General features: G+C 33.3%; 5 protein-coding genes, 1 long non-coding RNA gene and 1 pseudogene across 18 annotated transcripts; 3 read left to right on the forward strand and 4 right to left on the reverse strand.

Moving 5' to 3' along the window:
* Positions 1 to 24629: 24629 nt before the first annotated feature.
* LOC148617796 (uncharacterized) lies at positions 24630 to 49148 on the reverse strand. Of its 3 annotated transcripts, XM_088585360.1 has the most exons (9): positions 49012 to 49133; positions 45981 to 46074; positions 44543 to 44948; positions 43252 to 43309; positions 36185 to 36366; positions 32623 to 32760; positions 29840 to 29952; positions 28724 to 28777; positions 24630 to 25288 (listed from the first exon to the last, which is right to left on the reverse strand). In XM_088585360.1, exons 3-9 carry the CDS (start codon positions 44928 to 44930, stop codon positions 25244 to 25246), a joined length of 978 nt encoding a protein of 325 aa, XP_088441486.1. In that variant the 5' UTR covers positions 44931 to 44948; positions 45981 to 46074; positions 49012 to 49133; the 3' UTR covers positions 24630 to 25243. The 3 variants fall into 3 exon arrangements, with proteins under 3 accessions (XP_088441486.1, XP_088441485.1, XP_088441487.1); XM_088585359.1 differs by lacking the exon at positions 45981 to 46074 and having other exon boundaries at positions 49012 to 49148; XM_088585361.1 differs by lacking the exon at positions 45981 to 46074 and having other exon boundaries at positions 28687 to 28777; positions 49012 to 49148.
* On the forward strand, positions 38578 to 42012 carry LOC148617797 (uncharacterized; annotated as a pseudogene). The gene is made up of 5 exons (XR_015922530.1): positions 38578 to 39713; positions 39966 to 40149; positions 40539 to 40737; positions 41146 to 41267; positions 41525 to 42012. The product of XR_015922530.1 is annotated as an uncharacterized LOC148617797 (transcript).
* Positions 49149 to 52993: 3845 nt separating the features above from the next.
* LOC148617798 (mpv17-like protein 2) lies at positions 52994 to 61860 on the forward strand. 8 transcript variants are annotated; one of them, XM_088585366.1, is made up of 5 exons: positions 53031 to 53085; positions 54629 to 54695; positions 54795 to 54843; positions 55461 to 55537; positions 60778 to 61860. In XM_088585366.1, the coding sequence occupies exon 5, from the start codon at positions 60826 to 60828 to the stop codon at positions 61447 to 61449; it is 624 nt and encodes a 207-aa protein (XP_088441492.1). In that variant the 5' UTR covers positions 53031 to 53085; positions 54629 to 54695; positions 54795 to 54843; positions 55461 to 55537; positions 60778 to 60825; the 3' UTR covers positions 61450 to 61860. The 8 variants fall into 8 exon arrangements, with proteins under 8 accessions (XP_088441488.1, XP_088441489.1, XP_088441490.1 ...); XM_088585364.1 differs by lacking the exon at positions 54629 to 54695 and having other exon boundaries at positions 53010 to 53085; XM_088585367.1 differs by lacking the exon at positions 54795 to 54843 and having other exon boundaries at positions 53026 to 53085.
* An 8399-nt stretch (positions 61861 to 70259) lies between these two features.
* On the reverse strand, positions 70260 to 80965 carry LOC148617799 (uncharacterized). Of its 3 annotated transcripts, none has more exons than XR_015922531.1 (4): positions 80769 to 80965; positions 75613 to 75667; positions 71083 to 74111; positions 70260 to 70426 (listed from the first exon to the last, which is right to left on the reverse strand). It is a non-coding gene; the product is annotated as an uncharacterized LOC148617799 (long non-coding RNA). The 3 variants fall into 3 exon arrangements; XR_015922532.1 differs by lacking the exon at positions 80769 to 80965 and adding an exon at positions 76135 to 76176; XR_015922533.1 differs by lacking the exon at positions 80769 to 80965 and adding an exon at positions 75992 to 76128.
* Positions 70365 to 72769, reverse strand: LOC148617800 (uncharacterized). The gene is made up of 2 exons (XM_088585128.1): positions 72439 to 72769; positions 70365 to 70426 (listed from the first exon to the last, which is right to left on the reverse strand). Exons 1-2 carry the CDS (start codon positions 72767 to 72769, stop codon positions 70365 to 70367), a joined length of 393 nt encoding a protein of 130 aa, XP_088441254.1.
* Positions 80966 to 87104: 6139 nt separating the features above from the next.
* On the reverse strand, positions 87105 to 98995 carry LOC148617801 (tyrosinase-like protein 1). The gene is made up of 4 exons (XM_088581646.1): positions 98980 to 98995; positions 95780 to 96205; positions 94728 to 94843; positions 87105 to 88450 (listed from the first exon to the last, which is right to left on the reverse strand). Exons 2-4 carry the CDS (start codon positions 96203 to 96205, stop codon positions 87160 to 87162), a joined length of 1833 nt encoding a protein of 610 aa, XP_088437772.1. The 5' UTR covers positions 98980 to 98995; the 3' UTR covers positions 87105 to 87159.
* Positions 98996 to 101467: 2472 nt separating this feature from the next.
* Positions 101468 to 118483, forward strand: LOC148617802 (tubulin-specific chaperone cofactor E-like protein). The gene is made up of 7 exons (XM_088585371.1): positions 101468 to 101622; positions 104251 to 104370; positions 109311 to 109456; positions 110536 to 110711; positions 113504 to 113846; positions 114672 to 114823; positions 116928 to 118483. Exons 2-7 carry the CDS (start codon positions 104253 to 104255, stop codon positions 117235 to 117237), a joined length of 1245 nt encoding a protein of 414 aa, XP_088441497.1. The 5' UTR covers positions 101468 to 101622; positions 104251 to 104252; the 3' UTR covers positions 117238 to 118483.
* Positions 118484 to 121542: the final 3059 nt, after the last annotated feature.

The following is a 121542-nucleotide window of genomic DNA, read 5'->3' on the forward strand; positions in this document are numbered from 1 at the left end:
GTTCAAGACTATCATCTCATCTGAATATAATAGCATTAAAACCTATGATTTTTCAACACTGTATACTTCTATTCCCCATACTCAGTTAAAATCCCGACTTAAAAACATTATGCATCGTTGTTTTTTTTCAAAAAAGATGGTACTCCTACATACGAATAGATCGTTCTTGGTAGAGATTCCTCATACTTTGTATGAAATAATTCCAAATCATCTTCCAAACATACAGAGGAAGATGTTTACAAAATTCTGGAATTTTTAATCCACAAAATATTTGTCCAGTGTGGTGGACGTGTTTTTCAACAAACGGTCGGCATTCCAATGGGAACAAATTGTGTTCCTTTACTTGCTTACCTATTCCTTCACTCTTATGAGGCTGACTTTATAGCTGATCTGATCAGAAAGAAATAATATCGTTTGGCTAGATCCTTCAATCTCAGTTTCCGCTATATAGATGACGTATTATCTTTAAACAATCCTAATTTCGGGGATTTGATATATCGCATCTACCCAATAGAACTTGAGATAAAGGATACTACAGACACTGTGAAGTCAGCCTCATATCTTGACCTACACTTAGAAATCGATGGTAAAAGAAAAATATTGACCAAACTTTACGACAAACGTGGTGACTTTTCATTCAGAATTGTCAACTTTCCTTTCATCTGTGGCAACATCCCTTCGGCCCCTGCGTATGGAGTGTTCATATCACAACTCATACGTTATGTCGGAGACTTTTTGTATCGCTCGAACTCTAACAAATAGGCTTCTGGAACAGGGTTATGTTGCTACAAGATTGAAGTCATCACTACAGAAGTTTTATGGTCGTCATCATGAACTCGTGGATCGTTATGGTGTATCCATCAACACCATGAAAACCGATTTATTCAACGGGTCATAGTTTTCCTTTCCTCGTTTGTCTACCCCGGACTTGATTTTTTATGAGCAACTCGGCGGGTGTTTCTAGAAAGGCAGAGGAAGCTTACCCTGCCGGTGCACCTTGTCCATGCTCCCATTTTTAGTGGAGTCCGAGTTGCTTGTACTTTTGTTACTTTGTATGTATGATTTTAGTTACTTTATGTTCTTTGTTGTGTATGTCTGTTTTCCATGTCTGGTCTTTGTCCCTGGATTACATTCTTTTGATTGCCGCTATAACCTTGGTTCCCTTGATTACTCTTTGCAAAACGGTAATTACATAATACCAAACATTTTTTTAGAACGCCTTTTTGATATTGACATCAGTGATTGACAAAAAATTGGTGAAAACAATCGAGTTTTAATGGTATTGTTAATTCATGGAACACCAATGAACCTGTTCAAATTTCCCGTTGTTCTAGGTGCAACAGACAGTATGTTTCAACATTATAATTCCAATGGTTTATGTAACGTTTGATTTGACTAGTCAACATCACGAAAATCAAAACGTTCATTTTATATAAACGCATTTGACGGTTTAGTATAAAATAAGAGATGTGGTATGATTACAAATAAGAGAGTCATTCACAAAATACCAAGCATTAAAAAACTACATTTGCAGGTCTTCAATGATTGATAAGCAAAACCCATTCCATAACACAAGCTGCATAAATGCCCCAAAACAAAGGAATTGAAACTATTCGTAAAAGGCGAAAACATAAAATATGTGGCGGGTTTAAACATTCTTTTCAGGCCTCAACCCTCCCCTAACCTGGGACAGTGGCTGGAAAATACAACAATAATGCCTTTAGAGACAGTAGTACAATTAACATTAACGAAAAAGAAGGTGAACACGTAGTTTTCGTTGCACAAAAATGGAATTATTAAGTATAAAGAGTACAGAGTTTATTGATGTATTACATGTATTAACGCACCCGAAGCACCCGCAAACATCCTTCGGATTCGATTTGGTTTGTGAGTGATTCGGTCGTGTTTACATATCAATAACTCCTTTAAAATAACTTTTATTACTATAAACTTCAACACAAATTCTTTTCGTGTAGAGAAATACATAATATTTTCACGAATCTGCAATATATATATCGAAGGTTGTGGCTTCGGAATATAGTGCAGATTCGTGAAAATATTGTTTTTAATATATAATATCAATGCACACACCAAAAGACATTTTACGTTCAGAATTCATTGTGAAGCATATTTATAATATTATTAATCAAATAGTGTCGATGTTTAATAGTAATCGCCATCAATTATGTTGCAGTCTTTGTAAGAATCACGCGAATTACGTAATATGTGACACAGCATAACAAAGGCAACACATTTCTATTTTATTACGTTGCTATAGAGGTCTATATGATGAAGTATGTAATTATTCATTTCAATCTGTCTCCTCTTAGGAGATAATTTACATTGAAAATCCAACAGTTTCTGTTGTATTTTAGTGTCGTATCCATTAATTCTGAATTCTCTAGTACATTCTATATAATGTTGTATATCCGGAGAACAAGGGTTTTATGAAAAGACACATGTTAATTTCTGCTTACTATAACATTTTAAACAATATATCATAATTCGAAATATGTAGGCTTTCCAACCATGATTCATATGTATCATGATTCTTATTCGGAGTGCTACTTAATGCCATTAAAATATTTACAATTACAGGAAAACTCCTGATGTAAAGCTAAAATGTAAAATAAACAAGGGAGCCTAAATTGCTCACCTGGTTAAAATTTGTCTTTCTAGAGTAATAAATTTAACAAGAAGATGTCCAACAATTTTGACTCAAGAAGACTTTGGTAGGACTTATCATAAGGATTATTTCAGCAATTGAAAGTTTCTTTCTATCTATTATAGGTTTCAAGATATTGGCTGAAACCGTAAAAAAAAAATCAAGGGCAATATCTCTTACAAGAAGTCGCCTGACAACTTTGATACCTGAAGACTTTTGAAGGCCTTATAATAAGGATCATTTCAGCAACTGAGAGAGTTTGGCTAAACCTAACGGTTTTGAGATATCAGCGAAAAACTACTGTCTGACCCAAATGTTCTCCCTTTAGTAATGGCGACCATGTTTTTCGACGAATCAAAATCTCCATAACATTTCCATGCAAGATATCCCAAGGAACATTCATACTACGTTTGGTTTCAATTGGTTCAGTAGTGTCAGAGAAGAAGATTTTTGAAAGAAATAACATTAAAAATAGCAAAAATCGTTGAAAAGGGGGCAATAACTCCAACATGGGTTAACGGATTAAAACCAAAACCTGATGAGATATAGATCTCATCATGCTGAACACTTTTACCCTATGTCAGAATTTAGCTAAACCTAACGGTTTTGGAGATATATAAAAAAAATCTACTGTCTGACCCCTATGTTCTACTTTTAGTAACGGCGGCCATGTTTTCCGACGAATCAAAAATCCCCACACCAGTTCTATTCATGATATCCTAAGAAACATTTGTACCAAGTTTGGTTCTAATCAGTCTCAGTAGTTTCAGAAAAGAATTGTTAACGACGACGACGGACGACGACGACGGACGCCAAGTGATGGCAATAGCTGACATGGCCTTTGACCAGGTGAACTAAAAAACTGTAATTTAACTGAATTTATAAATATTTGTTATATTGAATAATGCATAACCTGTGACAACAGATTAAAAGGTTTGAATTCTTAAAGCTGTATTAGCTGTCAAATTTGTTCAGTTTTTGATTCTACTCAATTTTGCTGATTCAATGAAGTAATTTTGTAGTATTGCAATTGAAGCAATCAATGTCGATAGTACCTACAGAATATTGTGAAAATAACGTTTCTTTAATCAGAGAAGATCGATATTCTGATCTAATTATTTTTCGCCATTACTTACGAAGATTGCCGACAGGACTCTTTATTTACCAGACCAGCCTCGAAAGCAGACAAACCGAATAATACAAGGAACAAAAAAATGGAAGTACCGCGCCAACTAATTCCACTCCACAAAATGTCTCTACCATGAGCGAGTTTCCCCAAACGCAACAAAACCAGAACATACAAAATGACTATTATAGATGCTACGATGGAGATTGGCCGACATCTCGAGGAGCGTACCATGACTTGACCTTTCCACTCTGACCCTACACATGTTCCAACATTACATACAAATACATATGATAAACAACATTACTATTACAATTCATTAAAATGCCTATACGCAACTTAAGTAATTGCGATTTCATAGATCATATCTTACATATAACTGATATACTTCTAATGTATTAAAGATTTTTAATCAAAATATATATTCACTATGTTTACAATTGAAAACAAGTGCTGGTTCATTTGTTTCAAGTACACATGCGACCCTAAGTGTATTAATATATTCAATGTATTCAACTTCCCCCATTCTTCCTTTAAATCATTTTCTAAGATCCGTCTTCGTGACGCGTCTAAAATTTAATATAATTACATATAATCTTCGAATCTTCAGCAATTACTAAATTGCTATATCTAAAATGTGTTTTGAAATTTTTGAATTTGTATAAGGAGGAAATTTAAACATAAATTCATATTGTACCTTTCTAAGAAGACCTTGTTGGTGTAATAATCTATACAATTTGTGTAGAATTGTTTGATTATATGTTTTGAACTTTATATTCGACTGTTTTGATCAAATTAATATAAAGGGATTGAATGTAAGAGACTTGTACTTTTACATTGCAGACAATTAAGATGACAGGCCTTTTGTATAAAGTATTACAATTATCTCCATGTAAAAAGTATACCCATATATAACTAGTATACCAAAGGATACAGGTAGCCTTCATGGTCAAAGTAGCTACTCAATACGCGCTTGTTCTTGTACATTTAAACAGGTGCTTGTAATGTTGTACGTGTACTTAATATGTCTTGCGAATATTTTACTGCAGAGAAGCGTCATCGCCATCCTGTATATGCAGGGATACTGAAAGGGTACTCAGGGAACCAAGATTCGACCTGAAATCCAAAGATTATTATCCAACCTTTTAGCAACATAACACTTATTAAGAAGCCTAATTGTAAAAGGTCGAACACGGTATAAAACGTCCGCTTAGTTTCGACAAGCCCTGGCTAAAGGTATAGGCTATGATATAAAAACATAGGTGCTGAAGGGGTGTTCCCACAGATGAACGGAAGGTTCACACTTAGAAGTCATCACGTTTGTGGTATAGTTTTGTCATGAGTTTTTTCTTTATCATCGATCAAGATATGACTTCATTGTGTACATAATATCTTTATCGCAAATTCTTAGGAGTAGATGCTATGTACAAAATCCCCGAAGCTAGGTTTTTTTTTTAAGTAAATACGTTATCTATATAGCTGAAACTGAGATCAAAGGATCTGGCAACACGACGTTCCTTTGTTTTCATCAGGTCAGCTATAAAGTCAGCCTCATAAGTGTGAAGGAATACGTCAGCGAGAAGAGGGACATAATTTGTTCCCATTGGAATGGGGAATAGAAGTATAATGGGTAGAAAATAATAGGGTTGATGTTATTTTATTCTAAAAACATTCTAGCATTGATTTGAGGTTTTCCAGATCTTTGAATTTTTCGATATCCGCATTTAATTGATACCACTACGGAGTAACAGTTGCCCTGTTTGTAAGAATCCTTATGGAGTTTTAGAATCCAGTACATGGACGGTAGGTCACAATCATAGTATTAAGCAGAGATAACATAAGAGAATAGCACAGAATTATGGTTCTCTTCTTTTGATTGTGGTAGCAATATGGGTTTTATTACTGCTATAATTCTCTTCGTCTACCTCAGATAATAAGTATTTGGTGTAACGAGTCTTGCATACAATCACAATATTGTTTTCAGCTTTGCCTGCTGGTACAACAAAATATTTGTCATGTTTAGTAGACAATTTTTCGGCTATATCGGTATCTTTAACAACTGATAAAGCATTGACACTCAATGACCTACTTAATACTTTCACACGTTTAAAAATGAAAGATTTCACAGCTTCTATTAACTCTGACATCGGATCAAAGGCTTCTTGTTTTAGTTTTATCCATTTCTTACATAGACATTCACAGCATCCATACCAACTTAAAACATTCAAATTTATGGAGCGTAGTTCACTTTACTGTTCAATTTCGTTCCTTAGGAATGGCAACATAATTTGATTTTAAAGATAAAAGCAAGCGAAGTTCACTTTGCTTGGTATGCAGTAGTCTTGCAAAACTGCGTTAGTAAGGATATCACCCATATAAAAAGCGGCATCATAAAAAATGTTATTAAGTATTGCAACTGGTAAATGAAAACATGTACAAAAGTAGTCGATTTGCATGTATATAAAGCAACAGAAGAAGCGAATCACTTTTTTTCACGATTTAGCATATTTTTTCAACTAATTTGAAATAACAAAATATTCTCAGCAGCTACTTTATATTAACATGGAGATTTTGAAGGATTGTTGCGACAAGAGAGGACTTGAAAATGTCGAAAATGAAGCTATCAATGTCAAAAATAGTTATTATCAAAAACAAGTGGTTTGTTTTATTTTCATTTTGGAACGAAATTGCAAATGTCTGAAATAAACTTACAAAATGTCATATTTTCAGTTATCTGAAAAAATACTTACAAAATGTCATATGTTCAGTTATTATGAGACAGGTGTTACCCGTAAGAGGACGAAGTGGAATATATTGATGATTTAAAAAAAATGATCATGCCTTTTACAGTTTGACATCAGTTAACTTTCATTTTCCTTCACAACTTAACAGTACTGTAAAATTGGACTATAAACAAACATTTTGTTTTTGTTGAAGATACGAAATTAGAAATTAAAGATAAACTTACTGTCAGTCATTAACTGTGATTTTAGATGCGCCTGACGAAATAAGTGAGGGAGTGCTACATATTTTGCATTTACCTCAAAACCTAAAAAAAAAAGTGTGAATAAAAAAAAATCCAAAAATTTGGCAATATGATAACATATATATGTTGAATAACTTAATTTGTGATGACCCGGACTATTTAGACTTTCTGAAAACAGTCAAAGATGTAGGTGCATACTGAAAAAGAAATAATTGATGATAAATTAATTCGTAAACAGAAGGTATAAAGGAACTTGAAAATCGTCATGAAGTTAATGAGTAAGGATGCTCGATGGACTCTTCCAGCAAATGTAGCACAGTGTTTGTTTTAATTTATATTGAGTACATTTCAACTTCTCTCTAATACACCAAGGGGGTGAAATATGTTCAATTCGCACAAAACACTCATTCTGATAATGTATATCGAGTTATAGGACTATGGTAGAGTCCTAATAGTTTTTTTTCCTCATTTTGCCTTATAATTATAGGAATGTTGACATTCAGACCAGGAATCGAACCTGGGACATCTCAATGAAACATTGAGCGCTCTGCCTCTGAGCTATCTGAATACGTACTACCATGAACCGTCATGAGCTTATTTCATTAATAACCCCCACATATATTTTGGTTGTTTGTAATCGGTTTTTCTTCTTAAAAATATAATTCCTGACATCAAACTTATTTATATTCATTTTTGTTTTGTAATTTTTATCAAGTTCTACGCAAGATGTCCATACAAAACTACTTTATATATAAATATCCGTAGATAAAGGAAGCACCTACTTGCCTGAAAATTGCTCTTTGTTTTCCCATCCGTAGGTATCGTACTCCATGTCTACAATTATTGACTAATAGGTTAGTAAACTGCCATTTTCACAAAAAAATGCCAATTAATTATGAAACATCTAAAAATTAAGACCAAATAATTGGTTCGCTTTAAAATAGCACATATACACTTGATTCAAAGTCCGGGCATCATACTACAAAGCCATCGTAAAGTTTACATTTATGCCAATGCTTAACAAACCAATGGTATTTATCTGCACGCAAGTCTTGCATAATCTTTGTGAAATGATGCCCTGAACAATAAAATGTTCCGTTAAATCACAGCTAAATACGCCAACAAATGCAACAACGGGCCCCCAGGAATCTGAATCGCTGACCTGGCTTACTTTTTGCGCTTAAAGGACAATAACTCCCTCAAGGAGACTTTGGAACAACTTATCATAAGGATCATTTCGTCAACTGAAAGATTCTTTCTATGATAGTTTTCAAGGTATAGGCTGAAAACTGATAAAAAATATTCTTTTGCCTATTAGTTGAAGGACAATAACTGTAATATGGAGTCCTTCGACGACGTTGATTTCTACCGACTTTTGTAGGCCTGATCATAAGGTTCATTTCAGATAGTGAGATCTAAGTTTCTTTTAATTTATCATTGTTTTCAAGATATTGGCTGAAAACTGTATAAAAATGTCATGTTTCACCTTTCAAGGGCAATAACTCTAACAAAAAGTCATCCCACACCTTTGATCACTACAGACTTTTGTATGCCTTATATTAAGGGTAATTTTCGGCGATTGAAATAATTTGGTTAAACCTGATGGTTTTGGAGATTATGCAAAAAACTTTTGTCTGACCTCTATGTTCTATTTTAAGTAACAGTAATTTGATCTTGAACTAGAGTTTTAGGCTCAAAGGACACCAACCATGGTTTGCAGCATAATCCTTAGGCGATCTACCAACATTTCAAATATCGAAAGCCCACATCGAAAGACAAAAAAATTACAACCGGAAAATGAGTTTGTCACCGATAAAAAAAAATAGGAATTTGACCTTGAGGTCAAAGTATAAGGTTATAGGTCACTATCCACGATACATGAAACCTTGTCTTAAGGTAATCTATCAAAAGCCTACATCGAAAGACAATAAAGGTACAGCCCGGACACGAGTTTATAATGAACGAACGGACAGAGGGATCACCTTAGGGCGACCTCACTTTTCAAGGCGGAGCCTTTATCACTATCTTTCTCGTTCCCTATTCTTTTGTAGGACGAATAGCTCCCATGAAAAAATCTTTCTTACTCAATTCGTAATAATGGTAAATGTTTTCATTTCATGAGAAGTACACATATCAAGAGATGCAATGACTTTCTAAAACGACACGGTGATATATAATGTCAACAGTATATATGTCATAGAATTAAATTTTCAAATTAATAACCACGCTAAAGCACCAATATTATCACATTCGTACTACGTTGAAAGTATATAACTTAAAATATCAAAATTTTAAAGATTGATAAAAAAACGCCATAAAAATCCCTTTTACACTCGAAACATCAAGCAAATGAAATATTTAACATGATCTTAATTATTTAAGGAATGACTGTTATATTTTTTCGGTCTAACTACACTCTATCAAGTTAGGGAACAGGCATTTCAAATTCATTTCACATTGATATTTATTTAAATGTAATGATTTACATATTGTACAGTATGAAAATAAAAAAAATGTACCTTTGAAAAGTGTTTGAACAAGTGGTCGTCTAGTTACATATGACAAACATTTACATAACCAGATATGAGCTTCAAAACAAAATGATTAATACAGTTTTGTTGATTTATAAAGGAACTGATTTGTTACGTTTTAGATGAATCCAATGACAAGAAAAAGTAGAACAGTCTCTTCAGTAGCTAGATGGATAGTGTGTATGATTGTACAACATGTTGTAGTAGGTATTGCAAGAGTAATCAAGGGAACCAAGGTTATAGCGGTTATCAAAAGAATGTAATCCAGTGACAAAGATCAGACATGGAAAACAGACATATACAACATAATATACTTTATAAAAAACAACATCAGCAAACGACATACATCATTTCGTAATCGCAAGAGGCAATCGTTTGAAAAACCAAAAATACCAGGGTTATATATTGTTAATTTCGATATGCTGTACATGTGATTCAAGGAGTAACCTCTCATCAGCAGCATTAAAATCAAATATGTAGGAAGATCGTAATCAAAATATTAGTTGTATACAAGTACTCAAAACCAAAACTATCGAAAGAGGAAACCAAATCCATCACCCGAGAGGTTCTACCATATGCAATGCAAGGAATGAAGTCTCTGAGCAGTTAAGAAGAATTCAAAACAACCATCTGGAAAAAAATGTTATTCCATACTTGTGTTTCTTTGTTGGTCAATTGCCGGAAACGGATGTTCTAACTCTATATCTGTATTATAAATTTACATATAAAATAAAAATACATGATATATCCTAGATATAAAAAAACGCATATACGTAATTATTTTCATTGACTGTTATAAATTAATCTCACAGACTAATTATATGACAACGGATCAGAGACAAAATACGAAAACGAAGGATCCAAATGTGCATTGTACTTTTTTGTTAAAATACATCTCATGTATGCTTCTAAACGAATAGAATAATTTCAAAAATTTCCAACAACAGTACGTTCATTGCTAGTGAAGAACAAGTTATTTAAATACAATTTATATCTTTCACCACCATAAAAATTCTTTTCTTTCACATTAACTTCTTTTTAAGAAAACGATTGGCATTAACAAACAATCCATACCAATACTAAAGACTTCAACAACAAACTCCATTCGCATTGTTTTTTTAAACGCTAATTTTCAGTCCCTGATGGTCTAAATTCTGAAATGGTTGGGGTCTCAACGTCATACTGTATTCCTCTAATGTTTCAGAACCTAAATTTGCATGCAGATACATGTAATAGAACTTAAAGTGATCGTATGAAATCCATGTAAATTTGTAACAATAAATGTGAAAATATAAACCAGAACAGAAAAGGATACAGAAATTTATTATTTTTTTATGGTGGCGTATCATATACTTAAAACATACTGCCTTTACGACATATTCTTAATACCTGATTAATGCTGAGAATAATATCTCACGTAAGCAAAACGAAATGGAAACCTTGACACAGCTTTTCCGACAAATTCAATATTATTCAATATGCAAAGATGTTATAATGTATATATTCATGTAATCTTCAATTCTGACCTCCATATTTCAAATGCCATCAAGTTTGAAGGCTTCGGTTGTACCTAATGCATTTTTACAAAGATAAGTGTGTTACACTGGTTTCAGTTATAACATGAAGACGAACCATCTGTAAGACGTTGAGATTTAAAAAAGACTTTTCTCTATCATTTCACATAGTTGAAAAATGCTATGTCCAACAAAACAGTAAGTTAATATCGGATAGCGACTGACCGAACTCGCTTTGAACGTATGTCCCATTTATTTAAAGCTACTTAAATCATTCCATGCATTTTGGGACTGGAATTCTGATACATACATTTTCTTTATAATTATATATACTGTAAACTGGGATCAATCTACTTCCATGCAATTTAAATTCGCAATTTTTCCGAAAATTGCAATGAAATTTACTTTGAAGAAAATTCACGACGGTTAAATTTCGAGTTACATGTTTTACTGCGAAAATAAAACTTTTTTTACAGTTTACAGTAGTAGAAATGGCAAAGTCCAACGAAACAGAAAGTTGATATCGGAAAGCACCCAAAATAATCGCCTACAACGTATGTCCCTTTATATAAGCCATACTAAATTTAAAATCAATCCGTCAATTAAATCCGATATAAATGCGGCGAATTTTGGACGAATGGTTTTTAATAAACCACCCAATTTGTTGAGTGGGGATTTAATATAGCACTACAATGCATATCAATTACAATTGATCCCCAGCCATGGATGCTGGGCATGTTTTCAGCAGACCGATGTCATGTTCTTTCCTTCAAGTAAACTCATGTTATGCCTAAAATATTTCATACGCTACAAAATAAAATTTTCTATAGTTCATAAATAAAACACGATTATACTAGCTCTGAGTTGTAGACAGTATGATAAAAAGAAATCAAAAGGGAGCTGAAATCACTTGAAATAAACAATGCACGAAAGTTTCATGGCAATGGGTGGAAACAATTTCAAAGATTACGTCCCTAAAAGGAAATAGCCACGTTTGTCTCACAACTTAAAAATGTTACACCAGAAATTTGTAAAAATCAAAACAAAACTTAAATCAATACATTATGTTATCAGAGTTTTATGACAATTGCTAGGAGCGCTTTTAAGCTTAGGTAAAAATATGGAGAATCTCTCTTTCAAGTAACACGAATAGGTGAAATCAGTAAAAAGACAGAAATAACCGGGTTTACAGGAAGTAGAAGTGCTACAGACATGAAATCGCATCCTACGATATGGGACACAAAATTACAGTTGCGTCCCAAGAATCTAGTTGCTAAGGAAAATGTTCTATAAAATCAGATTTATTTGTTCTAACAGTCGAGGAGCAATCCCTCCAATGTTTTAGTTGAATAGTAAAGAAATAAAAATATATGAACAAGTGGAAAGCCTGAATCGCTCACCTAGGTAAATTGAAATCCTGTGGTCAAATCATCTGAGCATTTAAAGCTTAAATGGCCTCTGGCATCCATTTGTTTAATCAAGCAGAACCCAAATTTTATCACTGTAAAATGGTCCCTATAATTATTTCTGTCACCATTGGCTCTGGAAAAGCAAATATATAGGTCGAAATGTGTTTCCCATAAGGTTTTAGTGGCAACTTTGAGTGGTCGCAGCCATCCGAGCCACTTAAATCACCTGATCCGCACAATAAGTGGACCGTTTGATGAGGCTATTTAGCTTATTAACTCAATCAAGATTCAAAACATTGGCACCTGTGATTTCAGAGAAGTTGATCATTGATAATTGGCCAGTCAGAAGCTTAAATGGCCTCTGGTGGCCATCTTGTTGACTTAAGTAGAACCAAATGTGGATCTTTTGTCAGGGCTCTTGCGTACATTCTCCCAAGTCCGATTAAAATTGGTCAAGGCGTTTTAATGTTGTTGAGCAAAATATAGAAAGTCTACGAGAGGACGACAGGCGCAAAGTGATGAAATCAGCTCATTGGAGCCTTCTGTCCAAGTGAGTTAAAATATCACTTCTATTACCACCTGCTCTGAAGCGAACGATCTCATTGTGCAAGACTCGAAAACAATATAAGAAAAGAATAATGAATCATTGTAATAAAATTAGTTACAATCTATTAACTACATTTGTTTATTATACGAGGTGTGGACAGGTGGACAGCGAGTTCCCATTATACTTCTGTTACAAAACAACCACAAATGGGTCAGAGTTATTTTCAAATAACTGCTAACAACATCTTCATACGAATGCATGACTGAGTTTCCTTCAAGGTAATTTTTAATTAATATCTTCCCACACCATCTGTACTTTTCCAGACTCAACAAACCAGAAATATACTGTCTTAATTGGGATGAATAATTATATAGTCATAATTATAATGAGTACACATGAAATAAAATCGTGATGTGTTCTCCTAAGAGGCTCTAGAAAACCTGATTCGCCTCCCTAGTCAAGAAGTCTTGTTTTAGCTTTCTACAACTGGACACTTGACCTTACTGTACTACCGGTATTGTCACAAGAATCATTTACTCAACAGAAAGCATCAGACTTATCTGCTTGGTTTTTATGTTATAGAATAAATACCCCATAGTCATTTTTATACTGTTCATTGGCAATAACTCAAACATTGGTCAACAGATCTTTACGTAAATTTCAGCATAGGTCAGCCTCACCATATTGATCAATTTTACGCCGTGAGAATTTAGCTCAATCCCTATGTTTACGAATTATATCCAAAAGTCTTCAATTTGACCCCTTTGGTTATCTTTTGGTAACATTGGCCATGGTTTTTGCCAGATCCTTACACAAAGATTTTAATGGTATGGCAAGGTACATTCATGCCAAGTTTGGTTACTATCCGTTCAATAGTTTAGGAGATTTTCACCCATAACTCTTTCATCCGTCAACGAGACTTTCTGAAAATTTCGGCATTCGTCTTTTCCATCATGCTGAACAATTTTACCATCTGCCAGATTTTAACTAAACCCAAACCTTTTTGACGTATTTCTAAAATTCTGCAATTTGACCCCTATGATATATTTTTAGTAACAGTGGTCATGTTTTTTTCCAAATTCAAAATTTCCCATGGATAGTAACGATACCCTAAGGAATATTTATGCAAAGTTCGGTAACATTGAATCAAGTAGTTTCAGAGGAGAATATGTTTGAAAAAGTTCACGAATAGCCGTTCAACTTTTTATTCGCGTTACTATATTTCCTATGACTACCTGGAATCAATCACGTAGCATGCATTTAAATATTGTTGATAATCATCAACACGTCAACATTTTTTCTAGAAATAAATCTTCTGCTGTTTATGACTGTTACACGAACCCGCAATAAAAACGCAATGAAAACGGGAGGATTAGCACGCCATAAAACCTTATTCAACTCAATATTCCTATCGGAAATACCTATAATACAACAAGTCATGACAATTGCGGTGGGTTCCAATACTCCGGTTTTTACCTTAATATTAGCATTTGTTATACGGACTTTCCATTTGAATTTTGCCCATATTTTATCTGTTCGGTAATCGTGTTATCAACATTCACATCTTTTAATCATCAACTGCTTGTACGTAGTTCCTTCAATCTTTCAAGAGAAAGTCAATCAGATATTTATTAATTATTAATAGATACATAGTACGGGAAATGTGATATATACTGTTATAATCGATCTAGATTCATATCAGAAGTGCACATTTCAGAGAGTAGACATTCGAGCCACAATATAACCCCTAGACTAATCATGCGGGTGTGAGATATAAAACTTAACTAAAAAAAAAACGTTGTTAACGATCATGTTTAAGTCTCACATATATAATACTTAATGGTATGTACGTTTATCCATTCAAACGATATATATTTATGTCATTCTATTCTCTATAAAAGTAACTAATAATGCAATACTGGTAGCATTTCATCTGTTATGGTAGCGTAAAACTGAATTATTAAATCTCATTGGTAACATTTTAATATCATTTAAATACAAATCAATGCTTAAAAAAATAAAAGTAGTGAAGTAAGATTGTGGCGACATTATGATTTTTTTCAAAATCTATTTACTATTATTTTTTTGGCAGACAAGTATACAAAAAAGCTAAGGGTATGCTTTTTGACTCATAAAAAGCCTTGTTATTTGTAGTATGGGTTAAAATTTGATATCCATGGCCTTACTATCAAACACAATTCTAGTCAAAATCAAGAACTTGATGTTGTCTATCATTATTTCTCCAGCTAACACCTCATAGACTTAAAGGATACAATCTTTCGTTCTTGAGTAAACAACTAAACTATATAAAAATATTTTTTTTAATTTCCCTTTTATGAAAAAAGAACAGAATATCCATTATAAAATCATTGTCATGAAATTTAAGTACATTACTGGCTCATCATGAAACTCTAAAATGAAAAAAAAAGAAAAAAAAAACAATATGGTGACTACCCAAGCACTGTAATACATAGGTATTGTTTGCGAAACATTTGTAATTTTCGAACACCAATATTTGTAATACCGTACGTTTCTAGTGACACTGAACCCTATGTTGTGATATAATTCGTTTGTTTGTTTGTTGGGGTTTAACGTCCGAGCAGAACATTACAGCTATATTCAGACCTGTGATATAATTCCAAGTTTATTACAGTTCATCTAATAAAACTAATAGATACAGTTGACGTTTTTTGTTCCAAATGATCATTAATTTGCTTAAAAAAAAATTTTTTTTTCACAACAAAGGATTTTTCATATTGCAACAGCACTGTTAAAAAGAATAACAAAGTAAAAGTGTATTATGCTCTATAATGTGTGACACTAGCGTGAATAAGTCCTGTAACATAAAAGTTAGATCTCTACTTAATATTGCAACACAACTTATTTTAAATCCTATTTGCTGGAATATCCTAAGCATCAACTGACGAAATCAACAAAAATAGAAAACGGGAAAATACAATTTACAGGAATGGTAACTCGTGCTAAAACCTATGATTTTGACAATCCGTTCGAATATTTTTCCTCAGCTTGTAAAGGAAAAATTCAGACTTAATATATATCAGTATAATATGTTGCCTCAAATGATAAAAAAAAATTAGATGTTCAGACTGAAGCAGTTTCACAAGAAATATCAGCTTTGAAACATATCAAAATTTTGAAAACAAATATCTGGAAAAATGTGTAAATGACAATTTCTGTCATCTTAATTTTCCTCGGTCAAAAGAAGTTTTTTCTATAAAAAAAAAAGTTTCGAACACCTCTGCTTATTTTTCTATCAATTACTTTGATTAAAAGGTATTTTTAGAAATTAAATTCAAAAGCAATCGTTAATAATATTATCTTAACTCTGTTATAATAATTGTTTATATCTAATCTTCATATTGAACATGTACTTTACTTGTAACCGTAAAAACATATTTATTATTTAGTTGTGATTTGATCAAAATTAATCGTTGAGGCAAAAATCTAAGGTTATTTTTATTCTACGAACTTCTACTTTCTACAGAACGATGTAAACTGACATATGTATGCATCATAATGTAGCCCAATGTCTCAGCCTTACAATAGTACCAAGAAAATGACAAAAAATGTACCCCTACTCCGCCGAAAAATCGCTTAAATTTACATGTTTTTCAATGTCAAAACCCCTAGATTATTTATTCTTCGGTAGAAAACGGCTTATGCGGTATTTTCTATTTAGTATTATCACAATTTATACTTCTGGGGTTCTTTTGATGAATTTTGCCGATTTTCGTAGTCAGAATTAATCAAAAGAAGCGAAAAATGGGATTTTCGATTTTTCAGTCACAAGTCAAATAAATTCGACTTTACAAGTTCTTGCTCCACTAAAACGTCTCAATTCGGCATCATTCGATAGATAATTTAATTTTCTACATAAATAATCCACAAAAAAAAATATATTTCAAGAAAGAATTTTCAAAAATTGTTTAAAATATTACCCCTACCCCTAGAAAACTGGTCTCAGTATGAAACAGAATTCTCATTCACAGCATACCGACACCGTAAAACTCATATTGAAGTATTCGTAATTAAAATAATTTTTCAGTTATAATGTGACAATATTGAGTTTTTCATAAAAAAGGGAATTTTAAGAATTTCATATTTTCTTCAATTTCACTTATAATTGGCAATTTCTTTAGAATACCGTACCTCAAACAAGCTTTTATATATTCAAATACAATTATATAGTGTCTTAGCGTTGTAATGAGCCCAAGTAGTAAATATTTAATCTTATCCAAGTCCAAATAAGTGGAAAATTGCCATCTCACACATGAAAAGAATACCTAAATATGAACCAAAATATTAATTTTTAGCACATAATCGATGTATAAAAAAAGACATGCTGGTTACAATTGTTTTAATTATCGATGTATTTAACAGATCTTCTCATTTCAGGCGAGTTATTTTCAGTTTAAAGCTGACAATAATGAGATTTTCATAAAATTGGGAATTTTCGGATTTTAATATTTTCTTCCATTTCGACTGTAATGGGCAATGTTTTTCAAGTACCCTACTTCAAACAAGCTTTTGTACATTCAAACACATTTATGTAGCATCTTGCCTATCTAATGAGGCAAGGCAATGCACAATTAAACGTATTCCAGGCCACTTGGGCGAAAGAATGGTACCCCTACCCACTAAATCTGCCCCAATGTGAAAGAAAATTATCATTTATAGCATACACGAATTGTACGCAATGTCTGTCTGGCATTTATTATGGAGATCTTCTTGTATCAATCACACTGTCAGGCAAAATTATGCTTTTATTGTTCCGAAGACAACAAAATATTACAAAAAAAGGGAAATTTAAGAATAAAACAGATTATCACGCATTTTAGCACGTAAATTGTATAATATTTGTTTAAAAGATCGCAGTTTTTACATGATTTGATTTTGTTTGCTATCATTATTTTCATACATATAAGGTTTCAAAAAAGCAACTACGATGAATGATTGGCATAAAAAATAACACCATTTAAAAATGCTTAACTATCTCGTACGAATTCTGGGTTTATCACGGAAATCTTAGTGGGTGTGGGCACCATTCTTTCGCCTTAACAGCTTGGAATACGTTAAAGTATGTGATGTCTTGGCTCATTAGAAAACTTAGATGCTACATAGGTGTGTTTATATATGCAAAAGTTTGTTTGAAGTAGGGTACTTAAAAAAATGCTAATTACCGTTGAAATGGAAGAAAATATGAAATCCGAAAATTACACTTTTTATAAAAAAAAAAAACACTCTATTGTCACATAAAAAAACTGAAAAACACGAGCCTGAAATGAGTAGTCATGTTGAATACATCGATAATCATAATACTAGAACACAACATGTCTATTGTACACCGTTTATATGCCAAAATTAACATTTTAGTTCATGTTGAGGCATTTTTTATCATGGGTAGGGGTGGCATTTTCCACCTATTTCGACTTGGAAAAGTTCAAATATTTATCATTTGAGCTCGTTAGAAAGCTAAGACACTATGTAATTGTATTTGAATATACAAAATCTTGTTTGAAGTACGGTATTGCCAATTATAGTTGAAATTGAAGAAAAAAATGAAATTCCGAAAATCCCCTTTTCATGAAGAACTCATTATTGTCACATTAAAACTGAAAAATGCGCGCATGAAATGAGAAGATATGTTGAAAACATCGATATACAAAACAACAGTACCCAACATGTCAACTGTATACCGTTTATATACCAAAAATGAACAGTTAAGTTCGTGTTGACGCCTGTCTGATCATGGTTAGGGGTATTCTGAAAAGACAACATCGTACGATATAGTAGAAAATTGTAAATTGCTGAAAAATTCCACCTTTTCCGATTATACAGTAATGTCACCCCAAAAGAAAAATCTAAGCGTCTAAATTCATCAGATATGTTATGTACATCATTATCTTAATTATGAATGCCTAATATATGAGTTCTACAATGTCAGTATGCTGTGAATGAGAATTCTTGTTTCATACTGAGACCAATTTTCTAGAGGTAGGGGTAATATTTTAACACTGTTTGAAAATCCTTTCCTGAAACAGTTTTTTTCGTGGTTTACACAGAAGTATAAATTGTGATAATACTAAACAGAAAAAACCAAATAAACCAATTTTTACTGAAGCATAAATACTCTAGGTGTTTTGACATTGAAAAATATGTAAATTAAAGCGATTTTTCAGCGGGTAGGGGTACATTTTATTTCATTTTACCGCAAAACCCGAAGTGTTACCGTAATTTTTCTGGTACCATTGTAAAGCTGAGTCATTGGGCAATACGATGATACCTAAATTTGTTTAATTTGTTCACACATGCTCTCTTAGGAATGCTAAGAGGCTAAAACAATTGAATCACAAAAATTTTGGTTTTTTTTTTTACCCAGTGGGGTACAAATATAGGCTTGTATTGAAAAAGAATCCGATAATATTCTTTGGCGACATATTGATTCGGTAATGGGAAATATAAAAATACTCAAAAATCACCATGAAGTTGATGAGTGGGGGTGCACGGTGGACCCTCCCAGCCCATGGACTATAATTACCAGCACAAAACTCACAAAACGCATTAATTTCTTTTGTCATAATATTAAAAGCAAATTTTTGCTAAATTGACACGAAAAAAAAATACATGTACCATATTCAATAGAGGTACAAGTCGTCTTGATTAAAAGCATGGCAAAATTACTACTCAGTTCTTATTATTTCTGCTTCATAAAAATTATCTTTTTAACCGTTTCTGCATATACATATGACACGTATATTTTAAATGCGGTCTTCGCACACATTTCTCAACATGAACAAGTATATAACAAGGATATACGTGATCCTTAAGTGAACCTGATTGTTCATAGGAATATAATTTCCGAAGTAACACCCTTTCTGATTGGACAAAAAAATGTTCACCATCTCATAGAACAAATTTGTAACTACATTTTATAATAATTTACTCGTTAAAATTTGATACTATAATAAAAATTATAAGGAATGACTTATATTTTTTAGGTCTATTTGAGATAACCTCAATGCCCGTTGTCCACTCTTAATAATAACCTGCCACGTCACTTTTGCATTTCATCATCACTGAAAAAGTATCAATATCATGTCCTTAAAAATTAAAGATATCATCATCTGCAATGCCAACTAAAACAATGTCTTGGTTTTCATGCCAATCCAGATCTCCATTACAATTTTCAATATGGAACATGCATAGCTTATTAGCAAGTGTATAGCTTTCACTATTAGTGACGATTACTTTCAATCGAATGAATCTATGTAAGCATTGATTGTTAAATATTCAAAATTCTTTGAAATACAAATTATCATTAAAAAGTATAAATTGTCATTTACATAATAAAAAAAACATACATCGATATTTTCTTTCTTAGTCACAAAGACATTTATTCCATTTCGTTTTAAACAATAAAATATTTTGGCATAATAATACTGTTAGTCTTCTGACCTGAGTTTGGGATAAAAGTAAATTATTTATTGTATGCAGGGCTTGATATATAACTTCATTTGTTTGGTGGTCAACAAGACTACTTCAGAAGTAAACAGGTAGTCATGCTTAACTTCATTCCTGTAAATTAAACGGCATTTGTACTTTTAAAACTCTTGCTATTTAGAATACATTTTAGACGTTTATGACACCTTTCTAGTTTAAATAAAAATAAAGACTGCTACTGTTGAAATCTCTCCATGGCATATCACGTCCGCACGATGCTTATTCCCTTTATTCCGCTCACACTAACGTGTGCGTGTTCAAACTGCATTTCGGATTGTGCTCCATATCAAAATAAAAATAAAATAAAAACAATGCACTACCTTTTTGTCAACTTTTCTGGCTGGCAAAATTTTTAAAACAACCTAAATCACTTCATCACTTTAGAGGGCTACTGAAGAGTAAAAATAACTGCTTATCTATCTCATTTCTTTTCATGAAAATGGCTTGAGAACCCTTTAATAAACCCTGAATGGTTCAAGAACTCTTGGAAATAATGTCGAGAGAAGCGGAAAAAAAATTACCTTTCATGGAATGTTTTGATACTTGTGAATTTTAATAGTTGTAAATTTGTAAACTTACGAAGAAGGTATAAATAGGTTTAAGAAATTGAAAATTTACTGCAATATGGGAAAAAAGCCACAATTTATAAAATATTCTTAATAAAATTTTAACGGTCATCATTTCAGCAATATTATACACTCTACAATAGTTTCAAAATAAATTTACAATACTCCAAGTCTAATATTTTGACAGTACCTTATTTTGTAATGTATATACATCGCAATATAATTTTAATGAGTTAACCTATATGTGTCCTAGAGACATGAAAAATTGTATCTTACAGAGAAAAATTCTTGGGAGGATTTTGCTAGGTTTTATCTATTTACAGTTACTTACTCGTGCCTTTAATCATTGCATCAAAAATAGGAATCAGGAACAAATGTGAAATGGTACAATATGTTAATGTGCAATGTACAAGAACTTCATTCAAAACATAACAATAATCAAAATTTTAAAAGAGCAGACAAACTTACCTTGTCTGTAAAAATAGGTAAATATGTATATGAAGTGTAGCACCTCTATCAAAATCTAATACAGCACTTGCAAAGCTTGATATGCCCGCACAGGTTTAACCCAAAACAGTTAACAACAGACAGCTCTGAATTAGCATTGTTACGAAATGTTTGACACAGGATAAGTTTTGACTAGTAAGGAAGTGGTAAAATAATTTACATACATGTATTTACAATCAGACAGATTAAATTAATAAACAAAGAGACAGCCGACAATGTTTTTTTTCCCAAAATTTTGCTTCTGAAAGGTATGTTAAATGAAATCAAAAATAAGGGTAAAAAATGGAAATTACCAATTCACCTTCGTATCATGTCAATTGGTGGTCTTGTTTTTCATTTATTGTTTGAAAAATGGAAAATCCACTTTCTTTATGAATAAAGTCATATAACTTCATAGGTCAAATTGTAATTTTATAAATTGAAATGGAAGCTCACATCAATAATAAATAAACAATGCATCTAAGATTTCTTAAGTGTTTTGAAGATTTATTGTTTATGACAACCTATAAAAATCCAGTATGCTTGTTGCATTGATGTGCGAGGGGATTGGAATTCCTAGCATTCAGCTGAGTTTGTTGATTAATATTCCCGGCATTCAACTAAGTTCTTTGATTAATATTTGTTGTGACATATATCTATAGTATTCCATCTTTTGATGGTTCCATTTATATGTATTGTGATGAATGATGTCTGTATTCCAGTCTGCATGGCTCCCTTCCTGTGACAACTCAAAAGACATACTTAAATTTTACAGGTTGTATGAACAGACAATGGACAACAACACACCACAGTATTTCCTATCTAAATATATGATTTCAAAATTAAATGCACCTCCATTTTCACTGTAAATGATCGATAGTACAAAAAATTATTATCTATTTCCCAAAAAGGTAATTAATCTCGTACTGGTACTGTAAGGTAGTATTTAAGGCTGAGTACGAAAGTCTATTGCAGATGGCAGTCTCTCATCTTTTCAGGGATATAAACACTAACAACTAAGTTCAAATTGTGTTAATTTTTGTTCCGCCTTTTACAAGGTCACTTTTGGAGACATGTGGCTTATCCTCACTTTTCTGAACATTTCAGAGTGTTGAAAATCAAAATATTGAACTCAATACATGTAGTTATGAGAATAAAAGTGGTTTCATCTGAGTTTTACATACATGAGACAATGTTTAAATTTTTTTGGTGAAGAAAAATGGATATCATGAAACTTGAAAATAGTATCCTTAAACAAAATTTGGACTACAGAATTAAAGGCTTGTTATGTGCTCTGTCTACAAAATGGCAGAAAAATCATATCTCATACAAAGAAAAATGTCATTCTCTCTCAGATCCTGAAAATTTTAAGTAATCATTAATACATGTACTTTCATTTTAAGAAATCAATGAACAATAGCTTATATACTTAAGCAAGACTTCAGAAATATTTGAATGTAACTATTCATATTATGAAGTGAGCCGTGACACATTCTTACAGATACTGTAATAAGGGATAATAAACAGCACATACATTGCCAGAAAACAATAGATAATAAATTATTTCAAATCAAGTCACTTATATTCACCTTACTGGTGTGAAAACTTCTACTTTAGGAAGGCTTTCTTTTCTATTCTGTTCTAATTTAGCATTTGTTGTTTTATTTAAAACCTACCATTTTAAGAAAGATTAAAACAAAATTGAAAGAATTAAGAGAGAAAACTACAGCATTTTAATTTTGAAGAGTTACTTACTTATCAAAATGTTTTCTAGACCAAATTCAAGAAAAGAAGATAGATTTAGTAAACAAGAGGCTCCCAGGAGCCCGAATCGATCACCTGGTTGAATTTTTGCATTTCAAGTGCAAAAACTCTAACAAAGAGTTGTTAGACAATTTTGACTCCATTTGATTCATTGGAGACTTGTAAGCCTTATAACAAGGATCAGCAATTGCAAGCTATTGGCTAAACCTAACAGATTTGAAGATGTATGCAAAAATCTGCTGTCTGACCCCATTGTTCTATTTCTAGAAATGGCAGCCATGTTTTTTTCAGTGATCAAAAAACGGTGATTTCGTTAAGGATACCCTACAAAACAAGAATGTCAACTTTCATTGAATTTTGCAGAACAATTTCTGAGAAGATTTTTTAAAGTAATAACATCAAAAACTGCAAAAAAAACATCCATAAAGGGAAATAATTCTAACATGAGTCAACAGATTTTCACCAAAATTTGACCACAGATAGATCTCATCATGCTGAATACTTTTACCCATGTCAGAATTTGGTTAAACCTAACTGTTTCGGAGATATATGCAAAAAACTGCTGTTCTGACCCCAATTTTCCATTTTTGGTGACAGCAGCCATGTTTTTCAACCAAACAAAAATCCAAACAGTCATTTTGTTAAGGATATCCTATAAAACAAAAATGCCAACTTTCAATGAATTCTGTAGAGTAGTTTCTGAGGAGAGGATTTTTCAATATAATAACATCAAAAACGGCAAAAAAGGTCCAAAAAAGGCAATTACTCCAACATGCGTCAACAGATTTTCACCAAAATTTAACCACAGATAGATCTCATCATGCTGAATACTTTTACCCATATCAATTTGGTTAAACCTAACCGTTTTGGAGATATATGCAAAAAACTGCTGTCTGACCACAAAGTTCTATTTTTAGTAACAACGGCCATGTATTTTAAATTATCAAAAATCCACACGGTCATTTGTACAGGATACTCTAAGGAACAACCATCTTAAGTTTCATCCAAATCCATTCAGTAGTTTCAGAGAAGATGTTTGAAGAAATTGATAACGATGACTACGACGATGGACACCAAGTGATGGCAATAGCTCACATGGCCTATGGCCAGGTGAGCTAAAAAAATGAAATTAATAAAATCTGGCTATTTCTAAAATGGGAGCATATCTAGTATGATAAATTATGTTCCACAATTAAACGAGTTCTGTGGCATATCTTTTATAAGAGTAATTTTCTTTAAAAATCAGAAAGAATATATAGAAATGTAGCTGTTTTTGTATTTGTCCTGAACAATGAACTTAAATTGACTAATGAAAAAATGGAGAAAATCAGATGTATTGGTTGTTCTTAATTTAAGTAATATCTTTCATTGAATGGTACTTTCATGTATACACTATCAATAAATCTAAAATTATGAAGTGTATCATCTGAAAAAAATATAACCATTAATGAAAAAAAATAATTCTTTAATTCTTTAAAAATAACATAAGTACAATAAAAATAATAAAGAATGCCTGTGGTGGACAAAGTTCTTTATTGGACATAATACAACAGAAAATGTACAACTAGATGAATAATGAACATTCATTTATATGTAATAAATTTTCCCTTGAGTGAAGACATGAGGAAGCCGTATTGAAAAAACAAGATATATTAATGTTAAGTTTGAAAAGTATAATGACATCTGCAGAGCATATTGTAGAGGATCAAAATTTATACAATTTTTTTTTTTTTTTTTGTGTACTGCTTCATTAAACCAAAACCTAGTGAATAAATGCATGAACTAAATCACTTGTTAGCTGATGACCTTTGTTCATGAGTATGTACACAATTACATTTAATAATGGTAACAAAAAATGTTTTATTTTTTTTTCAAATTTGATAGTAGGATACTACTAGAAATAGATCTATAATTCAATGTCCTTGTACACAAAAATTCTTTCATCTTTCAAACCTGCTGCTTTTAACATGTCCCAACATTTGAATTATTTACAAGGACAAAAATTGTTCAACAAAATTGACAATACTGTTTATTTTGTCAAAAAAACTACAACCGTGGTTGGTTTGTCCAAAAATGTTGATTGCGTGTAAAATAATGAATGTACGACAAAAATGTACAAAACCATCATCTATTGGCCATTCACATCACCGTCAGCTTGCACAACGACAACTTCCTGTTTGTAAAAATAAAAACAGTTCTTTCAAAAATCATCACATGAAAAAATTTACAATCTGAAAAATATGTAAAAAAAATATAATAAGACAAGTAACTAAAAGTACCAAAAATCATGCAGTATGAAAAACATAACCTTTAAAAGCATGTGATTCATAAAGGGAAAAAAGTGAATGGCTCATATCTGTATACTTGTTTACATAGTGCAATTCAAAATTGAAAAAAAAACTTACAAAAGTCATAATCACCTTTAAAAAAAAACATGAACAAACCTAACAAATTCCCTCATCTATGTAAGGAATTCCTATACTCTATGAATATAGAAGCAAGGAAAAAAGTACATTTTAAAAAAGTATAATCTATGTTGGCCAGAAAATCTAATTCTCACACATCTATTTGTTGCAAATTTCATGCATTAATTAAGGAGGTAGATCTAGTGTAAGGAATATAACTCTTGAAATCGGTGATATGTTTGTATCATATTCAATTTCACCATAGCTTATCAAGCTTTCACTTGAAACAGAATGAAATCAATCCAAGTTACCTTGATGCTTACATCAGATTGATGTAAAATGCTGAATACAAATGTTCAAATGATTTGCAAGAGTTGTGTCCCTTACCTTAGGTCTACCTCCTGAAAGTAAAAAAAATAATGAAAGTTGATAAGTACACAAATTAATGATAAGAGTCTTCAAAATTTAACATGAAGACTGATGATGATGAAAATGGATGAACTCAACCCTTCACTTAATGTATGAAATTGTTGAGATAGTATTTTAACTCTTTAATACTTCAAAAATTATCTACCCTGACTCATAAAAGACCAGGACTGCATCAATATATATATAAAATATATATATATACATATGATGCAAGCATATAGTACAAAAAAACATCTATAAGAGTAATAAGACATTAAATTTTAACAACACTTAAGTACTATGTCTGAAGACCTCTGTCTACTCTAGAATCTAGAATCTTATCCATAGTCTATATCTGTAACTGCTTTGTTCAATCTACAGTTCCTATACTAGGACAAGAGACAACAAAGCTTTTTCATAAACACTTACCTTGTATTCTGGCCCTTCTGTATCATCTTAGTACAAATCCATACCTGTTAACCTTTGGAATAGTTCATGTGGGAGATTCTCCCCCATTGACACTGTTTCAATTATTTAGTCATTTTAACCAAAATCCTCCCACAAATCCCATTATAGCCACATTCTTATGTGGGAGGTATTGAATTTTTCCTTGATTTTGTGAGTCTCCCTTGGAGGGTTAACAGGTATGACAAACTTTATTATTAACAGTACAAATATGTATATCTTATTAGTGGGACAGAACCTTCCATGAAAGAGAATATCTTAAATGTTCTTGATTCCAATTAACAGAAAAATATAATTGACATATGATATGAATATTTAACTATTGTACTTCAAATGGATCTATAATTAGTGATAAAAATCCACAATCAACAATAACTTGGTCAAAGACAGAAATGGCTGAATTTTATTAAACAGGAAGTAGATGGCCTGAAATCAGATCCCTTGATATGGGATCTTTACCTGATGCCACGATAACTAATATGAAGGGGCTGCAATAAGTAGTTGCTGAGAAAAGTGTTTTGAAAATTATTTACCAGCCTGCCCAACATTCACCATACTAAAACCTGATTTTCACTTGGTGAAATTTGACCAAAAACCCATGATAATCAGAACTTCATAATTTCAGTCTTTTAAAACAAGAATTGTGTTGAGAGCTAAATGGCCCTAATTACTATTTAAGAGATAAAAAAATATATGACCTAACATCAGAAGGCAACAAGTTAACAATGTAAATTTATACTGTTCTGTGAAAACTGAATTTTATTTATTAGGTGGTAACGAGCCACAATGCATCAAAGCATGATGATATTGTTAACTGCAGTCCCAAAATCAATCCTGCAACCATTTCAGAGATTCTGAATCAATTCCTCCAGCAGCTAAACAATATATTGTAATAACAGAGAGACTTTGTTTTTTCTAATATGAAAAAGTTTAATCTGTAGTGTAAAAACACAAAAATAGATCTTCTGAAACTGTAAGGGATAAACGGGCAGTCATTAACCAAGATGTGATGTTAATAGACTGTCCATGTAAAAATCAGGCAGATCCTTTGAAATGAGCGGTACAGGGTGAATTTTATCCCACTGAATTTTTTGTTCCAATGTAATGTATATACCATATGTATGTCAAAAAGTATAAAGTTTGTTTTGAGTTGACAATGGATGGCTCAGAAAATTATTTTAAAGTTCCATATAACAAAGCAACCAAGTTTTGCTCAATTAAAGGCCCCATGCAGGTCCAGGTGTCAAAAGAATAGGCCCGCAGCAGCGCTAAACTTGTCATAAAAAGCAACTATATAGTGCTCAGAACTCTCGCCGGGGGCTAGGGCGCTATGCCCACAGAGCAACTGGGTTGTGTGTCCCAGGTGGTTGAATGGAGTAACCGTGGCATGTTACATTCAGGGGTTGTCAGGCCATTATACGGAAAACCTGACCGCAAACCATAGTGGTGCAATAAGTTGGGAAAGATGCCATTCCCTCACACGTTAAAGAACACTTCTGTTGTATTCTCCCGAAGTAGGAACCATATAGGGCTTCGCCACAGGAGGTTAAATTGCCTGACCCTACCCACCTCTCCCTATTTCCAGTGGCAATCAAAATTTGTCGACCCCATTATCCTTGTGTCCTATCCAATATTCCATTTCAACATTTCATGTTCATTTTATCATCCATTTTATGTTCAGCACCTTAAAATAGCTGAAATATTGCTGGTCGGGCATTAAACCCTAACAATCAATCAATCAATCTCAAATTAAAGAGCCATCTCCCTTTTTGTAATGAATTTCAATCATTTCTAAGTCATGCTATTGTTGTAGTTAATCAAAAACTAACCTTCAACTTTGTGAAAGGATGCATTTTGTCTGGACATCCTCTAAAAGGTTGTTCTATTGTCCAGAACAAATAAAATATCATTCGAAAAAGGTAAAAGTTAAGTATACAGGCCCAGGGGAAGCCAAACCTCACTAACTTGTAAACATCCATTTACTACAGGAAAACCTAAATTGGACAAGCAGAATTTTCATCAAATTGCCAGGCAGGACAAGATTCATATAACCTTAACATCATACCCTGTTCCCTATGAATGTAAAAATATGTCAATTATTTTCTTTATAATTTGTTGAAATATAATTGAAATAATGCAAATGAGGTTTATCTGTAAAAATTGCTATATAAACCAGATCATCAGCCCAGAATTGTGGTATGTAACAGATCATGACAGAATGGACTTGTTATTTGTTCAGTTTTAGACCTCTTTCATGAATGGTTCATGTCTTGTTGTAGATTACATATCTCACCCGTTTTTACCAGTGATTCTCATTCTACTTCAATTACCTCGACCACCTCTTCAACAGTTGCAACCTCTTCTTGGACCTTTGTTCCACCCTCCTATAAAACGAAGAATACAATATTACCTTCTTAGGATTTCTGTCCATTCTCCTATGATAGATAGATTTTAGGAGTATATCATATATTTATATTAAAATATAAGTTATATGTATATGTATTATAAGTGATTATTGAAACACTTTACCTTTAACCCTATATCACATACCCTATCTCACATCCCTAGACCTGTATTCCCTTCCCTTTATCACATCCCTACTCTGAGTGCACTAGAAGAATTGTTTTATTAAAAGATACATGATATTGTGAACATGACATTTCAAAATCTATATCACGTCATATCAACCCTCAAACTATATCACCACTTGGACTGGTGGCTCTTTGGTTGATATTGGAGTCTCAGGTTTGATATGACAAATGATAATGGTTTGTGAAAATAATATTCAGTATATACTCCACATAACCAACTGAACTTAGCTTACTTTGAACTTCAGAAAATCTATATTACTATTTTAAACCTGCTAATCCTATAATATGATAATCTGTAAATGATTTGTAAAATCCTAAATTTTAAGACAAATACATAATCTGTAGAGTATAATTTGTAAAAAATCATAACAATAGAAATAGCAACAAACATGTCATTGCTCATCAATTTCCTGTAAAAAGTCAAAGCACAGTACTCTGAAAAATTTTAAATCTACATTATGCCAAAAAAATTAATTTTTAGATTTTCATCCGCTCCCCCCCCCCCAAAAAAAAAAAAAAATGGGCAGGAAGTTCAAAATCAGGATTGTTAATCATGTCGGTTTCTAGTAAAGAGGAACTATAACACATAAATTTTTCATTCATTGGCGACTAAAATGAGGTTTCTTCTCTGAAACTGGTGTGGCTATGGATTTAGAATATATCTATACTTGAAACAGCTAAAATTAGGCCAGCAAATATCTGGTAAGGAATAAAAAAAAAATATTCCCCCCAACCCCATAATTTTCGAGAAGGTTGGATGAAAATCTACTATTTAAGTTTACTTGGCCTTGATGCTATATTTTAAAACACAGCTAACTTTCATATTTAAACACACAACTTGAAAAAAAGTCTTACTGTTTTATATATTGCCATTTTATGTTCCTCCTGACAATGCTGCACAAGAGACCAAGCACTAGAAAATTCTGCATTACATGTCCCACACTGTAGGGATGTGGGGTCCTGTGAATCTATGAGGTACAAGAAATCATTATAAAAATGTTAAAAGAAATTTATTAAAACAAGATATCACACGCTATACCACTACTCAACTATTTTTGGTCAAACCCAGAAAGCGGGGACAAGGTACAAGACCTTGTGCATAAACAGTAAAGCAATTATCTAAGTACTCCTTCAATAAGAGTTAAGAAATTTGTTATAGAATAGTGGAGTAGCTTGTTACATATCCAAATAAATTATTTTTCTTCGTAATTAATTGGGAAGCTATCAAAGATAACTAAACAAATGTAATGGGAAATCAACTATAGTATGTCCAAAGTATAACAGGCGAATAGAAAGAACAGACTGACATACTGTTAAATATCAAAACATTTTTTATGTCATCAAGGCAAATTAAATATCTGAGGGCTGTCCTACACAAAATAACCAGGAGTCTTTAATGGCAGATGATAAAGTTGTATGATGGCTTCAGGGTTCTCAGTAAGTTTTAAAGTAGGTGTAAGAAAATTAAAAGTAGGTGGCACCATTGAGGGCCCTTAGGCCCGAACCGGGTGTTGTATTGATTCTAAAACTTCCCACATACGGAATCCATGATACGGAATCAGTACTGCGTTTGAAAAAAAAAAAAAGATCACGTCCATTACAAAAGTGTAAAATTAACCATGATTAAAGTTTGTTTATTCGAACTGCTGATCACGACAAAAACAAAAATTAAGTTATCAAGGAAACTAATCTGCATTACAATAAACAACACGATTAAAGGTTTCTGATGCAATTTTTTTATGTATGAAACGTGAAATAACCAAACATTTCTTTTTTTTCAATTTAATTTTTCTTAGCAACAAAATAGCCAGCACAAATGTCAAAGTAAACGGCAAATCGTCAGTCGCCGTCACTTATTGAGAACCCTGTGGTTTATCTTACTTCTGTAGGCAGTTGCTTACATCTGAAATAAAATTCTGTGACGGTTGTTTGAAATACAATTCTATGGGTGGATGTTGTTAATATTGTGTTGCATTTATAAGATAATCGTTGAAGGAAAAGTGGAGAAAACAAAACATGCGAGACACATTTTGATTACCTCCCATATAGTGAACCATTCATATATCTTTTAAATAATGAGAAGTGCATTATAGTGATGGTAGGAATGTCTGAGATTTCTTGATAAGAGTCTTTTAAAAGACTCAGGATATATATGACAGAACTTCTTTTTCCAAATTCTATACAGGTTGTTACCAAGGGTCCGGAAATTTTGATAGCCCATGCCGGACATTCCAACAAACTTCAGCTGACGTTTTTGTCAGTCTTTTACATGCTCAGATCGAAAATAAACTTAAAAAAAAATGTTTGTATGTATTTATTTAAGATAAATATTGGAAAAAGGGTAATTTCCTCACATACTCAGTCTTTTACAAGGTATCAGAGCGAGAGAACGTGTTCAGTTTTGGACGTTCGAAAATGTAAACAAAATATTGTAAATAAATTTAGTTTATATGTAATGTATATTACATTGTTCTGTTTTTGTTCATGCCATAACTATTTACTGTAAATGTGTTTGTGCAAATAAAATTGTCTATTGTCTATCTCTCCGACTTTTTCATCACATAGGCAAACAGCCGAAAACTTCCGAGTGATGAAAAAAAATGTTGATTATTTATAAAAGAAAATCAAGAACACATTTTGTATATTGATTTAAATGATCTTTTCTTCTGTGTTAAAATGATTCAATCGACGAATTAATTATTACAAACTACATGTACGACTGTTTCAGTTCCATGTGCTTTCGTTACCTCTGAAAGAACGGCAGGAAAATGGTGGACTTGTCAATCTTTTTTCTTAATTAAAAAATGTTAAAAGATTATCTGAGTTACTTAAAATTAATTCGTATAGGCAATGGGTTGCACATGTACCGTTAATTCGATTATGCAATCAACTAATCAGTTACAGGTAAATAACAGTCACAGGTGGCTGCACATCGGCTAAAATTGACACACACCTGTCAATTAATTTCTAATAAACAATTACATGTAGGAGACTGGTAGACAGGATGTTTATACACTAATAAAACCATGCAGACTGTAATTTATAAGGGTTGACAATTTTTTATGTCTGGTATTGGAAAATGGTCGCCTGTCATTTGCTAAATTTGTCGGTCAATGACCTGCATTTTTGACCGTTTCCGGATTCATGGTTGTTATATGTTACATAATTCCTATTATGTGTGTCTTTAGGAGTCCTGTTAAACAAATTCTATGGATTATGGGACAAACTCAATGTGCCATCAAAGGCTCCCCCCCCCAATTCTTTTCAGGTACAGCCCTGAACATTTTAAGGTCATCATCTGAACATTTTTTAGGTCATCAAGGCCTAGTTCATTATCTGACAGAACATTATAAAGATGTAGGTCATGAAGCATGTTGTTTATCCATATGCACAACATAATTTACTTCAGTGGACCTTAATGCTATCTTCATTCAGTGACTTGAACTTATCAGGACCAATAATATAAATATGGATAGAACTATCTTTAATTCTTCTTTTCTGGTTTAAAAAGTTGACACAGACACTTATTAATGAAACCCAAATTTGAAAAAAATTCAAAAGCCCTATAACATGACTTGAGCTAGCAAGCTTGTAACCAATTCATGTAGTTCTAACAGAATGAAAAAGATGTCACTTACCAGGGTCAGGAGCTGGAGTGTTTTCACACTTACAGGTGAACCTGAGTTTACAAGGCACTTTCTTATGTTGTGCCAGACTATGAAGACTCTGGAAGTTTGTTTTACAGTTACCACAAATCAATACGTCTTTCGCTGCAACTGTGATAAATTTTAAAGGTTATATACAAATACTGAAAATTCAGAAATAAATACAATCTTTGATGGGAAATTTTAAAAAATAAACTCATATTACAAAAGTATTATGGAACTTTTGAAAGTTTGATGCATAACTTTTTCTAAATTGCAAAATCTAAAATCATATTTTCTACTAATGTGACAAAATCTCAACAATAACTTAATTAACAATAAAAGGATGGCAAGAGTACATATATGTAGATGTTCAATTAGGACAAGCATTTACTCAATTCCATTCATCACATTTCTGCAAGAAATTTCTTTTAAAACCACAACATTTTTCATAATACTTTAAAAAAAAATGACTTATTAACAAAATTTCAGTCTTAACTGCCGACCAAAGCAGGATAATAAAATATGCAGATATATAGCTTTTTTCACACTGCAAAGAAAAACAACTAGAGTTTATTCAAACATTTTTCGTGTAATATATATTCTTAATTTGTGTGGTTGGAAAATAAAATGCAAACATTCTATGTTTTTTTTCATGACTTAAGGTAAAATCAGAGTAAAAATCTACATTTTAAAATCAAAATATCTACATCATCTTCATCTTGAAATCATGCTAAAACAGTCATACTTAATAAACTGTCCAGTTACATTGTAGTTTGCTGTTAATAGAATCACAAGCTTCTTTAACCACATGATGTCAATAAGGGTCTCATTTTCAATGCAAAGTATTCAAAGAATGTTTCTAATTTTTGAACTGGTTATACAAAATGTCCTGGTTTGAGATAGTTTACACTTACAATTGCAAAACTGTTCTTTAAAGCACATTTATTATCGACATAGATGAAAACACAACAATGATGCGACTAGGCTTTCTCGGGTCTTTACCATATCCTCTAGATTGTTCATAAATTTAAATAAACACTTAGACGCCATTCTGTCAGTTTCTGTTGCCGTTTATTCGGCTGGAAATTTTAAGAAACAGATTTTCGAAGATGGAAATATTTGAACAGAACCATCCAACACTAGTCTGGTAAAAGTAGACAGCCTTACTTCTCCCCTGGTTGTGGGTGGTAAGGGGTTATTTTCGTGTACTTTTCCGGACATTTTTTATCTTTCATGCATCATGATTAGGATTGTTTATTTTTTTCCAATCTTGATAACTCGTTAGGGTCTAAAATGTGTACCCCGTACCAACTTTTCCCCCTACCCAAATATTGTTTTGCTAAAATATTCCTTCTTACACCACGTTTAAGAACTGAAAATTGCACGAGATGTGGAAAAGTCCATTTTAATTCATTTCTAATCACAAACTTGATGTATATTTTTCTGATATCTCTTGTTTGATCGGTTTTGTTAAGTCTACAATGTGTAACTGAAAATTACCATACCCAACTATTTTTTGACTATTTCTCACTAATGCCAATTTCAGCTTTTTCTAAAATTATTTAAGAGGTTAAAACTTCACCTTAAGGCCATGGATAACGTTTTGAAAGATTTGATATTAAAAAAAAAGAGAAGTGATTGAGTTTGAATTCAATAATGTACCTAGCATCAATCCCCGTGCCAGCAAAGAATCTTATCCAGAATATATGAAAAACTAAAATCTCATAAACAGAGTCTGATGCTATTTTAATTTATGGTCAATGAAAATTTTAATTATATTATGACATTTTATTGTCAAATATGCAATACATTAGTACAGATAACAAAAAATACCAGACTTTGATTTTGGGTTTGGGTTTATACATTTTAGACGTTTTGAAAACAGAAAATCGAATAAAATCTATTTTTTCGACAATTTTTTTAAAATATCATTAATTCAAGCCTATCCATCATGTCATTTTGCAAATGTGTACCGACTTTCAGCTAGAAATATCAAGTAATAATGAAGAAATTGGCAAAATAGTATTTGGGTACATCAAGAAAAGTTGGTACGGGTTCATTTTAGACCATACTATCGGCATGATAATTTTTTTTACAACATACTGATAAATCATGTTTCAGATCGCTCGACACTGAGGGCATGCTATGTCATTTGTACAAGGTTTATCATAAACCATTTTTTACAGATACATTTTTTAATCACGCATGTGACTTTCAAATTCCCACGAACTAAGGGATTTTATTTGCTTTTATTTTCCATGAACCGTGGAATGAATTATCATTCACCGTTCTTTAGTGCATGATACCCCCTTTACCAATCACTTGGTAGCATTTCAAAATAATTGCCATTTTTGGGCAGTATTCAAAAAATTATTTGATTTTCAATTAAATTTGGTACATGTAGGGAAACATGTTATCCTGAGTTGAACGGTGGTCTTGAAAATTTGATTGGAGCAGCCATTTTCAAAATTGCTGTTATTTTCCTGCTTTTTTTATTTACATTTGCTCGATTTTCAACAATCCTTGGTTTTTGTAATAAACATGGTATCCTGAGTTGAATGATAATGGTGGATAGGTTAATTATAAACAATGATAATGGTGAATAGGTTAATTATAAACCTTGTTTTACTTCAGATTCTGTTTTTTTTCTGAATATTTGTGTAAAGCAAGCTATATAACTCAGTACTAAAGGGTATAGTTTTCTCTGCCTTCAGTGCAGCTGTTGAGGCAACAAACGAAGGACAAGGAGGCCCTTAAAACACTTCGTATTGTGTTACCAGTGTGCAGAGACTGCATTATTATTGGCATAATACCACCTAAGAGAAATCCAATAATATAAATGATTTCAAAATATACATAGAGTTTTATTTGGTAAATCTGACATGAGGAAAATGATAAATTGATATACCATAAAACTAAAAATACTGGCCTATAATGCTGGTTTGTAATTCTTATTTACAAATGCCAAAAAAAAAACAATTTCCAAAAAAATAAAATATTTTACCTACCTACCTGCCCACTCCTGACTTGGTAGAGTCCGGTTTGGGGAAACAAACAATTATTTATGTTTGGCCTTAACATGTTCAAAAAATTGAAACATTCCTCATAATCTAATTTTAAATGAGTGAGAGTCCAAATATTACCACTTGATCATTTGTTATTAAAACATTATTTTGTTCTGGATTAATTAATATCAAATAAACTTACTAAAAAATTGATTTTTTTTTCTTTGTACCTTAATGGGAAGTATTCAAAGATAGATATAAAACCAGTAAAAATGGCAAATCAACATTTTTGTCACAAATGATATATACTGTGAAAGTACTACTGTTCATGAGGTACCAATTTTCGTGGTTTTTGTGGGTGAACTAGATCACGAAATTTAATTGTCAACGAAAAGGAGATTCCCATTGATGTGTTTATTGAAACCCTCAGAACCACAGATTCAAGAATTCACGAACTTGTGTATCTTGCCTAATCCAAGAAAATTGGTATCAACGAATTAAAGTACTTTCACAGTAGTTGTCATTTTTGTACCATTGTGAATACTAACCTTTTTTTACAGCATTTGCAGCTGCTGCTGCTGCATTTTTCTTCAATTCAGCACTAGCATTGTTTCCAGTCAAATCAACTAGGGTGCGTTTGATTGTTGGTTGAGAATCTGTTCGGATTTTTTTGGCTGCTGAAACACCAGTGATTGATGTTGTATTGACTGACTGTAAGGCACCAGCAGGTCTGAAGATTTAAAAAAAAAAATAAGTATACATTTAAATACTTGTCTCAATAATTGAAAAACTTAACAATATCTAGATCACCAGACTGAAGGCCATTGCTGTCTATTAAGTAGTAGTCTTTGTAAGAATCATGCAAAATCTGCAAATAGTGATACACCTAAAAAAAGGCTACACATTTTTTTTTTTGTAATTAAGTTGCTTTATACAACTAGATGATAAAATGTATAATTATTCATTCCAATCTGTCTGCTGTTAGGAGATAATTCAAGTTGAAAATCCAACAGTTTATATTGTATTTTAGTGTCATTTACAGAGTTATGTCCCTTAATTATGAATTCTACAGTACATTCTATACAATTTTTATCTCCTAAGAACATAGGTTATATGAAAAACCACATGTTGATTCCTATTTATTATAACAATTTACACAAAATAATGTAGGCTTTCCAACCATAAATCATATTTTGCATGATTCTTCAAGTGGAGTGCTACTTAACACTTTCAAATTCTTTCTCCCATGGAACTATAACACTTAATATGATTATTCCTTATGATTTCTTGCACGAACTTAACATTGCACTATAATTTTTTATCCAAGTAAAAATATGACTGCTGCAACTAATAACAGACCATAGCATACAAAAAAAAAGTATAAATGATTTTGAGAATTAGATGAAAATGGTCAGACACTTGACTCCTTCTTGCTGAACTGACACTAGTCACCATCTTCCTACCTCAATCAAAATGTGCAAAGATCAACATGGGGGCTCAAAGGAGCCTAAACTGTTCACCAGGATGAATGCCTTAAAGTGAAAGGAACAACAAAAAAATCCAGTTAAAAAAATTTCAACCAATTGTTTTTCATTCTAATAAGGATACAATATTAACTTCAAGCAGCAGCAACAACCACAGAGGAGACACACGAAATGCATTAAAAGTTGAGGTACAAAAATTTGGAACACCAGAAATGTTAGTAAAAATGTGTAAAAGTTGAAATAAGACTGTCTTGTCTGCATGAAATTGGTCATACCTTTTATCAAAGTCTTACCAAAGCTGTGATCTAAAGACTTTTTGAAGCATGTCATATTAAAATACTTTATTCTCAAAGCCATTTTTCATGAATATTAGTATGGCACCAACTATTTTATGAGCCGATACATGGGATTTCTTTAGCCAAAAATCAGCAATGGAAAGAAAAAAAATATGCAGCAATACACCCCTCATTTCTTAACTATGTAGAAAAAAATTCTAAAAATTTTGTATCTCAACATAAAATGCCACCCCCTGCCCTTTCTGAGAAGAATATGGTTTGTGCCTTTGGGATAAATGCTTTTTTCACTGTTTATTGATTTTTTTATGAACAAGTGAGGAAGGTGCTTGTTTACAGTCAGAATTTAAGAACTTTAGTGAGCACACTCACATACCCCACAAATCCCTACGTTTGATACTCAAATAAATTTGTTCCTAAGAGATATACTTGTAAAGGTTTGAAACTCCCGACTGTGAGTTTTAATCAATCCAAAGTGAATATCATCGTGGCGGAACAAAAGGTACACTTGACCTGTCATAACCTGCAAGCATTAAGAAAAAAAGTCCAAAAAACAGTTATTTCTGTGTATTTAGCTAAGTTCAAGGCCTGTAATTTTTGTAAAAATCATCGGAGGGGAAGCAAACAAAAACTTGTCCTGTAACTTATCATGGTGAATTTATATACCAAAACTCATGTCAATATCTCCAAGCATTTAGAAAAAAAAAGTCCAAAAAACGGTTATTTCGGTGAATTTTGTTAAGTTCAAGGCCCATAATTTCGGTAAATATCATCCAAGTGCAAAGAAAGTTTAACTGGACCTGTAACTTATCATGGTGAACTATATAGCAAAAATCAAGCCAATTTCTGCAAGTGTTTCAAAATAAATCCGGAAAACTGAAGATGGACTGACAGATGGACGGGTTAGAAACATTATACCCTCCGCAACTTCTTTGCATGGGGTATAAAAATACAGCAGGGGTACATATTTATTAATATGTGCCGACGTCTGACAAAAAGGAGCCAGATGCAGCAAAACTGTAATTGAGATATGACATCACAAAGTTATGACACATTTTCGGGCACCTGTTTTAAAGTTATTCTATAGCAGTGTAGTCAATTTCTTTCTTATTAAAACATCATGAAAGAAAATCACGAGTTATTTTAATCATTCAGCTTTTATCGCCTCTTCATCCTGAATATTGACAAGGCGGGAAAATTCAGCGATTTATATCTGTTGTTTACTTTAAGAAAATAAGATATAATGAGTCAAGAAAGTAGTGTTTCATACTCCACATTACCATCACAAACTTCAGAAGAATACGATGAAGAATTTCTGGACGAATTGCACAAGGTAGACGAACTTTATTTTGCAGTTAATGAACAAGTTAATGATACTATCAAAGGAGATAGCGACTTTGACATAATGACTCTACATGTAACTATGGATCTGACGAAGACGATCATGTTTTTGTAGAGCCATCAAATAGTGACAATATTGAATATATTACTCAGAACCAATTTCAAAGTGAAACTTGTGGGTGTAAAGAGTTTTATGATGGTAAGCCCTGCAGTAAGTTTATTGACTTTGATAGTGCCATAGAATTTCGTGAACATTGAAGAGAGTTGTCTAGGGAGGAGTTGGATATTGTTATTAAAGTTGAACTTTTTTCTCATAGACGAACTGGTTCCCTTACGGAAGGAAAAAAATATAAAACCAAAGAAAGACAGCGTCCATATCAGGATTTTTTCTTCAATGGCAATAGAGTATGTCAGGCTACATTTTGTTTCATACATGGCAATAGGAGAAAAAACTTGCAAGCTATTGCACAATCACTGGATAAGGATGGATTATCAGCAAGGGTTCATGGATCAGTTGGTAAACCAAATAAAAATTCACTCAACTACAATGACAGAGAAAGAATTAACAATTTCTTGTGCAAATATGCCATGGACAATGCACTCCCTTTAATAGGTCGACTGCCTAATTTTAAATAGTCTAATGTTTTATTATTACCATCAGACAAAACAACTGCTGATATACATAACGTCTAGGAAACTGTAGCAAAGGATATGAAATACAGAAGTATTACTTTACGTACATTTCAAAGAATCTGGCATGATTTATGTCCACATATTGTATTAGCCAAACCTTGTACAGATCTGTGTCAAAAATGTCAAGACTTTGCTGAGAGCATTTCCCGAAGCGGTAATTAATCAGAAGAAGAAAAAGAAAATTTGTTACAAAATTACAATGACCATGTATCATTGGCCAAAGAGCAGAGAGATTTCTATCGACGTACATGTACATGTATATACAAGTTGAATATATAAATAATTTCGTACACATACTTCTTACATGTACATTTGCAAGTATTTTTTTAATAATAATAATTTTGTACATGTACTTCTTACATTTACATTTTTTTGTTAATTTTTATAGATGCTTTCAATATGTACAGAATGTGAGTAAAATTTAATATAAAATATATGTACATGTATATCATGCATTTCTAGAACTAATTATATGTCCTGGGTACTACCCATGTAAGCATTCGCCAACATATTTACAGGCTTCAAAATTTATACTTTTTAGGACATCAACCTAATTCATTACAAAAGGAAATGCACTACTCATGGGATTATGCCCAGCAAGTCCACTACCCTCACCATGCCATGCAAGTCGGACCAATATACTTCAGTACATCAAGAAAATGCAATGTTTTTGGTATCTGTTCAGAAGCATCAGGTAATAAAGTGAAAATTATTTTGAAAAAAGATAAACTTTCATTTTAACAAATGTCTGAGTTTCGTATTTTGTCATTTATTTTTCTTTTAAACCCAACTAACTACATCTACATGTACAAATTTATCTCGTCTGAATATAGCTGAAATATTGCTGCTCTTCGGATGTTAAACCCAACAATCAACCAATCAACAAATTTATGATTTGGTTGACACTGAACAGGATTAGATTCAAATTGTTTATATACATTGTATTTGTAATTGTTTCTTAATGTGTAACAACTGAAATAGTGCTTTTAGACATTATATTATCCTCAAGTATACTTTGTACATGTAGTTTTCAATTTATTTATAGTTATACATTTAAATGAAATGTTCATGATTATATCTAATCTTCTCAGCTAAACAGGTCCACCTTTTACCTAATTGATGAAGTCCCAAAACCCTGGAAAAGGAGTAAATAGTGTGATCAGGATGGCCCACCATTTTTTTAGTGGTATGGATATGGAGAGACTGATGGAAAATTTCACTTTGGCAATTGCCAGGGTCAGAATAAAAACAACATTGTCATATGGTATGTGTTGTGGAGAGTCATAATAGGTACTTACTAAGAAATAATGCAAGTTACTCTTCAGTCTATCTGTTTGTCTGTAGTTAGTTTACCAAAAATATCATTGAAATAAGGGTACATGTACATGTACAATGTATGACATTAATTATTAGTAACTATCTAAGTACATGTTTTTCCTAATTTAATTTATGATTTGTCCCGAAAAATGAATGTCTGGATTTAAGAGGTCTTGTTATAAATCTTGAGAATAAATGTAATGAACAATGTATTAATATCCTTTCCGGGTCTAACTTATCAATAATCTGAGTGTTCCTTATGGAAATCACTTCATACTTTGCCTCATTTCTTCCAATTTCAATATAGAATTTGCTATGTTGTAAACCAAGGAAATAGTGTGACATATCAAAATATACATATAGTTTGAATTTACTCTACAGGTTTGCACACTAATTTACAGTACTCCATGATGATAGTTGGGCACACTAAATTTGATCCAGATTGGCACTTTGGTGTTTAGAAAGTCAAGTGGAGAAATTCAACTGCAGACAGTATGGATGATGTAAGTCTCTCTTTCTCTTTCTCTCTCTCTAGTCTCTCTGGTGCATCATGTACATGTAGATATTTTCCCATTTTTTCTTACTGCCTGATATTTTCTATCTGCTGTAACCCTAGAAATGCATGTATTGATAACTACAGATCAGACTCACTGTAATATTTTATGTCTCCACTTTTGATCAGCTGTTATTCTCTTTGTAACATATTTGAACATGATATTACTGTGATGTTTACTTAACAGTATGTCCATTTGTTTTATAGATAGCAGACACTGTTCAAAAATCAAGCAAGAATGGACACAACATTCCACAGCTGATAGATGATCCAACCAAACCAGTTGTATTTTACTACTGGAAATCTTATCTTCAAAAATTGTACAAACCATTGAAAAACATCACAAAATATCATCACTTTATGTTTGATTCTGCCAGGACAAGTAAAATGTAAAGTGAAAGCATCATCTGAAAATGTAACATTAAATTTGCTTCGAAACAAACAAGTTCTTCCACAGTCCAATACAATGCCAGCTAGGCAGTCGTACCTTTATGAATACATACGTGAATTTATATATTCAGAAGATTGCAAAGATCAAGTTTGCCCTAAGCCTATTGTGCCAAAAAAAGAAGTAGACTTGACTCAGTCAGCAATTAAAACACAAGCCTGTAGTGTCACGTAAAAAGGCACTTTTGGATTAAGAATGTACTAAATCATATTTACAGTACTTTGTAAATTATTGACTATAGAATGGAAAGAAGAATTAAATGTGTTATTTATTTACTGCTACATTTAAGTGATAGTATAATATGATACTAAACTCAAACTACTTCAGCATGTTGAAAACGTACAATCCTGAATTCAGGTATCATGTTGCTATAGCAACAACAAAATACACTTATCCATTCAAGTTACCATGTATGTATATATGCTTACAAGTGTTAAAATAACAGATATACTAGTTGGAGACCTGATTACAAAGAACACATGAAGCAAACATCTTGAACTACAGCATAGTTCACAAAACAAAATGTCAAACTAACAAAGAAAATAAAAGCCATTTTCTTGAATTTGTTGCATAAGTCATCATAACAAAATGGCTAATATCTCAGAAACTACATGGAGTTGGAATAAGATATTTTTAGGAAATCTTATTCAACATATATACATTACAAAAATGGACTTATCTCAAAATTCAGAAAAATCTCATCTGGCCCCATTTTTCCAGTCACGGTCACATATATAACTGATATGGCAATTCAAATGGATAAATATGGCAGCTTTAAAAAGAACTAAGGAGGGTTAAAGAACTTAAATGATTCTTTCATAATAAAAGACTAATATGATAATTAAGTGGAAAGAGAAGTGCCAAAGAACTCCTAGATTTATCGAGTATGCAGAACTTATTCTGTGCCACTGGTTATACCTAATGCAATTTTTCACTCATGAGTGATTATAATTTGGTTATTCACAGTAACCAATTTATATGTATTATCCTATTCATTATAATACAATGTACACATATACATAGATTTTCCTTATAATCTATTGCCATTTTCAACATAAATATTTTATATTATGATATTGCCAAATTAATATTCATATTGTGAAGTTACTGAAGGAGAAAGTTTGAGAGTAAAATTACTGAACGTATATCTCAGTGTGACATATTGTTTTTCACACAGGGAACACTGCTACACATGTATCTATAAAATTAACTACAATATATCAATACATCAATAAAATTATCTAGAACTCCTAGCTAATATTAATTACTCCTGTTGGTTGTTTTTACTAGAGATAACCACTCTAGTATTCAATCAGAAGGCTGAGTATTTAACAGGGATAAAAAAATACTGCAAATACTCCCTAAATGTACATGTAAGTGGAATTTCTATGTAAGAAGTTGAAGCTACATCATGCTGGCAAATTTATAGTATCCATAGAAACTGGTAGTAAACTAGCCTTTGGGCTGTAGAGCTAATGATATATACCTTTTAGCACCTACTGTAGATGACTGTTTATTCTTTGGTTCTGAAGCTATATTGCAATCTGTTGAAATACATTGTATGTATTAACTGATAAATAAAAATGTTTAACTTGTTTGAAAAATAGTGAAGGAAGAAAGATAACTCTATTTGATTAATGTGATTTGTACACTGGCAGACTATCTAACAATATGAAAAACTATTGAATATTCAATGAAACCATGACTTCTTGTTCATGTACACGTATTACAATAATGTAATTCTATAAATGAAATACTTCGGCACATGCTGCATGAATAACAATTAAACATACAGAAGTTGAACCACATGATACTTTGAAAGGCATGAAAAAGTCATAAAGCACAATTCATGCAACAATTCATGAAGTCTGATTTTATGCCAGAGCATGCGGAGACTACGCAGACTTTTTGTATCACACTAAAATTCTAACAAATAGGCTCCTGGTACAGGGTTATGTTGCTACAAGATTGAAGTCATCACTACAAAAGTTTTATGGTCGTCATTATGAACATTGTATCCACCTGTGCTGTGAAAATTGATTTGTTAAACATGTCATAGTTTTCCTTCCCTCTTTCGTCTACCCCGGACTTGACTTTTTATGAGCAACTGGGCGGGTGTTTCTAGAAAAGCAGAGGATGCTTACCCTACCAGTGCACCTGGACCATTCTCCCAGTTTTTAGTGGAGTCTGAGTGTGCTCATTTGCATTTGTTACTTTATATGATTTTAGTTACTTTATGTTCTTTGTTGAGTATGTCTGTTTTCAATGTCTGGTCTTTGTCCCTGGATTACATACTTTTGATTACCGCTATAATCTTGGTCCCTTGATTACTCTTTCAGTGTCATATTAAAATTGTATTTTTTCAACAACCAGTGATATTGTTGGCCTTTTTCAAAACTATCTCATTCTTTTTTTTATTAGGAAAATATACATCCTTTTTTTTTTAATTTGGGAAATTTGGATTAACTGTACATAGACCTGAATTTGTAGCTAAAATTCAGGATTCATGCTAATGGAAGATGCCAATTAAAAGATACATGTAAGTCATAAACATTTATCAATATAGTCTAATTTTGAACTGAAACACCACATCCAACCCTCCTACTACCAAATGGAAAGAAAGAAGTTTCTACCAGGGAAAAAAGACTTATTTGGGCAGTACACATAATTCGAGGCAAACAATATCACTGAAAACAGTTAAAACTTACTGAGTTTGTCAGAGAATAAAAATGACAATACATATACACTTATTATTCACAAAAAAAGAGCATGTGTACCTAATTTTTGACCAGCATACGTCTTGCCATCCTCACTGCCACAGGCAACTCTTGCCTCATGCTCGTAGGCAAACTGTACAAAAGCATAACCTTTATGCATGGAAATGCCTGTTATTATCCCATATTGACTAAAGATCCTTTCAACTTCCTCTTTAGAAATAGCAATTGTGTTGAGATTTCCAACAAAGACTCTTTTATTAGCAGTGGAAGGATCATTTGTGGCATTTCCTGTTATTGATGGTGCTGGTACAGGCTGTGGTGGTGGAGCCATTCTGGGTCTCATTGGTGGGCCTCCAGGGGGCATTGGTCGCACACCAGGAGGTGGGCCTCGTGGACGCATTCCTCTTGGACCCATGGGTCTAACTGGCATTCTCATTCTGGGCATCATTTTTACTGTCTAAATTATCTGAAATGAAAGAGACCAAAGTTTTTTCTTTAAACAGATGAATCAAGCTCAGATAGATATGTTTAATGACGACAACGATTTCATTGTGACGTGTCTCTTTTCACAAAGAAAATAACTTGCCAAAAAAGTATGATAAGGTTGAATGTGACATATTTAATAGCACAAGCTACAACATAGAAATTTACAATTAACAATGGTATTTTTTCGGTCTGTATTGTCTAAATCAATTATACCAAGGCAAAGTTTTCACTTCCCTGCACTTGACCAAAGTCCACAGCACTAGAAATTAAAACCACTGAGAGGTGTGGTCATTATGTTGATACCATTAAACAAGTTCTTTATAACTAAACCACAAGAACTTAGACAGTAAAAGGTTATTTTCGTCAGAATTGTGTCTTTAAACAATCCTTTAGAACTTTAGGGAGTCAATCCATCACATTTTCATAAACGTTAGGCAAATTGAACTGCTTTTCTGTGACAGCTAATTGACGAGATCGTTAAGACTTTGTTGTATAAATTTATATTGTCTTCCTCCCTCTCCGGTCACATCGAATCAAATTGAATTGAACTCTTGATACTTTCTATATTATATTAAATGAAAAGTTTTCAAATTTGTTCATTTAAAGAAAACAGTAGAAATCATTCAGCTTACAGTCTTATTTGAATCTTATTGATTTTGCCAACGGTGATAATTGCAAATTTAACTGATCTAAGATATGTTTACACACGCGTTTCACTCGGACACATTAAATCCCTGGAAATTACCAATCAAAACACTGAAATTACCATTAGAATCTGAGTTAGAAATAGTAGCCTGCCCGCCAGCCCAAGACTGGCTATTTTTTGGCAGGACTGGCTAATTTCAGCAAAAAATTATATAGCCATACAGGGGTTTCATTATTTTTTTTACAATGCAGGTACATTGTACCATCGGTTTTGTAGGAGGTACTTTTCATCATTCTGTTTAATAAAAATGTATGAAATTTTAAAATTCTGGAGGTATCTTTCAGCGGTTTAGAAGGGTAAAAGTACCTGGTACTGCCTCTTAATGAAAGGCCTGGCCATATAGTAAATATATTGAAAAATTGTATTCAGGACTGGCTGGAATTTGAGCGAGTTTTCTACCCTGTAATTAAAAACAGAATATGTGCCCCAATCACATAGATTTATGACAGGTATAGGTGATTAATAAACAAAAGTAATTGGGAAATACAGTGCCGATTTGCAATGCATGACACAAATGTGAAGACATGGCACACACCAAATGAACATGTGGTGCTCAATTGAATTCATGGCGCAAGAAAAGTAACATATCCTCATAGGAGGTGTCAATCAAATGTAAATACATTATTGAGCCAATCAAAACTCTCATCACCTGGTCAAAGGTAAACACAATTAAGGCCATGTGCACGTGGCTACACACAAGTTTCACAGCCCTATTTAACCATGTAATACATTCAGAAACAGACTTACGTAATAACAGAATGAATTAAATCCAATTAACAATGATTATCCCATCAGGAAGTGTCTAAATACTTCGAAATGAAAGAATTGATAAAAGAAAATGGATGACATTTGTTTACACTTTTGCCATGTGACTTTTTTGGCGAGAAAATTGGTAAACAAATAGAATGGGGATTCCCAAAATCTAATTAAGGAAATGCTATTCAGATATCGCCCTGTGCAGGTCCGGGTGTTAAAAGAATAGGCCTGCAGCAGCGCTAAGCTTGTCGTAAAAGGCGACTAAATAGTGCTCAGAACCCTAGCCGGGGGCTAGGGCGCTCTGCCCACAGAGCAACTGGGATGTGTGCCCCAGGTGGTGGAATGGGGTACTCCTGGCGTGTTACATGCTGGGGTTGTCAGGCTATAATACGGAAAACCTGACCGCTAACCATAGTGGTGCACCGTGTTGGGAAAAATGCCACTTTCCTCGCACGTTACAGAACCCTACTGTGGTATTCTCAAGGAGTAGGAACCATAGGGCTCCACCACAGGAGGCTAAATTGCCCGACCCTACCCACCTCTCCCCATTTCCAGTGGCAATCAAAATTTGTCGACCCTATTGTCCTTGTGTCCCATCCCTTTTTTCATTTCATTATCGTTTCATGTTCATTTTATCATCAATTTCATGTTCATCGTCTGAATATAGCTGAAATATTGCTGCTCGGACGTTAAACCCCAACAAACAAACAAACAAACTATTCAGATATCAAGATAATTAAACAGGGACACAATTAATGGTCCATGGTACAAACTGTAGTTTCATAGAAATTTTATCACTTGACAAAAAGAATCAAGATTGTTAAAAATAATAAGAAAAAAAAGTAAATTATATTGTATTAGGTAAATTAGACCATAAAGGGCAACTTAGGTGAACATGCATGTTTTAAAATTAGGGATTGTATGAGAATAGTAATGTAGTCTTCGATGGAAGTAAAATACCTGTTTCTGGAGTAGTGCTTAATATTTTATGCATATGAAAGTGACAGACTAGAGCTAAAAACCTGCTTTATACATGCATCAAGAGTGAATCTTGGGTACATGCATTTCATGAATGGAGAATTGACAAAGATAATTCAAAAAATGCATCTGATCAAGCACAGGTGTGATTCAGAATTGAGAATGACTAATCAATAGATCGATATAGTGAATACCCATTCTAAAAATAAAGTTATAACTATTCATAGGTCAGTAAATAGATCGAGAAACATGGTACAAATAATGACAACAAAATCTTTCAAAAAATAGTTATTTTTTTAGATTTGCCATGCCCGACAGACTTATTTCATTGAAAAACGGCAAGTCTGAGGTGCAATTTTTTTAGTCCCGGGCATCGGGCTTTAGGAATTTTCAACCCCTGGGTACCCCTGGCATGTTACATGCCGTAGTTGTCAGGATACAATACGGATAACCTGACCGCAAACCATAGTGGTGCACCGCATTACGAGAGATGCCACGTTCCTCGCACATTAAAGAATACTTCTATGGTATTCTCCAAAAGTAGGAACCATAAGGCTACGCCACAGGAGGTTAGATTGCCTGACCCTACCCACCTCTCCCTACTTCCAGTGGCAATCAAAATTGGTCAACCCTAGTGTCCCATCCAATTTCAATTCACCATCATCATTTCATGTTCATCGGCTGAATATAGCTGAAATATTGCTGCTCGGCCGTTAAACCCCAATCAATCAATCAATCAATCTGAATTTCAAGATTTTTTTTCAGAGCCATGTCCAGATGAGTTTCTGATTTTTTAAAGTGCAAATGGCCTTGACCGTTTCATAGAAAACTTAAATTTTGAACACAATTGTTTTCCCTGACCATGCTGACTGCACCCAATAAATTACTGATGAGCCCACTGATTGAAAATAAACGGACACAGCCGGCAAACTTGGTGAATTTTGAGTATAATGGAAAACAGAATGTCTGTGGGTCTTACCCTTGGTGGGATTTGACCCTATAAGAGAACAGAGATTTTAAGTGGAGAAGCAACATCAAAATGAATGACAATAAGAATCCACTGAATGCAATAATTGTTAAACAATATCTTCTATTTTTATTATATTCTTTGAAGTGTATACCTCTCAACTACAAACGGAACTATAATGTGTATACTTATCCGAGTTTACTTACTAAATTTGATGGTTGAATCTCTCCGATTATCTAGAATTGATCCCCTATCATACTGCCATATCGGCCCCCTTTTTCTCTAAAAATGCCCCTCTGTGGCCCCCTTTCGCAATTTTCTGACTGAAATGAACACTGAGAATGCATTAAATAAAACGTATATCATAACAAATTTTTCCAATTTGTTAATAATAACAGGGCCGATAAAATTTATAGAAGGTGTTTGAATTTTAGGAGCGTTTAAGGTTTCACTTTTCAATATTTTGCAACCATACTACATGCTGATGGCTATCAGTATTGTTTCAAACGATGATCAAAGATGATGTTGAACTCATGATGGTAGAAAAACATGGATATTTCTAACACAAAAGCATTCTCAAACAACCCCATTAGTGATATATGTAAAAAGGATGTCGTGACATCTTCGTTAACTTACGAGTCTGTATTTTTAATTGGAATGCCACTTAGGAGAAATACAAATTATGTATTTCAAAGCATGCTTCTCTTTTAAATTTTCGGGAAATGGCGCCTGCTTCACTTCCGGTCTAGGGTCTCACTAATTAGCGACAAGAGGTAAAGCATCGAGAAGATTTGTTTTAATTTAAGGCAGAAGTTAAAGAGAGTTAAATAATTGACAATATAAGATGTGTTCAGGAAGTTAAAAAGACTTTGTGAAAATTAAGTAAAATACCTGAACAACAAATTGTTGTCATGTAAGTACATAATAATGTAATGAAAAGGAATCATTTGAAAAAAGTAACATAATCGAAAAAAAAATAATAAAATGGAAGTATATGTTATACAATACAATTATCAATAGGACGGAGAGCGCAACAAAGAGAAGAGGGTGTATATCGACAAGAAACAGTAAATTTGTGTAAATCATTGAATTATTGAATTTACAAGGGTAATCCACAGGCCCTTTTTTGTTTCCATGTTTGAGTTAATATGTGTGTTCTCAGACATGTCCGCTTGATTTTGAAAAAAAACTGGGCATAGTATAAACAGCATTAAATAGCAAGCGGACATTTCTGGGAATAGACATATTAACACAAATATGGAAACAAAATGATTTAATGATATTTTTGTGATAAAAAAAATTCTGGTCCCAAGGGCCTGTGGGATTATCTTGAATATAAACATTACCTTAAAAGCTTTAGATGATAAGAATGATATAATTTTGTGCCAAAATTTAAGCTAGCCATAGAATCGGAAAGATGGTGAAATATTTCCAGAAATGAAAGAAAATGTTTATTATGCCAAAATATATTTATTTCCCGTTTCTCAGATTGAACTGTACAATACGATTTTCCTCCAAGTGTTGTGATATCATATATTGTGATTCTAATTGTGAATATACTTAATTATATATACATGTTTGTATTGCTGTGTACCAAAATAAATGTGTCTGTTATTTTAGAGAAAAGACAGGACAAGACAACTTTATTGATAATCTCAGACACACTAGGTGTACAAGAGGGCACTTTAATTTCATAGCATACAAATCACACAACAATACATACAATAATTACAAAACATAAAAATGATTCACAACACAGTATCAAGATATAAAGTATCTAACGGAGAAACGGTTGGTTTTCACAGCAATTTAGCAAGATTTCTAATAAATGATGCCAAATTAATGTACACAGTTCTTTATGACAAAATTTCCTACCCACAGTTATGACATATTAATTATTTGATGTATCTTAGACCATCTTCCTGTTTCAAACGGTATTTTTAAATTGGAACATCTCAGACTGGCGATTTGGTGCATTTTATCTACTGAAGTTTTAACAAGAATGATTCTAAATTAAATTATTTTTTAATTCAAAATGAAATTCGACTCTTGAAGAGTTATTAGCATTCAAGAACCATAATTGAATGAATTGATATTTTAACACTCGTTCAACAAGGGTTTTCTACATCGTTTAGGACGGACTTAGCAAATGATATCCACTTAAAGTTTTTCGGGTTTTTGAAATGCAGAGCAAACATTATCTTATACATGATAGATGATATTTTTTTATTGTCAGTCAGTAAACTATTCCAATATAAAATAAGTCTGCGTTTAATTATTATTTCGAAAGGAAATCTGCCTAGTTACAAAACTGAAGGTGTAATTTCTCAAGATTATCTGTATTTTCAAAACCCAATATTTCTGAACAATATATCAAAATCGGAGTAACTAATTTGACAAATAATTTAAACAGTAAATCACTGAGAATAGCAATATTTTATTTTATTTTATTTTATTAATATCATTATTATTATTATTTATTTATTTTTTATTTTCCTGTAAATCAGGTCAGAGTCAACTTATCATTACAATCCAAGACTTAAACAAAAAAAAACAGGTTGGTGCCATCTTACTGGATTTTAGCAAGGCTAATATTTTATAAGGTGCCTCATCTAAGATTGGCTGCCAAGTTTGATCACTACGGCGTACGTGGAAACACACTCTCATGGATAAAACGTTTCCTGGCAAGTAGAACTCAACAGGTCATCCTTGATTGAACAATTGTGATTTTCAGCACCAGTCACATCAGGTGTGCCTCAAGGAACTATCTAAGAATCTTTATTATTCCTGGTCGATATTAATGATATGCTGTCTAACATCGACGCAACAGGAAGATTATTTCCAGACGACTGCCTTGTTTACAAGACCATCGACTCTCAAGCAGATACAGACTCTCTGCAACAATATATAGACAACCTCCAACAATGGGAAAAGGATTGGCTAATGGAGTTTAACCCGGATAAATGCGAAGTCATCCGCATAACAAACAAGAAAAAAAACATAAATGCTGAGTACACGATTCATAAAAAAAAACACTCAGGCAAACAGACAAGGCTAAATATCTAGACGTAACAACTGACAGCTTTCTTTCATGGAACAGCCATATCAGTAACATATCACCAAACAGGAAAACAATACCACTGCCTTTTTGAGACAAAACCTGTCATCCTGTCCAAGAGATGCCAAATTCACCTTCTATAAGAGTCTAATACGACCTCAGCTCGAATACGCCTCTACAATCTGGGAACCACGGATGCAAGCGAACATCAACAAGATCGATGGAGTGCAAAGAAGAGCAGCTCGCTTTGTCATGGATGACTACCGCAGGACAATCAGTGTTACATCCATGCTTGGAAAACCTTGAGTGGCAAAACCTTCAAACCCGCAGACATCAAACCAAGGTTGTTATGGTACACCGAATTATAAACCAGCTGGTAGCAATCCCATCAGCACCATACCGACAGCTATCAGGTGTAAAAACCAGAGGTAGCTCGACAAGATTCCTTGTTCCATTATGCAGCGTTAATTCTTTCAAACATTTCTTCTTGCCATCATCCTTACGACTCTGGAACAGTTTACAACCTGCACTGACTGAAGCACAATCCCTGGAGGCATTCAAGACCGGGATTGTCAACAGCTTGGAGGGTCTGCAGTCCTACCACAACACTTGTTACTCCCGTAGTGGTATTAATTCAATGTGAATCCTGAAAAATCCGAAAGATCTTTTGGATCGTTATGGTGTATCCATCTGCACTATGAAAACTGATTTATTGAACGGGTCATAGTTTTCCTTTCCTCGTTTGTCTACCCCGGACTTGACTTTTTATGAGCAACTCGGCGGGTGTTTCTAGAAAAGCAGCGGACGCTTACCCTACCAGTGCACCTGGTCCATGCTCCCAGTTTTTAGTGGAGTCTGACGTGCTCATTTGCTTTTGTTACTTTGTATGTATGATTTTAGTTATTTTATGTTCTTTGTTGTGTATGTCTGTTTTCCACGTCTGGTCTTTGTCCCTGGATTACATTCTTTTGAGTACCGCTATAACCTTGGTTCCCTTGATTACTCTTCCACATTTAGTTGCATTTTGTTAAAATATGTAACCTCTTAAACATCCTAATTTCGAAATGAAGATAAATTTGCCATTTGTTTCGATGGCCATATACTACTTTAAAAATGAAGAGCATATATTTGTCTTAATATCATATAATGTACTTCCAAAAAATTGTTCAAGTGATTAAATTATAAGTATATTTTTCCATTTTTTTCAGTCTATAAATTCTAAATATTTATGATAAAAAGTAACATTAAACTTCTTGTTTGCATCAATTTATATTTTCAAATTTTATTTCCGTGAATCTTTCATTGTTTTTTTATTTTTATATAAACATATACTTGCAAATTTTTAAACCCTTTGCCACTTCTTGTCGCTTCTTGTTACCTCTTGTCGCTAATAAATAAGACCGCCGTCCGATTGGTTATACACACAAAAATAAAACAGCACACCATCATAAAAGCTCAACTGATATGTTTTTGTATGTTGACAATACTTTTTAGAACACGGTTTTAGATTGCTTACAAATTCCTTTCTTGTTAATAGTCAACTTCGTGTCGTAAAAAAGTATGTATTTTTTTACCGACACCCATGTGATACTCACAGGTTGTGTCCCCTTAGTTCGAGTTAGCCTTACGAAAGCAGAGTAACTCATGAAACGGTAACTTAAGCTTATTTCGTTTATAAATTGCAAATCATCATTATGATTACTTGACATTTGTGCATAAGTATCCCCAAAAGCAATCATCGAGTCATGTCAGTCATGAATGCTTCAACTGTTAACCTTGATTTAATAATATTTTCAATTGTATTTTACTAGCAATTTTGACCAATTTATCCTTTGACTGTTTAACGCCTCTCCTCCTTTGTTTAAGATACATAACTTTTTTCTTTAAAAAGTCACTTCTTACATGATTTCAAAGCACTTCTAAGTTCCATTAAACATTCATGTATTGGATTAAATTTATCACTTACCTCGTGAATCAATTTTCTATAACTTGTTAAAGTATGATTTGTCATATCATGTACAGCTCCCAGCATAGTCTGATAAATATGCTGTTGGACCAACGTAGGGTGTGTGAATAGGCTAGAGCGTCAACAGAGCAGTCCAGCTGCTAGTAGGACATACTCTGAATCTGACTGAGTTCTTCGGTTAGGTATCCCGAAGCCTGGGCTCTGCGACCTCCAACTACTAACAGACATCTACAAACAGAATCCCCATAAGGGTAGTCAAGACCGTAAAAAAACCAATCATCATCATACCTGGCATCAATTAATAGGATCCCATCCCCCAACATTACTTGTATGCAATACACAGCAGATATAATTTCTTATGAAAAAGCAAGAGGTATTCCCAATTGTACACAGTCTGTTATTTCATTCTACAGTATTGAATAATATCCTGAAAATAATTCACATAGAATAAACAAAATGAATAGTTTTGATGAAATGGATAATATTTATCCATTAAATAATATGCTGGTTGAGAAACTATGTGTAAAATATCTCATGAAATAACATCCAGGATATATACTTATTAATATCTGAAAATATCCTGGATGAAAATTAAAATCTAAAACATCCTGGATACTAATTAATATCTAAAATCATCCTGGCTAACATATTACATCAAAAACTATCTGAATCTTTAACACCTAACAAAGTGAACTCTTTTTACCCTACAAAAAAACCAAGTCCCAGGTTCTTATAATGTGCCTATTAAAGAAAACCCTTTCAGATACTTGTATGTTTAATCATCATAAGGTTGAGTATGGAAATAATTTAATAGCTACGGAAAAAAATTATCTACTACTAAATATCCCTGGATTAAATTTGATATTGTTTTTTTTCTAGTGAAAAGTATTTCACACAGTATTCTAATGGATGTTACACATGGAACTACTTGCAGTTTTACCTGTACAGTTAATTATCATACACAGATGGCTCACCTAAGAATTTAAGAATTAACATACATGTACATTCATATCTTTCAAGATTTAAAAAAAAACAGCAAATTTTGAATATTCATATACAATCACATTGTGAATTGGGCTCCAAAACAAATATTTTGGTATCAGTTTCAAGGCCATTAGGTTTATTAAAAAAGGTAAATCTCTAGTTAAAATATAGTTTTTTTCATAAAATGTTTTTTTTAATTAACTGTTTAAAATATTTACATATATAACTGTTAAACTTATTAACAGTGTGTTCAGACTTGGAAACCTGATTGTTACATCATCTGATCCAGGATGACGGGATGAAAAATAAAAGGTAATCAAAACAAGTCTTTTGATTGAATAAAATGGCTCAATTATTTACATTGTACAATGTAGGCGATTAGAGGTCTGTAAAATGACTGTTTAATTTTAGGAAGTACTGAACAGAGAAGCTAATTTGTGCCAACTACATCTTTTAAGAGGTACTGTTTGCATCATGAATCTTTTTTTCTGCATTAGTAATTGTTTCTATCTGTTATTTATAGACAATAGACACTAGACAATTTTATTTGCACAAACACATTTACAGTAAATGGTTATGACATGAACAAAAACAGTGCAAACCTCTTTCTATTTCTAGTGCATGTGCACTCAAACGAAATTTGCTGATGATAGATCTTTCTATTTTAGATTTAGATAAATCAATATATGAGGGTCTTTTAGACGGAATAAATATTTTACTGAAGAATGACAGTTTTTCATTCATAGCTAGTGAGCCTACTAAATTTTGCATAAACTGATCGTGTAGTCTTTGTTCAATTCTTTTGGTATAAAATTGAAGGTTATTAGATTGTAAGTTAAGATGACAGATCCCTAATTTATTTAGTATATTTTTTACATGGGACATCCAAAAGTTGTTGTTTTTAACTTATCTGAATATTTCGTAAACTAGTGTATCAGAAGAGTTAAGGATATGGTTTAAAAATTTAATCATATTCAGTTGAACTTTTAGATGTAGAGATGTTCTGTTCAGTTCTGTTAAACATGCAATGTTTGTAGTTTTACTATTGACTCCAAGGATTTCTTAAATGAATTTCAGTTGTAAGTGTTCATATGGGTCAGAGTCGCTGAAATTTTGCCCAGCTCCCCAGACCTCACTTCCATAAAGAATAACAGGTAATACCAAAGTGTCAAATAACTTTTCAAGTAAATTACAATAAACATCTTTAGATATGACTTTTTTTTTAAACCAGGCCTTTCTTCCCTTTTCCATTCAGTTATTTTTTGTTAGATTCCAATTACATGTACCATTGTAGTTAAATGTAATGCCGAGGTAGCAGTAAGATTTTACTGTTTCTAGCATATATTTATCAATACTAAAGTGGTTGAGAAAACTTTTACCATTTGAATTGAATATGATTATTTTTTATTTTTTTGTGTCTACTTCGAGTTTCCATGAAATGCAAAAATCATTAAGAATGTTAAGTGTATTTTGCAGACCTTTTTCATTTTCTGACAGCAGAATTATATCATCTGCATACATCAGTGATGTAATTTTTAAATTACCAATTAATATTGGTTCAGTGTTCCCATTTTCAAGCTGATCAAAAATACCATTTATAAACAGATTAAAAAGGGTCGGACTGAGGACATCACCTTATTTAACTCCACAACTGGAGGGAAAATATTGACTTAAACCATTTGGGAATTTAATTCGGCATTTTGTGTTTTGATACATACAATAAATGATATTAAAAATTTTATTTGGGACTTTATGTTTTGATAATATATACACGTAGAAGAGGCCCTCTCCCCAAACCGTATCCTTTTTAAAGTCTATAAAGGCGACAATGACTTTCTTTTTCTTTCTTTTGTAGATATCTATTATTTATTTTAAGGTAAAAATGTGATCAGTAGTTCATGATTTTGGTTTGAATCCCATATGATTTTTATCCATCAGTTCATTGGATTCATTAAATTGATACAATCTTTCATGAATAATTTTATTAAAAAGTTTACCTAGATTAGAGGTAATTGATATCCCTCTATAGTTGATGGGTCTAATTTACCTCCTTTTTTAAATATTAAAGAAATGTAACTCATTCCATATTTTAGGGAATGATCCTGTATTGAATATTAGGTTAAGGACTTTATATAGTGGTTTCAGTAAGACTTGAGTACCAAACTGGATCATTTCATTTGAAATTAAATCAGCTCTTGCTGATTTGCCAGTTTTTAGTGTCTTTATTGTTTTAATATTTCATTTGAGTCTATTCTGTTGTTGAGAGTTCATTATTGAGATTATTTTCTGCAAGATTATTTTATTTGAAGGAATTATTTAGTACAGGTATGTAAACTGTTAAGTTACAATATCATGCATGAAATTTAAGACCTACATGTTGCTGTACATTTTTGTATAACTGGAATTTTTCATCAGACAATTCTGAAAATTTTAAAGCAAGCTTGCAGATTTTTTTAAATTATTTAAAAAAAAATTGAAAGTTTCTCTTATAAAATGCATCTACCTTCTTTCCTAAAAAAATGTATAAAATGGCCATGTGAATTATTGAATGTTATTGGACTGACACTTTATATTTCCATGGACTTTTGTTTTTAACTGATAAGAAAATATTACCAACATTTATTTTCAATTTTTTTATCAATAAAAATATACTGTTTTTGAATTTTTGATTCTTTTATTATTATTTTAATCTAAAAATTAATTCATATCCCCTATATTGTCATATTAGAATAGAACATCAGAAACCTTGCATTTTATGTATTTTTTAAAACTTAGGACTAAAAGTTATCTTTTGAAATGTCTTTTAAAGTAGAAATAGTAAATACAATGTACTTCTAATACATTTACACAGCTATTAACTATTTCAAATCAATATTTATCAGTCTTAATTTATATCAAAAATGCATAAGACTAATTTTTATACAAACTTATTTGTTTTCAAGCACTAATTAAAAGTCGAAATTTTACTTTTTCTACTATCACCTGTCCTGGTGAATAGGTAAATTTTACCAAGACAACCAAAATTTATTAATCAGTAAGTGATTTGTTTATTACAGTTAAAATATTTTAATAGTCCTCAAAGTGGCTAATTGTCAAATATTCTATGCCATTGATTTTTGCATCCAAAACTGCACGAATGTGATGTGCTCTAAAATCAGTAATTTCTGCTAGAATCTTGGTTCCCTTGATATAATTACTCTTTCGTAACCGTGATGACCAGATTGTTTCTTAATCAAAACAACTGGTCACCAGGAAGTGAGGGTAATGTTTTCGTTTCACAAGTTTCTTTCGAATATTTAGTGATCTTTGGAAGCTAGATTTGACGGTTTTACAGCACCAATCAGTAGCATAAAGTGGTGTTGTAATATATAATTATGCAAATCATATGCAAATGTAAAGTACTGAAATTAAGATTGCAAGAACTCACTTACAATATTAGCAACTTAAAAAACAGAATCAAATGATTCATACCTGGCATGCCAAGTATTGGAGGTATACCAGGTATTTATCAGACTATGCTGTGAGCTGTAGTGTACATATGCATGCCAGTAATTAAGACTAAAAACTTTAGGACTTCCAACATTAGAATACAGGAAAGATTGGTACATTTGTACAAGTATGATATACATGTATGATCCAAGTTTTCATAGGGTTAGTTAAAATAAGGCTAAAACAGATTGGAACAAGATCTCTATTTATGTTTACATCACACCCTTACCCATTTGAGGTACTATCCTTCATATGGTGTTATTAGCTCACTTGGCGTCCGTCGTCGTCGTTATTTCTTCAAACATCTTCTCCTCTGAAACTACTGAATAGATTTGCATGAAACTTATAATGACTGCTTCTTAGAGTACCCTGCACAAAATGATTGTTTGGATTTTTGATCGGTTAAAAAACATGGCAGCTGTTACTAAAAATAAAACATAGGGGTCAGACAGCAGGTTTTTGCATATATCTCCATATAAACCATTAGGTTGAGCCAAATCCTGACACAGTTAAAAGTATTCAACATGATGAGATCTATATATGGTCAAATTTTGGTGAAAATCTGTTGACCCATGTTGGAGTTACTGACCTTTTTAGACATTTTTGCTGTTTTTGATGTTATTACTTTCAAAAATCTCCTCCTCAGAAACTACCATACAGAATTTAATGAAAGTTGGTATAAATCACCATTTGGATTTTTGATCGGTTATAAACATGGCCGCCTTTACTACAAATAGAACATAGGGGTCGTACAGTAGTTTTTTGCATATATATCCAAAACCATTATGTTGGCCAGTTTCTTGCAATTGCTGAAATATCCTTATTATGTGGCCTACAAAAGTATTCAGGGATCAAAGTTGTCAGACGACTCCATTTAAGGGTTATTGCCCTTGAGAGGTGAAAAATATCTTATTTTACAGTTTTCAGCCGATATCTTGAAAACTATGAAAGATAGAAAGAAACTTTCATTTGCTGAAATGATTTTTATTATAAGGCCTACAAAAGTCTCCAGGAATAAAAGTTGTCAGATGACTCTATATAAGAGTTATTGCCCTTGAAAAGCAAAAAAATACGTTTTTTGCAGTTTTCAGTCAATATCTTGAAAACTATAATAGATAGAATGAAACTTTCAATTGATGAAATAACTAGGTGAGCGAATCAGGGAGCCTCTTGTTTTTTAAACCTTTTGCAAAGGAAGTATATTTTTATTTTCATTATTTCTAAAGTTACAGACCCAAGTAAAATGCACTATTTCAAGGCCTTTCTTCAGAAAATATACTTCAAATACAATGAATATTCCTACTTTTAAATAGAATGTGACGATTTCCAAACTTTCTTATTTTATAATGGATAAAAACAACCATATGAGAGGTTATGCCCCAATCGGGGGTTTACTTTTATTTCAATCTTTGCTAGCCAAGGGTTCCAGTCCTGTTCCCCTCCCTTCATGATGGGGCCATGGATCATTTATCACATTTTAGCAGATTTGATTTTTCTGTTGTCAATGAAAGTGGTATACAGTGTAAAATTTGAGCTATTAGAGTTTAATTCCAATCACTTCACACACACACACACACACACACACACACACACACACACACACACATTCTGTCACTCATTATCACTTAGTCTTATTAACATGATCTTCTTCTAAAATTCTTTGGTACTTACACACAGCCTCAGTGACAGGGATGCTTAGGAAATTGTTTCCATCAATCAAATTTTAGAAAGAAAATTGTAACTGTGGAATTTTACATTATTGTGTATTATACTGTAAAGTAACTACACATTTGAAATTATTTGAAATTTTATTACGCGCTGTTCATAGATTCAGTTGCTGACTGTTGCCATTCCTGTATAAAATTTAAAAGGAAAGAATTTATTTTAGATACAAAATAATTGTGAGGAAGAAATGTAATACACATTAAATTTGGTTTAAATAATGATTAGGATTGCAGTATAAAGACAGTAACAATATATATATTGACTCTATTAATAATAACAATATACATGTAAGAATTTGGGTCGAATCAGAAAAAAAATGCTCTTCAAAGCCTCACGTTTTACCCCAATTCTAAAACTCATCTGCATATTGTTTTTATTTCAAGTCAATTCACTGTTATTGTCTATTAAGGAGGCAGACCTAAGGTAAGGGACACAACTCATAAAAATCATTGGAACGTTTGTATTCAGCATTTTACATCAATCTTATGTAAGCGCCTAATTATCTTGGATTCATTTTATTCTGCTTCAATTGAAAGCTTGAGAGGCTTTGGTGAAATTGAATATAATACAAACATATCACTGAGTTATGTCCCTTACCCTAAGGTCTACCTCCTTAAAATAACAAATATGGGGAAAAGACGATAAAACATCAAAAATCTATTACACTTACATGTACATGCAACACAAATTGGCAAGATTGATATTATACATATAATTGTGAATTAATGATGTACTGATTTTTTTAATATTTTTTCTTGCTGGAAAAAAGTGTGGAAACAATTCCTACCTATGTAATAAATTTTTATACAAGGAATTGGTATTACATGAGCTGAAATTCACAGTCATGACAGACAAATGTGGAACTTTTACAGATGGAAGACACTCGTCTTAAATCAAGAAAATGAGCAAATACCTGATTAATTTGTAATAGACCTGGATACATTTATTGGGATAAGAGGGGCCATTCATCATTTGTCACATTTTATCAGATTTGATTATTCTGTCATCAATAAAATAGCATACAGTGTAAAATTTGTGTCATCAAAGTGTTTAAATCCAATCAGTTGACAGACACACATTCATTATCACATAGTCTTATTTAGATGTACATGATCTACTAGTTTGGTATACACAAATTTGTTGTGAATATTTTTAAAGCATCTTACATTGTGTTTTACAGAAATAAAGGATTGTGACAAAAGAGCATAAATGATTTTAAAGTCCTTCCATGAATCCTGTCAGTATTAGAATAGCCTTCCAGCATGTTCAGCCAGCAATTAAGGTATTGACAAGGAGAGGGAAAATATTGTTTTCTCAGAAATATCTTCTGTATACCAACACTGGAATATCAATTTTTGTTTCAACATCAAGTGATCTTGTGAACCAGAAATATCAAATTAGTCAAAAAGATATTGATAAGGTTGATCTAAAACGTTCAAGAGATGTTGCCATTTCTGGATCTTTCATTGGACCATTTTGCCACTTTTGGTATATGTATTTGGACAAGTGGTTTCCAGGGCGATCAGCAAAGATTATAGCCAAAAAACTTGTAGTTGACCAGTTCGTGTGCTCACCTGTTGTAATTGGGTTATACTTAGGAATAACATCGTACATGGAAAATAAAACTTTAGTGGAGATTAAGAAAGAGTGTGCTGACAAAAGTTGGAAACTATTTATTGCAGAGGTCCTTGTATGGCCACCTGCTCAGATTTTTAATTTCTATTTTTTACCAACTCGGTATCGAGTGCTATTTGATAATTTTGTGTCTGCTTTGTTCGATTTTTATTTCTCAAGGGTAAAATATGGTAATGTTGATAAAGAAGAAAGTATAAGAAATTTACCAATAACATAATTTATTGAGAAATGTTAAGGTTTATTAACAAATTTCTTTTTCATATCAAACAAAGCAAATGCATCCTCTGCAAGTCAATTTTTTTAGTCCATCCTCCAAAGTTAGGGTTTTGAGTCCACCGAAATTGTCTCATTTAGAGTTTAAGTTCAATGAAGGTTGACTTCAAAAACCTTGGCTGACTTGGGAGGATGTGTGACCAAAGGTACACTATAAAAACTGCTAGTCATCAGTGGCAAATCTTTTTTTTTCTATTTAACTAATGGTGACTAGTAACCAAACTTTTGAACATACAGGTAAACATCCCCTCTCCATCCCCATCTTGGATCAGCCTTTGGTCACAATTGATATTCATGTTGCATCTTTTGATTATTTATTAGTTATTGTTTTTGAGAAATAAATAAATGATAAATTCGTTGTTTTATCTGTATAGAAAAGATAAAATCTATGAGCCAATATTTGTATTGTTTTGTCCTACTAACATACTTGGGTATTGTTTCAGTTTTTGACCGTGTACAATGGTATGAATCCTATTTTCTGATCTTTCAATGATTTATTGAAATACTGTATCTGTCAACATCATTTTTATACCCTTGTTAAGCAGGAAGTATAAAGTGATCATGGTGTCTGCCCATCCATTTGTCTGTTTTTGTTTGTTTTTTTTTTCACCCCTTAAGTTTCAGATTAAGTTGGAACCTTTATATATTAAATATCAGACAGGAGACAATAAATGCATGTTGAAAACCCATTTAAAGGGGTAGACCTGGAGTAAGGGACATAACTCTTAAAATCAGTGATTGTATTTGTATTTTAAGGTCTTTTGTTAGAATTGTACTCATCTGATGTCATTATAAGTCAGCGTTAATATAGAATCAACTACCTGAGATGTGATATTTCTTATGGCCAAAACAGAGAAGTTAACCTGCATGTAATATTCGCATCATATTCAATTTCATCAAGTCCTATCAAGCTTGCCTTTGAAATAGAATGAATACTTTAGTGCTTAGATGAAATTGATGTCAAATGCTTTACACAAAGATTCCCATGATTTGAAAGAGTTATGCCCCTTACCCCAGGTCTGCCTCTTTAATTCACTAATTTCTAATACAGAAAAAGTAACAGAACATACAACCAGATTTTGTTTAACTTGTCATTGAGTTGTTTCACACATGTACAAAAAAATATAGTTTAAATATGCAGTGGCTGATACATACAGTTTGAAAAGGAGGGGTGCCAGATGTGGTTCATCAGAATAAAGGGGGAGGCATTAAGACATTATTTGCCATTTTTTTTCAATTTTACAAAAAGGGGACAACCCCTGCACCCACCCATGGTATGAAATTGGCATTTTGCAAGAGTTGCTTGATTTAAGAGGTAGATAAATGCATGTTTTCCTCCAAATCACAGATTAATAGTTACATGAAACAATATGTACATGTAAATAGAAAAGGCTTCATTTGTTCACTTGGATTGCTACTTAAGAATCATTTCTGAATCTATCTAATGAAAATGTAACTGGAATGACATATTTTTGAGCATTTAAGTACCATTCTGTGTAAGAATCTGGCAATGGGTGGCACATCATAATTCTCAATTTGGTCTTTTCTGCCTCAACTATATTCAATACATCTAGAAATTAACTGAAAACCTATTTGAATTCATTCTAAAGCATCTGTGACGTATATATTTTTTGTCTGGTTACATAAGGAAAAATTATGGGAAAATTTTTCAGCCATTTTTTTTCATTGTGCATTTCAACTAAATTTGACCATCAATATCTTAAAAGGAAAATTTAACAATCACTTTGATGGTTATTTCTATAGGCTATCAGGTATGAATACTTGGTTAATGCAATAATATCTTTATTTTATTTCCCTTCATATGCGACGCCTTGTACACATATTGCCCGATTTTTAGATGGAGAAGCACTTAATATCAGAGAAGCTTAAATAAATAGTATTTGTTTAACCAGAAATTGGTTTAATTAAAAAATATATTGATTAAATGTTTTGATAACTAGTAGAAATTAATTATCGATTATTAATTCTAAAATATAACCCATGTACTTCATTGCTGTGATTATCAGATTTCTTGCTAAAACAAGTCATCAAACACATTTGTATGTATGGAACGCCTAAACTGTCTGATGAGATACACATTTGTTTATGTGTTATCAAATTTATATTACCTGATGTGGTATTATAATTACATGTGGTCATTTTGTATTTACGTTATGTAGTAACATCTTTACATTATGTCGTTTTGTCTTTAAGTTCTGCCATTTCGTCTTAACGTTCTGTCGTTTTATGATTACGTTATGTCAACATATATTTACGTCATGTGGATTTATCTTAACGTGCAGTGGTTTTTTTTATTATGTGAGGTCGTTTCGTCTTTACGTTATGTCGATCTCTAAATACTTTATGTGAGTCTTTCTTTTCTTTACGTGCCTTGATTTCTTCTTTACGTGATGTGGTTTCTTCTTTACATGAGGTAAACAAAAATATGACGACGTGTGACCTCGGAATTTTTCGATCATGTAAACTTCGAATCAAACCGTATAAATAGATAATAGACGTCACAACGCCGAATAGAAGTGCTGAACGGAGTAAATTTGGGTAGTCTATACAGCTACTTCATTAAACAAGCCACAGTAATTTGACGTTTTAATGGTGAAAAGTGAAAAAAAAATAAAGAAAAATCGCTATTTATATTTACATTTTTTACCACTAAAACGTCAAATTACTGTAAACAAGGGGTCCTTCTTTTACATGGTTTTTGAAAGAGGGTACACAGAATTACGAAGTATCAACGTGCATGCAGCAAAATTTACAAAGAAGAGTGAGTCATAATCAACATACTCAAACATCATAGCCACCCATACTCGGTTCAAACAATAATCGACTCCCATAAAAACAAAAGAGGTGTCAGGTAAACATTCATGAATGGTATACAATTAGTATAACGGATGAGATAACCCCGTGCATTCTTCCCTGCTCATCAATCAAAATATGATTTCCAGCTACCCTTATACCTCTCATTTATGAACCATTTGTCGCAAAAAATAAAATAAGCATTTTTGTATTTTTGGCTACTTTTTATACCTCTTTGAAGCAAAAAAAAATTTTTTTAGCTCACCTAGCCAAAGACCAAGTGAGCTATTGCCATCACTTGGCCTCCGTCGCCGTCCGTCGTTGTTCAATGTAACAATTATGCAAAACTCTTCTCCTCTGAAAATAACAAACCAATTAGAACCAAACTTGGTTTAAATGTTCCTTGTGGTATCTTGCATGGAACAAATGTGGCGATTTTTAATCGGTTAAGTCATGTTGGAGTTATTGCCCTTTTTCGACTTCTTTTGCCATTTTTAATGTTTAACTTGTTTCTTTCCAAAATCTTCTCCTTTGACACTACTTGACCAATTGCAACCAAACTTGGTATGCATGTTCCTTGTGGTATCTTACATGGAACTAATTTGGGGATTTTTATTTGTTGAAAAACATGGCCGCCGTTACTAAAAATAGAACATAGGGGTCAGACGGTAGTTTTTTTGTATATATCTCCAAAACCGTTAGGTTTAGCCAAATTTTATTTATTGCTGAGCTAATCCTTATTTTAGGGCTTACTAAAGTCAAACTTGTTGGACCACTCCTTATTAGACTTATTGCCTTTGAAAGACAAAAATTATGTTTTTAGCAGTTTTCAGCCAATATCTTGAACACTATAATAGATAGAATGAAACTTTCAATTGATGAAATGATCCTTCTGATAAGTCCTACCAAAGTGTTCATTGTGTCAAAATTGTTGGACAGCTCCCTGTTAGACATATTGTCTTATTGTCCTTGACAGACCAAAAAAAAAAAAAAAATAACCAGGCGATTTTTTCTTTCAATTGATAAATCACATATATGCAAAATACGTAGCTAATCAGGAACATGACCGAGTTTCTCGGCCTTCCCCAAAGGCCAGGTAAGCTATTGCCATCACTTGGCGTCCGTTGTCGTTAACATTTTTCAAAACTCTTCTCTCGGACACTAATTGACCAATTAGAACCAAATTTGGTATGAATATTCCTTAGGGTATTTTTGTGGGAAACAAACATTGCCATTGTTACTAAAATAGAACATAGGGGTCAGGCAGAAGTTTTTTCTCATATATCTCCAAAACCGTTAGGTTTAGCCAAATCTGATACAGGTAAAAGTGTTCAGCATGATTATCTATCTATGGCCAAATTTTCGTTTTAATCTGTTAAATCATCTTGGGGAAATGATTTCTTTTCGACTTTTTTTTCAAAATTTTTAATGATATTTCTTTCAAAAATCTTCTTCTCTGAACCTACCAGACCAATTAAAAAAAAACTTGGGATGAATATTTTTGGGGTATTCTGCATAGATCTGGTATGGGAACTCTTATTATACAGCCTACAAAATTCTGCATTTGGATCAAAGTTGTCGGGCGACTCCTTGTTAGAGTTATTGCTCTTGAAAGGTAAAAAATAACGTTGTTTTTTGGGTTTTTTTTACAGTTTTCAGCCAAAACCTTGAAAACTATACTAGATAGAAAGAAACATTCAATGGACGAAATGATCCTTATGACAAGTCCTATCAAAGTCTTGTACGAGTCAAAATTGACAACTCCTTGATACAAAGGTAAAAATTTAAGTAGGTGAGCCATTCAGCTTCTAGAGCCTCTTCTTATACCACACCATACTAATTAAGTGGCGAAGAATACATTCCAAAAAGTAGCGTGCCCGTCCGTTCGTCTGTCCGTCCCCGACAGTTTCCAGATACTAACTTTAGAAGGCATTGAAGGGTGTTTTTCCCAATTTTGTGTAGTTATTGAGTATGATAACATACAGATCACATTCGATTTTCAGTTTTATCGGAGAGTAATTTGTATGGCTTTTTTAAATTGCTTATACCTCCATTTTTCATGAATGGGGAGAATGTGAGTTTTATTTTTTTTTTCGAAAGCTGAGAGAGGACTTCTTAATCCATAATCGTGGACTGACCCATATATAAATTGGGAGGGATAGCAGAGATTGGGGGGGGGGGGTTATAATCTGATTGGGTGTGTTATCATATTTGTAATAGCACTCTGCATGCTAAATAATAATTTCTAATGCTTTGTAAAAGTCCAATTATATTAACAGACTTTTTATCAATATAATGAAATTTTACTGAAAAAAAACAAGTGCAAAGCATCCGTGGCAGATTGATTTAGAACAAGCCTACATTGTGCCTGTTCCATTTAATTAGCTTGTAATTATGTGTCGAATTTTTATATTTTTCCCCCTTTTGTTCAGTTGATTTCCATACTTAACTCAAGTATAACTTCTATCAATGTTTTCATTCCAATGACATGGATAGTAAAATGTAAAAAAAATAGTTAAGACAGCATTTAAGTACAATTTCTGTCCATTTAATGGATCTAAATCATGACTCCAAGTCCCTTTGCGGTGCGCCACTGTCTGATGAATGCTGGTTTCCATTAAAACCTATGATTTTTCAACACTGTATACTTCTGTTCCCCATACTCGGTTTAAATCCCGACTTAAAAACATTATACATCGTTGTTTTTCCAAAAAAGATGGTACACCTAGATACAAATATGTAGTTCTTGGTAGAGATTCCTCATACTTTGTAAGAAATAATTCCAAATCACCTTCCAAATATACAGAGGAAGATGTTTACAATATGCTGGAATTTTTAATTGACAACATATTTGTCCAGTGTGATGGACGTGTTTTTCAACAAACGGTCGGCATTCCAATGGGAACAAATTGTGTTCCTTTACTTGCTGACCTATTCCTTCACTCTTATGAGGCTGACTTTATAGCTGATCTGATCAGAAAGAAAGAATATCATTTGGCTAGATCCTTCAATCTCAGTTTCCGCTATATAGATGACGTATTATCTTTAAACAATCCTAATTTCGGGGATTTGATACATCGCATCTACCCAAAAAGAACTTGAGATAAAGGATACTACAGACACTGTGAAGTCAGCCTCATATCTTGACCTACACTTAGAAATCGATGGTAAAGGAAAACTATTGACCAAACTTTACGACAAACGTGATGACTTTTCATTCAGAATTGTCAACTTTCCTTTCATCTGTGGCAACATCCCTTCGGCTCATGCGTATGGAGTGTTCATATCACAACTCATACGTTATGCCAGAGCTTGCCGAAACTACGCTGACTTTTTGTATCGCGCTAGAACTCTAACAAATAGGCTTCTGGAACAGGGTTATGTTGCTACAAGATTGAAGTCATCACTACAGAAGTTTTATGGCCGTTATCATGAACTCATGGATCGTTATGGTGTATCCATCAGTACCATGAAAACTGATTTATTCAATGGGTCATAGTTTTCCTTTCCTCGTTTGTCTACCCCGGACTTGACTTTTTATGAGCAACTCGGCGGGTGTTTCTAGAAAAACAGCGGACGCTTACCCTACCGGTGCACCTGGTCCATACTCCCAGTTTTTAGTGGAGTCCGAGTTGCTCATTTGCTTTTGTTACTTTGTATGTATGATTTTAGTCACTTGATGTTCTTTGTTGTGTATGTCTGTTTTCCATGTCTGGTCTTTGTCCCTGGATTACATTCTTTTGATTACCGCTATAACCTTGGTTCCCTGGATTACTCTTTTCCATCCTTAATCTCCATTTACTGCTGCATTTGACGTATAGCGGCTCATAATTATATAAAAAAAACATAAAAAACAAATTGATTTATGTTGTACGGAATCGATACATGCGAAACTGCGATCATCTCAAATTGCTGCCTCGTAGTTAATAGTACTCCAAGAAATTGAATAAAAAAGTTTCGTAAATGTACCAAATGGAAGACCTCTATATATACGGTTTGTAGTTGAAATGACTTACCCAAGTGCTCGGTTGGCTGAAGATGCTACCTGCTTAGTCGTCGTTTTGTAATCCAAATGTTGCGTAAATAATACTTTAAAGTACATGTATATATATTTTTCAACAAGTTAAATGTGAAGCTCATCACATTTAAAATTACAAAGTGATCTCGGAATGGAATAAGGATGGAAGTACACTATGTTCGATTTACTATCACTTGTTGTCTTCACAGCACCACTTGATTAAGCTGTCAAGAAGTAATTTTTCAGACTTCAGCGTATAGCAACATCTTTTCATCGTTAATGTCAACGCCTACGTTTAGCGAACAAGCGTATATAAAACGATTATTGATGTACAAATTGAATAGTAAAGATGTTAGTATGCACCCTTGCTTGAGTCTACATTGTAATCAAACATTCAGTCAGTTGCCCGTTAATGCACACGCAACACCCAATAGACTTCGTCGGAAAAAGATAAATATGTCAAGTTTCAAATAATTCATCTGTAACTCCGTATCTTGGCATAACCTTCAAATCCATTACTTCCAGAGAATTCAGACTAAAGTGGAAAAGGCGGACTTAACTATCTGGTCTCGAACAAGTTTTTGAAGATTTGTCCTCTCCAACAGTTTAAAATAAAAACTGATAAAAAAAATATGAACCTGAACAAATTCATCTACAGTATTAATAAAAGACTCTTAATATTTGACGAATTATACCAATAGTGTTATTTGAAAGAGTAATCCAAGGAACCAACTGCAAGGTTCTAGCGGTAATTAAAAATGTAATCCAGGGACAAATACCAGACATGGAAAACAGACATACACAACATAGAACATAAAGTAACTAAACTCATGCATACAAAGTAAAAAAAGCAAATGCGCAACTCGGGTTCCAATAAAAACTGTGATTATGAACCAGGTGCACCGGTAGGGTAATCGTCCTCTCCTAAATTTGCGCAATACTTGTACGGTTTGTTCTTACATACTTTGTTTTCAGTTTTTGACCATGTGTAATGCTATGCACCCCATTTCCTGATTTTAAAAATGAATTAAGGATATACTGAGGACCGAGCCAGTGTACATTAATTCAAATCATAAGTTTCAGATCAAGTAGCAGCATAAATATCAGACAAGAGGTGGTACATACAAATAAAAAAACACAAATTCACTTTCATTTCTAATTCAAAAATAGCTACAAATCAGATAACCACTGTCTGTCTGTAATTCGGTCGTTGACCTTGTAAGTCAAAGTACTACTTACGGTATTGGCAATTGTGTCGTTTAAAATTATATAGTTTCAATGCATTATAATTCGGTTATTTGAAACTGTTTGTGCAGTTTCTTTTTCAGTGGAATTGGGTAAATTGTAAAGTATGCACGGATATGTTCAAATGCAAGTAAACTACCTTTTTACAAAAACAATTATTTGATGCAATTAGCGGACACACAGACAGAGAGAAGTTCAAAATGTAAAAAACATTCGTTTAAGTTCAAATATTGGGATACCAAATGTGCATCTGCGCTGACATTGTAACGCCTTTACAGATTTTATGCCCAATCCTGAAATAAGAATGTTACAAGGGTGATCAAAGGACCAAAGATTCTAGCGGAGACAGAAAAAAAATTAATCAAGAGACAATGGCCAGACATGGGAATCATACAAACAAACATAAAATAACCAAAATAATACTTAAAAAGTAACAAAAGTAAATGGGGAACTCGGACTCAACTAAAAACTGGGAGCATGGACCAGATGCGCCGGTATGGTAAGCGTGTTCCGCTTTTCTAGAAGCAAATTTTCTACAAGGCAAGCAAAAAAAAATAGCGGTGGGCTATATTCAAATAACTGAAATTGCACCACATTCTAAGATTACAGAAGTATGCTGCTGTTCAACGTGACAATCATGTTTCAAGAGATTGATGTGAAAACTGACAACATGCAAATTAATCGTCAAACTGCATCATGATTTAATTTATCTATGAATAAAAATACAGCTGTTGTTATTAGAATATAAAAACAAATATGCTAGCATGTCTTGCAATGATCAATCACTTTGGAGCAGCTTGTGGTGGTGGCTTAGATTTTGCACTTTCCTCGTCAGGCGGAACATCTGTAAAACAAAAAATATTGTGAGTACTTCATTGTGTTGAAATATCCAGTACAGCTACTAGTTCACATTGCAAGTAAAACATCTAGTAAATTATACAGCATGTTTTACGTGGTATTGTACAGATTTTGACCAAATTACTTTGTGAGGCTAAATTTTTGATAAAATATATATTAAATGCAAAAAAAAAGAACTACGAATAAAAATCTTTTCAGTTTAAACCTGGGTTTATCTTTATCTTTTTTTATTAAATGTTTCTGGTTTTTTTTCATATCTTGAATCCCTTGGGTCCATGCAATTGCTGGTGAACCAGAGCACCCCCCCCCCCCCCAAGGTATTAACAATCCCATGGCCAGTATTCAAAACCATTAAAACACCACTTTATTATATTGCACTTGGTAGAACCTGATTGATTGAGGAGCTTCTCGCAAAAACAAACATACTAACTCACACATAAAAATGTTTCATTAAAGAAAACAAAAATATGATATTACTACACGGGATAATTGCCTGTTTAGCGTATTTTATGTTGTCCGTTTGGCCTTTTTGTATGTTGCCTGTTTCGCCTATTTGTAAGTTGCCTGCTTCGCTTATTTGTACATTGTATGTTGTTTATATTGCCTATTTTTATGTTACCTGCTTCGCCTATTTGTATATACCTTTCTGTTCTGGTTTTTTCACGTCTTTCGGAGCTTGTCTTGGAGGCGCGTGTTTATCATGATAATAAACAAAAATTATGGAGAATTATTTAATTGAAATATACTCGATGAGATAAATGCATGTATCTTACCTAATATACAGACTAATTTTAGTTTAATTATTCAAACGATTCTGATTTAAAAAAAAAAAAACACACCCACACACACACAATCGTCATTCTTTATTCTATATGTTGTACACTGATCATTAGAATAATAAATTTTCATTTTTTATGTTTTTTAGTATTACTCGGCTTTGAATTGACGCCCTATAATCCAGACCAGTGAGCTTTCACTTTTTTCAACACGTTTTGCGAATTTAAAATTGCTATAACAATTTGAAGCATATAATCAAACATTTAGAAAAAAAATATTAAGCAGACAAGGATGTAATATGATGCCTTTCTAGTACATCTTTTTGCTTATTTTCTTTGTTTTGATATTGTTTTGATCAATATTGATTAAAATTATATCGAATCTTGAAAATTCATGGAATACTGATGATGTGAAACACAAAGTAAATACAAAAACTTTCTATTGCAAAGGAAAATCGATACATTAGTAAAACATATTTGTAATCTTTAATGTCAATTTTTAAAAAAATAGCCTTGAAAGTAATCATCAGGTTGAATGTTTTCTTGACCAAAAATCCAACTTTTAAAGCTCTAGAGGGTGCCCGCGAAATCGCGGTCGATTGAGCAAAGTGTGAACACAGTACTAATTTGACGAATTCAAACAAAATGAGTAATCGTTGTAAAGGACTTACGATCATCTACCATACATCAATAGTTTACAGTTTTGTTCGAATTGCTTTGGTTGTTTTAAGAGGAGTTGACCATTAACCTCTCTGGGGACTTAGTTTTCTTTTGACGCAGCACGCAAGAATTTGTACTTTTCGAACGTATGTGAGAATCATCATTTTTTTTCTTTTTTATTCACATTACTTATTTTTTCACTATTCCTTACCAAATTATCTTTTCTCCAAAGTCAGGATCGAAACATTTTTAACCCAAGCCCCCCTAAGGAAGTTAATTAGTGCGCCCTTAATGCCTAGGTCATACAATAACGGATTGCATCGCCAGTTCTGCTACGGATTAAATTTCACGGATGACCTCGGAAAATCCCACTGGCGTTGTTCGATACGGATCCAATCCGATTGAAAGACGGCGGAACTACAGATTTGGACGGACCCACCAAGGACAATTCGGGAAATGGCTATAATTAATACGGAATGACACGGTACAATACCGTCATAACACGGTTTAATGCGGATGAATACGTGCCAGGACGTATTCGCTACGGTGACTGACAGCAAACATCTGAATCTATTTGCCAGGATACCAAAGGCATTTTCTACTACTCCTCTGGCCCTAGATAAACGATGGCTGAAAATCCTTATATCATTGGCAAGGTCTCGCCTGGAGAAAGGCTTTTTAAGCCAGGTCTTCATACCAAAGGCGTCGTCTGCAATTATATAATATTCCATTGGTTTTTCATCACCTGGCAGAGGTGATGCAACTGGCATGCCAATTAATCCCCTTTCAATAGCTTTCTTCAAATGACATTGATTCCAGATCTGAGTCATACACCAAACTTGTGCACCAATATTCACCCATCGAAATTTGTAATCGGCATCGACGAGAGCCATCGGAAGTACTTAATGATACTTTGTAGTTGCAGTAAAGGGAACCTCCCTTTGGAGGACACCGTATGGATACCTGTTTTCCATACACAGCACCAAGTGTATGGGGAAACTGCCATCTCACTTGAAACTGCTCAGCTATAGCTTGCCTTTGTTCAAGCTCAGTAGGAGTCTGGATAACGTCCTCGGCATTGTATTGAAACTGTGGCCTCGGAAATATCTCGGAACAATGCCACTTATTGTGTTTTGGGCAACCCGAAAACTACTCATCAATGTTCGGTAACTATCTCCTGTATTCAAATATCTCAATGTGATCGGTAGTCTCAATCCACGATCGATGGACTGCCTATACCAGGTGTTCTTCTTAGTAATCCTAGGACCAATGAGGAAGTTCCTGAATCATTTGTAGATCTACCATCACAAAGTTCTTAAATGCAGCTGGATTTTCTAATCTAAGTTCAGCCATTATGGCCTACTGCCCATGGATAAGTCTTCGGAGGAGCCAGTCCGTATTCCACCATCTCCTCTGCTCCGGTCCTCCCTGCATGTGTCATTAAGAAGCTCAATCATTGTTCTTTTATTTCGAGTCGTATCAATATCAAGACCAAGCCAATTAACTGTAAATATGAGTTGTTGATGTTTCATTTTTCAACAAAACAAATACTTCATCTTTGGCACCACATGTGCAGGGTATTTATACAAAATTCTGGTGTCATTTTAATGTCAGTTTGGTGGCAGTTTGGTGCCTGCCAGTGCTGTCATATTCTTATGACAGTGCTACATTGAGCTTACACTGGACCGTAATGATCCGTATTTGGCCGGGATGCAACATACTACACACGTTGTAAACCGTAACAATTCTTGGGAAACCTTATTGATCCTTACCAATCCGTAATTCAACGTAATGGGATTGTACCTTTCCGTTATACATTCGTAGAACACCGTACACTATCCCTAGCAATAACGTAGTGTAACCGTGCTAATACGTACTTATTCGTAAGTAACCGTACAAGTCCTTGACAATTAATAATCTACGAATTAGTACTGATCAATACGGTTTTAATGATTAAAATGGATTATTACCAGCTCATACGGCTAATTAAGTAGGGTTGTGCTACGTTTGTTTCATCCGTGGAAAATTTTGAACATGTTCGAAACTTGTCACGGATAACCAAGTATTACTACGTATCATTACGAATCATTACGGATATAATACGGTCAGCTACGGGGCGATACAGATCGCTACGAGTTATGTCGGATGGTATCCATAGCTCTTCCGGCAAAGGCGGTCCTTGAATGTGTGACCTAGGCATAAGCAAAGTTTCATGCCTCGTTCCAATGCACTTTCCTGAAAAAAAAATGTTTAATCTGGTACTAAGAAGCTATTTTAATGGTCCCAGCTTTAATTTAACCCAGGGAGGAGCTGATGTTTTATGACGACGATGACGACACCAACAAACGCAAAGAGAAGACTTTAAAAGTTGGTATGGCCCGTTGAGGAAAAAAAACCAAACTCCATAAAAATACACTTGCAATAAACAATATGACTGCTGGAGACATGCATGTGTTAATGATGTATTTTTGCAGCGATCGATTAATTCAATATTAACAGTCTCTATATGTAATTCTTGTGTTATTACCTGGTTATCCTGAGGCTTCGCCCAAGTTTTTACTCCATGGCCAGTTGGCCACAAGAGAGTAACCTTGATTTTTATTTTATTAAGAATTCTGCTGAAGTGCACGTTTCAGGGAGCCTTCTTGGTCTGTTTCAGTGAGTTAACGCTATTTTATTGTTGAAGACCCTCATACAACATCAAGACACAGAAGAGGCATTAAATCCCTGTTCCTTGATATAGGTTATTTTCAATGTATCGTGTGAGTTTTTTTCAGATGCGCATTCACTCGATAACCACCCTTTTAAGTGTTTATACAAAATTATGATCAACCCCCAAACTGGGACTTGTTCGATCGTAATTTTTAATGGTTGAATTAGCGAGAAAAGTCGACGGGGGACTCTCTAGCATTTTGTCCTGTATTTATCTGCGAAATTTCCTGTTAGTTATCAAAGAATTACGCCCAATATATATGCTTTCAAGTAAGTTATCAAAGTGGTCTCTTGATAATTCGAAAACTTTTTTTCTCTAGCTCAAAATCGAACTTTTGTTCTGAACAACTGTATAAAGCTTTGTTTATCTAATGGAAAACGCCAGGAGACAAACGGACAGACAGACGGTCACTCAACTGATTTTTATGCATAATAATAAAAGAATAATCATGGGAAGCAAGGCCATAGTGGTAATCAAAAGAATGTAATCCAGGAACAAAGACCAGACATAGAAAACAGACATACACAACAAAGAACATAAAGTAACTAAAATCATACATACAAAGTAACAAAAGCAAATGAGCGACTCGGACTCCACGAAAAACTGGACGCAGATGTGTACACATAGAAGGGGGAAGGTTTATTTCGACACGTTCTACGCCTTTCCATGTCTGCACAGTTCAGCACCTCAGAAAAATGGTGGATGTCGTTTAATTAAACAAAATAATGAACGTACAATATTCGTGTAAACATGTACACATAATCCGGACAGTATGTCGATTGAGCATGCGCAAAAGCGTATTATAACACACGGGTCAATGATGGTCTCAGAATTGGAATATTTTCCCAAAAAATCGCGTTTTCCGTAGAAAAAAGATTGTTTCAAAGACAAATTAATGAAGTACACAACATTACATTTATACCTCATATCACAAATTTATTCGACCTTGTATTGTTTCAGAGGAGATGCGGCTCAAAGAAGTCGGTCTCTTCCTTTAGTAGTATAGATATCTGCACACCTTACCTTGTGCTGATAGAGCTCCGACTGATCCGGGATCCAACATTTTGCTTGTCTATATCTGAAATATACAAGTTAGCAGTAAAAAAGTAAGCATTTATATCTATAATTCTCATTCAGAAAATTTTCTATGTGATCCATATGTTACAATGTTTAACACATCAAATACGTGCATTTCTTAAGTCAATATCGACAAAAATCTATTAAAAAGTAAAAAAGACATACAACAATTATTTATACGACTCAAGTATAATATGATAATAACTATGGGAACTCGAGTAACGACTATATTGCAGATAGACAGCCATGTTGTTGTGGATGATGTCTCGACCAACGAGGAGACTTCGTATAACAATAATATTTCAACAAGTTCCTTTCAAATTACATGTATATGTGTTCCATTTCTGACAGAAGAATTATTGATCTTTATAAGCCGTTGCTGATGTTCAGTCCCTAAAAATTTAACTCAGATTTGGAAGAGAAATAATTTCGTTGTAGTTAATGATAGACCGTTAGTTGGCATAACACCTTGGTGTGTACAGGAAGTTGATATTGGAAAACAATCAAAACATCTGACAACGCATGCCCAATATATAAAGCCACGTACCACATCTATAATAAGTCAATTTAATGGAAGTCGAAATAGGGGCAACGAAATTCAAACGGGCGGAATGACGGACAGACAGACGATATGATTGCAATTGGTGTATAATGTGTGTTACAATCATTGTTAAAAATGGCGATTTTTTTCCCCAAGTAGATACCTAATATTTCTAGTAGATAGAATGTTTTTAATTTTTTTTTAGTTTTTAATGTAAAAAAAAACATAGGTCACCGAACTTGATTTCGAGATTATTGAGTCTTAATAAACAAATTTTTGCAACATACGATATGAATCTGTTGGGAATTTCCACTTTTTTGCAAAGTATAAAAAAACTGGTTATATAATTTCTTATAAATTTATGTAAAAACATTTAACTGACATTCTTTCATATTAAAAATGGGGTCACCATCCATAATATGAAAAATACTCAAATTCCCATTACATTTCTTTAGAAATTTCCACTCCAATTATATTCCCCTGGTATCCTTTAAGTGGTCGAAGTTGATTATTAAGAAATATGTTAAAATGTTCTTGTGGCTATCCCCCATATTTGATGCATCTTGACACTTATTGTCGCTAATTAGTGAAACCGGTATAACTTAGTGTTTGGCTAATGACAGAAAGGCCTATTCTTATTACATGTCGGAAACGATAAAAAATTGTCACTGAATTCTAAAAAAAAAGATATTGAAGACTATACACCAAACGACTTTTAGTGAAGAAAATACCGAACTTTGTATGGGAAGCTGCGAAAGACGTGACTTTATGTCACATGGAAATCAATGCTCTTAGTGATTCCAAGCTATGACTTTATTGCGCATTAAATGATAATGACTTCGTCCTCTATTATCTACCTTAAGTGTCGTTTTAAAATTTTAAGAACTGGTCAAATGCAAATTTATTTAGATCTGAAAATTCCCTTTTTTATCATTCTATAATTATATATTTTATTTATTTATTATTTATTTTTTGATTTGGCTAACGTGTGTATTTATTGATTATAAAATAAAATTTTCCGAAGGGAAAATCGAGATTAGTCACTGTGTTCCTGGCTTGATGCAGGCATTTAAGTACGTGTACAAATCAGAGGTTAACACACCGCACAGGGCAACTTGGTGAGACGGAGGAGGAGGTGGTTCAGGATGCAAACCACACTGAACACAGCCTCCATGTGTTAGACAATGAGGAGGATACAACCAAAGAGGCACCCAACACAGAGGACCATCAGACAATGGAGATAAAAGAAAACTTAGAGATTTAACAAGGTGCATGAGACACATAAAACACAGACAGGGAGACGGGTAGGAGGAAGAAGATCAGATGGCCAAACACCAAGCAATGCCAAAGGTGAGTGGGAACATTTTGATATTGATGCTGATGCGGTCTTGAATACAACCTTAGCAGGCAGTATAGACAAAAAGATCCAAGCCATGCCATCAATCATCTATAACATGGGTCTGGACAATTTTGGTGTTGAGCAAAGGGATAAATCTCTGAAAGATGGGAAGAAGAACAGAAGAGAAAGAGAAATAGCGAAGATGAGACGAGACCTAAGGCAGCTTCGAAAACAGTATAAGAAGGCAACAGACGAGGAGACACTGGCACTGTCAGAGTTGAGAGATAACATTAGGAACAACTCAAGATGGCTAGAAGAGCGGATCGAAGTTGGCGTCGACGAAAGGAGGGAGGTAGAGCAAGGTTAAGATTTACATCAGATCTTTTCCAATTTACATCAAGGTTTCCAGGTAGCAAAGGGTCAGGACAGCTGAAGACTAGCGAGTAGGAAATCGAGAAGTATCTCAGGGAAATGCACAGTGATCCAAATCAAGAAGGGTTAAGAGAGTTGGAACAGTTGATACAACCTTTAAATGAATCACTACCAAAATATAAGGAAGTTGTCGATATAATCAGGAAAACAAGAGCTGCATCATCACCAGGACCAAACAGAGTACTATATAAAGTTTACAAAAACTGTCAGAGATTAACAAGACGCCTTTGGAAACTGATAAGAGTTATTTGGAGAAGAGGTCGGCTAGCAGACAGTTGATACAAAGCAGAAGGTTGTTTTTTTTTCCCAAAGAAGAGAATTCAGAAGTACTGAAGCAGTTTAGGACCATACCACTGTTGAAGGGAGGGAAAGATCTGCCTCGCAATTTTAACCAGGAGAATGACCAATTACATACTTGGGAACCAGTATATTGACATCGCAGTTAAGAAAGGAGGAGTACCTGGTGTATCACGATGCATAGAGCACACAAATGTATTGACACGGATAACACGAGAAACAATAGAGTCAAAGGGAGAACTTGCTGTCATCTGGTTAGATTTAGCAAATGCCTATGGGACAGTTCCACAGTACAGTTGAAAGATGCCATGTACCACGAAAAACAAGAGCACCTTTGAAAGAATACTTTGACCATCTTCTGCTGAGATTTACGGTCCAGGATTTTACAACAGCATGGCAACGCCTGGAAGTTGGAATAGTCACAAAATGCACAATATCAGTTATCTTATTTCCAGCAGCTATAAATATGACAGTAAAGTCAGTGGAGAAGAAGAACAGAGTGCGTCAACCACCTGGAAGAGCATTCATGGATGACATGATATTTACAACTAAAACAGCCAGGTAGACACTACAAGAACTGCAATCAGCCATCACTTGGGCAAGAATGCAAGTGAAACCAAGTAAATCTAGAAGTCAGGTGATCAAGAACGGAAAGGTTACAGAAGAAAGATTCAAGATTGGCAACGAGAAAATACCAACAGTCTCAGTGAAACCTGCGAAATGTTTGGGAAAACGACTCAATTAAATACAGGCAGAATGTAAGGGAAACTCGTAACCAGCTAGACGATTGGATGAAAACTGTTGATAAGAGTGGACTACCAGGAAAGTACAAAGCATGGATTTATCGACACGGGATGCCACCTCATTTGCTTTGGCCACTGCTAGTGTATGATATACCTATGACCACAGTTGGATTATATAGTTTGGGGTGAAAATTACAGCTACTTAAATCCATCACAGAAGGGTTCAATGTGACCAAAGTACGGCAACATCTGATGCTACGAGACAGCATAAGAAAGTACGGACAGCAAGAATAGAAATCAAGACAGGGAGGAAATGGTCAACAAGGGAGGCAATCGATGAAGCTGAGTCACGCTTCAGGCACAGTGAGATAGTGGGAAGAGTGGTAATCGGAAGGCAGGGACTTGATGTCACACCAACGGACAAATGGGGAACAGCATCAGCAATCAGCAGAAGGAAAAAGAAATTTGGTACAGAGAGAAATGTGGACAATGGAGGAAGACGCTAGAATGGTGAAGGCAGTTGGAATGAAGAAACAGGGAAGCTGACTAAACTGGGGAGGCGCAAGACATGTGATGGAACGATATATGGAAAATCTAGACTGCAGTTTAAGCTGAAATCAGTTTATGATGTCCTTCCAAGTCCTACTAACCTTGCAACTTGGTAACTGATAGAAGATCCGAAGTGTGTAATATGTGGAAAGCTAGCAAATTTAGAACACATACTATCAACATGCTGAGGATAGTTGAATGTACTAGCAGTGTTGGTTGACAGCTTAGAGAGAAATGTAAAGAAGCCGAGGAAAACCAAAGAAAGCTTGAAATCAGTCAACTTTGTGAAGGAAGAGGAGACAAGACAGAGCTAGTGTTGAAGGAAAAGGTCTATTTAGAGACAGCAACAGATTGGCAGATGAGGGTAGACCTTAGACAGAGAACGGAGTTTCCAATAGAAATAGCAGTTACAAACAAGAGGCCCGATTTTGTGATCTGGTTTGCTACAACAAAGCAGGCAATGCTTCTAGAACTCACTGTGCCATGGAAAGACAAAATTGAAGATGGATGCATATGAGAGGAAGAACCTGAAGTACCAAGAGCTGCTGAAGGACTGCCAACAGAATGGATGGAAGATCTTGTTCTTTGCTGTAGAAGTGGGATGCAGAGGTATTATTGGACAGTCCATGTGGAGGGCACTGAGGGCCATGGAGATTACTGGAGCAGTCAGAAGGAGATTGATAGGGTGTCTGTGTAGAGAGGAAGGGACAGCATCTATATGGTTGTGGAGAAGGAGGCCAGACAAATGGAAGACCAATAATTGAGATGAAGAGCCAAGTGGTTCCGGGCTGAGACTTGATCATCCCAGTCGGTGCACCTCTTGATGTTGTAGTGGACAGCGCCTAAACATCCGAGGAAGGAGGACCCACCGGAAGACGGAGCCACACATCATTCCACCAAGATGTGTACAGGTAATCGTTAAATTGAATGAATTTTAAAGTCAAATGCCAAAGGCAATCAAATCGCAATGATGTTTTGAATCAATGTACATACATTTTAATATGTGCCTAATGATAACAAGTATTTTTCAAATATATAATTTACAGACAAGATAAAAAAAAACGCTTTAACCAAAAGAAATTAACAAAAAATTTGATAATCTAAGGAAAACCTCCGATTCCATTTAAAGCCCTGACTCTTGTATATCATGACTCTATACAAAAACAAAGCTAATTATTAAAATGTACAAATTAAAGCTTACCTCTTGATGGGGCTGCTAATATTATGACACAGCAATACTTCAGACTGTACGTTTTATAAGCTATAGCCGTCGTCTTGGTTTTGTCCTATTTCTTCGTATAACTTGATTCCACGAATTCGCCCACGTACAAATTTTTAGTCAGTTGCAGTTTGCTATGTCAAAACTGGATTTTAAATAAAGACACTTCAAGTTTAAATTATTTAAAATATTTTAGTCGCCCAGTGTATATTTATTTTATGAAAGGTGATATTCAAATACAAATGTCTGGGTATTTTGTTTCATTGAGATGAATCATATTGCAATTTTCAGTGAATTTCTTGTTCATATTCTTTCAATACTTTAAGATGTATTTCAGGAATAAATCATATTTGATACGTTTTGTATTTCCTAATTTACCATTAGATCAAGGTTCAGCTGAATTCAGCGTATAAAATAGTATTTATCAAAACATTTTTCTAGTTTTCAAAAGGCATTGAATATGAACTAAAAGTTGGCTTTTTGTCTGTTGATATTGCCTTGAATTTTACCATGATTTTAATTTTCTAGGTGTTATCTTGATCTTGTCTTCATTCCTTTTGACTATCAGTTCGATAATTCTGTTATATCCTTTTATCCAGGCCGTATTTTCATTCATTCACTGGGGTGGGTTTCTCGAAGCTATCTTAGGGATAAGACGTGTCATAAGACTATCTTATGATTCGTCTCTGTCTTAAGTCGTGTTCTCGAAGCCATCATAATTTAAGACGAGTCGCAATTTTCAACCTAACTTTAGGACGACTAAATAGGTGTCTTAGGATCATCTTATCGAAAAAAAAAATACCACAGAATGACCGGCACGCGTCGGTTCAAGCATATTTTTAAGGAATGTGCATGATTTTAAACTTTGACCTGAATGTTTAACGATTCAGTGACACTTTATTTTAAAAAAAATACTGCTACTGTTTCTATTTCTTATACATACATGTAACAATCGAAAACCAATAACTTCATTCGGTTTTTAAATTCACTCATATGCATATAATTAGGAAACAATGATTTTTTTTTCACCAAAAATGTGAAACAAAACTGTTTTGGAAAAAAAATCCATAGCCCCCCTCCCCGATAATCAAATGGCTTTTGCCTTATCATACATGTATTTTTGTTCATTTGATATAACAATATCATCCATTTACCTGTATTTAATATTTTTTAATAAAACATAATATAAATAACAATTGAAACATTTCACAAAATATATTTAGGATGTCTTCATGACGTCAGAACTTGAGACATATCTGAGATAGCTTCGAGGCTCAACCTTACATTGTCATAAGATGTTCCTAACTCCATCCTATAGTTGGTCTTAGAACGTGACTTAGGACATATCTTAGAAAAGCTTCGAGAACCCCATCCATTCTTAAATTTTAAGCAATGTTTGACTATACCATAGTGTCATGTCATTGTACAACAAGAAGTCGTTTATTTCTTTCTATTCCCGAGTTAAGCACCAAACAAACATAACAAAATAAAATAAAACAAAGCTAACTATCGAAAAAGTAAAATTATCAATTTAATCCAATATTAATATTTATATTTCGAATTAGTTATATTTCTTGAATGATATATTTTCAAAATTTCTAACACATTTTTATTCCGACAAATATTTGGGACAAAGCATTTCCGCTAAAATTCAAAAGCGTTATAAAAACTGAGACTTCATTCCCCGTATTGCTCATGGAAGAAAAAAGTGATGGATTGGTTTTCTATGTTAATATTTATGGTTTACGGTACTCCTTGTGTTTAATTATTTTTTTTATCTTGAACTTTCTAATGTTATCCCTAAAAATACGTGTACAGCATACCGAAATTTCCAATATTATAAAGTGTGATATTTTCAGAAACTTTTCATGTTATTTACTAATTATATGAACGCAAACAAAAGATAAAAAAAATTAATTTGTACTGTGTTGTGTCAAATTATAAACAAGTATTCATCATGTTCCGCGAACTCACACTCAAAGTTTTTTTTGTTTGTAAGACTCGTTTATATTTCCATAGATAAATATTTACATTTCAATTACACATATTTACCATAAAAGGCAATTCAAAATTATGATTGTGCTCCAATGATTCCACAAATTTCAACATTTAATCTTAAAAGACACTCAGTAGTTCTTAGTCGAAATTTTTTTTCTTGGAAAAGAATATAATACTAAACTGAATTTTAAATAAAGACACTTCAAGTTTAAACTATTTAAAATATTTTAGTCGCCCAGTGTATATTAATTTTATGAAAGGTGATATTCAAATACAAAAGTCTGGGTATTTTGTTTCATTGAGATGAATCATATTGCAATTTTCAGTGAATTTCTTGTTCATATTCTTTCAATACTTTAAGATGTATTTCAGGAATAAATCATATTTGATACGTTTTGTATTTCCTAATTTACCATTAGATCAAGGTTCAGCTGAATTCAGCGTATAAAATAGTATTTATCAAAACATTTTTCTAGTTTTCAAAAGGCATTGAATATGAACTAAAAGTTGGCTTTTTGTCTGTTGATATTTCCTTGAATTTTACCATGATTTTAATTTTCTAGGTGTTATCTTGATCTTGTCTTCATTCCTTTTGACTATCAGTTCGATAATTCTGTTATATCCTTTTATCCAGGCCGTATTTTCATTCATTCACTGGGGTGGGTTTCTCGAAGCTATCTTAGGGATAAGACGTGTCATAAGACTATCTTATGATTCGTCTCTGTCTTAAGTCGTGTTCTCGAAGCCATCATAATTTAAGACGAGTCGCAATGTTCAACCTAACTTTAGGACGACTAAATAGGTGTCTTAGGATCATCTTATCGAAAAAAAAAATACCACAGAATGACCGGCACGCGTCGGTTCAAGCATATTTTTAAGGAATGTGCATGATTTTAAACTTTGACCTGAATGTTTAACGATTCAGTGACACTTTATTTTAAAAAAAATACTGCTACTGTTTCTATTTCTTATACATACATGTAACAATCGAAAACCAATAACTTCATTCGGTTTTTAAATTCACTCATATGCATATAATTAGGAAACAATCATTTTTTTTTTCACCAAAAATGTGAAACAAAACTGTTTTGGAATAAAACATCCATAGCCCCCCTCCCCGATAATCAAATGGCTTTTGCCTTATCATACATGTATTTTTGTTTATTTGATATAACAATATCAACCATTTACCTGTATTTTATATTTTTTTAATAAAACATAATATAAATAACAATTTAAACATTTCACAAAATATATTTAGGATGTCTTTATGACGTCAGAACTTGAGAAATATCTGAGATAGCTTCGAGGCTCAACCTTACATTGTCATAAGATGTTCCTAACTCCATCCTATAGTTGGTCTTAGGACGTGACTTAGGACATATCTTAGAAAAGCTTAGTGAACCCCACCCATTCTTAAATTTTTAAGCAATGTTTGACTATACCATAGTGTCATGTCATTGTACAACAAGAAGTCGTTTATTTCTTTCTATTCCCGAGTTAAGCACCAAACAAACATAACAAAATAAAACAAAGCTAACTATCGAAAAAGTAAAATTATCAATTTAATCCTATATTAATATTTATATTTCGAATTAGTTATATTTCTTCAATGATATATTTTCAGAATTTCTAACACATTTTTGTTCCGACAAAAAAATTTGGGACAAAGCACTTCCGCTAAATATGCTAATTTGTTAAATAACATAAAGAGGATAAATCGCATCTTCTAAATTCAATTAATTACTAAAAATATTTGATATCCTGCCAGTGGCCTTAGTAGAACCTCAAGATCTTCGGTCTTTTCCGTTAACCGCAATCATCTTTTATAATTAAGTTTCTTTATTAAACTTGGCTTTAGGTCATGACATTAAATGCTTTTTAATCACAGTTACTCTGATGACACGCGTTAAATCAATGGCAAAAAAAACAGTGTTTGTACCTTTTTCTTCTTGTATCTCTTCCGATGCTTCTGATGGTTTTAGGGGAAATAATTGTATTATAAAATACCCCATGATAATACTTGCAGCATACATGGCATTTGTGTTTATTTTTAAATCTTACAAACGAAGGTCTGTGATTGTATGTACCAGCCTGATCTGATTTTTTCATTGATATTTTACCGAAATTTTAAATGATAAAATTCAAAAGCGTTATAAAAACTGAGACTTCATTCCCCGTATTGCTCATGGAAGAAAAAAGTGATGGATTGGTTTTCTATGTTAATATTTATGGTTTACGGTACTCCTTGTGTTTAATTATTCTTTTTTTATCTTGAACTTTCTAATGTTATCCCTAAATATACGTGTACAGCATACCGAAATTTCCAATATCATAAAGTGTGATATTTTCAGAAACTTTTCATGTCAACACATATTATTTACTAAGTATATAAACGCAAACAAAACATAAAAAAAAACAAATTTAAACTGTGTTGTGTCAAATTATAAACAAGTATTCCGCGAATTCGCACTCAAAGTTTTTTTTGTTTGTAAGACTCTTTTATATTTCCATAGATAAATATTTACATTTCAAATCACACATATTTACCATAAAAGGCAATTCAAAATTATGATTGTGCTCCAATGATTCCACAAATTTCAACATTTAATCTGAAAAGAAACTAGTTCTTAGTCGAATTTTTTTAATTCTTGGAGAAGAATATAATACTAAGGAAACTTATTCGGGCCACGTTTTGAAAAAAAAACAATATTGTGTTTAAGTGCAGAACTTTGCGAATAAACACAATAGTTATTGCGTTAAAAGCAAAACATCGCGAATAAACGCAATAATTATTGCAAATAAACGCAAAACTTTTGCTTTTAAACACAAAACATATTGTGAAAAAACGCAAAAAATTACGAAAATCGCAATAAGTTTTGCGTTAAAATACAATTTTTTGGGAATAAATGCAATCGTTGCGAATACACACAATCTTTTACGAATAAACGCAATAATTATTACGAGTAAACGCAAAGCGTTTGCGTTTAAACACAAACCGTAATTGCGAATACACACAAAAACTTATATATTGTAATGATTGCGTTTATTCGCAAAAGATTGCGTTTAAACGCAAAACTTATTGCAATTACTCGTAATATTTTGCGTTTATTCGAAATGAGTTCTGCATTTAAACGCAATGAGTTTTGCGTTTATTCACAATGAGTTTTGCGTTCATTTGCAATATTTTGCGTTTAAACGCAATATTTTTTTTCAAAAAAGTAGCCCCAATAAGCTTCCGTACCAATGCAATATGGGATCATAATACTTTTTACTAAAGAAATCAGAATTCAGATTGTAGGGTGTTAATTTTCTTTTCCAATTTCATCTAGGCTCTCGAATATGAGCGCTCTTAATAGTATACTTTAATCCTTTTTTTCTCCTGCTGTCTGCTACTTTCTTTCCCAGGCTAAAGCGTTGGCACTGATACTGTCGGCAATTACAAATACAAAAGTAAATGAAACGGAGCGTCAGTGATGTCTTAAGGTAGATAATACCTATCACACGGAGCATTTTTTATGTCATCTTGCAAAATCATACAGACATATATATTTTCTATTAACTTAAAGTGTTTGGAATTATGCAAAATTAATTTATTTAAATTATTTCAAATATTTTTTTACATAAAAATTAGAATAGTAAAATTAGAAATATTTTTTTAAAAGTCTCTTTTAAGGGGAGATAATTGGCGGGAAAATATTCTATTGAAATGTGTTGGGAATTTTAGTTTTTTTTAATATTGCAAGAAAATGAGTTCAATAATCCCAAATTTTCTTTTTGAAATACGAAAGAATGTCAATTAAAAGTTAAAAGAAATTTTATCTACTAGTTCTTTAGAAGTTTGTAAGATGTTGAAATTTCCCCACAGAATCCATATAAAATGCAAAAAATTGGCCTTTTAAGCCTCAATTATCTTAAAATCAAGTTCGGTGATCTCTTTTTTTACATTAAAATTCTAAAGTATGTTCATTCAGGGTTATCTTTGAGAAAAACTAGGAAAATTTACCTACTAGAAATATTAGGTATGATCTACCTTAAATACGCAGATCCTCTGTCACAACATAAATGTCTCAAAAGTGACATATGCAGTTAGGATGCGTTTGTTTTAACTTTAAACGAAGATGCCCTTATATCACATTTCTACAACATTTCCTTATATATAACAATTTAATTCTATATTATAAATATTGTGTTAATTGCTTACAATAGCATCTATGCAGGTAGTGACCTTGAAAGCAACACACCCTAGATCAGCTATGCAAGTACAATTTCATTTTTTACCTGAAATATTTCATTATTCAAGTCCATAGTACACCAGAACGGAATAATATGACATTTTATTGCAAAACCCAATTGCATGACAAAGACATTGCATCTAAAAATCGCAATGAAATATCATAGGTAAAATGTGATCCATTTGGCTAGTGTCTAATTTATGCATTTCTGATTCATACTGGAACGAAACAAACATCGTGGGTTCTTCCGCTGTAATACGAATTGCACCGGAACACGTTTTATACACCGGAGAGAGTGTGCTTTTGATCAAGCAATTAGGCAGGCAAACTCTGCCACATCTATCGTATGCCGAAATGTAAGATTCTGACACAAATTTTGTGGTTGGTTTTTGGACACCAATGGTGACGACAGAGGAGTCGTTTACGACTGAATAATCCTTATACTTCCCCTTGTAATTCAGTCCATCTGCTTGCACGTATATTATGTTATTGTGTAGATTATTCTGGTGCTCCAAGCAGTATGGACTAACAGTCTGGGACGCATTTTTCACCTGGTTTGGTACAACTCTTTGTTGCTTCTTTCGTATGACTTTCACTGATATAAAAGCGTAACCGGAAGCATCAATTTTGTATTTCTTTTCCAAAGATTCAAGTTGTTTTCGGTTTAAAGGAAGACTCCTTTTGCCACGGCGTCTTCTCTGAAATCGTCCCCTTGGTCGTCTAGAAAATACAGAAGCTAAACGCATAGGGTTGGTAGGACCCACTTGAGTTCGCCTGTTACCGCCCGGAACTGAGGAACAAACCCACCTAGGTCTAATGCAAAACATATCTGGACTATTTCCACAGTCGGGACATCTTGGCATGGCACCATGTGTCACCATACTACGGTAACGACTAGAATACCCGTCAAGCAGGGTCAATCCTCGCAGACCATTAGCTGGTCTATTTGGATTTTGTTCCCACATGACCGAGTTTACAATATCAGTATGCGGATTCACACCTTTTTGACGCTGTAAACCTCGGAATACCTCCCACACTAAATCGACATAAGCATGTAGATTCCAAAACAATGGATCGTATGATGCCATTTCGAATTCGTTTGTATGACCACCAATCCAGAAATGAACCATATTGTGTTGGCCTTCTAAAGACGACATCTGGTCATAGGATGGCTCAAATATTTCCCTGTTAAATCTACGCCTTAAGATTTGCTGTAAATTCCTTTTTGAGAATAACATTCCATCGTTTCCAATATCGCGCATAAGTGGACCTGTTGGTGTTTCCGAACCGGCAAACGGTCCATCCATTACAATTCCTCTGCCAGTACCAAAGTATTTATTAGACCAGACAATAGATTCTGTTGGCATTGGTAACTCATTATCGATTGTTGGATCCCAATAAGGTATTGGAACACCAAGTGCCGTCTCGAATCTGAAACCAAGGAGGAAATTTGTATCTTACCATCTGACATGTTACATGATATATTACAGAAATATCTTGAAAATTTATAGCTTGGACCGTATTTAAAGCGATTCATCCCAGTATTTAAGAGAGGTATTACACAAGAAAGGTTTTCTTAACATCAACATACCAATGAAACGAAAAATATTAAAACAACGGTCATCAAAATTATATTATTTGATAGCATAAAGAATATTTTAAATACATGATTACCTCGGACACTTTTTGTCAAGGAAATCTATTTATAGACTGAACGTGACTTAGAGATCGTCGGTAACCAAATAACGTAACCAGGGTAGACAACTCAACATATAACTAAGGTCTCACTAACCACTTCCGGGTCAAATGGCCACCCCCTATGTAGTACCAAAAACACACTGAACCTAGACATATGCATTGTAAGTGCATTATTTGCGTGTATTATGATTAAAAGTAGTCAAAATAAAGCTGAGAATGTGTACTTTAAAATCATATATGTAATTAACTACAAAAGTGTATGAATATTGTTTACATGTGTGAGTAATTTGCCTCCATGCTGTCAGTTAGCAGAACAGGTAAAAATGTGGATTTTCAGTATTATTTATTCAAGTAAATTTGGTGAAGAATTTCTACTATGATCGTACCATTAGCATAATGATTTTGGAAGCCTTATTTCCCAAGCTTCGCAACGGTATGCAGCTTTAAGATGTCATTTGTCCTGGGAATTCACAGTGAGACTTTGAAAATTACTTTTTTAACATGTAAAGTAATGGAAACGTTAGAAGTGGTTAGTGAGACCTAACAAAATAACACCCCGCGGGTTATTCTCCTTGCAAAGTTTGCATTAAGATATCGCTCCGTCGCCGATCACACTCCATTTCAAATATGTGATGTTTACTTTATGTACGATATGGGCGTATAACGATATTAAGATATTTAATATGTGTAGAACTGCAAGATTCCAATGATTATATGATATTAACTATTTCAATTTTGACGCAGAGAGCTGGACTATTTTGGATCCATGGGAGGGTGCGTGGGGTTGACACCCCTCCTTTTTATTGGAAAATTTCATGTGTGATTAATTTGATCCCAGGAATTTAACTCTGTACATAAAATGCAAGCACTGTGTACATATATGTTAATTACTACATGTACATAAATAAAATAAAATGGTAAACATACATGTACATACATGTACATGTAGCAAACAATGAAGTATATAAAATAAACAGAATTGTTAAATCATTATGATTTCAAAGCAGAGACATAAACAATGTCTCTGTTTCAACGGTAAGGATGAAGGGAGGTCATGTGGCATATTCATCACATTCAGTAGGTAATCTTGAACTATCAAAAAGGAGGGGTATCCAGTGAAATAATGTAATGTTATTGGGACGCGAGTGGATACATGAGCCATGACATTACACATACACTTGCACATGTTGCTAAAATCCAAACTTCCACACCGACCATAGACCTTTATCGCATACCCTATATCACACCCTAGACATGTATCACATACTGTATATAACACCCATAGACATATCTCATACTGTATATCACACCCCTAGACCTATATTGCATACCGTATATCACACCCTGTATATCACACCCCTAGACCTATATTACATACCGTATATCACACCCCTAGACCTATATTGCATTCTATATCACACCCCTAGATCTATATTGCATCCTATATCACACCCCTAGACCTTGATTGCCTTTTGTATAACACACCCTAGACCTACTGGTACATGTATATTGCATACCATATATCACACCCCTAAACCCATTTCAAGTACCCTATATATCACAACCACAGACACATTGCATACCTTATATCACACGCCTAGACCTATATCACATACTGTATATCACACCCATGGACCTATATCGCATTCTCTAAATCACACCCATAGACCTATATGGCATACCCTATATCACACCTTGCACAGAACACAATTGAAGTATATTTTGTATAGATAAAGTATAAGAAAGAATGAACATGACATGAAAATCTGTTTGATATGCAGTATCAACCCTCGACCTATATCACCCCGCGGGCCAGTGGGCCCTTGAGTTGATATACTAGGAGTCTCCTGTTGATACTGCATATGATACAGATTTTGGCATGTACTATTCAGTATGGAATTTAAAGAAATAGTAATACAATGTACATGTGTATTATATCCATGTAAGTCATAACTGATTATCAATATGGTTCTTTTTTTAGTACATTATCAAGATATACCAGATACATTTATTTAGAATGCAGATCATAAAGTATGAAAAGGATTTTCATGACACAAGAAAGACACAGTTATGTTAGAAATTCTGTGTCCATGAAAGTGCATTGAAAATGTGTTGGAATTATCAAGACCACCAAAAGTAGACCTTTTCTAAGAGCTGATTTTCATGGACATTCTTACATGTACAATGCACTAGGTAAGTGTTGAAGGTATACATTATTTATTCATACCCTTTGTATGTACACAGTTATTTAAAATTTTCAAAACTGGTGATAGGAATACTGTTTTTATTGCTAGTGTAGAGCAGCGTAGTCATATTTCTTAGCAAAATTTGCAGTTTACATTTGTATGTCTGTGAACATGATATTTACACTGAAAACTATAAAAATACATGTGTATGTACTCTAACTATGGTTACTGGCATATGCAGTACAGTATCAATTAAAGATTTCATACATGGAATTATGATATTTGTAATATAGTAATACATATATCTAATTTGTTTTCTACTTTACAATATGACATTAATTGCTCATAGATAAATCAACATTCAGAGATTTATCCAGAGGTTTTGAAATGTGGGTCAAAACATCATTATAAATCAGCAGGTAGCTAAAATCCTACATGGAATAAGCCCCAAATCAATATCCTTAGCAAGCTTTCCATTTTCTGTATTTAGAAGGTTTTTGCCTGGTAAATGAAATGACTTTAATTTATTGTTTTAAACTCATCACTTCAAACCACTTTTATGATCTTTCTGGTTATGAGGGGATGTTGTTTTAACAATGACGGGTGAAAAGTAACCTGTACTACTCTTACATGTATGTTATTAATAGTTATTGAAACAAAGATGTGCTCATGAAATACACTGTACATTTTTTTAAGTTTGTTATGTTATTTCAGACGAATTTGAATTATTTTAGAGAAAGAAATGTTTATTTTTTCTTAATTAATACAGTTGATAGAGATATTAAAAGAATAAAATCTAAGAACACTGAAATATAGTAGATATGTACTATATTAACGTTTGTTTTTTTAATGTAGGACAAACTCTACGAATAATGATAGAAATATTATTTGCAAATTTTAAATCGACCAGTATTGATCACTCTGGAAATATTGACCAGGTGGTTTAAAAACCAGTAAAAACCTGGGACTGTTATAACCATCCAACCTTTATTTTTGCCTGATTTGCACAAAATTATATGTACATATAACAATATTTCCCAACAAGAGGAGGTTGCTCTATATCATATGGTTAAAATACGTGTATATTTTCATGAATTTACATTGTAACATTTTGCATATATCAGACACTGTTATGATTTTGTCATTGATTTCTTTTCAGTGGTTATCACTTATAAGTTTCACTAGATGAAGTGAGATGAAAGCAAAAGTAAAACAGACTATTTCTGTGCTGGGACACTAATTAAGCATGAAACAAAGTTCGTGATTCTCAAGTACTGGTACATGTATGTGTAGCATGAAGCAGCTGTAAGTATATACGTCAACATCTCTTAATAAAAAGACTATAAAAACATGAAGCCTGATTTCTTAGCACTTATATATTTGCAAAACATAAGAGTTACCTCTATTATAGTCTTATACATATTTGTGAAACGATCATGCAGAAAAAAGTGAAAGAAATGCACATACATTATTGAAGGCAGACAAGTATAAAACACTCAGCAATAGTGATTCATCATAAAAAAGTGGTACTCATGGGGTATGGGTTCACTAGTAACTTTTTTGTTTTGGGGAGGAAAAAAATGGATTTATACTCAAAGTGCATCATATTCCCTGTATTCACCACATCTATATACCACTGACTTTCCAACTTAATTGGAATCTTACATTGCTCAAATCTATGAGCTACAAAGTTGTGTAATGATCTTTAAACTGCATAATAATTTTCACAACAAGTGTTTTTATCCTTGTTTGAACTGAAAAATTCCAAGAGAAAGTTAATCATTTATTGTAAATACGTGCACAGTTTCGACGAGTGAAACCCATAGCCTAATCTAGACAACAATGACAAGGACAAATTTTAGTTTAAATTTATTACAAAAAAATGCTACATCAAAGTGAGCATAAACAAGGATATTTTTTTTGCTCATATGTCCCTTGGGATTGGGCCTTTTTTCAACTTCCCCCAGTCTGCAGGATTCATTTCTACTAAATGCATCTCCACACCGAAATTTCAAGGTGTAGATTCATTCTTACTTTGAAAATACATCGAATATTGATAGTCAGTGATTCTCATTGGAATTCATATTTTGTAAGAAATGGTGATTCTAGTGTTAGGAAATTTGAGGACATCAACGAACGTGTACAGCCAGGAATACCAAAAGCAATAATACAAAAGAACAAAAGAAAACCCAAAAATATATTGATAAACGGACTGTATAAATATGCTGCGTTAAAACAACTGGTTATTCTTTAAAAGGACTAAGTGTTGATCGGTTAATTTAGCTTACAATTTGGTTACATGAATATTTTGATTACTTTGAGGTCTTCCTTGACTCAGTGACTCAGCACTTTGACTTCATAATCATTCATAGGCGGATTTAAGGAGACCGGAAGGTCGTCACGTCATTTGCTCGAAAGATTTTGTCGATTACATAGAAAACAAGTACTATATTTAAAAAAAAAAAAGATAGCCAACGCATATTCTCGCTTTATTTAATACCCAAATCTGATTAAGATTTTATTTGGTGAACTGTGTGAACTGTTTCGTATTTCAATTATTTTATTCGCCTCCCATCATTCCTGGTTTCACGTTTAAAGTAGCAATCTTTATAAAAAATCAGACAGGAGGTGATTCATGCATATCAAACAGGGGCGGATCCATGATTTTAGATTACGGGGGGGGGGCGTACAGTTAAAATTTCGGCGAGCGGAGCGAGGCGAAAAATGTTTTGGGGTTAATTTTTTTAAATATTCTTCTAGAGTGAGTGCAATGTAGACATCTTTCGTTGTAAAATTAGCAAGAAATTAAAGTTTCAACATAAAACCGCCTTAATCTACCCCTGACAACCCATGATTTGCAAATTCTAGTGGGGGCACGCCCGCCACGCCCCCGCCTGAATCCGCCCCTGTCAAAAAACTAACTCTAAATTCAGAAACAGTTACAGACCATGTAACAAGTCTTTCATTTAGTTTGTCATTCGCTTGCACTTTTGAGAGAAAAATTGCATAGAATGAGTGTAGTATAGGCACTTTGCAAGAGTTATCGTTCTTGATTTCGTTTGATTTGTTTGATTTTAGGAGATGAATGTTTGGTTTCTCAAAAATGCAGATCTAAATGCTGATATTACTATTATTTCGTTAAAATATTGCATAAAAGGGCGGAATAAAATTGTTTGGTGTTTTTTTTACACAACGAAGTACCTCTACTATAGAAAGTGCCTGAAATTTATATGGACTGGTAGAGTTTAGTACATCAGACAGACACGAGATGTAGATCGTTACGATTTTGACAGTGCTGACTTACTTAGTTATGCGTCATCATAAGATAAATCAGAATGTAACACTTAAAATGTCAATTTATAACAAAAAAATGTATTAAATAAAAATTTCATATTGAAACATTGACAATTTTTTGACTCGGTAATAAGATGCAGTTGACCCATTTTTGCACATAGGTCGAAATGGCTGAAGCGAATGACAATGCTATACCGGTACACGTCTGCTCGATATTTTAGATTTGCAGATCTAACTTTCTGTACATATGGTTACAGCTTGAATATATAAATTGTTTTGAAGTCTGCATACTGTCTCGCCTTAAGATAATTTACCATATATATGAAACAACCAATATCTCTGAACTTCGATCAATTTTACGAAATTTCCGTCAATGGATGTTAATCTATAAAAAATGTCAATCTGCACTTAGAGGAAGGAAAATGATCTTGACTAAACTTACATTATAAGATATAATAGAGCGTATAAGACATAACATTGAACTGAAAACATAAAACGAAGGTTTTAAGAAAAATACATACTGAACTTACATGATAAGATATAGCTTATGCCATGGTAAGAACGCGGGACCAAAATGTACAGAATCAACAACAGCAGTGTGGATGGCTGCAATAGTGTCGTATCGGCTTCTCCCTGTCCTACCGCTCTGAAAAATACCGAGGTGAAAATAGGGGTCATAAAGGTGGAAAATATTTCAGTTTTGTATTAAGCATGAGGGAGATTTGAAAAAAAAAAACAAATAAATTAAATGTATTGTATATGTTAAAACCAACGTTTATGTCAACAAAACTAAGACCCTTTGTAAGTCTACAATAAAAATCTTTGTTTAGATTAATTTATGCTTTTTGTTCGTTGAACATAAACGTTTGGTGGGTTAGGGTTTATTTTTCGTGTTATCCTTTTCATTTTGAACAAAATTGATTCCGATGGAACATAGAAAATGATTCATGTAACTTGCCACAAACCAACCACGACAAACATGCATGTACATAATTATGTACATACAAAAATAGGTCGCAATAGCTAGTTGAATAATCATTCCCGCTTCATGTATGTGTCACATGATGTGGTGTCATCTAGTTTCTTGTGTAATCCTGTATCTTTACGTGTATGTTGCTGTGGTTACGGACATTGTCTTCGCATTTTTTATGACATGCGTTTGGGAAATAGCGTAAGGTGTATTTACACCCTTCATTGTAATGTATATAATTGCTTCTGACCGTTCCAATATGATTAGAGAAAAACTGAGCAAAGCTCACTTGCTGTTACCTTGACCCTTCCCACAAAACCATAAAGGAAATCTCAACAGTCATTCGGATGAAAGGGAAAAAAAACAAAAACAAAAACAAGACGTGCACAGTGGCATCATAACAACCAAGGACAAACAAACCAACAACAACAAACAACAACAACAAAACAAAAACAAAACAAACCAACAAAAAAGGGACATACAAACGGAAACAGGAAGGGTTGGTCTTTGTATACCCCCATGCAGGGGAGTATAAAAGGTTATATATTTCATCTGAAGAAAAAGATTTTCTTATTTACAGTGAACTAAGATAAAAATGCCCTTTTAACTCACCCTTTCTCGCTTCAATCTATTGATGGCGGTTACATAATTTTGCCAATGACGAAATGGTGCCGCTCTGATTTCCTGTCTATGTCTCCGCCAATTTCTTCTTGATGCTTGTCTTTTTACCCTATCTTTCCCGGATGATTCAGTAGATTCAGCAAGAATTTGTCTATACAAGGAATTCAAATAGTTGTTCTCGTCTATAGTAAAGTTCACTTTTGGGCTGTTTGTATTTTGGTGGGTCAAAAACTGGCCCATACAAAATGATTGGGTCATGTGAAATGGCGTATGTGTGATGTTGAAATTCGATGACCTATATTCCATACATAAGTCCAAATCTTTCGGTAAAGCGATTGGCTCTATCAAGCTGACTACATAAGCCACAACTTCTCCTAAAATTATTAGGGCAAGTGCTAGACATTGCGTAGTCTCCATCTGTGAGAAAGAAGTGAAATAGAAATAGGTTAGCCAAAGGAAGAGGAGGTATTGAGATAAACTTGTAAATGAAGAGAACTTTTACAGTAATGTGATTTTGTTGTCGCGGATATGAAAGGTAGTTGAACTATAAAAAGATGGTAGAAAAGTCAAATTAAGGTAACCACGGTTATAAAGATTGAATTAGTTAATAAATATAAAATGATTTACTGGACCGCCTTGTCGACCTCCTCTACAAAACGTACACATATAGTGCAATTGCACTAATGTTTGATAGCGTACATACGTTGAAATAGCTTATTACCAAAGACCAATTAACAAAACAAGTAATTTAAATCCCTGCTGAACTTCACTGATATTTCCCTCAATATTTCATTTTGGTGATGATGTTTCAATAAAAGACTGCGGAAACGATTTGAAAAAGGGTAAATATTTATCACGTACTTATTTTCGGTCGACGGTCTCTTACCTTGCAAAAAAAAATAGATTGCAATCAACTTTAAACCATACTCGACTACGACTAAAGCGGAATCTGTGAAGCTAATGGTGTCATTTGTATGTGACCGTAACTTATATTGATTAATTAAAGCCCTAATAACTCATCATTCACCTTGTATGAAGTAAGTCAGAGGTAAACCATAATCATGACTAGTGATTTCGGAAGTATACTTCTTTGAAAGATCAAGATGGTAGAGCCTGCGACATTTACTGCTCTGATAAACGAATAAATTATGCAAATTTTGTGCCCTGGGGTTGGATTTGCATCATCAAATAATTTACATAACAAATAATGATTTTTAATTTAAAAGTAAATACACACTGTATGGGGAGGCATTTTATTATTATTTTTTTTTAATATCTGGTAAATTTTGTGCAAAATTTGTTTAATCGCACCAAAAAATAGCCTGGAATCGCCCCCTTTTTTGGGCCCGGTGTGTGTGTGTGTGTTGGGGGGGTCTAGGACTTTTTCCACCATGCAAAATATCATTAAATCATTCTGTTTCCACATTCGGATCTTACGTGTGTTCTCGCAAACACATTCACCAGATATTTAATATTTTATGCACAGATTTTCGTCTATCTAGACACAGCACTAAACGCATTATTTATCAGGCGAACATGTACTATTTTATGATATTTTTTGGTGAAAAAAAATCATGGTTCCAAGGGACTGGACATTCAAATACATGGTTACACATGTAGGTCGACTGTAAATTTTAGTCTAAAGATGCGTTTATCAGGAGCTGTAAATGACAAAGATCGGGGTTTATTGGAACATGTCTGTTAAATCATTTTATTGAAATGAATTAACAAACATGTGTCAAATTTCATTAATTAATTTGTCAAAATGATGTGTTTATGTAAATTAAAGTATTTCAGTTTGTCTGTCGCAGTTAAAAATATGGTGATTTCCTGAATAACAATAATTTCGAATGGTTCCGCTTTTAATAATAAGTGTTATCTACATGTGCATGTATATGTGTAGCTCAATGTAAAGCATACAATTGCATCTTTTTGTCTCATAAAACTATGAGATATCATTAAACAAGATTTCGAAACCACTGGAATAAAAAAACAATTCTCTGTAAAAAATCTAATTCAATATTGTGTACTTTTATCATGTAAACAAACTTTGTTGCTGTTTGTTTTTTGCTTATTCTGCTTAAGTAGCTGTCTTTGTAAGAATCATGCAAAATCTGAAAAAATGTGATACACCCCAAAAAAGGCTACATATTTTTATTTTTGTAATTATGTTGTTTTATGGGTCAATACTATGAAATGTGTAATTATTCATTCAAATCTGCCTGCTTTTAGGAGATAATCAACATTGAAATCCAATAGATTCTATTGTATTTGAGTGTCATTTACAGAGTTATCTCCCTTAATTTTCAAATCTACAGTGCATTCTATATAATTTTTATCTCCTAAGAACACGGGTTATATGAAAAACAGAACGTGAGTTTCTGTTTACTATGGCAATTCAAACAAAATATCAAAAATAAAAATATGTAGGCTTTTTACCCATGAATCACCTTTTGCATGATTCTTAGCTGGAGTGCTACTTAAATGTTTGCCATATGTGCTGCTGTTGAAAACGACACCGAAAACTCAATGATAAAACTAAAACTATAAGCCTGAAAGAGATGTAGAGAATGTACAAATCAAATATAATACATGTACCCATATAAAGGTGACATATAAAACACCTAGAAGATGTGATGCAACTGAAATGTTAACTTGTTTCAACCTAAATAACAATATCTAGTGTTTATACAATCGAGAAATAGTTACATGTACATTTTCTTATTTTTCAGTACAAAAAATTCACTTGACCCAAAAAGACTGTCAATCTTTCATAATCAAAGTTCAAATTAGGTCATTTTTTTGGTAATCATTGTAAGACAAAATTTATGTCTGTCTGCGGTACAATCGAGAAGCGTTAAATTATCTTTGACTTAATTCTCTGAAAACATGATATTTTGGACTCATGCACATAACATGCAGACTTTAATGGAACATTACAAACACATACAGCCAACCAATTTTTTAAACAAGAAAAAAATGTCTTTTTTAGGAGACGGATACAACTCAAATCAAGTCAAATGAAATAATTTTTTGGTCACATATGTGAGAAATAAAAGAGGATGCATACATGCACTAGTTCATAAAATAAACAGGAAGTATTTAACACAAAGATTCAATGAATATGATAAGAGGTCTCTATCCGTCCTCTGTTTTAATGACTTGAAACAAAGGAACAAATCTCCACTTACCAGACAGGACACGTTAGAATCCACACACAAAAAGACTCTGAATATTGAAATTATAATTTTTTGGAAAATAATAATAAATTCATAACCGACGTCATGTTTGATTGGTTACATATAAAATTTGAAGTCTAACCATGAATTATGATGAGTTATCAATTCTTATAATGACATTATTACCAAAACGCCTATTAATATGGTTAGCATTTACTAATCAAACGGAAGTACAGGTCTATATTAAGGCATAAATCACGTATTTTTCATAAATGTTCAATTTTTTGTTACTTCTGCTGTTGAAATTGTAATTAAAGTGTATGATTTCCAAATGAAAATAAAATAAAAACCATAAGAAGTTCGCGTATTAGGCCAAAAAAAAAAAAAAGGAATAATGCAGCTAGGTGTTCCAATAAACCATGTGTTGTATAAGTGTTTAATCTTTCTTAATTCAATAAAACAGTTCTTTCTTAGGTTTTCACAACAAAATTGTACATGACTGACTTTGGGTCGCTAAGAAGGAAAAGAGAAGATAAGATACATGAAGATAATAAAAAATATTATATGAACGTTTTCAAACCATCATCGCCTTGTTATATTATATGCAACCCTATTCAATCATTTTTTGTGAAAAAAAAAACAACACAAAGCAAATATACAAATAATTAAATAAACAACAACAAAAAAAAGAAAGAAAGAAAGAAATACACACAAAAAAATATCAAAAACAAACAAAATGAAAACCAAAAATAAAGACATACATAGAGTACATTTCTGTGACATATCGAATTGAATGTCTTAAAGTACAAAATTATATAGTGGTGTGTTAAATCGATCTGTTATTGACCTTGTTGGGATCACGTTTGCAGTCATGTTTACTTATAAGAATACTAAACAATTATACTTATTAATATTTATTAGAACAAAGAGGATATGTCAAAATTTCGACGACCATTTTGAAAAAAATTCTGATTCGACATTAAAGCACCTGTGCCTATGGGTCGGCCATTGCAAGCTTTTTTTTTTATATTTTTTTTTATTTGCGGGGGGGGGGGGTGATGAACAAAATATTGTGTATTTTAAAGCAGCTCAGGGTGCAATGCAAGCAGATTAGTCGTTGCAAAGGAAATTTCGTTTTACAAATATTCTTTAAGCTACATCTAAACGAGTTAGATCAGTTAGATATACATTGTATGTTCTGTTTACATTCAGTTATAAATGGAGTTCGTCTTTAATTTGATTACACATAATATCACATATTTCCTCTTTGAACATTTTATAACGACCGGTTTCAATTGCCAAGGTTCGGTCGATCACTTACTCTGATTTTTTTTCTCATAGAAGTAGATTACTTGTTAAATTCACGTACACGATAGTCATGAGGGAGAAGAGGGAAAAAAGTTATCGATTTGAACGATAGATGCCACTTTCGACAATCGAGACTTATTCAAGCCATTGCCTTTACAGGGGCGTAGCTGCCTATACGCAAATACGCAGTTGCGTACTTTCGGAAAAAGTAACAAAAATAAAAACACACATTTTAAAGATGAAATAGAGGTTATTTATCACATATGCATACCATGAACGTAGTATATGCTCTGAAAAACTGCTCCAAAATCATTAAAATTCAGGAGTTTGCCTCAGGGCTTTGCCTTGCCGGGCCTTGAGCGACCCCCCCCCACCCCCCCCCCACCCCCAAGACCACTCGCCGTAATTTTGCGTACAACTAAAACAGGCCTAGCTACGCCCCTGCTTTATTAAAATATATCAAGGACAATGTAGTACAATGTAAAAATAACTATGGAATATATAAAATTCCTGCTAACAATCCCAAATCCGGGATCCCAACATGCAAATAGTTTATAGCTGCCAAAGTACAGTACAGCAGATCAGCTAGGAAGTCTCAACTCCTGGCCTGTTTGAGCGGATTTGGACAATCAAAAACTGTATTTTATGTAAAATTAAATTTCAGTTTAGTTGTATAAAATTGACTGTGGCGATAATCGAATCGGTTATACTTCTTGCTTATTCCTCTCTCAAACCAGAGACCTATAATTAAATTTAATTACAGGTCTTTGTTCAAACTGAAAACAAATAAATGCAAAACGGTAAAGTTTTCCCGCTACAGGTTTTATAGACTGTGATCGCCTAAAATGATCTAAAATCATAGGTCGACTGTTTTTTTAACATTTATATTGTATAAAGAGCCAAATTGAATGTTATTTCTCAAAAAACAAACCACCCCAAAAGAAACAAACAAAAACCGAATTGATAATAAAACTTTCGACCACTCAGTTTCTGGACAGGGTCTTTATATTACACATCATCGCTTTCACATTATAGACGAGATAGTATCAATCTTTTTTGACAACTCGCTATGAAAAATAATTACACATTTAAAAAAAATAGTTAAGTCTCCCTTACTTCTTTCCGCATTATTACTTCCGAAATTTTAAACTACGCATAAACCAGTGACGTAGAACACACTTCCGGTGATTTTGGAAATCTAGATTTTGAACTTTGCCCAGTTGATAACTTGAATGAGTCATTTGTGTCTGTAATTCCCTCTATTACACCACATCTAGAATGCGAGTCAATTACATACAGTAATATTCCAAGGCAACTTTAGCAAATGCTTAAATTTACAAGACATTGGTAAGACAAAACTGAACTGATTATACTGACTGTACATGCATCCGTATCTTTCACCACTGTACTATTGGAGAACAAAATAAATCCATTTTTAAAACATTGTAGAAGGCGCAAGTTCAAATGAATATGAATAGTATGAGGAAGGCAATTGCCTTGTGTGCGAGCAACCACCAAAGCATTTGCCTAAGACAAGTGAGCAAAGCATTGAGTAGGTTCCTTCTTGAATAAAACGAATTTCATGTCATTTTCCATTTGTGCAAAATTTTATTTACAATAATTTCATCTGTAGATGCCAGAAAAAGATATTCCAAAAGTTTATTTTATCTGTAAAACAGTTCCAGGTTCGGCAAGGAATGCCTTGTTTTACATTTTGTGCCATAACCTGAAGTAAGTTTTCTGAGGAGTTGTGATCATACTACATGTTTGTCTTTGAAAAGTTTTGTTTAGCTGGTGTTTTGACTACATTTCAAAGCTTCAATAGGTAGAGATGTAGCATTTTGCTTTGACATAAGTTTCTCAAGTGGTCAATAAAAAAAAGACGAATTTCTCCACATTTAAAAGCAAGCTTTGCTCACTTATTAGGTTCCCTTTTCAACAATGTAGACTTCATGCCATTTATAGTTTTGCCAAGTTTGTTGAGAGTATTTCCATGAGTAATTAGTGGGAGACAGCAATGGATTATGATTGTAAGTTGACAATTCAACAAAGCGGGACAAATTGAATAATGTGGTTAAATTTCCCTTTTTGACATGGGCTCTTAAGTAAGAGATTGTTGAATTCTTAATGAAATATTGGTAGATTCCTGCTGATGGTAGGAAACCTACATGTATAATCAGTGTTCTAGGATTCCTATTTCCCGTTACCTGATGCAAGTGAAATTTGGGTAAGGGAAAGTAATACTTAGTTATGGTTACCGTGGCAAGTTGAAAACTTCATACGCTGTAAGGATTTGTTTTGTTAGGAAAGCAATCATTGACTGTGGGAAAGTTGATTTTATATGGATTTTTCCCGAGGAAACCTCAATTTCTGAAAATTCTAGAACACTGATAATGTAACTCCTATGGTTGCTTAAAATCGTATATTGTACAATGTAGATATATTTGCAGGGTTGACAAGTGATTTAGTAATGGACTTACATGTCTATAAAATTCAAATTTTGTTGCCCATGACAGGAATGAATTCCATACTAAAGTGTGTTTTTGTATAATTTTTTTTTCACAGGAATTTGAATTTTTTTTTATTTTGGCACTTTTCCTTTGGAGATAGGGGAGATAACTTATGTCCGAGCAATAATTTGAATTTTTAGCTACACAGGGAAATCCTTTGAAAAACACACATTAATAATTATAGACTTTTTCTTGATTTGTCTTGTTATACTATATATAATCCTCTTTAGATTATACCTTTCTGCTCACTTAAGATATTTGTTTATAAAAAAGCACTTAAGAACAATGTGTCAAATGGAGATAATTTGTAGATACATTTATTTATAAAGAAAGCACTACAAATTAATTTGTTTATTAGATATTAATTAGTGGTATAGCTAATCCATGTCTGCTATTATTTTTAATGTTAACATTTTAAGCAAGCAAATTAATTACAAGTTGGAAATCATCTTGTGACACCAACTCTTAATATTTGTTGGATTATTTATATGGAGCTGTAGTAGCCAGCAAGAAGCTTTGAATGCTGAGTCCCAAAAATAGTCAAGCATGCAGCATAAAATAAGCTGCATGAAAAAAAAAAATCACTGACTGATGGAATTCATGCTGCTCAGTGTGCACCCATACTTGAGACAAAGGTTCCATTTTATGTCAATTGTTTTTTTCTTTGAACACATCTAATGCTTTAGTTGTTATTATCATGCAAACCAAACAACAATTTCTCACTTGGACATGTATATTTTGTACATGTACCTACATGTAGTTCAGAATGATTGTCCTGCGTAGTTATTATATGCTTTTCATTGTCTGGACTTTCTTTAAATAAAAACTTCATCTATTTATATCACAACAACTGCACTTACACACACTTACGTAGCTGTTGCTTTTTGAACGTTTGTGGTGTAGTTTACACACACTGACATAGCGGTTGCTTTTTGAACGTGTGTGTGGTGAAGTTTACATGCACTGACATAGCTGTTGTTTTTTAATGTGTGTGGTGTAGACAAGGTTATATAACTTTTGGCTCATTTCATTTCAGGTCTGTGCTGAACTTGTGTTTTTGTACATGTGGCTAAAATATGAATACAAATTGCATGAATCTTGATACCAATATCATAGGAAATTATGCTGGAAAACAAATCCAAATTTGCAAGACTACATTGTAAATACACTGTGAAAAGAACAGAAGAAACTTGATATATATGAGTTCAAGCACAAATAAAATAATCTACATTTATTAGTATTTAGAACAACGATGGCCTTGCATCAAATACCTCAGTTCAGCTAAATTATCCCATTGAAATATGATTTTTTTTTTCAAAAGGTATGTTAATTGCTGTTAAGAATGGACATCAAAATTTGATTGTTAGTTGAAAGTTGCCCTTTAATATGATTTTGATCTGTATATTCTGTTTTATTTTACTGATTACTGTACCATGTAAATTGAAATTTGGCACATTATTTTCAGATATGATGGCAAGTAATACAAGGTGTTCTATAGTAGAGGCTATTCATGAAAAGTATGATGATGTTGGTGGTGAAGGGATGTTTGTTATACATATACCAGCTTCAGCTCCTGGGAAAAAAGGTCAGTTTTAACAGCAGCTAAGAAAATTACACTGTAGGTTCAATATGACACATGACCACATGTATAGATTATTTCTATGCATAAAATTCCATGACAAAATCTAATAAAAGATGTTGGCTGTCTTTCATGCTCTAATATGCTTTAGATGACAGCCAGATAATACAAGCATGCCCTCGAAAAGATTTTTTTAAAATTTTGAATTTAGGTAATACACTGGTTCCAAGGTTTGACACTAACAATTTCATTTCTTGCTATGTAGCCCACAGGACTATTTAATAGATACTGGTAAATTAAGTGGTCCTCAAAATTGATTTGTAGTCCTCTCCTGAGGACTAATAAAATTTTAAGAATTAATTTAGGGTGTTCAAAGACTACCAATTTAAATTTCATGGCTGTCCTCCCTTCTTCTTCTTGTCGTTCGCCATTACACTTGAATGCCAGTCTTCTCAACAAATCTGGCCGTCTTCCACAGGTCCATACAGTTTCTCTGTAATGGAGGTTGGTTTATCCTATATTTTCTCTCTCTGTGCCTGGTGTAACTTGCACATCTGCAGAAAGTGTTCTGTATTCTGCTCTGCTTCTCCACAGGGACACATAGGTGATGGTATGACCTTCAAAACTCTGTACAGATTTTGGTTGAGTCGTGTCCTGAGCCTGAAGATTGTAGTTTGCTCAAATCTTTTCAGTTGATGGTAGCTATCTTGCTTCTGATGGGTATTGTGCTGAGACTTGATGATGGTCTTCATCTCTGTGTAGCAGACAGGATTTTCATCTTGCTGTTGTTCAACGCCTTCCTTTGCTAGCTTATCTGCTTTTTTATTTCCATTGATTCCACAATGTGAAGGTATCCACTGTATGGCAGTTTTAAGGCTTTTGATGGAATAAATAGCTCTTTCAAGTTGTGGTAGTTTGTTGTTGGTCAGTGCTTGTATTGCGAAGAGGGCATCTGTTAGGAATACTACTTGCATATTTTCTGCAGTTTCCTTAATGTAATTTGCTACATGGATGAGTGCTTCTTCTTAAGCCTTGTAGTTGGAGCAATGTAATCCTTTGGTATTGCCATTGACTGTTGTACTCCATTTTGGTATTCTATGTAGATACCGGCCCCTCCTTTTGTCTGTGTAAACTTTTCCCCACAATTCTGATGGAGACTCTTCTTCCAGCATTCTGACGATGTTTGATGTTCATCTTTGGCACTGAGTAACGGAACTGTTGTCTGAATGGTTATATTGTCCTCCTTCTCTGAATTTTCATTCATTTTAAAATCTATAGGTTTGACATGCTTAGATAGATATTCTTGGTGTTTTCTTTGCAATGCTCTTGTTTCTAGAGTAAAGCTGGATCTTTTGAGTCTGCCTGAGGATAGTTGTTTCAGTCTCTCATTCATTGGGTGGTTTGGTGGCCTGTATCATAGCTTTACATTCTCTTCTCTTACTTAATGGTTGTATGTTTGTAATTTCCTCCATACTAACAATAGGTGTTGATTTCATGGCTCCTGTGATGATGCAAAGTGCCTGATTCTGGACTTTATCTAGAGTCTGATGGTGAGACTTAGCTTCTGTCGTCCAAGCGCTAGAGCCATATTCTAGATGTGGGCGTACATTTCCTTTGTAGACAGATTTCAAAACTTAGTCATTAGCACCCCAGTTCGTACCAGCAAGTTTTTCGTCTGGCTTTGGCTTCTGTTGTCATTATATGCTGTTTCCATGTAAGTCTTTTATCGAAGATTACACTAAGGTATGTTTGCTGATCTGCCATTTTGATATGGATGTCATCCATGGTCAGTTTGACAGATTGGGTTTTAGGTGAGAGTGTAAAGAGGGTTGCTGTTGTTTTCTCTCTATTGATGGTAACACACCACTCATTGGCCCATTTGACTACCATATCTAATGCTGCTTGTATCCTGTACCTTGCAGTAGTTGCATACTCTTCAGAGCACCAGAGGACAAGATCATCTGTGTAGAGTGCTGATTGTACACAACTTGGTAGCTCTGGAACTAGGTCATTCATATAGAGTATGAAGAGAGTAGGTGGCAATACTCCTCCCTGTGGTACACCCTGTTTTAGAAGTATTTTTTGGCAATCTTTCCCATCTACAAGTACTCTTGCCCTTCTATTGTACAGATATGAGTTGGTCCATTTGTACATTCTTCCACTTACTCCAAATCTAAGACGTTTCACAAGAAGGCCATCTTTCCAAACTTTGTCAAATGCTCTCTGATGATCTACAAAGACTAGCGTTACTTTCTTTGATTGCAATGCATCCCCGACTACTTGAGATAGATGTGTTGTCTGATCTTCTGTGCTCTTGTACTGTCTAAAACCAGCTTGTTTATGACCAAGAATGTTCTCCGATTCCAAGTTTGTCTGTTGGCACTTGTTGATTATACGCTCCATTAATTTGCAGAAACTGCTTGTTATGCTGATTGGGCGGTAGCTTTAGGCTTTCGACTTGTTCTTTCCCCTCTTCATTATTGGCATCATTATGGCTTCTCTCCAACATTGAGGGACTTGACCTTGTCTCTAGCTCAGGTTGAGAATTTCAAGCTAAGTTGTTAATGCTAAGGTGCCAAGGTGTTGAAGCATTTCCTTAGTGATGTTATCTGGACCTGGTGCCTTTTTCATTTTCATTTTTCTGATGGCTGCCTTCATCTCAAACATGGTGATATCTCTCTGTATAAGTTCATGTATTGGCACCTTTGATCTTTCTCTCAATTCTTACTTCTTTTTTCTGTGATGGTGGTATATCAGTGTTGCTTTCTTTCTCATAGCCTTTTTTAAAATTCATTTGCTGCTGCTTTCCCTATGGTTGTTCCTCCTTCAACTTCTAGTGTGATCTTTTCACCTTTGCTTCTCTCATCATTCAGTGCTTTTGTCAAGTTCCAAAGCTTTTTTGTATCTTTTTCCATATCCATAGATGATGTTTTCTATTTCCACCCTTTCCTTTGAGATTCAGTCTTTGTTCTTAGATGTTTGGCCTTGTACTTTTGGAGTTTGATGTTATTTTCCTGACTGGGATTTAATTCTGCATCATCCCTTGCCCTTGTGAGTGCCTCGTGTGTTGCCTGTATCTCACTGGACCAGTATGGCTTGTAGTCCTTTCTTACAAATCTTGGTATACTTTCCTTTGCTGCCTTTAATACAACAGTATTGAATGCTTTCACCACATTGTTAATATTCTTTCCCTCTATTTCTATGTCCCTTGTAAGTTCATCTTGCCTTCTTGTAATTCCAAACCATTTGTTCATGGTTTCAAGTGTCATTTTGGCTGTTTTGTGCGTGGTGTTGTGGTCTTTTCGAGTGTGCTATATCGCCCAACACCTCCGTCTTCAGCACTCTAGGTTTTCTGTCGGGGTTACCTCACCCTTAGCTTCTGAACAGAAGTTCTGATCCTTGAAGTACAGGAAGGAAGTTACAGATTCCTAGTTCTGGATTTTTCTAGAGGTTGTCTCCCGAAACCTTTCCCTGTCGAAGGGTGTAGCCGCAAGGCAGCGGAGGTTTTAGATCAGAGTTATCCTTCTCCTAGATGGGCTACACTCCAAGGTTTACAGGCCCCGTCTACCCGAGGCTATCTGGTTTTAAGGCGCCAGTGACTTGCGTTCACCTCTTCTCCAGTCAGTCGAAACAGCCGGAACAGGTCCACCAGTTGGTAAACCCATTGTGAAGGTTGGAGTTTGACTTTAGTTGTCAGAGGCTGTTTGAGACCCACGCCGAAAGGGGCATTTGAAATGATATTGAGAGCCCATTCCCAACACCACCCCTTGGCTTTGACAACCTTCCGCGACCATTATCCCTCAGATAAAGGACTAATAAAATTTTAAGAATTAATTTAGTGTGTTCAAAGACTACCAATTTAAATTTCATGGCTGTCCTCCCTCAGATAGAGGACTAATAAAATTTTAAGAATTAATTTAGGGTGTTCAAAGACTACCAATTTAAATTTCATGGCTGTCCTCCCTCAGATAAAGTAGACACAGGACTACCGGACAATATAGGCATATAGTGTATGGTCTATTGATGACAAATTGATAGATCATTTGTCTTAGAAGTGTCAGGTAACACAGAAAAACAAGTTCAAAGTTACATTAGAATGATATGGTCTCACTAACTAACCACTTCCGGGTCAAATGGCCACCCCCTATGTAGTACCAAAAACACACTGAACCTAGACATATGCATTGTAAGTGCATTATTTGCGTGTATTATGATTAAAAGTAGTCAAAATAAAGCTGAGAATGTGTACTTTAAAATCATATATGTAATTAACTACCATAGTGTATGAATATTGATTACATGTGTGAGTAATTTGCCTCCATGCTGTCAGTTAGCAGAAAAGATAAAAATGTGGATTTTCAGTATTATTTATCCAAGTAAATTTTGTGAAGAATTTCTGCAATCATCGTACCATTAGCATAATGATTTTGGAAGTCTTATTTTCCAAGCTTCGCAATGGTATGCAACTTTAAGATGTCATTTGTCCTGGGAATTCACAGTGAAACTTTGAAAATTACTTTTTTAACATGTAAAGTAATGGAAACGTTAGAAGTGGTGAGACCTATGGAAAATAGTAAGTTATCTCCTTTTGACGAGGTAATTGCAATGCATTTCATTTAATTTATACCTTGTATCACTGACACTTAAACATGATAAAAAAGAAATGAATGCCATTTCTGCATTTTAGATAACATTTTGAATAAGATTTCATGGAAAGACTTGTGCATTTTTTCAACATGTTTCACCCACTGCCTGATTCTTATAGAGAACAGCATTTAGTTAAAATTCAGGTTTCCTTTTTCCTTCACTGCTTGCAGTAACAATATTCGAGATTTTATTTATGATGTCTTATCTTTATGTTTGTCAATATTTTTCATGGGATGTTGTCACAGGGGAATTTCCACTGATGAACTGTTTAAGTAGGTATAACCTTTATATATTTATAGCATCAGGACAGATAGCAGCGCCACCTATACTTGCTCTTCATGACAGTAACATATGTGAAGCTGGTGATGGAGACAAATTAGAATCATTGTGTGGAACAGTCCAGGAGTTAGATCTGACTAAAAACTGTATTACGGACTGGGAAGAGGTAAAGAAATTGGTTTGGGAAGGGCAACATTTGGCCTAAAAAGCAAAGTCTACATGAAGAAAATTTTATGTTGTTTCTCCAGGTTTAAATGTGATTTATAGTTGATTTGATTAATTTATGTTTATAATTTGAACATATATGGTCATACATGCCCTTCAAACTTGGCTGACATTGGAAAATCTGTTAAAAAGGCTCTTTTAACAATGGCCACATGCGTGTTGACTCTAGTGCTTCGTACATTTTATGTATAATTGTCAGTTACAACTCATGTAAAAATATTTAGTCAACAAATTTTGTTGCCACTTCTGTTCTACACAAAAAGCCATCTTGAAAATTAAATCTTATATTCAATGTTTGCAACATATTTATCTATACTACTACTACCTAGAAATTAGCTTTAATCAAATTTTCAAAAATGCCCAAATTGTGAGGCCAAAAGGGGTCCTTACAGAACTTTCTCCTTTGTAAAGTTGTGTGGTACTTGAAGGAATTGAATTTTGATAAAATTACATGTCATAATGGAAATATGGATAGATTAGAAACTGATCTTCGGAAATCCTTTCTATTTCATGCGTTTTAACAGGTTAAATATGAAAACTTGCCCATACCCAACCCAACCTTCATCAATACCTGCCCATACTTAACAAAACCTTCTTCAATACCTACCCATACCCAACCCAACCTTCATCGAAACCTGCTCATACTCAACAAAACCTTCATCAATACCTGCCAATACCCAACAAAACCTTCATCAATACCTGCCCATACCCGACAAAACCTTCAATACCTGCCCATACCTAACAAAACCTTCAATACCTGCCTGTACCCAACAAAACTTCATCAATACCTGCCCATACTCAGCAAAACCTTCATTAATACCTGCCCATACCCAACAAAACCTTCATCCTCAAAGTAGTTCCATTAAGGCATGTTATACTATAGTTCTGTTAAGGCATGTTTTACTGTATTTCTGATTAAGGTTGCCTATTTCAGGTATTTGCATTAAAATGAACATATCTATAATTTCTAGGAAAACATATCAGTACAGTTCCTTGCAACTCTTATGTATATTATTTCAGGTCTTCAAAGTAATAGAAAGAACACCAAGACTGTGGTTTCTGAATCTGACCAGCAATAAACTTTCCAATGACTCATTACTCTTAGATAAACAATTTCCAAACATCACCAACCTGGTACTTAATAACACTGGTGTTACATGGAACACACTATCTCAACTACTGCTGATTTTTCCAAGGTTCTCTTATTACTGTGAATAATAAATTTTACCAGTGTTTATGTGGTTACTCAACATGAAAAAAAGGTTTTTGGGAGGGGATTACAAGAATCACATTTTCATCCATCTTTCTACCTGTTCTTCCGTTAGTTTGTTCTTCCAGTCATTTTTGTACTTTTAACACAACTCTCTTTAACATTTAATGTTTATGTTTATTGAGATTGATATGATGGTACAATGTATATATCAATATTCTAACAGCTAGTTGAAATAGACCAGTTCCAAATTCAATCCTACATTATACCAATGTGTCCTACTTAACTACCACAGAACACCTGTGTAATCTTTTGGACACTGTCTTTTAAGTTTGAATAGCTGTCAATTATGGTGGTGGATGGCCAATTTAAAGGTCAAGGTCATCATAATTGACAGCTATTCAAAATTAATCCTTGCTGCACCTTGTCCTGTCCCGGATTTGTCCTGTTTCTGCATTATTGGTTCTGGCAGTGTTAATCTTAGTTTAGGAAAGCTCAATTTGTTTCCATTTGCAAGCAGCTTGACTGTGCTTTAAAATGAGACTGTCTGATATAGAGTTTTAAAAAAAATAATGACTGGAGAGCTGAAAAAAAAAGTCATTAGTTTCCGCTGCCCAAAAAAGTGTGATTTTTACCTCACTTGGCCTCCGTTGTTGTTAACAATTTTTCAAAACTCTTCACCTCTGACACTACATAACCAATTGGAACCAAATTTATATGAATGTTCCTTGGTGTATCCTGTATAGAACTGATGTGGGAGTTTTTGATCCTAGAAAAATATGGCCGCCATTACTAAAAATAGAACATTGGGATCAGGCAGTTGTTTTTCGCATATATCTCCAAAACCTTTAGTTTTAGCAAAATTTTTCTATTGCTAAAATGACCCTTATTATAAGGTCTTCAAAAGTCTTCAGGGGTAAAAGTTGTCAGGCGACTCCTTATAAGACTTATTGCCCTTGAAAGATGAAAAATGACATTTTTTTTTAACAGTTTTCAGCCAATTTCTTGAAAACTATAATAGATAGAAAGAAACTTTCAATCACTGAAATGATCCTTATGATCAGTCCCACCAAAGTCTTCTTGAGTCAAAACTGTTGGAAAACTCCTTGTTAAATTTATTGCCCTTGAAAGACAAACTTTAACAAGGTCAGCGGTTCAGGCTTCTGGGAGCTTCTAGATCTGGTTAAAGGTTAGGGTTCATTTCTCAGCCCCTCACCAAAGCAGAATTTGTCTATAGTGCTTTATTTTGTCTTAAGTCTAATTAAGAATGGTGTCTCTGTAACGAACATTATTTGGCTTCAGTGGCCTTCATGGTGTACAAGCTGTGGGATGAGTGTACTTTAGTTCCTGTTTTGCTGCTGTCAAACCCACATGTAGCAAAAAAATGGCCATAAATTTGACAAAATGACAATTTTCGAGTGACAGACCCATTTTAACTTGTTGGCCCACTGACCTATGCACCCCCACCTGTGATCACCCATCTTTAACTTATAACATTCAGCATCAGTACCATTGTGCAACTAATTTTCATATGATTTGCATAAGTTTTCAAAATATCGGGATCTAGATTTTTTTTCCGAACAATTCAGCACGACATTAGGGTTAATAGTCAGTGTCCAAAAGATCACACCGGTGTTCTGTGGTAGTTTAGTGAGACTTATTGGTATAATGTAGGGCAGATTTCTACATAGAAACTATTTAAATTACTCACTAGCCTAGCTAGATTTGTATTGAAATTGGAACTGGTCTATTTCAACTAGCTGTAATGCATACTGTATGGACATATTCTTGCAAAGAATTACATGTAGTAAAACTTAAGGATTTAAAATAAGGTTTATATGTTAAGTTTGTAAGTGAAGATCTTTCTGTAGTGTTCAAAGGAAACTTTATATGAGGGATGGAAATGATATGTTAATAAGCATGGAGATATGTAATTATTGTTGAATGTTTTCAAAGGGAGATAATCAAACTTTTTTATAAATAGTGTGGTACATGTAGCTAACAAACTTTAAATTCTGCTCAGTAACTAGCATGATAGCTAGAAAATTTCAAATTCTGCTCAGTAACTAGCGTGATACTAGAAAACTTCAAATTCTGCTCAGTATGTTTGTCTGGTACAAGGGACGTTCTATTTGATCTGATGTTCTCAATCTGGAATTCTGTCAATCTCAGGTTGACCAGACCTGTTGCTCATAACCATTCTTATGAATATATTCACAGCCAGGAGTACCACATATGATAATCATATGCTCGATTCATCAAAATAATTTTATTGAAACTACATGATTCTCATATGCAAATACAAATGTATTGGCTTGCTCATACTTGATTATCATGTGTTTGTTAAATTCAAATGATTATCAAATGATTATTGTGCATTCATCATGTGTATCCGTAAATTGAAACATTGGTCAATCATATGCTCAATTATATGGTAATCATATGTCAAAAATGCCCTTTGTTTAATTCTCATGTGTGGCTATTGTGGCCGTGAAGGATTTCATATTCTTGTGAAAGAGTATTGGTAATTATTGGATTTAGGTGTCTTATGATACATGTACCTCTATAAGCATGATAAGAGAGGGGCTACATTTTAACTAAATTTTAGATATTTCTTATGTTAATTTCTTTATTATAATCAAGTTGGGTATTAGTGATACAATCATTTAAAAAAAATTATAGTTAAATAGTAAAAGGATTGAATGTTACAATGACTGAGTTTGAGTCATATACATGTACAAGGGGTGGGATCCTACTAAACTGTTAATTTTTTTTCAGCATTAAAGAGTTGCATGTGAGTCTGAATAACTATACATCAGTAGGCCTCCCAGAGGACATTCAGTACACACCTCTGACTAAACTTTTCATCAATAATAACAAAATACAAGATTGGAGTGTACTTTCCAGGCTCGGAAAATGTTTTCCTTGTTTGGAAAACTTTATCAGTATGGAGTCCGATTTATCATCATTATCATGTGAAATTGATTTGAAACAAATGTTTCCATGTTTGAAATCTTTGAATTTATCTGGAACCAAACTTTCTTCATGGGATGACATTGATAGTTTCCGGCACTTTCCAGTGTTAGAGGATATAAGGATAAAAAATATATCTTTCTTAGAGGTAAGTTTATCTAATACCAGTCTCTTTTAGAATCAAGCACTGGATTAAACAAGGCTAGGAAAAAATATCTACATAAGCATTGTAATATTCTGTTTCATTTAATGAAACTGACAAAAAAAGTCTAGACCAGGAAAAACTTTAAAAATACTTGTCACAAACAGTTGAAAAAATATTCTTACTTTCTAAAAACAATTAATGACCCCTTGGAATAATTTGTAAATTTTGTTATACATTGCAAATGAACATTTCAGGGACAGATCACTCCATGTTCTTCTAATTCTGGAAACCTATCTAAACCAAACCTCTTTCTGACTTTAATACCCGGCCACACAAAGTGGGGAAGTATTATGTGATATCTTCCGAAAATTTTCTTGTCTGTCTGTCTGTCTGTCTATCAGGTTTTCCCTCAACAGTGTCCTGTTGATAACTTGAGAACAATTCAATGAATGTTTTGAAACTTTAAACAGTTGTTTTGTAACATGAAATACAGGTTTAGTTAAATTTTCAGCAAAATTCAAAATGTAGTTTTTGAATTTGGCCGTTTTGAACATTTTACCATCCCCCTTTGTTCAACATTACCTGGTCAGTATCATGCTATATTCTGTTATTGCCCTGTTTTTCAGTTGTCAATGAAATGAACTAAAATAAGTCATTGAAATTTATTGAAGCATGAGTCAGCCTAGAAAATATACTAGTTTAGTAAGTAGTTTTCTTTTTAGCATATTTCTCTCTATACCAAAAATACTAAAATTTGTCTCTTAAATTTTCATAAATGCTTTAAACAAGTTCTTTGCTAATGTTTATTTTACGATCAAATTCTTATAGGAATTTCCAGAGAAAGAGAGAAGACAAAATGTTGTTGCCCGATTACCTAACATCACCAAACTGAACGGTAGTCCGATTTATGAACAGGAGAGAGAGGATGCAGAGAGAGCATTCATACGGAAGTTCATGGATATTGATGTCAAACCAACAAGGTAAGAGATTGAAAGCTAAAGGGGTGTTTGTGGTAGATACAAAATGTTTCAGTACCAATTGATATAGAATTCTGAACACTCTCCAAAGAAGAAATTGTGGAAAACCATAAATCTGTGCTATCCTCTTTTGGTCTCTTTCGTCTATGTACTGGATTCCTAAACTCCACAAGAATCCATACAAATAACGTTACATAGCTGGATCTGCAAAAAAGTACCACCAAACCTCTTTCAAAACTATTAACTTCAATACTCACAGTAGTAAAAGAGGGTTTGCAGTCCTTCCACAACACTTGTTACTCTTGTAGTGGTATTAATTGAGTGTGGATCCTGAAAAATTCAAAAGATCTGTTGGAGACAATCAGCTCAAAACTATTATCAGAACATAATTATAGCATTAAAACCTATGATTTTTCAACACTGTATACTTGTATTCCACATACTCAGTTAAAATCCCAACTTAAAAACATCATACATCGTTGTTTTTCCAAAAAAGATGGTACACCTAGATACAAATATATAGTTCTTGGTAGAGATTCCTCATACTTTGTAAGAAATAATTCCAAATCATCTTCCAAATATACAGAAGAAGATGTTTACAAAATGCTGGAATTTTTAATCAACAACATATTTGTCCAGTGTGGTGGACGTGTTTTTCAACAAATGGTCGACATTCCAATTGGAACAAATTGTGGTCCACTACTTGCTGACCTATTCCGTCACTCTTATGAGGCTGACTTTATAGCTGATCTGATCCGAAAGAATATCCTTTAACTAGATCCTTTAATCTCAGTTTCTGCTATATAGATGACGTATTATCTTTAAACAATCCTAATTTTGGGGATTTCATACATCGCATCTATCCTAAAGAACTTTAGATAAAGGATACTACAGACGGTCGGCCTCATATCTTGACCTACACTTAGAAATCGAAGGTAAAGGAAAACTATTGACCAAACACTTTACGACAAATGTGATGACTTTTCATTCAAAATTGTTAACTTTCCTTTCATCTGTGGCAACATCCCTTCAGTGCCTGAGTATGGAGTGTTCATATCACAACTGATATATTATGCCAGAGCTTGCCCAGACTACGCAGACTTTTTGTATCACGCTAGAATTCTGGAGCAGGTTATGTTGCTACAAGATTGAAGTCATCACTACAAAAGTTTTATGGCCATCATCGTGAACTCGTGGATCATTACGGTGTATCCATCTGCGTCATGGAAACTTATTTGTTCAATGTGTCATAGTTTTCGTCTACCCCAGGCTTGACTTTTTATGAGCAACTTGGCGGGTGTTTCTAGAAAAGCTTACCCTACCGGTGCACCTGATCCATGCTCCCAGTTTTTAGTGGAGTCCGACTTGCTCATTTGCTTTTGTTACTTTGTATGTATGATTTTAGTTACTCTATGTTCTTTGTTGTGAATGTCTTTTTTTCCATGTCTGGTCTTTGTCCATGGATTACATTCTTTTGATAACCGCTATAACCTTGGTTCCCTTGATTATTCTCTGACACTGCTAATGGTGAAGTGATTCCTGGTTCAGAAAAACCCACAAAACAAATAATGCTTTTTTATTCTACATACGTCATATTAGAATTACTATAACTATTGTCCTTTATCATACATATCTCTATGTTTTGAGAAAACCGTACATTTATCTCTCGCCTTTATCAGCTAAATCTAGAACAATTACTCTTTCATAGTGACAATTTTATGTACAATCAATAAAATTTTTCTCGCAAAAGTGAAACAACCAAATGAAAACTAAGACTGGGTATGTGGTCTATTACCGTTTCTGTATTGGAAAACAAAAGTGACTTGGGTGGGTTTTTGAAATGAATGATCGCCATCTGTCTGATTTTTACAACGACTGCACTTAAATTAACAAAATTTAAACAGTAAAGGCTCAGCAAACAATGAGTCAGCGCTATAAGACTAAAAAAGTTTCAAATTGAATATGAACTTAAAACAAGCTTTCAGATTTGTTGGCCTCTTTGGAAGCCATGTTTTCTATATAAACTATTTTTGTGCTGTGAAATTTGAAAAAGTCTACAAGTATTTCCAACGAAATATTTTCTCATATAAATACTCATCCGTTTCAGGTTTCATGAGTTGCAAGATATTCATGGGAAATTAGACCATCTTGCTGAAGTTGATATGACCCCAGAAACTCATTATCACATAAAGGTCATATTCGAGGACAAAGAAGAAATGATGGATATAGCTAAAAACCAAACTGTGCTAGATTTGAAAAAATTTCTTAGAGGTTTTTGCAAAATCCCCATTAACAGAATGCTGATCTGTGAATATATAAAAGGAAATTCGTATTTAAATGATTTGAATTATAACAGCCGCATGCTACATACATTCAAATGGACGAAAGATAATGAACTACATATAAAGTGGAAGTGAAAGGGGGCATGAATGCAATGTTTTTTTTTATTTAGATGTCTTTTGGCAATCATAATTTAAACTCTTTTATTTTGACTGTTTATTCATTCTTGTGCATACCCAAAATTTTTCTGTGAGTGAAATTATTTTGTTCTATTCAAAGTTGTACCTAGTGGAGGTATATGTCACATCTGTTCATTGACTACCATGTTCAGTTAAGATGAAAGATTTTGTTGTTTCTGCTTTTCATCTACAAGTCTGACTTTCAATACCTGTTAACCTTTTTGAACAGTTCATGTGGAAGATTTTCCACCGTTGACACCATCTCAAGTGGGAGATGTTTACATGCAAGCAAAATTTTTTATGTAAAAATTCAATTATTCGGTATTTTTCACAGAAAATATAGTAATTTTAATCAAAATCCTTCAACAAATCTGACATTTCTTAGTGGGAGGTTCTAAATTGTTCATTGATTTAGTGGAAGTCTCCCCCCCCATATTTTGGAGGGTTAACAGGTATGCCATTCTATATTTGTTATACAAGAACTTTTAGGTACAGGTATTTTATACTTTTTTACAAATTATGGAAGGAAACTCCAATGTGTTTTTTTTTCTTGCCGTTTACTGTTTTTTCCATTTCTTAGTTATGGCACGTTACTGGATAGTTTAAATAATTCAATTTTTTCATACATTGAACTTGTTGAATACACCAGGTCCTGAATCACTTGAATTTGTGCTTTATAGTTATGTACTATGTGCATGTCCCTATGTAATTTTACTTTTGTTGTTATGAAATGATGCAAGTTCATCTGTCTTGTCATGGTACAATGCAAGTTTATCTGTGATGTCATGGTACAATGCAAGTTCATCTGTAGTTGTCCTGTTTAATTCCTTATTGTTGTAGATGTCAAATGCTAGAAGTTTCTGTATACTGAATATCACTACTTCAATGTTTTTGTAAAAATATTTTTGGTTGTATTGTGATATATTTTTTGTGAAAAATTATCACATTAAATTATGAAAACTTTGAATACTGTAGTTTTATGGGCTACTCAAAGTAAGAGATGTTTATTCTATGAATAAGTTCTGTTGATTTATATCCATGAATACTGTAGTTGATTCATTTTTGTTCATTGATATCTTTTTATAACCATAGAGGTCTACCATTGGTCCCACAATAGCTTTGATTGGTTATTAAAGGTCTAACTGAAGCAGTATTTGTGTTTTGTAGCTTTTAAAATATTTTAATAAATTGATACTAAAATGAACTTATTATTTATTTTATGTAAAAGATGAAGTGGAAATTTGCATAGAGTTATCTCTCTTAGGATAGGATTAAAATTAAAACCCAAGATTACATTTCTGTGACATACCGAATTGAATGTCTAAAAGTACAAAACCATATTGTGGTGTTTAAGATTGATCTTTTATTGACCTTGTTGTGATCACATTCGTAATCTCGTTTACTAATATGAATACTAAACAAATTATCCTATTACTGTTTACTAAAACAAAGAGGATATGTCAAAATATTGATGACCATTTTGAAAAAAAATCTAACTGGACATAAAAGCATAATACCTATGTGGTGGCAATTGCAAACATTTTTTTTTAATTAAAATTTTTATTTATTCATTTTTTTATGATGAAAAAAAATATTGTGCATTTTTAAGCAGATGAGTGGTGCAATTCAAGCAGATAGTTGTATTAGCTGTTTCAATGTAAATTTTGTTTTGCAAATAGATCAGTTAGAAAGCATAATTATAGAAAATTATGAATAATTTGATAAAAGTTAAAACAAATGCAGTTTTGAAAAAAAAAAACAAAAACAAAAACAACCCCCCCCCCAAAAAAAAAACAAACAAACAAACAAACAAAAAACAAAAGCAAACATCATTTCATCCACTGAGTTAACTGTCAACAATGATAATAATTTATTATAAATTCATTTGATTAATTATACCCGTATGGCTCAAACACAAAAAGGTAATCTAGATGTTGTGGGGAACAGATACGGATCCCATGTTCGGATTTCTATCATGCGTGTGGATTGCCGCATTTATAATGTAGTCAATTTCAGACAAAAGTACAATAAAAGGGAGTGATAAATGAGTGTTTTCATATTAATTGAGTGGTTGCTCTTTGAAAAATGATAGTATGTTACATATCTTAGAAAAAGTGTGTGTCGCAATGCTACATTGTACATATACTGTTTACATTCAGTAATAAATGGACCTCATCTTCAATTTGATTACATGTAGTGTCACATATTTATGGCAAGCCAAAGTGGACAAAAATGAGCATTTTCTAATATTAAAAAATTATTTTTCAATATTACAAATTCATATTCTAATATTACAAATTAGATTTCTTATATCACAAAACACTTTTTTTAATATTAAAAATTCAGTAGAATTTCTAATTTAAAAAAAAACAATTTATTAATATTAGAAATTGATTTTCTAATATTAGAAAATGAATTTGTCATATTCAATTATGATTTTTTAATATTAGAAAATCATTTTGTTATATTAAAAAATGAGAGTGATTTTCTTATATTTGAAAAATTCATTTTCTAATAATACAAAATGTGTGATATTTTATTATATTACTAAATCAGGAATTTATAATATTAGAAAACGAATTTTTAATATTACAAATGAATTTCTAATATTCAAAAATATTTTGTAAAATTAAAAAAATGATTTTGTAATATTAAAAATTCATTTTCTAATACATGTATTACAAAGAGTAATCATGGGAACCAAAGTTATAGCCATAATCAAAAGAATATAATCCAGGGACAAAGACCAGACATGGAAAACAGACACACACAACAAAGAACAAAGTAACTAAAATCATACATACAAAGTAACAAAAGCAAACGAGCAACTCAGACTAAAAACTGGGAGCATGGACCTGGTGCACCGGTATATCAATATATATATAGCTTTAGTGGAGTCCGAGTTGCTCATATATATATATTTCAGATCCTTCTATAAGTTTACGTTATCTTCCCTGTATCAATTTGATCCGATGGAGCAGTGAAGCAAATAGAGTCATCACATTTTGACACAAACGTCTCAGAATGTGACGACTCTATTTGCTACACTGCTCCATCGGATCAAATTGATACAGGGAAGATATAAACGTATAGAAGGGTCTGAAAAATTCCCAACGATGTTAGAGCTGTCAAATTTGCGATGCAAATTTTGGTCGTTCCTCTGCGGGACTAGAACTCATACTGCTGTGGCATCTATGGCAACACCGACTGCACGAAGTCCAGCGTCCTAGACCACCCGGCCAGCCAGGGTATATAAAATATAGCTTTCGCTGGCCGTGTCATTCCTCCTCGTAGGATTAATCTAATACATGCAATTACATGAATAAGGCTCGATCGTTGAATGTGGCATCTATCGTTCAAATCTATAACTTAATTGTCCACTTCTCCATCATGATAATAGCAAACGTGAATTTAAGAATTAATCTACTTCTATGATCTAAGGCTGTAACTTATTACACGATGTATCGGACCGTTCATTTAATTGTTAATATGTAGGATAGAGGATCAAATTAAAGATGCACGTCACAACAAATCAATATTATACAAACGTCTCAGAATGTGACGACTCTATTTGCTACACTGCTCCATCGGATCAAATTGATACAGGGAAGATATATAAACGTATAGAAAGGTCTGAATGAACTGTCCCGTACTACCATACATAGTGTAATAAGTTACAGCCCTAGATCATAGAAGTAGATTAATTCTTAAATTCACGTTTGCTATTATCATGATCGAGAAGTGGACAATTAAGGTATAGATTTGAACGATAGATGCCACATTCAAAGATCGAGCCTTATTCATGTAATTGCATTTATTCAAAGAATATAACAATGATAGTGTAGTATTGTTTAAAAATAACTATGGAATATATAAAACCCCGCAAACAATCACAACCCGGAATCCCAATGCAAATAGTCTATAGCTGCCAAAATAAAGTACAGCAGATCAGCTATACTTAAAACTCCCGGTCTGTTTAAGCGGATTTGGACATTCAAAAACTTATTTGATGTAAATTTAAATTTCAGTTTAGTGGTATGAAAATCGACTGTGTAGGTAATCGAATAGATTACGCTTCCGGCTTATATGCCTCTCAAAGTGAAAAACAAACAAGTGACACTGTGTTTGCAAGCCAGACACAAAAGTCGCCCAAACCGGCAAATGGCCGAATTTAATCGAATTCTGAAGCCGCCATTGAATTTAAAATGCAGTGTTTACTCTAGTAATCAATTTTCAATGCAAAACGGTAAAGTTTTCGCGCCA

The sequence above is a fragment of the Perna viridis genome, chromosome 5, assembly GCF_037379345.1.
Source record: "Perna viridis isolate PV_CMFRI_1.1 ecotype Kerala chromosome 5, ASM3737934v1, whole genome shotgun sequence".
NCBI lineage: Eukaryota > Metazoa > Mollusca > Bivalvia > Mytilida > Mytilidae > Perna > Perna viridis.

Coding starts and splice junctions, on each gene's coding strand:
- LOC148617796 (XM_088585359.1), bottom strand. CDS start 44,930: ATGATGCCCAGAATGAGAATGCCAGTTAGACCCATGGGTCCAAGAGGA. Junction 43,310..44,542: donor GTATGCTGGTCAAAAATTAG/GTACACATGCTC, acceptor GTATTTCAACAG/ATTGCAATATAGCTTCAGAA. Junction 32,761..36,184: donor TGCAAATGCTGTAAAAAAAG/GTTAGTATTCAC, acceptor AATTTATCACAG/TTGCAGCGAAAGACGTATTG.
- LOC148617798 (XM_088585362.1), top strand. CDS start 60,826: ATGAATCCTGTCAGTATTAGAATAGCCTTCCAGCATGTTCAGCCAGCA.
- LOC148617800 (XM_088585128.1), bottom strand. CDS start 72,769: ATGGCTCTCGTCGATGCCGATTACAAATTTCGATGGGTGAATATTGGT. Junction 70,427..72,438: donor CCTGGCAAATAGATTCAGAT/GTTTGCTGTCAG, acceptor TTTGTTTTACAG/ATGTTCCGCCTGACGAGGAA.
- LOC148617801 (XM_088581646.1), bottom strand. CDS start 96,205: ATGGAGACTACGCAATGTCTAGCACTTGCCCTAATAATTTTAGGAGAA. Junction 94,844..95,779: donor ATAGATTGAAGCGAGAAAGG/GTGAGTTAAAAG, acceptor GGTATTTTTCAG/AGCGGTAGGACAGGGAGAAG. Junction 88,451..94,727: donor CATAAGCTATATCTTATCAT/GTAAGTTCAGTA, acceptor CCTTGGTTTCAG/ATTCGAGACGGCACTTGGTG.
- LOC148617802 (XM_088585371.1), top strand. CDS start 104,253: ATGATGGCAAGTAATACAAGGTGTTCTATAGTAGAGGCTATTCATGAA. Junction 110,712..113,503: donor CTACTGCTGATTTTTCCAAG/GTTCTCTTATTA, acceptor ATTTTTTTTCAG/CATTAAAGAGTTGCATGTGA. Junction 113,847..114,671: donor AAAATATATCTTTCTTAGAG/GTAAGTTTATCT, acceptor AAATTCTTATAG/GAATTTCCAGAGAAAGAGAG.